At 41.7% G+C, this 122,016-nt stretch overlaps 7 protein-coding genes across 7 annotated transcripts; 2 read left to right on the top strand and 5 right to left on the bottom strand.

Moving 5' to 3' along the window:
- Nucleotides 1-9,445: 9,445 nt before the first annotated feature.
- kynu (kynureninase) lies at nucleotides 9,446-31,791 on the bottom strand. The gene is made up of 13 exons (XM_084487778.1): nucleotides 31,507-31,791; nucleotides 31,148-31,268; nucleotides 30,679-30,761; nucleotides 29,897-29,958; nucleotides 29,646-29,717; nucleotides 17,818-17,892; nucleotides 16,972-17,118; nucleotides 14,244-14,342; nucleotides 13,472-13,545; nucleotides 13,272-13,324; nucleotides 12,744-12,829; nucleotides 11,739-11,969; nucleotides 9,446-10,704 (listed from the first exon to the last, which is right to left on the bottom strand). The coding sequence occupies exons 1-13, from the start codon at nucleotides 31,658-31,660 to the stop codon at nucleotides 10,579-10,581; spliced, it is 1,383 nt and encodes a 460-aa protein (XP_084343904.1). The 5' UTR covers nucleotides 31,661-31,791; the 3' UTR covers nucleotides 9,446-10,578.
- Nucleotides 31,792-35,225: 3,434 nt separating this feature from the next.
- Nucleotides 35,226-37,316, bottom strand: LOC311369783 (tripartite motif-containing protein 16-like; the record flags this gene model as incomplete). Its single annotated transcript, XM_084487984.1, has 2 exons — nucleotides 35,226-35,788; nucleotides 36,248-37,316. 2 exons carry the CDS (start codon nucleotides 37,314-37,316, stop codon nucleotides 35,226-35,228), a joined length of 1,632 nt encoding a protein of 543 aa, XP_084344110.1.
- A 13,538-nt stretch (nucleotides 37,317-50,854) lies between these two features.
- Nucleotides 50,855-52,669, bottom strand: LOC311369874 (zinc finger protein RFP-like; the record flags this gene model as incomplete). The annotated part of the gene is made up of 2 exons (XM_084488092.1): nucleotides 52,564-52,669; nucleotides 50,855-52,455 (listed from the first exon to the last, which is right to left on the bottom strand). The coding sequence occupies exon 2, from the start codon at nucleotides 52,451-52,453 to the stop codon at nucleotides 50,855-50,857; it is 1,599 nt and encodes a 532-aa protein (XP_084344218.1). The 5' UTR covers nucleotides 52,454-52,455; nucleotides 52,564-52,669.
- A 6,877-nt stretch (nucleotides 52,670-59,546) lies between these two features.
- On the bottom strand, nucleotides 59,547-61,809 carry LOC311369873 (zinc finger protein RFP-like). Its single transcript, XM_084488091.1, has 2 exons — nucleotides 61,706-61,809; nucleotides 59,547-61,608 (listed from the first exon to the last, which is right to left on the bottom strand). Exon 2 carries the CDS (start codon nucleotides 61,605-61,607, stop codon nucleotides 59,988-59,990), a length of 1,620 nt encoding a protein of 539 aa, XP_084344217.1. The 5' UTR covers nucleotide 61,608; nucleotides 61,706-61,809; the 3' UTR covers nucleotides 59,547-59,987.
- A 7,776-nt stretch (nucleotides 61,810-69,585) lies between these two features.
- Nucleotides 69,586-71,407, bottom strand: LOC311369872 (E3 ubiquitin-protein ligase TRIM39-like; the record flags this gene model as incomplete). The annotated part of the gene is made up of 2 exons (XM_084488090.1): nucleotides 71,328-71,407; nucleotides 69,586-71,216 (listed from the first exon to the last, which is right to left on the bottom strand). The coding sequence occupies exon 2, from the start codon at nucleotides 71,212-71,214 to the stop codon at nucleotides 69,586-69,588; it is 1,629 nt and encodes a 542-aa protein (XP_084344216.1). The 5' UTR covers nucleotides 71,215-71,216; nucleotides 71,328-71,407.
- Nucleotides 71,408-90,487: 19,080 nt separating this feature from the next.
- On the top strand, nucleotides 90,488-101,091 carry LOC311369653 (myosin heavy chain, fast skeletal muscle-like). The gene is made up of 41 exons (XM_084487871.1): nucleotides 90,488-90,522; nucleotides 91,012-91,046; nucleotides 91,164-91,378; nucleotides 91,480-91,623; nucleotides 91,714-91,870; nucleotides 91,957-91,984; nucleotides 92,085-92,199; nucleotides 92,326-92,418; nucleotides 92,505-92,568; nucleotides 92,650-92,748; nucleotides 93,071-93,174; nucleotides 93,268-93,406; nucleotides 93,531-93,649; nucleotides 93,759-93,908; nucleotides 94,026-94,196; nucleotides 94,290-94,590; nucleotides 94,735-94,805; nucleotides 94,938-95,025; nucleotides 95,150-95,267; nucleotides 95,358-95,481; nucleotides 95,561-95,697; nucleotides 95,787-96,042; nucleotides 96,129-96,371; nucleotides 96,490-96,666; nucleotides 96,767-96,912; nucleotides 97,005-97,095; nucleotides 97,186-97,575; nucleotides 97,673-97,799; nucleotides 97,936-98,054; nucleotides 98,140-98,336; nucleotides 98,426-98,609; nucleotides 98,710-98,875; nucleotides 98,958-99,082; nucleotides 99,175-99,483; nucleotides 99,590-99,793; nucleotides 99,875-100,000; nucleotides 100,080-100,250; nucleotides 100,339-100,443; nucleotides 100,547-100,642; nucleotides 100,725-100,856; nucleotides 100,984-101,091. The coding sequence occupies exons 3-41, from the start codon at nucleotides 91,172-91,174 to the stop codon at nucleotides 101,002-101,004; spliced, it is 5,814 nt and encodes a 1,937-aa protein (XP_084343997.1). The 5' UTR covers nucleotides 90,488-90,522; nucleotides 91,012-91,046; nucleotides 91,164-91,171; the 3' UTR covers nucleotides 101,005-101,091.
- Nucleotides 101,092-106,589: 5,498 nt separating this feature from the next.
- On the top strand, nucleotides 106,590-117,155 carry LOC311369582 (myosin heavy chain, fast skeletal muscle-like). Its single transcript, XM_084487789.1, has 41 exons — nucleotides 106,590-106,620; nucleotides 107,072-107,106; nucleotides 107,222-107,436; nucleotides 107,538-107,681; nucleotides 107,772-107,928; nucleotides 108,018-108,045; nucleotides 108,146-108,260; nucleotides 108,387-108,479; nucleotides 108,566-108,629; nucleotides 108,711-108,809; nucleotides 109,125-109,228; nucleotides 109,322-109,460; nucleotides 109,585-109,703; nucleotides 109,813-109,962; nucleotides 110,080-110,250; nucleotides 110,344-110,644; nucleotides 110,788-110,858; nucleotides 110,990-111,077; nucleotides 111,202-111,319; nucleotides 111,410-111,533; nucleotides 111,613-111,749; nucleotides 111,839-112,094; nucleotides 112,183-112,425; nucleotides 112,544-112,720; nucleotides 112,821-112,966; nucleotides 113,069-113,159; nucleotides 113,250-113,639; nucleotides 113,737-113,863; nucleotides 114,000-114,118; nucleotides 114,204-114,400; nucleotides 114,490-114,673; nucleotides 114,774-114,939; nucleotides 115,022-115,146; nucleotides 115,239-115,547; nucleotides 115,654-115,857; nucleotides 115,939-116,064; nucleotides 116,144-116,314; nucleotides 116,403-116,507; nucleotides 116,611-116,706; nucleotides 116,789-116,920; nucleotides 117,048-117,155. The coding sequence occupies exons 3-41, from the start codon at nucleotides 107,230-107,232 to the stop codon at nucleotides 117,066-117,068; spliced, it is 5,814 nt and encodes a 1,937-aa protein (XP_084343915.1). The 5' UTR covers nucleotides 106,590-106,620; nucleotides 107,072-107,106; nucleotides 107,222-107,229; the 3' UTR covers nucleotides 117,069-117,155.
- Nucleotides 117,156-122,016: the final 4,861 nt, after the last annotated feature.

Below are 122,016 nucleotides of genomic sequence, written 5' to 3'. Positions count from 1 at the left end.
TTTAAAAATATATATGTATTTTTTAAGGTTTCATCCCTTTTATTGTAGCGCAAGACAGGAAGGTATGAGGGAGAGAGAGGGGAAGACGGACTGGGCCCTCATGGTACGCGCTCTACCCGGTGAACCTCCGGAACGCCCCGGATACAAGCTGCTCTGACCCACGATCTCCAAGACCAAGATCAGACCGCTCATCACCTCCAAAGGGGGAATGAACAGCATAGAGAGAGAGAACCTCTGCTTGATGCTTGTTCCTTTCCTGATAAGGTGTTAATACTGTATATAAGACATTAGGCTTTTTATACATGCTGGGAAAGTATCAAGGGGGCGGCCGGTGGCTCAGGAGGTAGAGGGGATGGCTGGTAACTGGAAGGTTGCTGGTTCGATCCCTGGCTCCTACTAGCGAGTGTCGAGGTGTCCCTAAGCATGACACCTCTGACTGACTCTCGACGAGCTGGCTGTCGCCTTGCATGGTTGACACCGGTGTGTGAATGTGTGCATGAATGGGTGAATGTTAGGCAGTATTGTAAAGCGCTTTGAGTGGCCACTGGTTAGAAAAGCACTGTATAAATGCAGTCCATTTACCATTTATCTAAATGCTGTTGCTGGGGCTTCCATTCCCGTCAAAAATCGGAAAAACATTCCCACATGAGAAACAATGCATTGTCATTGGAAGTGTCTGTGTGTCTCTGCATGTGGAGGTGCACCTGTGTGTGTACGCCTGTCTTTCTGCACCTTTACATTTACATAACGCCCTAAATGTAAATGTAAAGGTGATAAGAAGGTTTCCTGCCGGGGGGGGGATCCCTTTGCGGGTCCTGGCTCCGGCGTGGGTCTTGTAGACCCCGTACTGCAACAGACTGTCTCCCTGCTGACCCTGGTCTCCCAGAGCACCGGCTGGTTCTCTGCTCCGGCTGGGGGAACAGGCCTTGTACCCCGGCCCCGCCCTCACCTACCATCAGGGGAGCGTGTTCTTTTTTTCCAAACACGTCCCCCTTCCCGAAGCTGGGTGGGTGGAGGCCGCACTGCCTCAGCGCCAACATTTATATTTACATTTAACTCGAGGGAGTTCAGCAGACGCTTTTATCCAACGCCACATACAATGAGTAGACTTGTCAGAAGAAGGTGAAACAATATATCGCTGTCGGTATGGTAAGGACGTTCATAGAAACAAGTGCCAAGCACTAACAATCACTAGGTCAACCCATTCCCCGTATACAACAAAGATAGCTAGGATAAGATGCTACACAACTAAGTACTATAACTGAGTACGACATACAGTAAAACAGGTGCGTACATTAAAGTGCCAGGACGACCAACATACAATAAGTAGGAGGGGTGGGAGGGGGTGGCTATGCTAGAGTCCAGGTGAACGAGTGAGCCTTGACTCTTTTGCGGAAGCTGATGAGCGACTCTGCGGTCCTGACGTCGGCAGGGAGCTCGTTCCACCGCTGTGGTGCGAACAGGCTGCTGCACCCGCTTGGCCCCTTTGAATGTTGCTCCTCCCCAGGCAGCTCACCTGCTGCTCCCACCGCTCTCAATACCTTCCAATAGACGTGCCAGAACCAAACAGGAAGAGCTTTCATGATGGCCATCACGGGGTCCATGACGCCCGGGCAAATACAACACAAACTGTCACGTCATTTTTGCGTAGTTATTTGTAAATTATTTTCAGTGTTTTTCGAGTTTAACTGTAAAAAAATATATATATATGAAAAAAGGGGAACCAATATCAGGCCAATCAGGCCATTCACAGACAGCCCAGATCCCTTACAGTAAAATAAAAGGTGAAATAAATGTAATTCACCCAAAAACAAAACCAGAAGCCCCCTCAGCACAAATGAATAGGACACAAGGGCAACACTTCAAATAAGTAATAATAACCAGATTAATTTCATATACAAGGAGATGAAAACAAACAAGCCCGCCTGCTGTGCAAGAAGGCAATAGCAAATTAAATATAAGCGGCCAATTTATCCAAACTCAGCTCCACCACTCTGTAAAGTGTAAACTGGTGCGAACAGCAAGTGAACGGGGAGAATGAGTGAACCCAGTTCAAATTAATAAAGTGATCACGCTAATCCTGAGGAAAAAGCTGTATGAAACAAACAGTTTGAAACAACCACCGCTTTGCTTACCTTAAAGTCACAAGCTACAGCTTAATAGCTTAGCACCAGGTGCAACAAATGAGGCTACCTGCTCATGGGCACAGATCTCATGGGCACAGGGGTGTCGATTAAATGTATAGATTATATATTTAAAATAAGTGACTCCCTGTTTGAAAATATTCCATGTTTGTGTGATCCTAAGTTATAATGAGATCCTCCATCCCTTATACCGGCTAAAAGAGGAGAAGAGGTTAACATACTTGGCAGTGTAACCCTCTGTGGTTTACATGCAAGTGAAAACCACCACATCGTCTCACAATCAAATTGCAAAAAAAAAGAATGGAAGCTAGAAAGGTAAAAACCAGGTGAAATCCTCAGGGACACAAGGCACCTGCAACCCGCTGATAGAGTGTTGATAGTGGGGTCCCGAACACACACATCTTACCTACGCCTAGAAGGCGTGGCGACCCAATTACATGGATGGCATCTCTCAGGTAAAGGCGTGAGTGAGGTCTCTCGCTCTCTCTTCGCCTCTCTCTCTCTCTCTTTTTGACTCACCTTTACTCTTTCTCCCTCTCTCGATCTTTGTCTCCCTTTCTTGATCTCTCTCTGTCTCTCAGCCTCTTTCTCTTTCCCCTCTCTCTCTCTCTCTCTCTCTCTCTCTCTCTCTCTCCTCTCTCTCTCTCTCTCTCTCTCTCTCTCTCTCTCTCTCTCTCTCTCTCTCTCTCTCTGCGTTACCACTGAACCTCCCCTCTCCTAAAAAAAACAACCCCTTTTTCAAGAAACTCAATTTGTGTAAAACTTCAGCCCACACGATCACATTGGTGACAAAACGACACGAGTGAACGGCTCTTCAGAGTTCATTCCTGTGGTCCAACGGCCCTGGCAGTGGTGAAACATCAACACACAGGTCAACGAGCATCCACTTCTGCCTAATTACCACGTGGCTGGAGGTGATCTCTGCCCCAAAGCCCAACCTACACCCCCCCCCCACACCCCCCCACCCCGACCCCCGACCCAACCAAGGGATGGGGAGGGAGGGAGGGGGAGGGGTCACCCGTGTCATGGATGTGTTCGCGGCGTGTGCTCGGGGGCCCGCCACAGTGTTGAGCGGTAATTAGCGGGGAAGCAACATATGAAACATTGAACAGTCGGCCGTGCTCGGCAATCACAACACTTCCTTTGTTGTCAATTATTCATGCCTTTGAAGGTTCTGAAGAGGTCGTTTGTATGGAAATACGGCCGGGGCCACGCTAACAAGGGTGTAGCAGGGTGGGGTTTGGGGGGAGTTAAGAGATGAAGGTTAGATGGGGGGGGGGGTCGGGTGAGGCTGCATTTCTCTTGCCGTCTTATCCCTTTTGACTCTGATGTTCCTCTCTCCCTTGTCTTCTTGTCTGGCCGTCCATCGAGACTTCTCTGATGGAGAAGCAGAAGCAAGAGACAATACTGATATCCAAATGAGACAAAAAGGGGGTAGACTTTGTTTCACAGGTCGGCAGATGTGAAGGGAAGGAGGTGACAATGAGCAAATATCGTTTTGAAATTTTATATATAATTTTATTATAATATTTATATTTGAAATGACCCCCAAATGACCCCAGCATTTATCGGATTATTACACCGACATTAGTTGATAATTATATTCTGCAATTTCCAAATTAGAAGACAATATATCGCTTGTTACTTCATTAATACCAAAATAATATGAATTTGCACTTCATTTCCAGGTCGGCAAGATATCGGCATGATAAGTAGGTAATAATTAGCAAGTAACCTTAGCCAAAAATGTTAGCCTGGAAATCCAGACATCTAGAAAGCTGTAGGGTCTGGCAACGAGTATTGAAAATGGCCCAACTCGAGGGGCGGCACCAAGCATGCATTTGAAAATATCACTGCACGCAATTGGATAACACTACGACCAATCAGAAGAATACAAGGAGTGACGTATCCAGACCAGCGGAGCTAACCAATAAATAAGACTTGCCTTATCTGATCGGTAAAAGAGCAACACTTTTGGCCCGCCTTTATCAGATACACAATGTGATTGGTTAATGTTCTGGGCCAGGGGAGTCGGGGAGTGAGTATATTGCTCGTTCCCAGAGTGACTCGCTGAGAAAATCTTAATTGTGCTCTCGCGAGAACTGGGTAAGTGTAAGTGTAAGTGTAAACGACACAACATTACAAACCCGACATGCTAGGTCCTAATACCATCATTTTCCTGCTGTCCGATTGAGCCCCAGTGTGAATAGATGGTCATTGTCCGTAGAACGGACGGGAACTAGATCCTGTTCTACATCCTCCAGTACAATAGGGGGCGGTAAAGCAACCCAGTCGCCAGAAGGAAACTAAGCTATTTCAACGTTTCTGCAAACCACAGATACGCTGAACCTCAATGTTTCTGAACCAAACATATGTTTGAAATCAATGTATATAGGTCTGTTGTGTATATCAACACATGGGTTTGAACTTCTCGTCGCACTTTTGATGCTCTTATGGTGTTTTGTGGGGGTGGGCTGTATTCTGTTTGAGAAAAAACCCAAATTATGTATTTTATTACACAACACATATTTTTTAAAGAGCTCTATTTTTGTTTCGAATCCCTCCGCCCCCAATTATCGTATATTTACATATGCGCTTGTTTACGACCTATGGCCATTATTTCATTTTCGGTAACATGCATGCATATATCCTGCATTTAATACATGTAAATGTTATATGAGCACAATATTCTGAACAACCCCCGAAATGATTGATTCCTGTTCCTGTGATAGGAGCGGGACGCTGTGATGAAGAACATTAATGTACACAATGTAAGCACAGTTGACATTTCTTACGAGTTTGAGTTCTATGTAAAGAGTCGTTAACACAAACCCAGATGCGGATTTAGTGCACTTCAGTCATTTACTAATTCAAAGATAAATTATTTAGCCGGCTTTTACTCCAAACCACAGCGCACACGTTGCCATAACGACATTACGTGTGGCAGCGGATCTGCCGTTAATTGCTTTTGTTTATGGCGTCAAGTAGGTTCCGCTGGCTAAGAAATAGATATTCTAAGGTGCGCCAGACAGAACAGAATTCCCCATGCTCGGTGTGTATTGACTATTTTTGTTGTCGAGTGCAATGATCATGGCAAGCTGCATATTTATACGAATAAGGTATAGAGAACCAGATGAATAGTTTGTTCATTTCTAAAGATAGAATGTGGAATATATAAATTATTTCAATTATTTACAACTTGTGTACAACACATTTCTTATTGTTCGGTCTGCATGCGCTTTGTTTTTACGCAGTGTACAATTTAGCTTTCCCCCCTCACTGTATCCAACATGATTACCGTTTTTAGTAGTCAAACAGGATTTTTTGTATCATTATAATTATCGGGTTTGTCGGGTCCATAAAATACTGCCTTGGATCTCTCTCCTCTCGAACTTGCAACAGGTCTGTAATATTTCGGCTTGTTTTCAGATCTGTAAAACTCATTTCCGGCTCCATTAGGGCTCAGGTCGGTCATACTGGACCCTTGAACACTTCTAGCCTAAACTGATTGCCCAAGCAGGTAAGGAAGACTTAAAGACAAAGGTGTATTATTCCTCTATATTTAGCATTTGAGTCTAATTGTACCTTTCAATTAACTTGGTAGAAATATATACAATTAATTACCAGCTAATTATCATCTGCATATTGGGAAATACAATATTATTATACAATTATATGTCTGTAATTTCCAATACATTTCCAAGTAACTTGCTAATTAGGGTTAGGTTAATCTATTTACCAGGAAACTGTGGACCTTTGAATAAGGCGTTATTCCAAGGTTTTTAAATAAAAACTATTTAAAAACTGCTTATTGTGAAATAGTCTAACATAATTCTTTAATGTTGGGGAAAATTCGGATACTTTTATGGGTCAATTTGGGGGTAATTTCAACTACATTTCAAATATTTTAATTGCTAATTATCACCTACTTACCATAAAACATGCAGACCTAAAATGAAGTGTTAGCAAAAAAGTGAGTCGCTAGTTAATTTCCACTCAATGCTAAACTTTCCCCCCAAAAGCTTAGCATGTGAAAATACAAAAGTGTGAAAAGTGTGAAAGTCTTCATAGTGCATCAGTTAATTTACTTTCTGCTGTTGTTATTTGATGGTATGAATCACAGTAGTAGTGGTCGTTCTCTACAGCAATCCAAGTCAAGCATTTAATGCATGCGGTCAGCTATGTCCTCCTGTTCTGCCGCTCAAATGTATTCACCGACTCTGTATCGGAGATTAATGCTGGATTGTAGCAGAATAATGCCAATTTCTCACCAGAGGGCTCTATAGGTTATTACCGCAAGTCAAACAATTACTTATTGAAGGATGGTTTAATAAAATCATTTTTTCCACCCAACACTTGACCTATGAACACTGGTTTCAGAAACAACCACTATTTATCAAGACCCCCTGGAAGGATTATGGAAAACCAGCTTGTGATGGAGCCGTTCCAGTGGGTTTCTGTGTTGCTTTGGTTCTGTTTTAGGTACTGTTTAGAGGAGTAGAAACTCTACCCACTTGAACTTCAGAAATGCATCGATGTCACAAAGTGATCCCATCACCTGTTAAAGAGAATCGTAATAGCATAGCCATGGCAAGGCCCGTACATTACACAGTATGGATTCACGTCTTCAAACACTGCAGCAAACAAAATCTCTTTTATCCACCCCTTTGCGGCCCCAGTACCATCTCCACAATCGAATACCCCTTCTCTCCAAATGAATTAACTGGATGAGGTCCAACAGAGATCCCGTGACTGCATTCATACCTTTTGCCACCTGCCAAATCGGAGAAGCCGGTTGTTCAGCGGAGGAGAGCAGCCCCAGGGTCCAGGGGCGGTTTAAGGGGATCTGAGGGGTACAGGCTCTCGTTGCCTGTTACTGGAACTGGCAATGCACAGGGCAACAGTTCCACCGCTGAGAGCGAATGACAGAGAGACAGATGGAGAGAGAGAGAGAGCTGACACACAGCAGTGTTATAATGGCAAATGCATGTCACTGGGAGGAGAGAGAGAGAGAACGAGAGAGAATGAGAGAGAGAAAGACAGAGACAGACAGACAGACAGGCAGACAGACAGACAGACAGAGAGAGAGAGAGAGCTAACACATTGCAGTGTTGCAATGGTAAACGCATGTCACGGGGAGGAGAGAGAGAGAGAGCGACGGAGAGAGAGGGAGAGAGGGAAAGGTAGAGAGAGAGATGGAGAGAGCGAGGGAGTGAAGTATAGCGCTAATAAGTGAAACACACCCTCAGTGCCTGTGCATGCGTGTGGTGTGTGGTGTGTGGGTTTGTGCGCTTGTGTGTGTGTTGCTGTGGGGAGGTGAAGGGGAACGGTTAGCCTTTAAATGTCAGAGATCCTGCGTTGGGTTTTAAAGATTGGGGCAGGTGGGAGGGAGGGGGGGGGGGGGGCGGGCAGCACCTCATGTAGTCATGACGGTGAATGTCAGAGGAGTTCATATGCGTGACAGGGTTAGGGTCGGATGTGTCACTCACATCAGAGCCTGTCGTACAGTATTACCATTCACAGCGATTTAGTCATTCAGCAGATGATACAGCAGGCCTTGATTTGAGGTGCACATCAGGCAGGCGTTTCAATGTACCACTGGCCTGTAAAAACACCTACAAGAAATCCTTTATCCCCTCTGCAATAGCCCTACGGAACAGCACAAAATGAACACCACAGTCAGCTGATACCTCAACACTCATGTCTTGTCTTGTCTCGTGATGTCTGTGTGAGTGTTTATTTGTGACTGGATGTCAAAGATTTTTTTCTGTAACCCTCGTGTAACAGACAATAAAGCATGATCTTATCGTATCTTATCCTTTGGGAGCTGAGGGGCGAGGCGGGGCGGGGTGTCTCGCTTAAGGACGTCTACATCCTAGCCACAGACAGGGAGATGAAGGCAGGCATGTGGCTCAGGAGGAAGAGCAGGTTGGCTGGTAACCGGAAGGTTGCTAGTTCAAACCCCGGCTCCTCCTAGAGTGTTCAGGTGTCCCTGAGCAAGACGTCTCAACATGACTCTTCCTGTGAGTGTGTGCATGAATGGGTAAATTTTAGGCAATATTGTAAAGTGCTTTGAGTGGCCACTGGTTAGAAAGGCGCTGTATAAATGCAGTTATTTTACCAGCCATCAAACCTAGGACCTTTGGGGCTCTTGAGTCTTTTTCTATTGCACTGGAAAGTGGGGTCCCTAAAATGTGCTCCTTCCAAGGGTACAAATAAAGTGCCGCAAATCCCTTTAGCAAGGGTTACCGTAGTAACCATACAACTGCATTTGACTGTAATTATTAAAGATCTTTCATGAAGGCATTACATGAACGTAGACTTACTGTAGGTCCAAAAAGACATACATTTTTGCAGATGTATGCTTTTTATTTAAATTCCTTTACGTTCAATAACAGTGAGTGAATAACAGTGAGTTTCAAGAGGCCGAAAAAGAAGAAATAATGATATGATGTGATGTGGAGATTGCATATTAGTTAGCTTGAATATGATTTAGTTAAGGAACAATCATTAGAATTTCATCCCTTTTATCTGTTTGATCAAAGGGTTCCAAACTATGACCAGAACAGATATGAATTTAATTAAATCATACATGTTTATGCATAGCATTTTATTAAAAAAAAAGGCATTACCAAATTGGAAACACAATTTTCAAACTAGACTAAAACCGCATGGTAGGCTGATTATTTTTACTGTACCCTCCCCCCCCTCCACCTTCTCATCATTAATGACATACATCTGCATATTCCTTATTTTACAGTCCGGCCATTTTGTGGCTACGTAGCCCAGGGAAAGACAATAGCCGCCCTCTCGTCAATTATTTAGTCTCTCATCAACCCAAAAGATGACAAATGCTAATTTCAGTCTGTTTCCCAGCTGTGTGCTCATTAGTTTCAAGGGGTTAATCCATTTAGGTTTTGCATATTGATACGCCAATTATGTCTAATCGCTGAATGGGCATATGTCAAGGTAATACTGCATAAACATCTAGGACCATTAAGGGGCAAGGGGCATGCATGCATAAATATATATATATATATATATATATATAGATATATTGATAGATAGATGGATGGATAGATAGATAGATAGATAGATATATATATATATATATATATATATATATAGATATATATATATATATATATAGATAGATATATTTACAGTACATATAATACATAGTGATTATGGGTTTTTTAATTCATTATTATATATGTATATTTATGACAAATTGTTATAATGTGACTACAACTGATTCCTGGTGGTTTGGGTTTTTATCTCCTCACACACAAAAGTGCTCTTTTGCCAAGAGGACATTCTGGTTGTCTGGCTGGGGAAACCTTCTAGAAACTTGGGGAAACCATGGCAACCCGAAGGAAAGGCATTCTTAAAGCTACCTGGGCAGGGAGATGCAATGCAGAGCTGATGATAATGCATCATGGTGTCATATGCGTGCAACTATTCAGGCTCACATTTGCCCTCATTGGCTAAAGTGCCCCCTACCTTTTTATATATATATATATGTATATAGTAATAGTAATAGTAATAGTAATAGTTGTATTGTTATTGTTGTTTGTACTACTGCATATGTAGTTGTTTACATTGATATAATTCTAATCGTTTGAGATCAAGTATTCTGCTTTTCATTATAACCGCATTATCGTTTTATTACATCTTTGGATAACAGCAAATTCTTGCTTGAATCACTGACTGCCACTCACATGGTCTGTGAAGGAAATGTTTCATCTAAACAGCGGAAAGAAGAGAAGGGAGTATAAGCGGGAGTGTCAGTATAAGTAAGTGTCAGTATAAATAAATCCCCCCGAAAAATGCTACTTCTACTTCTATCTACTATTTAACATAAAAGATAGCCAATAGCCCTCACCTAGGAAACCTGTTTAATCAGAACAAATTAATATGTTGAATCAGATAAATAGATAGCCTTGCTATTTAGTATTACTAAACTACCTGAAATACCAAATATAGCACCACAATATGTGAAATGTCTGTAACAAAGTCCATGCTACATGAAGCGCAGGGTGGTGATGTTGAAAGACGGTTTATTGAAAGGTTTGCAGACATTCAACGTTGTCATGCAGGAGATCTGCCTGAGTGTGTGTGTGTGTGGGGAATGGGGATGACCTGGTTTAACCTGTGCACACACTGATGACTCAATGCACGACAGGTGTGCAGCCTCACCCAGCCCCAGCGTCCAATCAGACTCCGCCAGGTGAGGCTGCTGAAACCCGCCGTCATCCACACACACTCCACAGTGGTAGTTTGTAAAAAAAACACGTGCAAACTAGCCCAAACTAGCCTTGTTCCACCGTCTCCTCTGTTGCGTGGGACGAGGCGGTCTGGGGCCCGTTTGAACGCTTTGAACGCACACATACACGAGGGGCCCTCGTGGACGGCGCTGCGGATCTCCAGGCTCCTACTTCTGCGGCCCGCTGGCGGCGAGAGAGGCCCCCAGGAGCTCCACGAAGCGATGGACGTCGGCGAAGGAGTTGTAGAGTGGAACGGGGGCCACGCGCAGCACGCTGGGCTCCCGCATGTCACACTGTAGGTACCCGCACACACACACACACACACACACACACACACACACATACAACATGACACATACAACACAACACATAAACATACACACAACACAAACACACACATGCATACAACAAACACAAATATACAACACACACAACACAACACACACAAATATACAACACACACAACACACACACATACAAAACAACACACTCATACAACACAACACAAACATACAACACAATCATACAACACAACACATACATACAAAACAACACAACATACTCATACAGCACAACACACACACATACAACACAACGTACACATTAAACACAACACGCACATACAAAACATCACATCACACACATAAAACACACATTTACCACACACACACACACACACACACACACACACACACACATACAACATACAATGAGCATCAAACGTAAACGCTAAACCTACCTAGCTTACGTCCAGTGCCTAGAAAACACGTAAAATATAAATGACGAATATACAAGACAAAGATACACAAAACTAAAACTTTCCCAAACTAACAAAAAAGTGTATTCAGTCACTGGGTGTGTGGTTGATGGCTGGCTGATGTAAATGGACTGCATTTATATAGCGCTTTTACCCAAAGCGTTTTACAATATCACCTAACATTCACCCACTCATGCACACATTCACACACCGATGGTGGAGTCAACAGCAGACAGGAGCGGTGTTCGAAATCGTTTCCTATCACGGATATAGCGCACTATATAGGGTGCTTGCCAATTTGTAATGGTGTTTGAATTCTCAGTGGTTAATTTCACTCACTAAATTGTGGACAATAAATGTGATGTTCCCTACATGTTACTCCCGTATACCACAATGCAATGCGGGCACATTCACTGACGCAAATGCCGTTCAGAAATGTTCAGCGTAGTGTCCGAAATTCTCGTTTGTTCGTTCCCTATATAGTTCACTATATCAAACACTATATATGGAATAGTAAGTGAGTGAATAGGGAACAATTTTGAACACAGCTAGGGCGTGGGGCTCGCTCACCGCCACTCCTCTCCTCTCCAGCTCGTGGAAGACTCGGCCGATGGGCACGGAGAAGGACAGTGACAGCTGGCAGCCCCTCTGCTGGGGGTCCCCGGGGGTGAGGATGGTGACGTGGGGCTGGTCGGGCCGGCGGGGGTCCCTTGTGTAGTAGTGCTGGATCAGGTACTCCAGGTAACCCGTCAGCAGCACAGACTTGCGGCGCAGTGCCTGCATGCTGGTCATGTGAAAGATCTGGAGGGGGAGGGGGAGGGGGGGGGGGGGGGGGTGAGTCGAGAGCCATGGCGATGTTGAGAGGTCAGAGTGTAGCACAGGGTCTCTCTCTCTCTCTCTCTCTCTCTCTCTCTCTCTCTCTCTCTCTCTCTCTCTCTCTCTCTCTCTCTCTCGTCTAATGTGCTTGTTTTGTGTTTGAATGTGTCAGGGTTAAATAGTAAATGTTTTTGGTGGAATAATTGAAATTCATTGAAGTCCAGAGGACTTCAATGTCTCTTTCCTCGTATAAGGGATGAATGCAGAAAGTAGGCCTATTTAACAAAAATATATGACTAACTTAACATTCTTGAGTCAGTGTGCTCCAACCAGCTCAAACCTCTTATATTTTGGCCAGATGTTAACCGTATGCAACTCATCGTTTGATCGAAAGAACTGCCTTGACATTTTTTCCTACAAAGTTTGCCTTTTAGCAGGGTTAGGGTTAATCTCCAAATTCCCATTGCTTTTTTATTAATTTGCAGGACAATTTGCGAGGGCATTACATGGCTGCCCCAAAACAGATAACACAAGTTATGTTATACATCTCATATCTCCTGACACAGGTCCAACCTATCTACCGATTGAGAACCAACCATCAATTGCAAGATGTGTCACAATTCCACAAGACTGATATGTTGATACTCCTCCTTTATAAACATTACGTAAAAACTAGGCGAGTTAGTCCTTTCATACGAATAGAGACCTCAAATAGAGCAGTTTTGTTCAGAGAGTGCAGGTGTGGCAGTGTTGCAGTACCTCCAGGCTGGCCTGCAGGGGGCAGACTAGGAGGATGGGTTGGTTGGACAATCTGTATCCATGCACGCCTGGCTGAAGCTCCATCACTTCAAGCAGAAGGAAATGTAGTCAGTAATAGAGCCTGTTCACAGAGGCATCGCCAAAGATCAGGACCGGTGTCACACTGGTGTCACCCATAACTAATATGAGTCTGCTCTTCTTACGAACCAGGGCAGGTTAGAAGACTAAACTGGTATAGTCTAGTGCTTGTGCCATGGTATGTACAACGAACAGACCCATTATTAGGATTATGAGACACAGGTGTTCAAAATAAGGGCATTTTTATAGTGGTTCCCATTTCTCAACCGAAAAGGCTAGAATGTCTAGTTAAATTATGATAAAATATATTTTTAGAACAATATGTATAATATTGGATGAGGGTATACAAATTGTAATAACTATTCAAACCACTAGGTGGCAGCATTTATCAGCTTATACAATACCTGAGCCCAAGGCTCAGGAATACAAAGGAAAGGTGTCTTGAATTACCGTTATTCATCTGGAAACGCGTTTTTCTGTCATGTCCCCACCACCCTAAGAGCCTAGAGGCAGGAATGACATGGAAGATATCCTTAGGAATATCAATGAATGTTTCTCTCGTCTAAACTCACCCAAGATGCTCGTTAACAACCGGTCAGGTGAGCGGCTTCCACCATCGGATGGGGGACAGCGATGGGGGCTTTACTCACGCCGGCGTGACGGTGTCGGCATGCTTCTCGTGGATAAACGCTCCCGCCAGTCCCCCGGCCCCAGAGTTCACATACTACAGGGGGGGGGGAGACAAACGCAACGCTCGGTCTAACAGCAACAAGGATGTCATGGAACGCAAAGCAGTTTGAAAGACAAGAGGAAAAAACACAAGGCTATAATACAAAGGTTTGCATTTGCACTGAGTCCGGTTCTGGAATAAGGTCGCTCGATTGGTTTAAAGTTTAAAGCGTTAGGGTTCAGTCAGGGTTGTACAGATGAGTGAGAGGAATCAGTTGTTAATTTAATGTGGAACATATCAGAAATGGAATATAATACTCCTGAGTATGTTTTGATTAGTGAATCCCCTGAGAATATGATTGTGTTTCCATAAGTCTTTTCAGAGCTTGTGATTTCATTACCTTAATATAAACACATTATATGGGTGCCATCGGGGCCGCCGTGCTGCACATGTTTCTACAGCGGCCCAGCGTTCAATGTAAAATGACCTTCAGTTGTCAGCTATGACCTATAGTTTTACATTGACAGACTCGATAACTGAACACAGTTCATACCATCTATCAAGGAACCTCGTCACTTGACACTCGTCTACTTGATGCCATAGACAAGTGTCAAGGAACCTCATCAGACTTTTACAAATAAAAGCCAGTGAGCAACAGACTTTTACAACAAGAAAATAAACAATAAAAACTGAGTTAATGCAAGATACAATAATTAACCCAGCTCTAATTACAATGTCTCATCACCACTCACCTTATAGGTGCACCAGCAGGCGAAGTCCACCCCCCAGTCGTGCAGCTTCAGCTCAGCGTTCCCTGCTGCATGGGCGCAGTCAAAGCCCACGTAGCAGCCCTGCAAGGTGCCCAGGTTAGGATGACTGTCTCTGTGTGTGTGCGTGTGTGTGTGTGTGTGTGTGTGTGTGCGTGCGCGTGCTTAAGTGTGTCGTGTGTTTGTGCGTGTGTCGGTGTGCTTGTGTGTTTGAGCGTGTGTCTGTGTGCGTGCGCGTGCTTAAGTGTGTCGTGTGTTTGTGCGTGTGTCTGTGTGCTTGTGTGTTTGTGCGTGTGTCTGTGTGCGTGCGCGTGCTTAAGTGTGTCGTGTGTTTGTGCGTGTGTCGGTGTGCTTGTGTGTTTGTGCGTGTGTCTGTGTGCGTGCGCGTGCTTAAGTGTGTCATGTGTTTGTGCGTGTGTCGGTGTGCTTCTGTGTTTGTGCGTGTGTCTGTGTGCGTGCGCGTGCTTAAGTGTGTCATGTGTTTGTGCGTGTGTCGGTGTGCTTCTGTGTTTGTGCGTGTGTCTGCGTGCTTGCGTGTGTCTGTGTGCTTGTGTGTGTGTCTGTGTGCTTGTGTGTTTGTGCGTGTGTCTGTGTGCTTGTGTGTGTGTCTGTGTGCTTGTGTGTTTGTGCGTGTGTCGGTGTGCTTGTGTGTTTGTGCGTTTGTGCGTGTGTCTGTGTGCTTGCGTGTGTCTGTGTGCTTGTATGTTTGTGCGTGTGTCGGTGTGCTTGTGCGTGTGTCTGTGTGCTTGTGTGTTTGTGCGTGTGTCTGTGTGCTTGTGTGTGTGTCTGTGTGCTTGTGTGTTTGTGCGTGTGTCGGTGTGCTTGTGTGTTTGCGTGTATGTCCTCCTGACCTGTGTACACATAGAGGGAGTTTACGAGACATCCCCGCCTGGTACGTTTCAGAGTTGTTCCACGCATACATGGTTTGCACAACGTCCGAGAAGTGGCGACAACGCACATCGCTTAATGTAAGCAATGCCGAGAATCACGTTCAAAAATAGTCGCCTGGGGTAGGAAACGTACGACACGGAAATGTTTAAAATGCATTTGCATGTAAAAAAAAAACCTCTCCCGATGCATTACATTGTTTGGTCAAACACCGGTGTCACCCATAACGCAATATGAGTCTGCTCTTCTTACGAACCAGGGCAGGTTACTAGAATAAACTGGTTATGATAAGTCTAGTGCCCGTGCCCTGGTTCGTACAATGAACAGACCCATTATTCGGATTATGTGACGGGTATTTTTTATAGTGGTTCTCATTTCTCAACAGAAAAGGCGAGAATGTCTAGTTACATTATGATAAAACATATTTTAAGAGCAATATGTATAATATTGGATGAGGGTATACAAATTGTAATAACTAATGGAACCACTAGGTGGCAGCATTTATCCGCTTAAACAATACCTGAGCACAAGGCTCAGAAATCATGTATAATAATAATCACCTGGGGTAGGAATTGTACACACGGCAATGTTTCAAATGCATTTCCTTGTAAATTGTTGTTTGACGAGCGCCAATGTATGAACTGAACAGACATACGTATATAGACATATGTATCCCATGTCAACAAATCTCCTGTCGGTCAACATTAGGTGGTTTGGACAAAGGTTGGCTACATCTCTCGAGCAACCATCCACGTCTCTTCAGACAGATAAATACCTATCTTTTTGCATTTACATCTCCCAATGAAAATGGTTTTCGAATGGTGGTTGGTGGAGAGATTCGATGTCAACAAGGCAACGGTCGCGGCGGAGAGCAATAGTTGTAATAGTAAAAATAGTATTTTTATACCACTGTGTTTATTATGCAAGATGTGATAGAAGATATCAATACGATTATTACATTGGAAGATTGGATCGACCTAAACTTAGTTATCAATCATGAAAAGATAATTTAAAAATACATTAACATACATAGAGATACAAGAATGCCTACTTCTAAGCATTGGTGGCCCTGGTTTAAATAAACCCCCTAATTCTGGCAGTGCCATGTGCCAAAGGTCATTTGTATTTTCTTTTTCTTTTTTATGCCTGTTTGAACAGAAGTGAAGAGTTACTTATGTTGAATAATTAGTTAGTATTCTTAAGATTGCTGCTATATATGTCCTTGATTGGCAACTGCCTAGAGATGAAGTCTTTGATCACTCTTTCCATGTGTCAGGTACTTTCAAGGATTATATTATACCACCATATTATACCACCAGGTGTGAGTGTGATTAGGTGTTACAAGCCGTTTTGAAAATCTGCATCTTCTGACATCACAAGTGGGTGTGTCCACCTAGATGTGTGCTGGATAGATTAGTGTAGCAGCCTACCCAGTGGACTGTAGCAAATGTTGCTCATCTAGCCGTCATACATCTAGGTGGACACGCCCACGCAGATTTTCCAAATGGCTTGTAACGACTAATCACACCACACCTGGTGGGATAATATGGGACATATTTCATTCTGGAGGAGGGCTGCCGGCTCCCCACCGAACGCCCCTTCAGTTCAGTTGAAACAGACGAACGGACAGGCGCGTTGCCTCAACGCTCAAATAGCAGGGAAGCAGTCGACCATATCAGCCAATCACACGGTCATGCATGCAAGAGCACGCGTTTGGCCTACAGATGGAGTCCTCTGCAACGCAAACCAATCTACAAGGGGTGGGTGTTCGTCTCTCCTTTTAAGGGCTATACGAATGTAATTCAGTTGAATTGACTGATCTAACCTTCTTATGGCCGGCCCTGGTGATGGCTTCCATGTCGAAGAGCTGCCCGGTGTAGTACTGCACGCCGCTGAACATCACCACGGCGATGGAGTCGCCCTGCTCCTCGATCACCTCCAAGATGTCTTCCGTCCTCAGTGTCTCCTCGCCCTGGAGACACAGACAACACGCTTGGTCAGTCGGTCCGTCTGTAACCGTTTCGATATTTGCGGGACGATGGCGTCGAGCATTTTGCGAACATCAAATGAAAAAGAGGCTCGATTGGATATCGATTTTTGCTTTGAAAGAGACAGTGAACCCACTGTTTCAGCTGTAATTTGAACACTATAGTGTGTACTAACTCTGTTGAAGATATGAAATGCGTCACACACTGTAGCTTTATACTATAGGTGTTCGGGAAGCCTAGCCTTCACTCAGAGGTGGACATTACACAAACCTCTGCTCAGACGGAGCTTCACCATCCACATACAGCGGGGAGTCATACTATAAGTGTCCGAAGAGCCAAAACTTTCTCTCGGACGCAGCAGTCAGAGCTCCACACGTCCTGACAAACCGCTGCCCGGACAGAGCTCCACACGTCCTCACAAACTTCTGCCCGGACAGAACATCAGATATTTGCTGTATCTAGCTTCAGAGTCATACATGTAACAAAATGAATAAATCAATATGTGGAAGTTTATCCTCAGTCATACTACTATAAAGCCCCATGTCCACGGGTGAAGGGGCCGCTACTCCAATTTTGATTGAAGTACCCCCATGACGGACCATAGAGTTGTGTGTTAGCGATGAATTCTAGGAACTTGAGTTCAATGACAGATCTGCCGGAGGAAGGTTGTGGCTCAGACGTACCGGCCTTGGTGACAGGCACAGCATGCTCTCCTTGGGGTCGTGACCTTTCAGGCGAATCTGAGACTCGACAGCGTACTGAGGAGAATAGATAGAAAGAAACACATCCATTTTCAGATCACATTAAAAGGACACAGGTCACCTTTAATACACTTTAGCCAGCATTCACTCAAAATGTATTTCTTCTCTTCTTCAACTATTATTAAAGTTATTTTAATTAAGTCATTTTCATAATTTCCTAATTCGTCATGTCATTATGTCATTCTATTCCACAATATAATACGGGCAAAACGTTTGCAAATCGATGAACGAAGAATCAATGAGTTCCCCGGGCTACTTGGTCTGAATACCTGGCTCTCCAAAATGAGAAGCCTCAGAGGAACTTCATCAGCTAGAAACTAGAGAATAACTAGATAATGATGAAATTAATAATAATGATAAAATGTGGCAAGTGCTGTAGTGTAAAGGGAGGTTGACAATAGGATGCAGGATTTAGGGAGAGATGAAACAAATAGCTTAACTAAAGAGGTACAGTTCGTAATGGTTGAATGAAGCCATTGTTATAGTCAAATAGGTGGAGAATAATAACAAGAAGAATAGTATTAATAGGTGTGTGTGTGTGTGTGTGTGTGTGTGTGTGTGTGTGTCACACAACATTGAATTATCATTAAGAAAAAAAGTAGGCTCCAAATGACACAGGGATCCTGGTATATCTGTTATATCTGAGATCAAACACGACTTGATAACACAGGATAAATCCATGCCTTGCTGTTGTAACTTGGCTAAGTTTAGTGTGCTATTGTCAATATTCTTTCACATCTAGTTTGTCGAGTTTGGGTCCCAGAATGATAAGGCTTATACCTTTGGACTCAGTGGACTCTCAGCTTTTGGGGCAAAAAATTGGGGCAGTTACCTCTGCTACCAGAGGCCCTACAGAAGGCCATGGGTCAATGTAATGGGACCCATTTTCAGCCCGAGAGTTTCAGGCCCATACCGGCCCACTTTTTTCAGTGATGGAAGAATTTGAATAAATGAACAGCAAACAACTCTCCCTATCTATCATAGTACATAGTATCCAACAAAAAAAAGTGCTATCCCTTTTTGTTGGATATTGGATCAATGTTTGCCAAATGAAAAATCCACCTCAAGGATCTGTTACTTTAACTATAACTAACTACTAACAATAACTAACTACTAACTATATATAAAACATACAATGTTAACCCATTACATATTTGGGATCATTTCAATGCATCATGTCAGTTCTATGTGTGGGTTATAATTTAAATATAATTTTTATAGTCCTCTCTGTCCCCTCAGTCCTGGGGCCTCATTTATCAACCGTACTTACGCACATATTTGTGCGTAAGTAGTGCATACAAACATTGCCACACAAAGTATGGAATTTACCAAGATGTAGTTATACTTAGGAATGTGTGTAAATCTAAGCACAGCTCTGACCATGCGTACGGATTGAATCTAGTGGTAGAATAGCAATATTACAAGCAAAAAGCAAAGCATTTAATGTCAACGTATGCATGAAGCAATCAACATCCACATATGTCCCGTGTTTCCTTTAATTAGAAAACATTAAATTACTCCTTTTGTCGAATTTTAAACAGACAAATTGGTGTCAAACCCTATAAAAGACAGCTATGAAAAAGGTTTTAAATGTAATAATGCTTATCTTGCATTATTAGAAGACTTGGCAAACTGCTCTCCACAGGGAGCGCGTTTTCAAAGATCGCACTGATCTGCTTGGCGAGTTGCAGACGTCTCACGTCTGTGGGCTGTGACTCCCGACCCAACTGAATTAACTGCATAAGTCACTTTTTCCGATGCAGCAAGCTTTCTTTTATTTGTAATGCCTCCTGCACTAAATTAGCCAAAAAGTAAATGAGCATTCGCTAATGAGCATTTCAGTGTTGGAGAAGTTTATTTTCTTCGCTCTCTTTGCCATTATAGCGGTGCGGAGAAAACACATTCACATGGTTGATAAAGGGATGCGTTGTGACCTCATCCTCATCATCAAACCGCTTATCCAATCGGATTGCGGGGGAAGCAGCTACAGCTGGGGGGCCCTTTCCTGAGAAGGTCACGGCTGCAACCTGCGGGAAGGCAAGGCTGGATGACCAGCCCCGCCTAGAAAGGTCCAGCCCCGCCCACAATACTATTTTAGCATACCTGTTCTGGTTGCGGTTGAGAAGAAGGAAGACTGAAAGTCCATCATGTCGGTGAGTGTCTATGGAGACTGGCATTATTTATCCATGTTCAGTTTTTAGTCTAATATTGAGGAACCGTTCATTGTTCCCATAAATGAATGTTCCGTTAAGTTGTTGTGTTTTGCATGGTGTTATATTATTATTATTCATAATGTTTAGGAACCGTTCAATGTTCCAAGTAGAGAATTAGCAACCGTTCAATGTTGCTTCTGCTGTCTTCAGAAGAAGCCTTCTGGTGATGTGTTCATTACATTTGTGGTGATCAAGGAAGCACAGCCTCGAGTCATATGCACACCTGCTCCACTGTTGCTTAAACCAATAATGGAAGCCAATTAATAGGCAATTGATTGTCTGTGCGGATGGAAAAGGTGCTATTCAAAATTAAACATGGAACAGCAAGCTGGTTCAAACGGTTCAAAATGTTGCCCACAAAGGTCACGTCACATCACAATCATGTGAGGTCTTTAATAGTGTATTTCAGCATGCTATCCTTTTGTCTTTAATAGCACCATTGCAACACAGAGAGTGCCAGGATCCTGGGCATTTGTTTCAAACAAGGTGATGGAAATGTTGGATTTTTGTATGCCTTGTGAAATATGCTATGCATTGAAGTAGTATCAAGAAATGTAATTGTATTAAATATATTTAAATTGTCAATAACTTCTGGATTTTTTTATCAGAATGTTCCAGAACAAGCAGGCAGCGTGGACTGTGGTGTGTTCATGCTAATGGTAAGTGATAAATAAGTGATGGGATTGTGCACCTCGGGTTGGTTTATATGTACAGTAACAACTCTGTATCAACTCTGTTCTATCATATGAAAAGAATGTAAACCGTTGTTTATATTTTCACTCATTCAGCATTTCTATTATTGCTGTTTGGCTTAATACTAACATGAGATGATGTCTTTCAATAGAATAATCTTATTTGTTTCAGTTGCCATCTTGCCTGTTGGAGAGCATATTTGCTGAGGTGGTCCTTCATGATGGAGATGGAGCTTTAATGACCCTGTCCCTGGTGTGTTCCTGCTTCAAAGCAGTGGTGGAAATGGAATATTTATGATTTTATTTGGTTGAAAATTTTCCAGGATGCTGTGAATGTTGGTCCAAATAGGAGCTACAGAAGGGCAACTCCAAAATATATATGAAAATGCTTTGTGTCCATGTTTATGCCACATTGGATTTGGCTACACAACTAATACTTGTTAGTAGGACCAATTATCTATTGGTTTTTGTCTTCTCATGGAATTTGTTGACAGAATATATCACTAGATTTATCCTTTCATGATTCCTTTCAATTGCAGATACTCCACAAACCTGGGATTGCATCCACATCATCTCCTGGGTGTTTAACCTGTTTGGGTTTTGTTCAATAAATGACTGTTCTTAAACCATTCATGGTGTGTCTCCCACATTTGTCATGGCTGAAGAGCAAGGTTATGATGGCAGCTGAAGACTTTTTTTAGTAGGTTAGGTTAGTAAAAATATATATAGGTTAGTAAAAATATATATATTGTAGTCCCTGTTGTACTACAATAAAATATATTTTAATGGATAAGATACATTTTAGTATCTTTAATCAACTAAACTACCTACTGAATAGGTATTCCTCATGGTTTGCCCTCTCAAAGGCTGAGTGGAAGTTCTCTCCCCAGGATGTCCACTTGAAGATGAAAAGGGGTCATTGTAGGAATAGTGATAGTATCCACATGAACACAGGGGAGACAGTGAGTGTTATAATTATTCATGTATCCTTCATTTCCACATTCCTCATATAGAATCATACAGATTGTGGTAACATATATTGCATATGTTAATATAGCCTACATTGGCTTTAGGTTATGAACATTTGTTAACTATATATTCACAGTATAAACCTCTTGATGGAGATTCACCTGAAATATATTATTTTGTTGAAGTGCACCATTGGGATATTTCTGAATAGCAAATCATATTATACATCAAATAGGCTACTGCTATAAAGTCCTATACTGCTATAAAGGCCTAGTGTTTATTGATTTGCCTTATTGACTACAATTGCCTAATACAATCAGATACTGTATTAAAATTATAGATAATGCAGTAGGCCTTTAAATGCTGTGGGAAATATGTTCCCAAAAGTTGCCAATTCATACCAAGAAGATGCCAAATGATCCAAGTAGAGGCAAATAATGATGTAGGCCTATGTATATTACAAAATATAAACAAATAAACAATTTTTTTTGGCTGATCTAATTATAGATTTTTCATTTAGTTTTATAGATGACAACATTTATGTATGTTAAAAAGAAACAGTTTGCAGGTCTCGTAAATGCAGCAAGTTTCGTCCTGAATGACGCACAATAAAGGTACTGGATGTGGGCGGGGCTGGACCTTCCAATCCGGATGTGGGTGGGGCTGGACCTCCAACTTCCTGCAGGCCGCAGCCCTGCACGCACACTTGTAACTCAGTTTAGTGTCTTTACTGAAACCATGCTCACGGCATAACAACCAAAGTATAGGCGGGACATTCCGGTGCAGAGCGAATGTCCGAATGTCCCAGAGCGGCACCCCGGAACGAGGGTTCCGGGGTGCCGGATATCAATGAGTGCAACTCTAATTCAGTCTATAACAGTTAGTACTTGCCTTTCCTTACCAAGGAAAGGGAAGTCTGTGACCATATATGGCTAATTGGAGGCGTTTCTGAATGCAAATGATCTGATCATGCACAAGCATGGTACTTAAGTACAGGTGGAATTTATCAAGATAGATTACTTACTGATGTGTGTACGATAGCCTTGCGCATGTTTGATAAATACAGATTTTCTTTTACTTAAGCACATCCTAAATTTCATTCGTAAGGGAGAATTTTGATCCTTTTCTACGCACGGTTGATAAATGAGGCCCCTGGCCTCTTCATGTCTATCGGGTTCACCAGCAGCATCAGCTGCTCTGAGGCTACAAAAAAATTTGTGACTATCTGTTCACAGATCTGTTCTGTCTTTTATATTTTAAATGAAATATGTTGTCCAGTCTTGCCTCTTCAGTAGCGGACTGGCTTATCTCTTCTGATGCTACATAAAAATAGAAGGGGTTACTTTATTGCTTGGCTAACTTACACAGATCATGCTGGAGTTTATGTTAATTTTCACAAATTATATTTGTGATTCGTAATATGGCTTAACAAAATAAACTGGACTAATGATGAATTGGTTTTAGCTTTTATGCTCAGGTTGGCATTGCAAACATAGCACAAATAGCTCAATGATTTATGTTGCAAATTAATCATTAGATCCATATCTCTCCTTACTGGCTGCTACTTGTGTCTGTCCTCTAAACAGGTTGTTTATTTTGGCACATTTGGCGGCATCTGCCTTCAGTGCCCTTCTTTTTTTAAATCAGGCTTTTCCTGCCCTCCACAATCGATGCCACTTGTCGCTTCTTCTTCTGTTACCGCTCAAGAAAAGACGCACCATGGACCAAACCAACTCAAATAATTGGGAGGGGAGAACTACCATACATTGTATAATCCATATTATATATACTGCGATGCTGGAGCTGAAATGTCAGAAGATGTCTAACATTATACAACAGTTAGTTCCGACCGGTCCCAACCGAGCAATTTGATTGGACAACGAGACATTCCATAGTGCTGATATACAGTATAACAGCACTGGGACTTTTCACAGACATAATCACTCCGCTGTACGGGCGTTCTAATAACCGTTATTAGCTAACGTTACATCAGCTGTTATCGAGCTGTTAACTCACCAGAAACACACATCATGCCACCAAAGCGTCTGTCAACAGACTCATATTTCAGTGGTTGCACAATAAATGGAAACATTCAGATAAATGTAAATGATACAAAGTAGCGGCGGACACAGAGCAGAGCCTATCGCTCTGACACAGAGTAGCGAGCTTGTGTCTAGGAATGTTTATGTACTGTATATGTGTTGCCTGGCAACAGCCTAGTCTCCCTTCAGTTGCGGAACTATTTTTGTTGGCGGAGCCGAATAAATGATTACTAAACAAACAAATCATAATCTCTTGTTTCTTATTACTGTTAACTAATAAAATGTGCTCGTAGCACTGTTGTATAAAAGCAATATCACACTCGAGGTCGTGCTGTTGTACTGTATATCAGCACGGTGTGATTATCTGCGGCACTCGGCCTGCGGCCTCGTGCCTACGACCGAATCACAGCCGTGCTGATATACAGTACAACAGCACTCCCTCTCGTGTGATATTGCTTAAATGTCTACTTTAGGAGAAGATAAAATAATGGTCAAAGTAATTTTTTTTTCAACCCAAACGGCCCAAAAGACATTTGAAAGTGGACCGGCCCAACGGGAAACCTCCCTAACCTCCCGATGGCCACCCCGGGCCTGCGTTGGTTGAGGATTAGCTGAGGCCTTTTTCCTGACCCCCTTGGGAAGGTTGAGGAGCAAGAACTCCAACTGAGAGGGTACAGGTACGTCCCCCCCCCCCCTTTTATGACATCCTGAGGAGCTCCATCAACATTGACTACAATCTGTTAAACCATACCATTGTTTTATTGGGGACTATTGACTTTACGCCTGCCACTGACATTTACGCCTGCCACTGACTAGGCTTAACATTTACGCCTGGTCTTAACGAGAGAACGGCTTAAGCCTAGATGATGCAACTGGCGTAACTATCAGATCGGACTGGCTCGTCTGCTTTTAGCAAGATGCAACCACACTTTTTAATCGATCGTCTAATGGTTAATTTTAACTTACCTGATCAGCTCTTAATGTTGCTCTTAAACTTTTTAACGGAGAGGAAACAGTGGGTTTTAGTTAATGGAGCTATGTCAAATGTCCTGGTTTCTAACACGGGCTCCCTCCAGGGGTGTGTTCTGTCACCACTCTTTTTCAACACTTTTTATTCTTTACACAGCTGCAAGTCTCATACAGAGGGTAGCTGCCTGGTCAAATTCTCAGATGATACAGCACTCTTGTCTCTCCTTCAGAGTTCAGAGTCAGACCACCGCAGCGCCCTCCCTACATTTGTTAACTGGTGTGATGAGAACTTCCTTGACCTCAACGTGTCAAAAACAAAGGAGCTCATCATTGATTTTAGGAAAAACAATAACATACCTAAGGCTAGTACTATTCATTGTGAGGAGGTCCAGATTGTTGACACCTACAAATATTTGGGAACTGTGTTTGACTCTTAGTTAAAGTTTGATGCAAACACAGATTCTACTGTTAAACGCGGTCAACAGAGGGTCCACTTACTGAGGAAGTTAAAATCCTTCAATGTTTGTGACAAAATTGTAATCATGTTTTATCGTTCATTTATTGAAAGTCTGTTAACCTTCTCATTTATTTGCTGGTTCAATGGTCTTTGTTTGAAGGACAGGAATAGCCTGAACAGTATTGTGAAGGTGTGCTCCAAAATAATCGGAGTTCGGCAGAGAGACTTATTTTCCATTTGGGAGAAGCGTGTGGTTGAATTGCCCTCCGGGATAAATAAAGTTGTTTGAATTTAATTGAATTGGACTTAGAATGTTGAGTTAAGACCGACATAGCTTACGACCAGGCGTAAGCCATGTTGGTGCAACCGGCCCCAGAGCTGGAGCGAACGCAGGGCGAACTCCCATCCGATGCCTCGGATTATTGTATGTTAGGCCTCGGATTATTGTATGTTTGTTAGATAGATAGATAGATACTTTTATTGATCCCCAAGGGGAAATTCAAGAAATTGTTTGCGTGTTTGCTGTATGTTTATTACTTAAATAAGCCTATGAGCCTAATTGTTATAAGCTTGGATCACCCTTTATTCTTAAACAGTTTACACAAACGATTGACGTGGTCCAAATTCCACCAAAATCAACCAACACTAGGAACTCCTTTAAGAGTTCAACCAATAGGTTCTTGTGTAATTAAAGGTCTGTAAATATCGGCCATGTATGTTTGTACAGCTTGCTTGTTGGACTCTTCCATCTGTCCTTCTGGCCTTGTTTAGTCAGGAGGATTCAAACACTGCAGGATTTCAGAGTTGCTGCAGGGGTGGACTCGGCTGAGGAGTGATGGTTGTTCCCTAATATAGGGGCTCGTATTGATGAGGCCAGGCCCGGAACGACCAAGAGGCTTTAGTCAGATGACCCGAGGGGTGTCGAGGTGCTCTGACAAATAAGCAGGTGCCAACCCATTCAAGGCTTTAACTGATTTAACTGAGGAATACTTCATGTGAGGGAAGTAAGACGCGTTTTGAGAGTCATGTCATGTCGTATTTTAGGACCTGCATTGAGGATTCCCACAGGGTATTACTTAAAGGAATACTTCACAGATACAGAACCGGCGTTCAATCATTAATAAAAATCGCTATGATAATATTTTAAAAAAAAGTTTGTTTCTTCCCTCAGTCTTCCCTAGGCCCAGCTGTCCTGATTACATTTCTACTGACCTGACGTCAAATTACGCGTTTGACATCATCTCAGTAGAACTTTGCTTGCCTGCTAGAAGGGCCGAGGACTACAAACCACTAGTTCTGCAAATTTGTAAGGAATGAGGGGGGCGGGAGCTCGCGTATGAGATGTAAACACAATGTCAGCCATGTTTCTTCACCGCTTAGCTAGAGAACTAGACTGACACAAAGCTCCGACCATGGCAGAAGTGAATTTGCAATGGGAAACAGTCAAAGTGGATTTTGAAATTGTTGGATTCAGACATTCAGGGCTATTTATACGAGCCAGAATACAGCCAGGAAGAATTGAGAAAAATGGAGGAGGAGGCTGCTGCCAAGCCCGCTGAGAGAAACGGACATCTGAGCATAGAATAAGTGTTGTTGTTTTTACTAACACATTGGCTACAATAGTTTTGAGTCCCGGGGAACGTGACAATGTAGTTATCCGAAAGTAGCCGATCTTAGTGGCAGAGCATAGGCTACGTTACGTGAGCTTGAAGTCTGTGTAATGCTGTATAGGCTATTCAAGGCATCATTTATCTTGCTTTGCTAATGTTGTTCTCTTTCTTTCTTAGACAGTATCGGCTTACAGCTTACCGGCATTTCCTGGAGTGGATACTGCAAGGCGAGAGACTTGGGAGAGGCAATCGCCTTGTTTTGCCAGCCTGTGTTGTCCAGGGCTGTTTCTCAATGTGAAGGCTGCAGCCTTGCTAGAACGCTTCCTTGCGAGTCGCGTCCTATGGAGATGAGGCTAGAGTGCTGGCTAGAGTGCTGCCTAACGATTGTAGCGTTCAGAGTTTGGAACGACTTGCTAGTGTGGAAGCGCTTCCACTTCCGCTTTTTAATACTGCTCCAGTGGTAATATTTTAATTGTTGAAATTGTTATTGGATACAGTAGTTTTTTTAAAGAACAGCTACGTTCATATTAAAACAAATCAATCCATGCAAAATACAGCCTCATTACGTTCAATCATTACGTTGCAAAAACGTTTGAAAGAAAATCACACAGGTCTTTAAGCTTAATTGTTTACATTTACATGATTAATCCATAAAAAGCAATACGTCACAAAATATTTCTGAAAACATTCAAATAACTTCACTTGTGTAAAGCAATGTTTTAAATACCCCGCGCGGCGTGTGAACGCAAAGGATTGTGGGGGTTTTGGCTCGTTGAGGATCCATCGATGCATCCTTTAAAAATCTCGGAATTCTCAAAAACAAAAGCGGTGAAAAGGGCGTGAATTTCCGAGTGTTCTCAACATTGGAACAGTGCTTGTCGGCGTTCCATGACATGGCGTCCTTAAAAGGGGGGCCGTTGAGCATGCTTCCTTCACATTGGGAAACAGCCCCGAGCCAAAGATGGGCAGTACCGTGGCTACCAGGAGACAGTAGATGCTCAAGATGAGCTGTGACTATTTTGACTTTAGCAAACGTACCCTACACGTTTTATTTTTGTAAATATTTCATATTTTTTCATGTATAAAACTTCTAATTTATGTTGGTTTTTGTGATTTGTTTACTAGCCCAAGTGCTGTTATACTAAAGTAGGCCTACTGTATAAGATAAACACTTATTTCAACTGGGGAGAAAATGTTGAGTACAAATACTCACGCCAGAAAATAAAGTGGTGATTGTAAAGCAGCAGTGTTGCGCTCTTCCTTTGTATTGCTCATAATTTGAAACCTTGAAAAGCTGCACCTGCAAAAAAATCTTCCAAGGTGTGCAGGCCCTCTCTAAACTCTGTGGAATGAGTACAAATACTTGACATGCTGAGCTACTGTAATTAGCAAATGTTTTTATGCTGTATAGTAATATACAAATGATACCTAAAGTTGATATTGTTATCTATTCTTGCTACATTCATACATGATGGCTGTATGCTGAACCTACTTTGCATCTTTGTGATTTATACCACATAAATTGTAGTTTTAAAAAAACATGGAAAAAAGGTAATCTGACAAATAAATAAATAATTATTGCAGTGAAGTGTCCCACCCACAAGTTTGTTATGGTGAACATGGGTTTATACAAGAGTCCAAGGTAAGGTGGTAAAAACAATATAAGTTTTTATTCACAAAGGAAAATGATCCAATATATCAACATTACAAAGATAAGATTAAAAACAAATGCTTTAATATAAAAGATAAGTTAAAAAAATAAATAAAATATGCACAATGTATCTATCCTATTGCTATCACAGCCTAAAAACAGCAACGCCACCTTCAACAGACCCAGGCTCCGTACATGCAAGCTCCAGGTAGTGACAATGCCCATACTACCCATCCCCATGGAACATGGGTACTTGAGCAGTGCAATGTGAAAGACCTCCAGCTGCCCTGTATGCAATAAAATAAAGGGAAAAGAATATGAAAATGAAAACATGATCATTAGGGAGTGATTTTGTAAAGTATTCAAGCTATTATTGTGTACTTTGTAAACAGAAATATAGTAGAATATTATGACTTATTATGTCTTACCTGTAAGCGAGTGCGTTTTGCTGCGGGAGGTGCATTAGAAGCGCTGGCCTGTTTGTCATCTGGGAACGGGCCCACAGCGAAGACGGACGGAACAGCAGTTTGTTTTAGAGCGTGCCTCATCATGCCGAAAAGATTTCTATCATAATCCTCTAGTTTGAAATGGAGACTGCATATCGTTTTCATTTCAATACCGGCGTCTTCTCCAATTGTGGGGTTGTTTATCGCCCGCAGCCATCGTTTGCAATGCTCACTGTCTCTCACTGGCAAAACGTGAAAACTTACTTTCTGTCCCTTCCTAGACTTTTCGGTGCAACCGGGTACCAAACAACTATTGGGCATTTTTACGAGAGCAGAAGTCTAAACTAGTCAATGTATCATGGGGATATGTTTGCGCAAGTATAATAGGTCCTTTCCCCTCCAAACGGAAACAGGCAGGCGGGGCAGCGAGTGCAATGCACTGTGGTAGTTGGAGGATTTCTTACTTTTGAGCCAGAGAGATCATAGAAACACTCTTTCTGCCTTTTCTCAGGCTGAGATGAACCGATTTCAATTTTCTTTGCACATTTATAATACCCCCCCCCCCCGGTTATAATGCAAGCATTATAAGATTCTCACCGGCCAAAAACCCTGCAGGGGGGCACCACACATTGCTACCTGGTCTGTGGGAAACACTGTACTTCATATAACCTTCTCTTTAACTCTATTTGTTGGTTACTCACATGGTCCGATGGAAACGCCTTGTCCTCCATGAGGATTTTGTGACGTGTTGCTGACGGTTGGTAAAAGGAAAGCTGCAGGAATGAATAAAAGGACCAATTTATGAATAACAGAAAGGAACACGACCATTTTCAGCCTTCTTCACATAATAGATAGAAGCGTAGATTAGGCCACAATAACAGAATGCTTTTGATTGTTTTTATGTTGTTTTTTTTTAAACATGAGCTGGATGATTTTCAGGACGCGGTCTTACTAGGAGTAGGTGTAAATTAACGGTCAACCCGTTCATCAAGGCTACTTCTTCTGGTTTGGCACCTGTGGCACAGACAGACAGACAGAAGCAGACAGACAGGCACAGACAGACAGAGAGACAGACAAAAGAAAAAGAAAAATAATAGTATCATGATTTTCAATCCTGTGTTGTTCTATTAGTAGTCTCCGAGATCAGCCTTTAGATTAACATCTAATGGCTGATGGCAGAGGACCTCAAATCTGGGTGAACAGGCCTTTACACTTTTGCTTCATATTTGTTTGGTCCAATCATGCTGCTGCAGGCCGGGTATTGCAAGCTGTACTTTGTGTACATAATCTCAGCCAGCGTCACTTCATTCATTTAAATGGTGTCCTGTGTCATCATCCGAATGTCAACAAACAAGGTTCCCACCATCTCGAAAGAAAACCCTCTGCCTCGACAGTTGTTGATACGGTTTGATTGAACGAGACACAAATAAATATGGTCCTTCAATTGGTTCACCAATTGGGTCACCAATACCAGCAGAGAACTGATACTGGGTGATATTTTAATGATTAGTCCATATATTTTTTATCAACTGTTCAATCGATTATAAAGGGCTGCTTGTGATCACAGTCAGTCATTTCTGTTTCATTCATGTTAATATAAATTAATAATTGTTGAGGGTCGGGATATGTATTAAATGTATACATCTGGACGTAAAAACAATGATGAATGGCCTCCCTGCGTATAGCGACAGGGTGTCTTTGAGCGTGATTATCTCCGATTATCTCCGTCCTTACCAACAACGTTCCCCATGAGCTGCTCGACGGTCTCCTCTGCCCACGCCCAGGGTCTGCTGCCCTCAGTGTGTCCGTGTATCGCCCTGCACAACGCCGCAGAGGCAGAGTCAACGTGCATGGAGAGGAGAAGACCGCGTTCTCAAGGCAAGGCAACTTTGTTTCAAAGTTTCTCAAAGTGCTTCAGGTAATAACATCGTCATACAATAAAAATGAAATAATAAAATAAAATAGATAAGTAAAGTAGTAAAAGAAAACAAAGGCAAAGTTATTTTTTTTTATTTTTAAATAATAAGCTCAAGGTCTAGAGGTTGAGTCAAGTCAATGTTATCGTCTCTGTTTTTTTTTTGTTGTTTATGTGTGAGCAGAATATCTATATATATATATATATATTCCCCATATATATATTCCCCATATATATATATAATATATATTATACATAGAAGATACAAGAAATGAACTGCTCACGTACGCCTTGGCCCATTTCTCCAGCTCCTCTTCGAGATATTTCTTGGTGCTTTTGGGTTGAAGCCCCAGTGAGTTCCCCACAAAGTAAATGCATTCCTGGCTCCCGTCAACCAGCGAAAGATCCGCTAGATAGACAAAAAACAAAAGCCAAACGGGATTAATTAAATAACGATTATTTCTGCACTATGAAAGACACGCACGCACACACACACACACACACACACACACACACACACACACCCCCCCCACACACACACACACACACACACACACACACGCACTCGTGCAAAGCAGGTTACGTCTACAGTTACCGCTCTAGCCTACTGAGCTACTGCCTCCTCGTCTCGTCTCACGCGCACTCACACGGCGGCAGGTCCGCTACTTTCGGCAGGAGGAACTGCTGTCTTAGGTGGCCCAGCTCGTCCCGCCGATCCAGCTCTGCAGCCAGCTCCCTGGAGACCGGGCTGCAGCCCAGCTCTGCCGACAGGCGCTCCAGCACCGCGACGCACGTCTCCATGATAATCGACTTGGAGGTTTTAATGCGAGGAGAAAATTGGTAGAGTAGTGTGCTTTCGCTTTGCTTCAATGAGTTGAAGTGGTGATCGCACTACTTCTGCTTTAAGTTGCAACGGGCCGGCCAAGCCAGACGCGTCGTCAGCGCCCGGGGCAGATACGCGTGATAGGAGGGCCCGGCCGGAGGCAACGCCTCCCATTGACCTCGGAATGCATCGGAATGGTCGTTGGCATGCAGAGGCGAAAAAAAATAATAATAATAAGCTTGACCACCATCACTATTGGCCCATATATCTAGAAACATTAAAAGATTAGGCATCTGATAGGGTAGATGTGTGGGCCATGTCATGAGGGCAGGTTCATAAAGTACATTTTTTGTCAAATAACACGTCACGGCTACTAGACAGCATGGCGGTACCATTTCTGGAAAAAAATGTGATAGCGGAGCGAAAAAGCCAAAGTTTTTTGTATGGCTTTGTTTTATTCAAACATTGTACAGTGGTTCCATTTGTGTCTCTAGGATGTTATGATTTTGCATCAGTAAAACAGGGTGTTGTTTACTGCTGCTGATGTTGCAGGCAGGCATACCTCTTGGGTGAGAAAGCTAAACACTGTTACCAGCTTGTATTGCAGATGCACTGTGAATGCCTGTTTAGCTCGGTCGGTCGGTCGGTCCACAGGAATACGTGGTCGCGGCAGCTATTGCGAATTTCGCACTTGTTTCTGTTGTAGTGCTGTTTTAGTAAAGGCTGTGTCAATACTTTTATACATGGCACTAAATATTATTTTTCTGGGTGATCAGTAAGGGGGCCTTGCACAAATAGTAGCTTAGGGGCCAACGGCCACCTTAGTCCGCCACTGGGCGTGGGGCAAGGGATTGTATGAAGGCTCGGGTGCAGGCTGGGGATTGCGTTGTGTTGAAGGGGCGGGACAAAAGGGGAATTTCAGTTCACTTTATGCAAATTGCGTAGTGCGTAGTGCAGCGTGCGTTCGGTAGCAAGGACATGAAATAAAAGACTAACTCATATATTTCCAATTCGTATATATATTTCCAATTTGTGTATATATATATATGTGTGTGTGTGTGTGTGTGTGTGTGTGTGTGTGTGTGTGTGTGTGTGTGAACATCATGCGCAATGTTGACATAGAAAGTAAAGACGTGAGTAAATAGCCATCATGGTCTGTTTACTGTGAAACGGAATGAGATTATCCACGTTTCAATAACATCGCAGCCTCCCCCTCCGGAGAGACGAGGAGATCTTTGCCCTCAACGAGTGATAGTACACCTTTAATGTATTTCTAACCTGTCCCCCAATGAACTCTGGAATTGTTTATGCTGTGGACCTACTTCTGGTGGATGGTTTGTTGAGGGCTGCACTTTGAACCCGCATCGCCGTTTGAGCTAATCATTTGTAAGAAATCTGTAAACGGTGACTAGGTTATAGCCTACTGTTCACCTGACCTAATTGAATAATCACCTGAATAATTATTAAACAAGACAAGAAACAAGACAATTCAATTGGGATTGTCTCGTTAGTTGATCCCATATATATTTTTGGAAGTGATGGTCTTTTTGTTTTTTGACTGAACAGATATACTTTAGTATACCTTGATATTATTTAAGTTTTTAACTTACCTCGTTTAACAAATTTTAACGACGATTTATGAAGTGCGTGTGTGGGGTTATTCTGCCCCACACACGTTTCTGTTCCACTCTCAAAGCGCCTATATGTGGCAGCAGAGTGTTAAAGCTATTATGTTGCACCATATCATTTAGTTTTTTACTTTGTTTTTTTTATTTATTAATTTAAACATTCATGTGACTGAAATTGAAAATTACATTAATATAATTACAATTTATTTGACTGTATAATACACAATAGAACCATAGAATGAGGGTTAGTTACAAACATGTTATGCAAATAATATAACAATAAAAAGAGAGGGGTTTACATGAATGCATTTTGACTAGAGAGTGTCACTATATTTCCCCATTTCCTTCATAAAGACTATGGGTTTTTCGTGTGGGTTTCAATTTATTAATGTGAACTATTTTCCATAAACAAAATTAAATCTATCAGAAAAAGATATTCATAATTTCCAGAATTGGAATCATAGTACCCCAGAATAAACATTTTACAGGAAAGGGTAAAATAAGGGAATATAATGTTGGCAATAAAGTGTACACGATTCCACAATACTGCAGGAGAAAATCGTCAGCTGGGCCAGATGTCGTTAGATCTTCAACTCACACTCTTTGGAAAAGTTACTTCGCTAACAAGTAACTTTTATTATCCAAAGAGTGTGAGTTGAAGATCTAACAACATCTGGCCCATCTGACGATTTTCTCAGACTTTTTGAATTTAACTACTCAAATAAAAACGTACAAGAACAGGTTCAATAATCCTAGGTTAACTCAAATCGGAGGGATTACATTAAACCAAGCTGGGCCATGCAGCAACGGCAGCAGAATAAGATGGCACAATTGGAATTGCAATTGCAAATGGTATCATCTTGTGACAAGACAAACTAAATGATATGAATATGTGACCCGATCAGGTTTCTTTGTAAATATTAAATCTAATAATGTTTGACCACTTGAATTTGTGAATGCAAGAACAAACGGCTCCATCTTTTGAAAACAAAAACAGATACCAGGGACCTTGAATATGAACATTTTTATGACAGAAAATATAAAACATATTGTTGTATGAAAATCATTGTGTTTACCCTCAATCAATATTTGATATGTGTACACCCTCTGGAAGAGTTCAAGTCTCTTGTTTCAAGTGAATGATTGTCAAACTCTTCTGAAGCCCACCAAAATGTAGCATTTTGAATATAGTGATATATATATGAATTTAAATCAACAAAAATACAAAAGTGTTGTATTTATACCCTCCAAAAGCATAAACAGCTGCTATTACAACAACACAATGCCATACATGTACTACCATGGGTACAGATGCATGTATTCCAAATACACATCCAGATAAAAAGTGGTCATCCCGACATCAAAGGTTTCATCAGGAATGTGAAAACACCCCCTGACTCAACCGGTGGGTCCCCTTTAATCTGACCGCGGCGGTGACCGGATTAAAGCAGCAATGTAATCAAGTGTGTAAGAGCATCATAAAATCAACATCAAAACAACCAACATGGTAAATACAAAGAAAATACATCTCTATACGGGTGCAGCCATTTTTGTTTGTCGAGGTGGACAGAATCCCGAGTGGGACCGACCAAAAGGGGGCGTGCCTCGGTGAAATGCCGCAAGAAAGCTTGGAGATTTCCCACTTTGCAACTCGTGCGGGTGGTGTACACGATGCATCTCGAACACACCATAAGTAACACAGCCCAGCTGGGGGAAGACAGAGAGGGCTTAGAGATGAACAACAAAGAGAGACTGATATTGCCGGCTGCACCATTAACTACATACAAAGGTGTGTGTGAGTGAGTGAGTGAGTGAGTGAGTGAGTGAGTGAGTGAGTGAGTGAGTGAGTGAGTGAGTGTGTGTGTGTGTGTGTGTGTGTGTGTGTGTGTGTGTGTGTGTGTGTGTGAGAGTGTACTTAAATGTGTGTGTGTTGACAAAGAGACACTGAGGAACCAGACCACTCAAACCTAAACCCAGGGAGGAGGTCCTCCTGAGTGAAGGTGGACTGGAAGGTGTGGATGTGTGTCAGTGTGTCTGAGGACCCTCCTACACCTCGGGACACTCTGTAGAAGGACAGAGTGCCAGCAGGCCGGTCCAGATACACTCCTACTCTGTTAGAACCAGAGGGGGGGAGACGCATGACTGTCTTACTACCATTGTACCGGGAATAGTAACCATCATCATCACAATAAAGACTCCAGGACTTGTTGTTCCCTCCAAGCATGCTGTCATTACCCCCTCCTCTCCTTGTGATTCCTCTGTAGGTCACTCCTATATCAACATCTTCTTTTCTCTCTACCTCCCAGTAACAGCGGCCAGTCAGACCCTCTCTACACAACACCTGGTAATGGGAGTCAAATCTCTGTGGCTGATCAGGATACGACTGATACTTTTCAACCAGCGTCACCTTTCTGTTGTCCTCAGACAGGGAGAGATAACTGTGGGCTGTGTTTGGGTCCAGTGTGAGTTCACAGGAATCTGAGAGGAGAACAAGACATGTTAAGGCTGCTTATTTGTTTTTATTGTTGTTGTTGTGGTTGTTATTAATAATAGTAATAAACACCCCTTACAGTAATAATAGTGTTCTACTTTAAAAATGTAATATGAAATACGTGTATCATTTTTTAAAATTTCTAGTAATAATTAAAATGATGATGATAATAATAATATTATTACTTGATTACTCATAATTACTTTTATTATTAATAATAAAAGCATGATTACTATATGATTTGGTCTATTAATAATCAATACTAATATGTATCATAATTAAAACATTTATCTCAGTGTGATTTATTGTGTCATCATTAACAATATTGATATACATGATGTCAAACACCGTCTTCATTCCAAGTAGGTCGTCTTTTACTGCTGTGTGGGTGGACATTCTAAATAGTAAGTTTGGGTTGTGATGAATCAAATTAAACAGAAACTCACATTTCTTTAGAGCTGATTTCAGGTCAGGCACCTTCTTCATCTCCATGTTCAGTGTCTCCTTCAGCTGATCCAGGGATCTCCTCAAGGTCCCTACATATGACGGGGGCCAGACCTCCACCATTGTCCAGTCCCTGGTGGGTGGAGGATCCTTTGGGATTCTTGAGTTCTGTAGGAAGTGGATGTGGTCTTCACTGTGTGAGAGCTGTTTCACCTCTGAGATTCTATTGGTCAGAACTTCGATTTCCTGCTCTAGCTCTTTGATGAGGCCTTCAGCTTGTTTCTCTGTGGATTTCAGTTTCTCTTTAACCATTTGGTTGAGATCATCACGGCATTTTTCAATGCAGCGCATCAGAGCAGTGAGGGCCTGCAAACCAACGGCAATCTCTCTGTCTGCATCTGCTCTGCTGAGTTTTACTGTGTCTTTGATCTCCTGAATCTTTCGTTGTCTCTCCTGGATCATCTGCAGAACTTCAGACTCTATCTTCCCCAGCTGGGCCATCTTCACTTCATATTCCTCCTTTAGAGGTACAACAGAATGGAACTTGTGGTCTGTCTCTGTGCAGAACTGACACACACACACCTGTTCAGTCCTGCAGAAGAGCTCCAGAAGTCTGTCATGTTTCTTACACATCCTTTCTTCCAGACGGTCCATAGGCTGGACCAGCCGATGTTTCTTCAGGCCTGCATATCTCTGATGTGGCTCCAGGTGGGTGTGGCAGTAAGAGAGAAGACACACTAGGCATGACTTCACGGCCTTCAGCTGGGTCCCAGTACAGATGTCACAGGGAACTTCTCCTGGTTCAACACAAGGCTGCTCTTTTACTTGTACGGACGTTCTAAACTGATCAACCATCTCTGATAAGAGAGTATTGACCCGTAAATCAGGTCTTGTGTGGAAAAGCTCGTTGCAAACAGGACATTTGTACTGGACTCGGCCATCCCAGAATGTTGTAATACAGATTCTGCAGAAGTTGTGTCCACATGGTGTAGAAACTGGGCGGTTGAACACATCCAGACAGATGGAACATGAAAAGTTCTCTTCAGACCAGGAAGTGTTAGCTGATGCCATTCCTAGAAGAAATGTGTTTAGTAAAAACGATTTTAACTCGTTACACTGTATGTAAGATTATATATTGCATAAATATTCATCCAACAGGCTGTTACAACTTGAAAGCCCAGTTAGGGGACCTTTGAAGGGGATTATGGGCCAATATGTTGAAGACACCATAATGTTTTCGGGCTCCCAGACCATTTAGTGTTAAAAGTGTTGTTATTTTTCTCCAGAAAGAGAAAACTGCCTCCAAGTCATTTTAGTACATTTCTGTCAATTATGGGTTAAAACATGGGAAATATCTGTCATAAAACAGTGTTAGCATAGGTTGAGCAGCCCCTGTCTACATGCCCAAGCTAAAACAGATGGGTGTCCCAACGCTACACTTTGAGGCACAAGACAGGAGTCAACAGGAAGCAACTTTTCTGTTGTCACTGTAAACTATCTAGAGCGTTGAATACAACGTTATCCAGATGACACATTTGGCCACACTTAAATAATTATGACAGGGTGAATCGTTCCTTCAATCATAATAATAAAAACATAGTAGTCAAGTAATACAAATTAGTTTCCTACCTTTAAAGCACCCAAATACATTTTACGAATTAGGACAAATCCTAAATGATTGAGGATAAAACCTGAATTAGAAGAATGTAAAACTCTGATTTTAATGTAAACAGGGTGACCAGCTGAACGATTCTGGGTTTGATCCCCAATTTCCTCAGCCTATCCTCTGGCCATCTTAGCACAGGATAATATATATATAATTATAATATAATTTAATTCACTGTCACAATGAAGCATTTTCTAAATTATTCATTAGTAAAATTGTATATTCACTTCATATAACAGTGAGAGATTCAAGTTGGCTAAAGTTTAAACATTTACCTTGAGTCATTTACATAACTTATTATATATACTCTACAAAAATAGCAATCAACCTTTTGATACAATCAATAACAAATTATAAAAAATGATAATACTAATAATACATATTAATGATACAGCACGGATCAGTATTGACTACTGTACCTTCGTCTTCTTCCTGCTGTGATAAAGTGAGCCACACCAAACCATCCGACTCAGTAACAAGGAAATCATGATGTTGTGAACCAACCAGTTGGTCCAGTTCCCCTCCCAGTTTATATTCCTCTCAGACTAACCTCTGATATGCAGCTGTTCCCTGACCTCACTCAGTGATGAAGAATAATCACTTTGTTAACTATGGACAGAGCTCTGAGGTCTAGATGCTTAGAGAAAAACAAAGATAATTGATAGTTCAAAAAATAAACTAACCAAATTTGTCGGGGATCAGTAAAAGAAGGAAGGCAAGGCAACTTTATTTATATGGCACATTACATACACGAGGCAGATTCAAAGTGCTTCACATAAAAACATTTTCATACAATCAAATAAAGTAATAAAATAAAATAGATAAGTAAAAGAAAACAAAGGCAAAGTAAAAAAAAAAAAAGTATTATAGAAAGTGCAATGTATTTAAGATTTAGCAGAAAGCTAAAGCAAACATAAAAGTCTTCAGTTTTGTTTTAGTGGAGGAAGATCAAATCTTCACCATACTATTTCTTCCTCATACCGAACATGTTGCTGCCACACCTCCCTGTACAATCCTCGACTAGTAGTCTGAGCTGTCTGCTCACGCACTACTGAACAACTCCACGTAGAATCCGCCTCCATCATTTTAAGAATTTAGCATCATGTTGATATGAACCCTTTATATCCGTCAATATGAACGTATGAATTTATTTATTTATTGCAGAGTTGGTAGAATTCTAAAAGTCAGAGTCGATGTTCAGTACTGGCATGTCAGAGCTCTCTTGAGTGTGTGTGGTGATGACTGGTTTTACCTGTTGGCATCGTTTTGGGCAATGAACCACAAGCGTGCAGCCTCATCCAGCCCTAGAGTCTATTTAGTCTGACTCGGCCCAAGTGAGGCTGTTTAAAACCAGCCATCAACAACACACACTCCACAGGAACCTTCAACTGTTCTGCTTGTAATACTTGCAATATGTCTGTCCATGTTGGCCATTGCACTCCTTACATCCCTAGAAGGTAGGATCCCTCAGTCTGCGTTCCTTCCCAAGGTTTCTCCCTTGATGACAAAGGGAGTTCTTCCTTGCACTTTGGGGGGCTAGGGTTAGGGGGTGTGTGATGTGGCCTGCGAAGCCCTTTGGGTGATTAAAAGAACATGACTTGAATGTTGCCCATGGTGCTCAACAATAAAGCCCCCGGTTGGGTTTGAGTACCATGTATTCCTTCCTTCAGGTATAAATCATTAGAATCACTCAGTACACCATTTGATTTCTCTGCACAGAAGAGAGATTGTGAGTGCTGGCACAATTGACAAAGTGTCTCTGGAATCAAATGTCCACTTGAATCAGAGCGGACTGTAAACAAAACTGTTTTTCATTTGGATAAAGAACGAGCAGTGCAAGTAGACATGAATGCTGAGATAAAAATACAAAGATTGTAGTTCCGTTTTTACTGCTTTGTTGAATTTTGTGTCGATTTTCTTTTTTTCACAAAATGTATGTTATTGCTTGTTTCTCAGTGTTTTACTATAAATCTGATATCAATATTGACCCTTTATTGATTGGTCATCATTTCATATCCCACTCCTTGACTCCTATTTATTTAGCATTTAGTCTTCATCTGGGACACACACACACACACACACACACACACATGTCACAATCCTACTGTTGGGTAATGTTAAGCTGGTGGGTAACTGGTTGTCATGGTAACTGTGGGAGTGGCTCCCTTGATTGGCCTTGATACGGGTCACCTGGGGAATCCAAGATGGCTGATGGTGGCAAGATGGCTGAACAGACAGCATGGTGCCCACACTTGTTTTTTCCCTAAACACCCTCTGAAAGAGGAGAAGGTTTTTCCCCTTCTACAAGGACGGTACCAGGACTAGGTTCCTAAAGGGGAGACGTGACCACCCCTTTGTCGTGTATGTTTGTCTAGTGTTTGTCTATGTTATATGTCAAACTATAAACCAACCGGGACAGGCTACAGTTTGCTCCAACGCTTGGGCTATCCCTCAACACGTCAAAGAAGGACCAGAGCTCGCCAGGAACCAGGTGAGTCACTGCCCACGTGGCCGGAAGCGAGTTGCCTGCCAGCTGTGGGTTTTACCACTTATGTGTCTCGACTCCTGCCTAGACAGAGAGCCGGTTCGAAACTAACAGTGGGGTCGTGACACACACACACACACACACACACACACACACACACACACACACACACACACACACACACACACACACACACACACACACACACATAGACCTGGAAGTCTATGTCAATACTTGTGTACAAACATGATTCTATCCATGATCCAGAAGCATACATAAAAAAAGATGGTATGGATTATTATGTTTCACGTTTCATGTTTGTCTATCGATGCTTTATGTCTCACATGTATGTCTACATGTTTGTCTAATGATGCTATATGTCTTATATGTATGCATGTCTTCTTTTCCTTAAATGAGCTGCCCAGGGATGCAAAAATAAAAAACTTCCTCTTGCTCCACCCTTTACAGGCAGGTATTCAGAGGTGTGGGTGTATGGCCTTGCCTTGGCACCTGGCCTGCACACACACACACACCCACACACAAACTCCTTGTCTGTGGTCGTATCTCGTAAAGATGAACCACTTGTCTACAGAACAGATTGTGTGTTTGACTCAACATGGCCACTCTGATGCCCGTATCAGAAAGACCATAGCGACTGAAGTGCCCGCCCACCCCCTATCCACATACCGATCCACAGGGTGTACTGGTCCTTGAATTACTCTTTTACTGTACCAAATATTATGGCAGAATATCTGTACTTTACTTACTTACTTACCTACTTTATTTACTTACTTATATATACTTGTTTGCTTTCCCCTGCTCCTCTACATGTGTATTACAGTGATGGATTCCTAGTGACGACCCCTGCCTACTTTGGCGGTAGGGATGAATGAAAAAACTAAATAACAATCAGGGGGACCTCCATGAGAGGTCGGGGTGGATATTGTTCCCTCGTCGGGTGGATGTACTCCAGGGAGAAACCGAAAGACACCACCGCTACCGATCTGCCAACAGACAATGGCTTTTGAATGTTTTCTAGTGTTTAATGCTGCTGTACATATTGTATTATGGACCCAGTTGTCATGGTAATCAAGCTTATCTCAAGGGGGGTGGGCGCGGGGGGGGGGGGGGGGGGGGTTGTTATGTGTGTGTGTCTGTGTTTCGGGAGTGGGGGGGTAGGTGGGGGGTAGCGGTCCATTGTTTTCAAGCATAAAGACGATTCAAACCATAAACATCCTTCAACCACGGTATACCTCAGTTCAAACGGACACATTCAAGGAAAAGGAAACGACAAACGCTCTCCGTGGCAACCAGTATTAAACTGATCGGCAGGGCTCAAAGGTACGAAGGCTTTATCTGTTCCTTTTATTTGATTCAGTGTAAACCAAATACAACACCAGCTGAATTGTCAAAAAATAATTGCCTTTCTCTCGTGGAACGGAGACGCCCGCTGGTTGAAGGTCAAAGTCTGCGTTGTATTTCGGGAAAGCTTGCGTGTTCCGTTGCCTGACAACGGCAATGCGGAACCCGGTACCGCCCCCTCGCCGTTTCTGGTTTGTCATTGGTCAATCTTATGGGTAAGCCACGTAATTTTTACGGTATAATCTTAGTTTTAGAAGTGAAGGTCAAACAGGAGTAGCCTATATTTTTAATGAGTTTGCCTGAATGCTAATCGTGTAGCCTACACTGTTAAATGTTGGGTGATTTGTATAACTAGCACTTTTTTTTTATCATTTATAAAACAAAAAATGGATGGAGATGTAAATGAGGATATGTGAATAACAGCAGTGCGGTGAGGTTCGTGGCTGGTGAGGCACTGACATCAGATTCACAAATATATAAACCCAATAGAGTAGCTTAAATCATCAAATCTATTCTTGAGGTTCTATTTGGCTTTGAACGTGAGTAGTCGATCGAGTCCTATGTCCCGACACTGGCCGCTTTAAACACAGGCGCGCATAGCCCAATCATATAGCCAACTGAAATGAATTCAAAGGCCCACACAAAAGGCCCAAGCTAACAGGCCCTTGACTACTAAGTAGAAATACTTCCAAAGTAGACGTCCCTTCGTTTTCCGTGGTTAATAAACTCCTGATGACACCTACGTCTCCCATCATCTGCGCTGCGCACATAGGCTAATTTATGCACGATTTACGTTGTCATACATAAACAAATTTCATCACACACTCACGTCCTATTTAAAACAAAAACAAACTTTTATATCAAGTGAAACGACCGACCTGAGCAGTTTTTAAATTTTAAATCTTCAATGCCAAAAAATACCAACATTGTTGTGTGGCAATTAAAGTTTCTATTCTATTCTATTTATCGCGCTGATGTGACAGAGCTCTGGTCGGGTTTCCATGCTCTAGACGGGAAGGGCCTTGAAAGTCCAAGGGCTTGGCCCTATACCACCCTTAGCTCTGCCTCCTCTGCCACCCCTGACCGCACGTCTGTGAGTAATAGTAATATAATCAGCACTAGCATTGAAATGTACTGTATAAAGAATGAATGAATAAATGTTCGCAATCAATCTTATAGATGCTGTCCAAGAGAGGTTTACATCATCATGCTCCATCAGTGGTGTGGTTTATAGTGGTTTATACTGATAAAACAATCATGCCAAAAATAGCTGAAAACACACACAAAAAATAACAATAATAATGTCCATGATGAAATTCTATCTTTTCTGAGTTGAAAGTCCACCAAATGGCTTCTTTTTAAATTTTTATTCTGAAAATTGTGATGTGTGATGTGAAAACGTGATGCACGTGCCTACGGCACACATTGATTTGCTTGGTCTAGTAACTTTACACCTGTGGTCTAGCGCCTATTTTGGCCGAATTTCAGACACAGGGTTTAACCAACGTTTTGCTGGACTTTACTTTTTCTTTACTGTTTGTTCCAGGGAAAAAAAAAAAAAAAAACTTTCTCCACTCTTTCCAGATTTCAAGGATTATGCATTGACTTGTTTTTTCCTTTGGATGCTGTTGAATCGAGAACAAAGGACAACTCGACAGACTTTGCTCATGGGTTTGTGTCATCCTGCCGTCCCCCCCAACCCCCCTTGACAGGTATTATTCGACAAATCAACTAACAAGTTGTGAGATAGTGATGTTTGTGTAAACATATCTTTCCAAAGTAGCCTACCACTTAAGCAGTGACACGCAGCTGTGTGTTTTTAAGATGGTTATTAATATATCATGTGTTCTGATTTGAGGCTGTAAAGAGGCCCTAATTTGCCAATGTAACAAAAAATATTAATAAATGCACGACATTAATTTACGCTGGGGTTCTGAGTTTTCTTTCAGTGCCATTGTAAGGACATATTCAGTGTTGTGTTCAGTGTTGTGTTGTCCTTTATTCGACTCAACATGTCAACACTCTTTGCCTTTTGACAAGCAGGGAGAATCTACCAACCCCCTCTCCACCCTGATCTCTGAGACTCAGTAGCCACGTTTACATGGACACTTCTGATCTGATTAGATTTCTAATCGGAATAGATCCCCGACTTGAAGCGGAGGTGTCTTGCTTCTCCCTTATTTTAGATAATAACTGGCGACGTTCTATAGGCTACATTATTACACAGCTACTTGCCGAAACGAAAAAATAACTTCACACGGTGTGTCTTTTGACAATTTATTTGTTACCATTCGTAGTGTTGATCAGCAGATCAGTGAGAAATAGTCCGCCAAAGACGTTGACGTCGCTAAGCAACCGAATCCGCTGGGTTTGATAAGTTACCGGACTACTTGCAGAGTGATACACAGACGTGAATCAGTCAAAAAAGCCACTTTCCTTGACAGTGGTCAAGTTCGGGTTGCATAAAAGTACAGACAGACCAATTGCGAACTACTGCAGCTGCTGATGCCATCTCTCTAAGTTACCCGCACCCACCCCAAACCAATCGGAATAAGTGTATACATGTCGATTATAGTGGACTACACCACCTCTTCTATTCCGCATAGAATTATATTCCGATCAGATAATTGTATTCCGATTGAGGCGTATATATGATCATTTTTTATTCCGATTGAGCTGTTCTTCCACTTCTATTCGGAACAGAAGTGTCCATGTAAACGCGGCTACAGTTCAGTTCACACAGTTGTACGGTCAACAACTGAACAACTTTTAGTAGGTGGAATTGAGATGCTCTTTGTAATGGTTCTTTACAGAGCTGCTCATTTGAGGATTGACACGGTCCATTACACTTGTAATGAGGAATCCCTGCTTTTATTGAACTTAATCAGTCGCCCATCAGAGACAAATTAAACCATGCTAATAAATATGAAAGGCCAGTTCTTAGGATGTGTTCCACTCAAAGTAACATGAGAATTCAATTGCGATAACAAAAGAAAAAAACGTGCATATGTTGCAGTTATTATCATATTATCGTTTGTTCTTATTGAACGACGTGAGTCCTATTTAGCTTTGCGGTTTGACTGTGGTTGTGAATCTGATTGTGTGTGGTGGAAGGTAGGATTGTATTATTTGTTATTATTTGTCCTTCACTGCCGTCACCGCTGTGACCCCCTATTCCTGCAGATCCATGCAGCACCACATCAGGAGGATACGGCCGTTCCTCACACACAAGGCCAGGTCCAGGCTCTTATCATCTCCACTACTGTGTCTCCCTTCTGGTTCATTCCCTGCTGTTCGTCCTCTGCAGCTCATACAGAATGCTGCAGTCCGGCTGGTCTTCACCCTACCCAGGTTCTCCCACATACACCACGCCTCCGCACCCTGCACTGGGTACCGGTGGCTGCTTGGATCAGGGTCAAGTCAATGGTAAGCCTACTCGCCTATCGTGCTGCGGAAGGCTCCGGACAATCCTACATCCAGGACACGGTCAAACCATACACTGCAGCCCCCTCCACTATGCCGAACAAAACCTTGAGGGTTTGCTGTCCTGGCTCCATAATATATATCCCTATTACTTGTCTTAATATCTATGGTCCCAACATTGACGACCCTGATTTTTTTCGGAAGGTTTTCAACTTATTACCAGATCTCAACTCTACTAATTTGATTTGTGGGGGGGACTATAACTGTTATCTCGATCCCTATCTTGACCGCATGTCGTCACGCCCTCCTCCTTGTATTAATTCAGTAGGTACCCTGAATAATTTGATCAAAACTTATAATCTGATAGATATATGGAGAATTCAGCACCCAGCAGACAAAGAGTACTCTTTTTTTTTCACATGTACACAAAACATATACTCGTATTGATTATTTCATTATTGATTCAAAGCTATTATCAAATGTGGTGCAAACAAAATATCAGGGTATATTAATTTCTCATCATAGTCCTCTCACTATGGCTCTGAGGTGGTCCCTGCCCAAAACTTCTTTTTCATGGCGCTTTAATCCATTATTATTGCAAGACACCAAATTTCATGATTATATAAAAGCTGCCATGGATGAATTTTTGTTGATTAATGACAACGGCTCTGTTAATGATTCCATTTTGTGGGAATCCTGTAAGGCCGTGCTGAGAGGCAAGATAATTTCGTATGAAGCGTCTAAGAAGAAGGAGAGACGTAAACGTTTAGAGGAAATAGAGGTACTACTATCCGAAGCAGAGAAGGCTTACACTTCCTCTTTTTCCACTGATGATTTATACAGCATTATGAAACTTAAGTATGAATATAATGATATTTTAAGTGATCAGGTAAATAAGCAAATACTTAAGCTTAAACAGAAGCAATTTGAGTTGAATGACAAGCCAGGAAAGTTGCTGGCAAGACAGCTTCGTGGTGTTCAGGCAAATAGATCTATTCTTAAAATCAAGTCTTCTACCGGGGAAACTCTTACCCACCCTCAAGATATAAATGATTACTTTAGGGATTTATACTCGAAGTTATATGAGTCTAAATTTAAGGTATCTGATGAAGAGATGGGGGAATTTCTCAACTCTGTAGACCTACCTAAATTGAGTGAACACGCTAAGAATGAGTTGGACTCTAATTTTACAGTAAATGAAATCTGTGAGGCAATAAAATCATTTCCTAATGGTAAGGCGGCAGGCCCAGATGGGTTTAGTGCAGAGTTTTTCAAGTCCTTCACTGATTTCATTTCTCCACTGTTGTATAGAATGATTCAACATTCTATTGTTAATAATTCATTCCCGCCAACGTTTTATGAGGCCAATGTTTGTCTTTTACTTAAGAAAGGGAGAGAGGACTCGGACCCATTGTCCTACAGACCTCTCAGTTTGTTAAATTCTGATCAGAAAGTGGTTGCTAAGATGTTGGCATCTAGGTTAAGTAAGCATATTTCATCTATAGTCCACCCTGATCAAAATGGTTTTGTGTGTGGAAGATATTCTTTTTTTTAACACACTCAGATTATTTAACATTATGTATACTAAACATGAGGTAAATCTCAAACCAGTGATTATTTCCCTTGACGCAGAACGCGCTTTTGATCAGATTGAGTGGAGGTATATGCATGCCACTTTGAGACGGTACGGATTTGGCGAATTTTTCCTATCTCTCATCAATATCCTTTATGCTAGTCCTACCTCTGCTATTCTCACTAATGGCAATAGGTCATCATCTTTCAAACTTGGACGTGGGACTAGACAGGGTTGTTGTGTCAGTCCGCTACTGTTTAACCTTGCACTTGAACCCCTGGCTATTAGTATAAGACAGCTTAACACCATTAAAAGCATCACAATTGGTAACACTGAATGTAAAATATCTTTGTACGCGGATGATTGCTTGATTTTTTTGTCCGACCCCTGTTCATCCATTCCTCCACTTCTCTCATTAATTAATTATTTTGGCAGTATGTCCGGATACTCCATCAATTGGAGGAAAAGTTCACTTACGCCTCTCACTTCCAATTTAGATCCTCTTTTTCTTAAATCCCTTCCTTTTGAAATTGCCAAAGACCAATTCTCTTACCTGGGCCTGTCTATTCCTGTAAACTCTAAACATTTGATCAAAAATAATTTTGACGTCCAGGTTGAGAAGCTTAAGAGAAATATTGATTATTGGAGGTCTTTGCCACTTTCTCTCATAGGGCGGGTTAACGCTATTAAAATGGTGACGCTCCCTAGGTTTATGTACTTGTTTCAAAATATTCCCATTTTTCTTTCATCGTCATTCTTTAAAAAAATTGATTCTATAATTTTGCCTTTTATATGGGGATATAAAACTCATCGTATTTCCAAGGCTCATTTACAAAAGCCTAAGAAACAGGGTGGTTTTGCCCTTCCTAATTTTCAACATTATTATTGGGCAACCAACGCCAGAGCTTTAATTTTCTGGCAGGATCAGCTCCCTCAACATAGAGAGCACTGCGATACACCTAAGTGGTTACAGCTTGAATCACATGCTGCAAGAAATAGCTCCCTTTCAGCTCTTTTGTTTTGCACGAAAGATTACCCTTTGTCTTCGGTTGAGGATAGTTTTGTGCTGTATAATTCAATTAAAATTTTAAAACAAATTAGGAAGGTACTCAAACTACCTGATTTTTCTAAATATTCTCCTATTTGTTTTAACCATAGTTTTGTTCCAGCTAAGGCCAAGTCCACACGTACCAAAACGATCTTTTTTTTCTCCGTTTTCCCTGGCATCGTTTCAAGAACATTTGCGTCCACACGGATCCATCTCAATACGACTCAACACGCTACTTCATGTTCCAGGCGTATAGGTGGCGCTGTTTTAACCCTTTTGATCGTCTCAATTAGCGCACGCATGGCTGTTGTTTGTTTGTAAAATGTGGCTTATGTGGTTGTCCATCAGTCTTTTTTTCTCAGCGTGGTGGCACAGGAGCATAATATTTTGCGTAGTGGTGGGCCGTTATCGGCGTTAACGTGCTGCGTTAACGCGAGACTCTTATCGGGCGATAAAAAAAATATCGCCGTTAATCTATTCTCAAAGTTGAACTAACCAGAAGCTGAGTGTTGAATAAAATATACTGTCCATAATTGCGCCATATGCTGGAGACAATGTAGCAATGATAATATAAACAACTTGGGTGAGCGATGACACGTTTTGGGTTGATCGTGACATCAGAGCGTCGAAATAGTTGGTGTTGTTGTAATAATCCAAATCTTCCTCCGAGCTACCCGCCTTGGTACGGCGGTAGGCGGACGCGTACCAGCCGTCTGCCGTCAACGCCGCCGCCCCGGCTGCCGCGACGCGCACCGGAGACGAGCGTGCCGTGGACCTGTAGCGAGAGCACGTCCCGGCGCCGTTATATTTTCCCGCGTTTGAGTTTGTGATAGTAAGCGTGTAGTAAATTATACTAGAGTTTGTGATGCATTTTGGAAACAGGAGATGAGCCCCTGGTCTAATGCGCCACCTGGCTTGAGAAACCCGTTCTCAAAGACTTACTTTTAGTCATTATTTAGGTAGCACACACATATTATGAATGCCTTCGGCAGAATTCAAATGAGCCATTTTAATATAGATTAATCTAGATTCATTCCAAGATTAATCAGGTTACAAGAGGTTACGCTCGAGGGGTGTGGCGATGACATCATCGAAACGCAAGTATGCGTTTTGGCCGTCCAGACGAACACTCAAGGGGTGCGTTTCTGAATTGATTCACCCTGGGACCTGGTTTCAGAAAACTCCGTTTTCATGCGATGCGTTTACAGGATTCGTGTGGACGATCGGCCAAAACGATGCAAAACATCTGCGTTTTAACCAAAAAACGGCTCCGTGTGGACGGGCCCTAAGTCTGATCAAGCCTTTGTATTCTGGAGACAAAGGGGTCTGGTTACCTTCTCAGATTTGTATATGCATAATCATTTAGCTTCATTCAATGAGTTGAAGGAAAGCTTTTCCCTTCCTCAATCCCACTTTTTTCGCTATCTACAAGTAAGGCATTTTGTTAAAGAAAATGTAAACAACTACATAAATCCTATGGAGCACCCATTTTTTGCTATAATGAAACAAAAGCCAGGATCTAAACACCTTGTTTCAAAATTTGTTTCATTGTTTTCCAAAGTTTCAGTTCTGTCAACAAACCATATCAAGTCTGCATGGGAGGCAGATCTTGGTACGGAGCTGTCCGATGAGGTGTGGAGGGAAGGGTTGGAAAAGATTCATTTAGGTTCAACCAATGCTAGGTTGCAGCTGATCCAATATAAAATCATGCACAGATTACACTATTCCAAGGTAAAACTCAGTAAAATGTATCCTGATGTTTCCAATATTTGTGACAGATGCAACCAAGGTCTAGGGACCCTGGGGCACATGTTTTGGCTCTGTCCAAAGATTGTTTCTTTTTGGCAACAGATCTTCTCATGGTATAGTAATGTTTATGATGTGCAGCTGGATCCAGATGTAGTTTTTATATTGTTTGGTTGCTCCGAAGCTTTCTACTCACTCCCTCGCCCTATGCAGGTGACTATCAGATTTGGCACTTTGGTGGCAAAAAGGTTGATACTTAACGACTGGAAGGCCACCGACCCTCCTAGCTTTTCCAGGTGGCTGAGGGAAATGGTCTCAGGGATACACCTAGAAATGTTTCGCCGCAATCCGGGTACTGTTACACCACCCGTGGAGACTGACTGTGTCTGGGGCCCCATTGCGAAACATATTAACACAGTTCTGTAAATGTCTGGGTAGCGTTTGTCGTTGTTGTTTTGTTTTGTTTTTGTTCTTCTTGTGTTTGTTTGTTTGTTTGTTTGTTTCCTGTTTTGGCTGTGTGTTTTTGTTGCTGTTTTTGTTTGTTTTGATGTTGCTGTTTGTATTGTTTAGCTTGTGTACTTGTTTGTTGTGGGGAGTTTGGAGTGATTTCTGAAAATAATAAAAATATATAATATAAAAAAAAAAAAAAAAGTTTAACAAGTATAAAATATCGGGATCTCACACTGGGTGTGTGTGTGTGTGTGTGTGTGTGTGTGTGTGTGTGTGTGTGTGTGTGTGTGTGTGTGTGTGTGTGTGTGTGTGTGTGTGTGTGTGTGTGTGTGTGTGTGTGTGTGTGTGTGTGTGTGTGTGTGTGTGTGTACACAATCTGGGCTACCTAAGTTAGTTATTCAAATATCCATTTTGTTTGACTAAACAAATCAAAATAGGACCTATGTAATGTGAAAAAATATAATGTACCTTTTCCCCTGAAAAGATCTATTACACTGAAACTATAAACATTCAATTGCTCGCCATTTTTATGGAAATCAAAACAGTGAACAAATATTGAATTGGGTATTTATTCATGATTCCAAACTATATAAAAACGGTATCCTCCAAAGTTCTACATAACTGAAACCATTTCCAATATTATAGTAGAAAAAGAAAAGGGAGAAAACACACATTGATGAATATAGTGGAATATAATAATTTACAATGGGCTATATTTATAATAGTCAGGGTTATTTTCATCCTTGTGAACTGACAACAGTACAACATTAATGCAGTTCTCTCAGATCTAATAGATTATTCAGGAAATATCATTAGTTGTAGTGGTTGTTTGTTTATTTTAATATCAAACAGTGTCTTAGTCTGTTTGATTGACGGGTGAGATGATCAGGGGGGCAGAGGCTGTACCATCACTTGACCATGGGTTGAGGAATGGATAGAGAGGCTCTCTAAAGGTGCAGCCAGTAGCAGAGTAGATATGAACCCTGGTTTCCACATCATAGAAGGAGACCAGATCCTCATCATAATCAACAAACACCCCCACCTTCTGGAGCTCAGCTCTCAGAGGGAGACAGACATCAGGTTTATCATTAAATACTAACTTATCCTTGTTGAATGATATAATCCAGCAGCCACTCAATGAGATGTTTTCTTTTCTGTTAATGGACTCTCTGACCACTCCTAAACGCCATCCAGTCTTGTCTTTAACCTGGACCTCAAAGTAAAATCTCCCTGAGGAGAAGCTCTGCACCGAGAGAACAATACCATAACGTGTAAATCTCTTTGGGTTGTCTTGGAGTTTCTTCATCACACCTCCCTCATGTACTTGTTTCCCATCCGCAGACAGGATGAGCCAGGGAGCAGCTGTATCAGGATCCAGAGTCACATCTACTTCATACTGCTGGACCATCTTCAGTTCAGCATCATCACGCAGCTTCTTCATCTCCATGTTCAGTGTCTCCTCCAGCCGATCCAGGGATCTCCTCAAGGTCCCTACGTATGACGGAGGACGGACCTCCACCGTCGTCCAGTCCCTGGTGGGTGGAGGATCCTTCAGGGATCTGAAGGCCTGGAGGAAGTGGAGGTGGTCTTTAGTGTGTGAGAGCTGCTTCACCTCTGAGCTTCTATTGGTCAGATCTTCTATTTCCTGCTCCAGCTCTTTGATGAGGTCTTCAGCTTGTCTCTCTATGGATTTCAGTTTCTCTTTAACTGTTTGGTTGAAATCCTCCTGCCACTTTTCAATGCAGCGCATCAGAGCGGTGAGGGCCTGCAAACCACCGGCTAGCTCTCTGTCTGCATCTTTCTTGCTCAATTCTACTGTGTCTTTGATCTCCTTCATCTTTAGTTTTCTCTCCTGGATCATCTCCTCTATCTTCCCCAGCTGGGCCGTCTTCACTTCATATTCCTCCTTTAGAGGTACAACAGGATGGGATTTGTGGTCACCCTCTGTGCAGAACTGACACACACACACCTGTTCAGTCCTGCAGAAGAGCTCCAGAAGTCGTTCATGTTTCTTACACATCCTTTCTTCCAGACGGTCCATAGGCTCGACCAGCTGATGTTTCTTCAGGCCTCTGACTCTCTGATGTGGCTCCAGGTGGGTTTGGCAGTAAGAGGTAAAACACTCTAGGCAGGACTTCACAGCCTTCAGCTGGGTCCCAGTACAGACGTCACAGGGAACTTCTCCTGGTTCAACACAAGGCTGCTCTTTTACTCGTACGGACGTTCTATACTGATCAGTCATCTCTGATACGAAGGTATTGACCCGTACATCAGGTCTACTGTGGAAGAGCTCGTTGCAAACAGGACATTTGTACCGGACTTGTTCATCCCAATACTTTGTAATACAGGTTCTGCAGAAGTTGTGTCCACATGGTGTGGAAACTGGGCTGCTGAACACATCCAGACAGATGGGACATGAAAAGTTCTCTTCAGACCAGGAGGTAGCAGAGGCCATTCCTAGACACAGACAACAAGGTTTATGTTTTGAGCAATTCCATTTTTTGTCTTATTACATAACGGGAAGAGAGGTTTTAACTTCTATCAAAGTTGTGCTGTATTGCTCACCTTGTTGTTGTTTCTGTCTGTCAGACTATTTGTTCCAAAATGCGTTTTATTTTCCTCCTGAAAGAGGGAACCGTTTTCCGTCGAGTGACTTTGGTTTCTATAAACCATAGGTTTCGTTTCCTCAACATGACGTCCTCTCCTCTCCTCCGCCATCACTTGGCTCCTCCCCTAACCCCTGGCCCCGCCCCCACGGACACGCAGTCCCTTGACGTCTCAACTTTCACACTGACTTTGGGCACATTCATGCACTGTGTAGGCTACTTCAAATGCCTTGATGTGTGTTCTCCTCTTCTTTGTGGAATTAAATGAGAATCAGAAAAACGAGAGACATTGTGGTGATTTAGTGTTGGTTTGCGACTGTACCTGGGATTAACCTGCTGTCATGGACTCGGGCTTCCGGAACTTCCCGAATACCTTTAATCCAGCACCGATCCGATATTCAAAACATAGTATAGAGATAAAAGCTCTATTTTTAGAGTGATCCTGCGCGCGCGCGCGCGCGCGCGTGTGTGTGTGTGTGTGTGTGTGTGTGTGTGTGTGTGTGTGTGTGTGTGTGTGTGTGTGTGTGTGTGTGTGTGTGTGTGTGTGTGTGTGTGTGTGTGTGTGTGTGTGTGTGTGTGTGTGTGTGTGTGTGTCGTGTGGAAATAAGAGCTGGATACACCGCATATAAACCATATCAGCCATAAAGTTTGCAAGTTGTTCCAAAAGTTCACGTCGACTTCCAAGATCCAGTGTCAATGACAATGAAGAACGTTTTAGCACACGGACATTAAACATTGAAATGTGTAATAAACCAGTCAGGGAATTAAATGGGATACATACACTTCTGGCTTTGTGGGATCATATTAAAGTTTGCGACGTTTCCAGCTCTAGTGCCCCCCCTGGTGGGGAGAGTTGGTCGTATACACATACGCACAAGCTCGGAGAAATAAAGCCTTCCGTTATATGACTGAACCCACGTCAATCCTGCAACTAAAAACACAAGCAGCACTAGAATGAGCTTTAGTTAAATACGAGAGGCCATTCTTTGGGACACATATTCAATATCCCTTTTTTTTTGACAGGTTTTGGTCTTTATTCAACTTAATTAAACACACTGAGTATCCAAAGTTCACAATTGAGTCTGCTTTGCTGCCTTTGAGCAAGTCTTGGTTAAAATGCATTGATCCTATTCTCCCCCCTAGAGCACTTTCTCTCTCTGACACACATTTAAATTCTTTATTTGAATCCAGCAATCACATTACAACAGAGGGCTTTGTTCAAGGGTACAAAAAACATCTCCTGTGCCACACTGATAGGCTGCCTATCACTGCTGATATGGAGCACAACTTTGCTAGACACACACACACACACACACACACACACACACACACACACACACATTCCCCTATTCCCTGTTGTATATTCCTCTAGTTAGTGATATTTCAATCTCATACTAAAACAGTTTTACCTGTTTAAATTAAAACTTAAAAGTCACGGTTATCAGTGTACTTTTCTTTCTCAAAGTCACCTTTATCAAAAAAGGTACAGTTTTCAGTACATAAATATACATCAAAGTCCTCATGTAGAGTGTGTGGTTTTCTCTACGGGCAGAAGATTCAAAATTCCTGCTAAGAACTTGAAAGAAGATCTCCCAAATAAGGACTTAAGGAAATTATGAAAAACATCCAAGGTCATTTTGTGTGGAGATGGTGGAGCGGGTGGAGGACAGGTGAGGGTGAGGGTGAGGGTGGAGTGGACCCCGGCCCAGCACGCCTGGTTGGGCTTCTTGGAGACCACCATGGGGACCGGAGGAGAGAGGAGGAGGAGGAGGGAGGGAGTAGGAGGAGGGGGAGGGAGGAGGAGGAGGAGGAGAGAGGAGGTGGAGGAGGAGGGAGGGAGGAAGGAGAGGGGAGGTGGAGGAGTAGGTAAGAGGTGGAGAGAGGAAGAGGAGGAGGAGGGGGAGGGAGGGAGGAGAGAGGAGGGAAAAGGTGCAGAGAGGAAGAGGAGGAGAGAGGGGAGGATTAGGAGGAGAGAGGAGGGAGGAGGAGGATGAGGTGGAGAGAGGATAGAAGAGGGAGGTGGAGGGAGGAGAGATGAGGGGGGAGGAGGAGGAGGTAAATAGTTAGAAAGCCATTTATCTTTATTTGATTGTATCTGAATTCACTGTAGGTCACTTTTTTTATACAAGCTTCAATAACTAAATGAGTCCATAGTAAACCTTTATGGTGACGGATGATGGAAGTCTTTGTTGTCGGTGTCAGCGAGTAGATCGCAAGGAAAAGAGCAGATAGGTTTACGTTGCTACGGTTTATTTGTGCAGCACAGGAACAAAAGGGAAAATATAATATAACTCAGGTTCTTCCCCTACGGGGTATAAGGGTGAGGCTCGTCGTCGGGGTCGGCGGGGGTACACCTCCCGTCGCCTCAGCTCCGGCTCACTGGTGATAGAGGAAAGAGTTTGTTGGTTAGTGTAACGTGCGGCGTTCGTCCGCCGCCTTGACTCTCCGCTACTAGTCCACTTCTCCTTCTGCCTCGTCTCCAGCCCTTCAGTCTCTTCACCCGCCCCCCTCCCGCAGGTGCCCCCAATCCCCGTGATTGCCTGTGCACGCTTGACGGGCAATCTAACGCAGCTGTGTGGAGGGGTATATACCTCCCGTCTACCACCTGTCCGCGGCGCTGTCCATGGTGGTGAAGGGGCTTGCCCCTGGCTGACGGCGTGGGATTGAAACAGTTGTCATGGTGATCACCGTGTTGACAGCCTGCCCAAACAAACAAACAAACAAACAAACAAATGATAAAAAACAACACAGAATAAAATAGGGTTTAGAGTTTGTCTCTTTCGGTCCACTTACCTCAGTGTGGGGCCCCGTCTAAAGCTAGGGCCCTACACTACACAATGCTTTCAATCTGTTCAACAATGATGAAACGATAGAGCAGTGCACATTTAACCCCTGACGTGCTCCGCTGTTCCAGTCTGTGGACTCACATCACAACTGTAGTCTTTGGGAAACACAAATCTAAAGGCGGAGGACAGACGGACGCAGTGTGCTGCTCGCCTTGCACTAGAGAGAGAGTATTCTCCCACCATGTCTCCACACCATCACAATTAAACAAACAAACGTGGATGGCGTTCAGGGCCCCATTTCCCGATAACGATGGATCCACGCTCGTACAATCTTTTCAAGCTTTTTCCGAAACTCCTCTTAACATGAACGCGCATGCACTGCTCTTACGACGTTCGTAGGCTTGTAGCTGTCCACTGACACGGTGCTGAAATGGGCTCTGTAGGAGGGGGAGACGCAGGAATGTTGTTGGATTAAACTATATTTTGTGGCAGCAAAAATATCTCCCCATCAAGGCCAACAGCAGAGTAGCCTACGAAATGAATAGACTAATATGAATGCTACAAATATTAAAACACAATTGATTAGTTCTAGGCCAACATATGCTATATCAGTCCTAATCCTGAACGCATCGTGCGTACATTTTTTCACGGCATTTTCCCCCCTGAAATAATTCCATATTACAAAAATAAAAAATAGCATGTGTCTTTGTGACAACTATAGCATTTATCTAAATGTGCTGATTTCTGAAACATGCTTTGCGCCGCAAAGAGGGCAGACTTTCTCTGATTCCACATAAGGTTTCATTGATTGGCGCTCAATCTCTAGTCTAGAATCTTTGGTGTAAACATAAAAAATGCAACGTTCCATTAATTCATTATCAGTCAAACGCAGAGGCATTGACACGGCTATTGCTGTTGCTGGTTGCTGTCGCAACAAAACACGCCTGCAGAAATTCTCTGACACCCGCTGGTCTCAGCATGATTCATGTACAGTATGTCTTCTGTCATTGATCAATATGAGGACATTTTAACCACGATGGTTGAATTAAAATCAGAGGGAGACAGCAAGTGCAGCTCGCAAGCGACCTCCAACACGAGCAATGGAATCATATGATTTTATTATATGCCTTGTGATAGGGTTGCCTTGTGACGTGGCGTTTGATCGGTACATTCCGGCTGCGCATGTATTTTTGGAATTTAAAATTGCTGCAATAAATTATATTTTTGTTGACTTCTAACATGTCTCTGTCTTTGCTGTTTAAATCTAGCAGTAGTCTACGAGTAATATATCGGCGGTAACCACTGTTTTTGAGGTATTGCGAAATTGCGCTAGCTGGACATTCAGTGATATTGTGTTTTAATAAAACACATCCAATACTATGGAATGTCCAGCTGGTGACTCCACTGAGGCTATAGTAACGATGCTCTTAGCACTCTACGAGTGCCCCTGGAACCCTCGTTAGCTACGAGGGTTTTCACGACGTTCGGTACACAACGATGCTTTCGGGAAACGGGTGTGAAAACTGTACGATGCTCGTACGATGAACTTAACAAACCACTTAGGCTAACGATGCTTTGGGGAAACGGGGCCCAGTTTGATCCAGTAGAAAACAAAGGTGTTTCCGTCACGAAAACACCCATCCGTGATATGAAGGCCTCCCATAACGCGGTCCTCAAGTCGGACTAGTAGGTTTATATATTAATTCATATTCATATGAATGAATGACTTTATTCACCTAATTAACTATTAATTAATTCTATTAAATATTTATATTAACTTAATTATATTAACTATATTGACTATTATATTAGTGATACGTGAGGTAGGCCCATGTGGATTCAACTCTAGTGATCAATCCACCTCCTCAAGTGTTTTCCTCCATGGCGCCGGTGAGAGACAGCAGAGCCTCCACCTGCAGCCTCCCCGTCAGAGACAGCAGAGCCTCCACCTGCAGCCTCCCCGTCAGAGACAGCAGAGCCTCCACCTGCAGCCTCCCCGTCAGAGACAGCAGAGCCTCCACCTGCAGCCTCCCCGCCCCGTGCCTGGTGCAGCCGCGGCGGAAGCCTGCGAGGAGCGACGCACAGCAAGGCCCTGCGGAAAGTAGACGACATCATGACGGTACTTCCCTGTTGGGTGTCATTATTTTCCCGCCATGCATCTCCTCCATCCTCATTAATTATTCCCTGATCAAATTTAAAATAACGTATTGATTGCTACCTTGAATACCTTTCATGTAAAACGATTGGAGAAATGTGCACAGAATTGAGGCTGAAATCCATACATTGAGATGGCAGAGATGATCCACAGCATTAGCTACAGGTAATTGTAGAACTGGTATACTACTACCAGCACCTGCATATGTTAACCTTGCTTTTCAAATGACTGTGTGTGTGTGTGTGTGTGTGTGTGTGTGTGTGTGTGTGTGTGTGTGTGTGTGTGTGTGTGTGTGTGTGTGTGTGTGTGTGTGTGTGTGTGTGTGTGTGTGTGTGTGTGTGTGTGTGTGTGTGCTATACAATATAGGTTACCTAGATTAAAGTTCTTCAAATATCCATTTTGTTTGACTAAACAAATCTAAATAGGATCTAAGTAATGTGAACAAACATAATGTACCTTTTTCTCCTGAAAAGATCTATTCCACTGAGAATGTAACGATTCCATTTCTCGCCATTTTTATTGAAATCAGAAAAGTGAACAAAGATTGAATTGGGTATTTATTCATGATTCAGAAATATCTAAACTATAAATATATATATATATATATATACAACTTATAGTAATGTAAAGATTATTATGTTAAAAACAGTATCCTCCAAAGTTGTTCTGCATAACTGAACGTTCTTTTTCAAAATTGCCATGGTTCAAGATACTGAGATCCATGATGGGCCAAAACAGACTGAATCCCCTTTCTCTGATCTGTCCATTGAAAGCAATATTCTGCGCAAATTGGATTTTATCAGCCACATTAAGGAGTTCTCTGTCAGAAAAATATCTAAAGAGTTAGTTATTACTATCCTGCTGTGGCATTATTGCTGTTTGTATTTGTATGGCTTTGTTTTATTTGAGTATTGCACAGCGGTTTGATTTGTGTCTCTGTAAGGATGTTGTGATTTTGCCTCAGTAAAACAGGGTGTTGTGTACTGCTGCTGATTTTATAGGCTTGGGTTAGAAAGCTAAAAGCTGTTACCAGCTTGCAGATGCACTGTCACGGCAACTATAGTGAATTCACTCGTTTCTGTATCAGTAGAGGCTGTCTCAATGGGTGTATGCCAGTGCGCCCGAAGTAGGCTATGTGCCATGTTATATTAATACAACGCTTTGACACATGGCACTAAATTACGCATTTTTTGTTTAAGTCAGTAAGAGGGCCTCACACAAATAGTAGCCTAGGGGCCAAAGCCGTTGATCTCAACCTCATTGATCTCTTCCTCCTCCTGGGACGGTTTCCACAATAAGTCCAGCGGGCCGCTCGTCTCTTCTGACGACTATCACACTGGTAGGTCTGGCTGCTCTCTGCAGAACCTCTAGTCCGCTGAGATGGCTGCTCCATGGCCCGAAGACATCAGGGTGGGTGAGAGGAGAGCCCAAGGTACGCTAGTCTTGTTGGCGGTGGAATCTTTTAGTATATACCTTTAAAATAAAGTTCATAAGTAAAAGATATGGGAAAATAGTTCAATGTGTACACAAAATGTACACATTCTACTGAAAACATTGTACTGGGAATGTACTGATTCTACTGAATACATATTGTACTGAAAATGTACCTATTCTTATGAATACATACTGAGAATGTAGATATTCCAAAGAAAATGTCCCCCTTCTACTTTTTGTACATTTTTATTCAAATCTTAAGTGTTCAAACATTTGATTGTGTTGTCATACATGATTTGGAAGAACAAACTTATATAATTGTTTTGATCAAAAAATAATAAATCTCATGTTTTCAACATTTTATTTGACTGCAACCTTCCACCATTTTACATCATTAAACACAAATCAAAACCATCCAGGAGACGACAGACATTGAACAACTTAGTGTATTTTAATCATTTATAATGGGTTACATTTCATGTTTGTTTGGGTTGCTTAAGGAAATTGTCCTTGTAAACTGACAATGAATAGTATGATATAAATACAGTTCTCTGAGATCTCATAATAATAATATGATTTTCTCCACTCAAAATAAATGAACCTGGATCTACTAGATGGGCACGAGCCCAGGGGCCCCTGAGCGCAGAATGGCCCTCCGAGCTGGGAGAAGATAAGCGCTAAACATTGCTCCACAGAAATATGGCACGAAGATTGACCCTTTGTCGGGATCTTGAAAATGATCGGATCAGTTGTATAATTAGATATTTTTAAATCTGTATTTCATGGGTATCCTGTATTTCACGGTATCCTCCAATGTTGTTCTACATAACTGAAACCATTTGCAATACTATAGAAACAAAAAAAAGGGAGAAAACACATAGAAGAATATAGTGGAATATAATCATTTACAATGGGCTATATTTATAATAAACAGGGTTATTTTGGTAAATAACAGCACAACATTAATGCAACATTATATGGTTGTTTGTTTTAATATCAATCAGTGTCTTAGTCTGTTTGATTGACAGCTGAGATGATCAGGGGGGCAGAGCTTCTACCAAAAGATACATTTAAATTGAAACCGAGGAGTGGATAGAGAGGCGAACGAAAGGTGCAGCCAGTAGCAGAGTAAATATGAACCTTGGCTTCCACATCATGGAAGGAGACCAGACCCTCATTATAATCAACAAACACCCCCACCTTCTGGAGCTTAGCTCTCTGAGGGAGACGGACAGCAGTTTCAGCATTAAATACAAATGTAAACATGTCTAATGTTATCACCCAGAATCCATTCTTAGGGGTCAATGTGGTGTTTGTTTTACTGTCCCCTCCTAAAGACCAAAAGGTTTTTTTTTGGGCCACTCCTAAACACCAGCCATTCTTGTTTTTAACCTGGACCTCAAAGTAAAATCTCCTTGAGGAGAAGCTCTGCCTCGTGAGAACAAGTGGATGATATTTAAATCTCATAAAGTTGTCTGGGAGTTTCTTCACTACACCTCCATCATGTACTTGTTTCCCATCCTCAGACAGGATGAGACTGGGATAAGCTGTATCAGGATCCAGAGTCACATCTACTTCATACTGCTGGACCCTCTTCAGTTCAGCAGGACCACGCAGCTTCTTCAGTGTCTCCTCCAGCTGATCCAGGGATCTCCTCAATGTATCTACGTATGACTGAGGACGGACCTCCACCCTCGTCCAGTCCCTGGTGGGTGTAGGATCCTTCAGGGATCTGAAGGCCTGGAGGAAGTGGAGGTGGTCTTTAGTGTGTGAGAGCTGCGTCATCTCTGAGCTTCTATTGGTCAGATCTTCTATTTCCTGCTCCAGCTCTTTGATTAGGTCTTCAGCTTGTTTCTCTGTGGATTTCAGTTTCTCTTCAACCGTTTGGTTGAAATCATCCCGGCACTTCTCAACACAGCGTATCATGGCAGTGAGGACTTGCAAACCACCGGCTAGCTCTCTGTCTGCGTCTTTCTTGCTCAATTCTACTGTGTCTTTGATCTCCTTAATCTTTAGTTTTCTCTCCTGGATCATCTCCTCTATCTTCCCCAGCTGGGCCGTCTTCACTTCATATTCCTCCTTTAGAGGTACAACAGGATGGGACCTGTGGTCACCCTCTGTGCAGAACTGACACACACACACCTGTTCAGTCCTGCAGAAGAGCTCCAGAAGTCGTTCATGTTTCTTACACATCCTGTCTTCCAGACGGTCCATAGGCTCGACCAGCTGATGTTTCTTCAGGCCTCTGACTCTCTGATGTGGCTCCAGGTGGGTGTGGCAGTAAGAGATAAGACACACTAGGCAGGACTTCACAGCCTTCAGCTGGGTCCCAGTACAGACGTCACAGTGAACTTCTGCTGATTCAACAAAAGGCTGCTCTTTTACTCGTACAGACGTTTTAAACTGAGCGGCCAGCTCTGATAAGAGGGTATTGACCCTCCAATCAGGTCTAGTGTTGAAAAGCTCGTTGCAAACAGGACATTTGTACTGGACCTGTTCATCCCAGAACTTTGTAATACATGTTCTGCAGAAGTTGTGTCCACATGGTGTAGAAACTGGGCTGCTGAACACATCCAGACAGATGGAACATGAAAAGTTCTCTTCGGACCAGGAAGTTGCAGAGGCCATCCTAGACACAGATTACAAGGTTTATGTATTCCATTATTTTTCTTATTACGTAACAGGAAGAGAGGTTTTAACTTATCTCAAAGGTTTGCTGTACTCACCTTGTTGTTGTTTCTGTGTCAGACTATTTGTTCCAAAATGTGTTTTATGTTCCTCCTGAAAGAGAGAACTGCTTTCCCGTCGAGTGGTTTCTATGAACCTTAGGTTTCGTTTCCTCAACATGACGTCCTCTCCTCTCCTCCCCTAACACCTGGCTCCTCCCCTAACTCCGCCCTAACGGACATGCAGTTCCCTGACGTCTCAGCTTTCACACTCTGACTTTAACCCTTAATCACCACAATGTGTGTCGTTTTGCTCAGGCTCTCTTTTAAATCACAGTTAAAAAAAAAAAAAAGTGTGAAAGCTCTGAAAGGTCAGGGAACTGCTTGTCTGTGGGGGCGGGGCCAGTGGTTAGGGGAGGACAGAGGGGGAGAGGGATGGAGGGGGAAAGGGACGGAGGGGGAGAGGGACGGAGGGACAGAGAGGGAGAGGGACAGAGGGGGAGGGGGGCGGAGAGGGAGAGGGACGGAGGGGGAGAGGGGCGGAGAGGGAGTGGGACGGAGGGGGAGAGGAACGGAGGGGGAGAGGGACGGAGCACTCCAAGAGACACACGCGCTTGTTGCTGTCAGCCTGTGTTTCACTCAGGGGAAAAATGTCAAAAAGACAATGAAGTTTGCTTAACTTTTTCAAATACGCTGGCCAGTCAGATCCCAAACAAGCAAAAATTGCTTCCGCCGATGAAGAATGTGGAGACCAGGGTGGACAGGATGAGGCCCCTTGGTTCTATGAGCCAAAGGTTGAGCCTGACTTCCCTTCTCTGAGGAGGGGAGGTCTGAGGTCTGCAGTCTGACCCTTTTGGCTGTGTTGATAGAATCGTTAAATGTGTCTTCATCCATCATCAAGTGTTTTTCTCGATGATATAAAAATAAAATGCTAATAAAATACAAATAGGAATACTCTTAACTGGGAGGGGCTCAATGTGACGCAATGCCATTTGAAATGTCCACGATTTGGTGCACGATTATAACAAACATAATTGCGATTTTATTTTGAAATCAACAGATTTTCGATTTGAATAATACTCATACAAAGTCAGATTTATTCTTATAATTGTTAATTGTTTTTTTTTTAATACATTTATTATTATTACTGACATTTTCTCAATAAGTTAATTTAAGATTTTAATTAATATGTGCTTAATAGCGCAGCCCTTAATTAAAATGTGGCCCATTGTTGGTTACAAGCTCTTCTGGAAGCCCAAAACCACTCACACACACAGACAAACACGCGGCCAAGGCTGAGAAGTCATCTCTCTTACGACGTCACAATGAGCTGCAGAAAGTTATTTTTTCTAAGAATCTTTAATGTTTGCATGACAACTGTTGCACTCATATCAAAGCTGCTTCTGATCAAGAGACATCGCTCAATGATTCCCCTTTGATTAATAATAAGCTTCTTCAGTCTTTGTGTTGTTTCTGCAAGGAAAGAACAGTTCAGTTTGATCCAGTAGGAAACAAAGGTACTTGCGCAATCCCTCACAAACTGGGTTGAGTGCAATATTTGTCCAATGTAATGACACTTTTATTATGTCCTCACTTTCAATAAAATAGTAAATGTATTTTGTGTATGTTAATAAAATATTTAGGCTGGGTTGCACCAACGTGGTTTAACTTAATCCTAGTTACACGTCTCAATTTTTGAGGTTTATACCAGTAAGAACTAGCTAGCACCTAACAACCAACTAGCAAACTGATTTAAGTAGCAGCTAGAACCTAACCATGAATTCAACTTCCAGACAGAGGGGGTCTATCCAGTGAATACATCCAGCCATGTTGTCAGTAACACTACAATACTCTGATTTAAACCTCCTCCGGGGGTGGTTTAAATAAAACTGCTAATCCAAGTTTATCCTGGGTTTAAAATTACTGGTGCAACAGACTTGCATTTAATCTAGGTTTAAGTGGGAAATTAAACTGGGATTACCTGGGGTTTAAATTTAACCTGAGTTTCATTTAAACAGAATTTAAACCATGTTTAAAGTTTGGTGCAACACGGTTAACAGTTAAACCTTGATTTAATCCAGTTTAAGAGTTAATCCATGTTGGTGCAACCCAGCCTTAGTCTTGCTTATCTGACATAAAACCGCACTGTAAAAGCATGAAGTGAGGCAGCAGTACCTCTGCCGCACTCAAGGGGCGTATGACTTCACAAGTATGCTTTGCTCCACTGTTGCTCCTCTTGGCAATAATCTCCATTGAGTCGGGGAGACTTGTAAAACAAGTAAGATTTTCATTTAAAAAAAAAACTTTCATAACAGAGATTTTTGTCCAGAAGGATTGGAGGAGAATGGACTTAATTTACAAGTAAAGGTGTATACACTTATGCATACACTGCAGTATCCTTCTATTTGTATTGAAGGAGTGTGTACTATGTAATAAACCTGGAATGTGAGGTCAGATTGTTGTGGCTAGAGGGGCATGATCTACAACCCAAGCAGCACAACAAAGGTAGAAACAATCTTTACTAAATATAATTAATGCAGCTACCACACATGTCAGACTGGGTCAGGTTCATGAAGTCCTCAAACCCAAATATTGTCCGCTTAAGTGAATAACCCACCACAGCAAAGTATATGTCCTAACACGGCACACAGGGAACCCCACAAGAATCAGGCAATGCAACAGCTATCGCACCCACACCATAATACGTCAAAGCTATACACACCACCCCCATAGGGCACTGCACATGTTCACAATGCAATAACAAGCCACACCAAAGACGCAATCAGACTAGACTACATCAGGGTTCGGTGCATCATTAACCCTCCCAACTCAATCATGAAGTGGTTAGACTGTGAGGTTAAAAACAGGTTACACACACACACACACACACACACAATAGACTCTAGAGGTTTAAAACTTAACTCTCCCGGGATACGAGACCCTCCCCCGGGGTCGAGGCTTTGGTGCTGGTAGGCAAACGGGAGAAGGGAGACGCCAGTCCAGCACTCGTGAGGCCTCCGATCAGTAGCGGAACCGGAGAACCTCTAGCTGGGAAGCCGCACCGCCTACGCACTCCTATTCCCCGGCCCTATCTATAGTTAGCCCCCTGAGCTGTCTTCACCGCCGGCAGCCTTAATAGCATGCGAACGGCACCGACCCCAAACCTTGAGTGCAGCTCGGCGTTAGCGACAACACGTCACTTCCCAGATTCACTCACCTGTCGCTGTGCTCTTCCTTTAAAACGCATCAATAATCACCCTCACCTGCTCACCTGCTCAACCAATAGTAATTGTGGAATTGCGATGGCAAATTAAGAACAATTGTACAGTGAGGACATGAATCAAATCAATCTTAAATTGACAAAGAAAATAAACAATATGGGGCTAGACTGCACTAATAGGGAGGTTAGTGTAGTTATGCATTAAACAAGTGAAGAGTCACAACATATGTTGACAAATTAAAACCATTACACAGGAACCAATTCGAAACAACTCAACTCAATGTTCTTCAGTACTGAAATGTACCTACTCACAGCAAGCTAAGGTGACACACAAAAAATCACACAAGCAGTATGGATATTTTGCCCCTCTGTCTCCCCTTTAACACAGCTGACAGACCCACAAGAAAGATAATTGAAAATGGCTCATTCTAGTGATTAGTTAAAGCAGCGGTTCCCAAACTTTTTTTCCTGCGCACCCCCTTCTACGTCCCAACAGGGTTGGCGCACCCCCAATCCCCACTTCAAATAGAAGGAAAAAAAAACGCAACAAAGCTTGGTTTTATCGCCATATAAAGACTCATGTTTAATCATGCGCAAATAACCAGAACATGCATGACAATAACAACATCAACAAATATCCAACAAATAGGACAGCCAAGGGACATGACTGACGTTGTGTGCAAGATCTGCTCATGTGTGATCCGCGCAATAGATGGGCAGACGACCGATCTACATGACCACTTTATGCGCCTCGCAGAAGTTAATAGAAATGATGACAAACAAAATATCACAGAGCATAGAACAGGATTGTGAACGTTTACAATGTCTCATGACAATTTACATTCTGGTGCTCATGTGTGATCCGCGCAAAAGACGGGTCGATGACCCGACAACTGTTGCGTGTGCGCCACACATGAGTTAATAGAAATGATGATAAACAAAATGTCACAGAGCATAGAGCAGGATTGTGAACGTTTACAATGTCTCATGTCAATTTACAATCTGCAAAATGTGTCTGTCTTGGCCGACTTACTTTTTTTAGTTACGATATTGATGCTGCGTGCCTCCTGTTTGCAACAGAATTTGTTTAAGATATAAAACCATTTAATTTAACACACATGCACTAAAACAGATATTTTAGTTTTTTTTTATATATTTGGAAACGAAAATTGAAAAGTGAGGCGCCGGGGGGGACGCCTCATCACGATGGTGGCTCTCCATCGTGATGTCGGTCAGCCATCACGCATCGGCACAACCCTAATCATAACACAACGGTTAGAAAATAGGTTGGAAATTAGAACGACATTACATTAAATTAAATTGCAATGAAGTTACAAACAATCCACAACAGAGAATAGGCTCCGAAACAGATAAAATAAATAAAAACGAGGTAATATTACACCAGACCGCCATTACATTTTTCATCTCGCGCACCCCCTGGTAGCAGCTCGCGTACCCCTGGGGGTGCGCGTACCACACTTTTGGAATCCCTGAGTTAAAGGCACACTAACATCTAATAAGACTGGGAAATACAGTGGATGGTCCTTCTAGTAGTGTCCTTGTTTAGGGCGTTCCAAGATTTAAGATCAGGGCGAAAATAAGTGTACTGAAAGGACCCGGATGGTGTACTCAAAGCGGTCAAACCGCGAAGTGTGGATCAATGCACTTTTCGTACTCAACCGCAGCTATCTTAGCTACGTAGCGAAAGAGGGCGGTGCCAGGCTGAGCCAACGTCGGCACATTTTCCACGTAGCCCATTAATGGTGTCATTTTGTCGTTTTTATATAGCTTTTTATAGCTACTATGCATTAAGAGTTGCCCGTTCAAAGTGGGATGTTTATTGCGGGGGAGAAGCCACAGTGGAAGTCAATCCTAATTTCCAGTTAGCACCATGGAGTATTCGATTTGGAACGACACTGACATCTGAAAATCTGTGCACTTAGTGGGTGCGCATAGTGTACTACGTTTAAGTGTACTCATGGAAGTATGGATATTGGAACACAGCATTGCTCTCCAGCCGATCGATAAGAAACCTGTAGGTTTTCTTTATCCCCTTTCCCCTCATGCTCCTTACACGCACACACCCACACTGGCTGTAGTTTATACCTTATCATGCGATAAAATGCGAAATGAGAATCATGTCTCACAATATTAAATAAATAGTCTAATTAGATGTAATACACAATGGGGCTTACGATATACTATGTAAATATGTTATAGGCTACAGTGTGTGTCAGGAACAGGGGCGCCTTAATAGCACTTGAGGCCCCTGGGCTATGGACATTTCAGGCCCCTTCCCCACCGCCAATCGCACAATCAATTTCTCAACAGATGCGGAAAAGTCACAGTCTTTATTTGGACAGTTTTTCGTTAATTTTGCCCAGTACGACTTCACCTGCTGATTGATGCAATCGCCCCAGACTCCAGGGTCGTTACTGTAGGGGTTTGATCCACCTGCCAGTGTATCAGGCTCTTGCTGCTTGTCTACGTCTCCCTCAGGAGCCTCTCCTTCTCTTAGCTCCGGATCTCCCGTCCCCACCTCAGCTGCATCCCTGTCCTCCACCTCTTCCTCAAAAGCATAGCTGTTTGTAACGACTGTTGCCTCACGATTGTCTCCTGCTGTCTTACTGGTCTCGTTCTCCTCCTTCCCAATAATAGTGAACAAACACAGATAGTCACCGTCAAGGGCGAGGCAATAATAGTTAGCTATGGCTACCACCTGTCACTATCAGCCCAGCTAGCTGCTAGCTGTATAGGCTCTGTCACAAGGAGTTCTTGCTGTGCAGCTAAAGGCACAATCGTAGTAGCTTTTCACATACTAGTGTAGAGATATCTGATTTTCGACTGGACGGGGCAATATTTACATGAAAATATAATGAATGAATGACGATGTAGCTACTACATTATGAACAGAATCTTGATCCTAAAGCCTTAGCCTACCTTGTCCTCAAGACTATCCTCATTAGTGCTGGTAGTGGCACTGTTAATGTCCTCTGATAGTTAGCAGAAAAAATCTTTAACTTTTGGTTAACTTTCGTAAAATAATTTAGCCTGTATATTTTTCTTTCTTTTCTTAGCTCCTCTCCGATGTGACTCTTGTCTTTCTCGCCGTAGCTAGAATTACGTCCTCCGACCGGCTCAACCGTTTCGTTTGTTCTCCTACTCGACTTCTAGAACGTTGGGATTCAAATTTATTTTTGTTACATTTTGTTTAGATAAGGCTTTGTTTAGATAAGGGGGGGGGCTACCTCCACCTCCTCCAGCAGATGGCACTGTAAAGTAATGACCCCGTGAATACGGACGTTTATCATCATTATTTTTTTTTTCATTTTTAAATAAAAAATTGTATTCAAAAATAATATATCATTAAGAGGCCCCTGATTGGCCGAGGCCCGGTAAGCACGTGCATTAAGGCAAGGAACCAGTCGACGGAGCGAATGTCCACCGTTTGAAGGAGTAGTGCTTCCCCTGACGGTAGAAGTAGGCATTACACATCAGCCCAGCGATAACACTATCCAATATCGCCGACCTAAAATATGATAAGATAGAAACAGCTCAAGTAATACATTAAAGAACTTTTTTAAATATATTTATTAAATTATGATGGGGACTAAATCCGCCATTTCAAAAAGTCGTGGGTTCATGTCCCCAGCGTTTGAATGAAGTTACGTTTTGTTAAGTGCAGGACCTTAAAGAAAACCGTTTTTGGCGTAGTAGGCCTAGTCTATATTGGCTGGACTTTTAAGTGGCTACTTCTATATATGTTACGTATGGTTTGTGTGGCATAATGTGTGATAAAAACAGCTTATTTGTTAAACTATTTTATATTTATTAGGGGACACAAAGAACGTCCCGCCCCTCTGTCGTGACACCCGCTCCCGCCACTGGGTGTCGCTCATAACACTGATTATGGGACTGCTGCTGGTATGTGACAGGGCACAGGTAGTATAAAGTCAGATAATAATAAGATGAGAGGATGGAGAGGAGAGGGAAGTCAGGGTACTCACACACCTGGGGAGAATCTTTGAGAGCTTTGTGTAAGGTGGAACACATGTTGGGTTGTTGTATGGTGGAGATTAAAAGTTATTGACTGGCTCACCATGCTACAAACATGTGCAATTATTCTGTGCTTTGAATCGTTCCTTGAATCCCATCATCAATCCCTAGGGTTTTTAGGCCACACAGTTCTTTTTGTTTTACCCCACTGATAATATACCTAATCTACTAAATACACATTGTACTGAGATTGTACCAATTCCACAGAAAATTAACCTTTTCCACTGAATACATATTGCACTGAGAATGTACATGCTAACCCCATTTACTTTTTATTAAAATCAGAAAAGTGTACAGGCAATGTATTGTGTTGTCAAACATGATTCAAAATAATGAACAAATATAAGTATTCGGTTAAAAAACGATCGATAATGTTAGCAAAATTGATAATTCCCATTATCCCAATTATCCCAAACAAGACATTGAACATTATAGTATAGTTTTACCATAATTCCATAATGGGTTATATTATTTATAGTACAAAGTATTAATGGCTTATTTTATTTATCCTTTAAAATTAAATGACAGTGAATAGTCCCTCACCAAACATATGAATGTTGATGCGATATGAATGCAGTTCTCTCAGATCTCACATGGTATTCTTAATCAGGAAACAACATTCGTTGTTTGGGTTGTTTGGTTATTTTAGCATCAAACAAAAGTCCTAGTCTGTTTGATTGACAGGTGAGATGATCAATGGGGCAGAGTTTTTAAATTCATAATCATAGAAACCTGGGTAGAGAAATGGATAAAATGGATAGAGAGGCTCTCTAAAGGTGCAGCCAGTAGCAGAGTAGATATGAACCCTGGCTTCTACCTCATAGAAGGAGACCAGACCCTCATCATAATCAACAAACACCCCCACCTTCTGGAGCTCAGCTCTCAGAGGGAGACGGACAGCAGGGATATCAGTAAATACCAACCCATCCTTGTTGAAGTAAAGAGTCCAGTAACCCTTCTCAGGGGTCAATATGATCGCACCTATCCTGTCGATGGACTCTCTGGCCACTCCTAAACACCATGCAGTCTTGTCTTTAACCTGGACCTCAAAGTAAAATCTCCTTGAGGAGAAGATTTTCCTCGAGAGAACACAAGGATAATGTGTAAATCTCTTACGGTTTTCTGGGAGTTTCTGCCTTACACCTCCATCATGTACTTGTTTCCCATCCTCAGATAGGATGAGCCAGGGACTAGCTGTATCAGGATCCAGAGTCACATCTACTTCATACTGCTGGACCCTCTTCAGTTCAGCATCACGCAGCTTCTTCATCTCCATGTTCAGTGTCTCCTCCAGCTGATCCAGGGATCTCCTCAAGGTCCCTGCGTATGACGGAGGACGGACCTCCACCGTCGTCCAGTCCCTGGTGTGTGGAAGATCCTTCAGGGATCTGAAGGCCTGGAGGAAGTGGAGGTGGTCTTTAGTGTCTGAGAGTGGCTTCACTTCTAAGCTTTTATTGGTCAGATCTTCTATTTCCTGCTCCAGCTCTTTGATGAGGCCTTCAGCTTGTTTCTCTATGGATTCCAGTTTCTCTTTAACCGTTTGGTTGAAGTCATCTCGGCACTTTTCAACACGGCGTATCAGAGCGCTGAGGACCTGCCCACCATCGGCTATTTCTCTGTCTGCGTCTTTCTTGCACAATTCTACTGTGCCTTTGATCTCCTTAATCTTTTGTTTTCTCTCCTGGATCATCTGCGGAACATCAGCCTCTATCTTCCCCAGCTGGGCCGTCTTCACTTCATATTCCTCCTTTAGAGGTACAACAGGATGGGACCTGTGGTCTGTCTCTGTGCAGGACTGACACACACACACCTGTTCAGTCCTGCAGAAGAGCTCCAGTAGTTGATTGTGTTTCTTACACACCCTGTCTTCCAGACGGTCCATAGGCTCGACCAGCTGATGTTTCTTCAGGCCTGCGACTCTCTGATGTGGCTCCAGGTGGGTTTGGCAGTAAGAGATCAGACACACTAGGCAGGACTTCACAGCCTTCAGCTGGGTCCCAGTACAGACGTCACAGGGAACTTCTGCTGATTCAACAAAAGACTCTTTTGCTCGTACAGACGTCTTAAACTGAGCAGTCATCTCTGATATGAAGGTATTGACCCGTAAATCAGGTCTAGTGCTGAAGAGCTCGTTGCAAAAAGGACATTTGTACTGGACTTTTTTATCCCAGAACTTTGTAATACAGGTTCTGCAGAAGTTGTGTCCACATGGTGTGGTAACTGGACTGCTGAACACATCCAGACAGATGGGACATGAAAAGTTCTCTTCAGACCAGGAAATAGCAGAGGCCATTCCTAGACACAGACGGCAAGGTTTATGGATTGAGCAATTCCATTATTTGTCTTATTAAGTAACAACGGGCAGAGAGGTTTTAACTTCTTTCAAAGTTGTGCTGTATAACTCACCTTATTCTCATTTCGGTCTGTCAGACTATTTGTTCCCAAATGCGTTTTGATTTCCTCCTGAAATAGAGAACTGCTTTCCCGTCAAGTGACTTTGGTTTCTCTGAACCCTCCTCCCCTAACACCTGACTCCGCCTGACAGACACACAGTTCCCTGACGTTTCAACTTTCACACACTTTGGGCACATTCATGCACTGCTACAAAAGACAAAACACAGAGAGCTGGTGCCAAATGAGAGATATTGTGGTGATTTAAAGTTGATTTGCCACTTTAACTGTGATTAAGAGCAATACAAAAACAATTGACATGACTTTGTCTGGGACTGGTATTTTCTCTAAAGCCTCTGCCTGTGTGCCCAGGTTATATGTGCTATTATGGTTGTTACTTAATATTGAGTTGACACTAGTAGTTAATCTCCCAGACTCTAACCACACTACCACACTACCACACTTGCAGACAAACCAGATCAACAAGTTCACTCTCCAGAGACAACACACAGATCACCAACGCAGAGAAAACATGGATGGATATCAGCACAGCTGTCCACAAAGGCAACTGCACCAAAGAGGTTCCCAGTACTAAACACTGCTGTGTATTGTCGCAGAATAATGCAAGACCAACAAAAGTTAGACTTGAAACGTCAACTACTTAGCATTGTATGTCCAAAACCTGTTAAGTCTGTAGAGGCAGACCCAAACGCAGACAGCGACAATGGAATTTAAGTGAATGAAAAGGGGTTTATTGTAGGGGTAAGGGGGGGATGAGAATGGAAAGGCGATGGCGGAGGACAGAGTTGAGCTGAGCAGGACAGTGGACGAGGGAGATGAGCAGGCAGGTGAACAGGCAGGTAGAAAAAGGTCACAGGAGAAACCAACCTTAGTGACCAAGTCAAGGAGCCGGTGCTATGGATCTAACCGCGGTGGTTGAAACAACGATCTGGGGATGAGTGAGTGAAGAACCAGGGGGGATATACTGCAGAGATGATGAGATTGAGGTGGATAGCAGGTGTGTGGCTTGGAGCAGGTGAATGGGAGTGATGGCATTCAGGGAGTGGGGGTTATCCAAGGGAGAGGGAAAGCATGAGGAACATAAGGACCAGAGGCACGGCCGTAGCCTTGACACATGGAGACTTATGGTCATCACACACTTTGTTGTTGTCTTGGTCTCATGCACGCTGACAGTGTTTTAAACACGTCTGATGACTGGTGATGTTTTCTCTATGTCTCTATGTCTGACCCACGATGTCCTGCTTCCAAACAGAGCGAGAGACATAAAGATGGGGAGAGAGAGAGAGAGAGAGAGAGAGAGAGAGAGAGAGAGAGAGAGAGAGAGAATATCTACCAGGACAGCCTGGCCATAGAGCAAGGCCATCACAGGCAGACCTGGCTACCCAGAGAAGCCAGGCTGGGTCCATTCTGTCCCCAGGAGAGGGAGACAGAAGCCCACTTCCTACTGCAACGTATGAGACACAAGGAACTAAGAGGTCAATACTTTAAATAAATCATATGCATCATCAACCTCCCTGCTGTCAGAAAGTGCCGTGTGGCGTGAAGGACAGAAGCGTAGCACTGCCTGCTAGATCCATGAGATTCAGCTGGACTGCCAACTCATTTGGTATTCAGAATGTACTCATTGTCAATGGTGTTCATTTTATTTAATAATTAATGTATTTGTAACCATGTGTTGTGGTTTTGTTATCTTTGTAAAATGCATTAGTGTTTCATTATTCATGCCATTAAATCTAAAATAAATAAACTTAATTTATTTGAGAAAGAGAGAGATGAAGATAAAGAAAGGAGGGAAAGAGATGCAGGGAAAGAGATGAAGAAAGAAACACCCCCACCTTCTGGAGCTCAGCTCTCAGAGGGAGACGGACAGCACGGTTATCATGAAATACAAACTCATCCTTGTTGAATGTTACCACCCAGTAGCCACTCTCAGGGGTCAATGGGATGAGAGCTTTTCTGCTGATGGACTCTCTGGCCACTCCTAAATACCATACAGCCTTATCTTTAACCTGGACCTCAAAGTAAAATCTCCCTGAGGAGAAGCTCTGTTCCGAGAGAACAAATTGAAACAATGTAAATCTCTTAGGGTTGTCTGGGAGTGTCTTCATTACACCTCCAAATGCGTTTTTATTTCCTCCTGAAAGAGAGAACTGCTTTACCGTCAAGTGACTGTGGTTTTTCTCTGAGCCTTAGGTTTCGTTTCCTCAACATGACGACATTCTCTCCTATCCTCCTCCTCTAACCCCCTGCTCCTTCCCCTACCCCCTGGTCCCGCCCCCACGGACACTCAGTTCCCCTGACGTCTCAACTTTCGCACATGACTGTGGGCACATTCATGCACTGTGCAGGCTACTTCAAATGCATTGATATTGTTGTGTCCACTACCTGATTACACCACTAGGTGCACTCTACTGTTATGTAGTGTGTTGTAGTACTAGAGAGGAGGTAGAAGACACGTGAGAGAGATAGTCTAGGAAGCTAGACCTACAGTACTGTGCTACGTGCTTACCTTCAATATACTTACACTTGAACGTATGTCGGTCTCCTGTGCTTATTATACTACTTGCAACATAACAGATATGTGTTCTCCTCTTTGTGGAGTTATAAGAGAGCCTGTGGAAAACGAGAGACATTGTGGTGATTCAGTGTTGATTTGCGACTGTAACTGGGATTAACCTGCTGTGATGGACCCGGGCTTCCGGGAGTTCCTGAAAACCTTAAATCCAGAAGCGATACGATATTCAAAAACATAGTAAAGAGATAAAAGCGCTATTTATAGGCGTGTGTGTGTGTGTGTGTGTGTGTGTGTGTGTGTGTGTGTGTGTGTGTGTGTGTGTGCGTGTGTGGAAATGAGAGCTGGATACACCGCATATAAACAACCATAATCAGCCATATAGTTTTCAAGTTCCAAAAGTGCACGCTGACCTCAGATTCAGTGACAACGACAATGAAGAATGTTTTGGCACATAGAAATTAAACATTGAAATGTGTAATAAACCAGTCAGGCAGAGTATTGAATGGGAAATATATACTTCTGGCTTTGTGGGATCATATTAAAGTTTGGTTTTGGTCTTTATTCAACTTAATAAAACACTTAATGTCCAGAAATGTCTAGGATTAGATTAGCCAATATAGAATGGTGTCACTGTATGAGGAAAGAGTGTCCGAAGTTCACAATCGAGTCTGCTTCGCTGCCCATGAGCAAGTCTTGGTTAAAATGCATTGATCCTATTCTCCCCCAGAGTGCTCGCACGCACGCATGCACGCACACACACACACACACACACACACACACACACATTCCCCTATTCCCTGTTGTATATTCTTCTAGTTAGGAATAATTTAATCTCATACTAAAACTGTTTTAACTGTTTAAATTAAACTTTAAGAGTCAGGGTTATTAGTGTAGAGGAGGAGGAGGAGGAGGGAAGAGGCGGAGAGAGGAAGTGGAGGAGGGAGGGAGGAGAGAGGGGGGATGGGGTGGAGGGAGGTGGAGGAGGGAAGGAGGGAGGAGAAGGAGGAGGGGGGGAGAGAGGAGTAGTAGGAGGAGGGGTGAGGAGGGAGGAGGTGGAGGAGGAGAGAGGAGGAGGGATGAGGTGAAAGGAGGAGGAGGAGAGAAAAGGAGGGAGGAGGTGGGGGGAGGAGGAGGAGGGAGAGAAGGAGGGAGGAGGAGGGATGGGGTGGTGTGGAGAGAGGAGGAGGAGGAGGACGAAGAAGAAGAGGAGGGGGGAGGAGGAGGAGGAGGTAAATAGTTAGAAAGCCATTCATCTTTATTCGATTGTACCTGAATTCACTGTAAGTCACTTTTTTTATAAAAGCTTCAATAACTAAATGAGTCCATAGTAAACCTTTATGGTGACAGATGATGGAAGTCTTTGCAACTTTGGGTGCTGGGCTTCCGGTGCTTTCCAGCCGTCCCAGGCCCAGCCCCGCCTAAAGGTGGGGCCTCACTACACGATGCTTTCATTCTGAAACAATGATGAAACGATAGATCAGTGCACATTTAACCCCTGACGTGCTCCGCTGTTCCAGTCTGTGGACCTAAATCACAACTGTAGGCTTTGGGAAACACAAATCTAAAGGCGGAGGACAGACGGATGGGCTGCTCGCCCTGCACTAGAGAGAGAGTATTCTCCCACCATGTCTCCACACCATCAGAGTAAACAAACAAACGTGGACGGCGTTCAGCTCGACCTCAGGTTATTTGTCCAGAGATCTGCATGGAACGAAAGCATAAGAGACGGAAAGAAGAAATATGGTGTCCACCTCCGTCTGTGAAGTCCACACTCACTCCACTGTCTTTGATGTTGACTCACTGGCATCATGCACCTTGCTGTTGTTTTGGTGTCATGCACCTTGCTGTTGTTTTGGTGTCACACATCTCAAGTGGGACTCTGAATGTTTTCCGTATATCTCTCAATTTCTGTGTGACCAAAGATATCCTGCCTCCAAAGAGAGAGAGAGAGAGAGGTTGCCACGTCCTACTGTGGCAACCCAGGTCTGGCCCAGCAGCTCAGGGGGGAGGTGGTGGACGGGGTGTACAGTAGCGCCCGGGGGAGAGGTGGTGGACGGGGTGTAGCGCCCAGGGGAGAGGTGGTGGACGGGGTGTAGCCTGTGAGTGCATTTGCGCTGACCCACTCAGGAGCAATGCGAAACACCTGGGGAGGAGAAGGAGGGATGAGGCCAGACACGGGACTCGGAGAAGGAAGGCTTACAATGGCTGGATTTAAGTCTCTATCGGGGTGAGTGAGTGAGCGACCGAGGAACACCCGCGGGACGAGTTTCAGCCAGAAGGACACTTTCCCCGGGTGATCACCGGGAGCGAAGGAACGAGCGCTCTTTTCCCTGATCTGAACGAGCGCTCTTTTCCCTGATCTGAACGAGCGCTCTTTTCCCTGATTTGCTCCTCGAAGAGGGGAACGAGACGGCGGAACGCCGGAGACCTCCGGACTCTTCTCTCTCGGAGGGGACCGGCGGTGTAAACGCGCCTTCAAGGCGTAAACGGACGCAAACGTGTGGTGATAGGGGAGGAGGGACACTCATGGAGCCGGGTTACCACAATACCAAGACCTCGACCTCGGAGAGTTAATGTTTTGATTCCTAATGTTTCAGTGAACTCTTTTTGCAAAGACTGTTTTTACATCATCAGTTGTCACAAAGGATGTGATAACACATCTCTCTCTTTGTGTGTGTGTGTGTGTGTGTCTCTCTCTCTTTGTGTGTGTGTGTGTGTGTGTGTGTGTGTGTGTGTGTGTGTGTGTGTGTGTGTGTGTGTGTGTGTGTGGAATGGTGTGTGAAGAAATGGAGAAAACACATATTGAAGAATAACAATTATTCGCCGAAGGCGAAGTGAATAGTGAGCTATTACTATTGATATTATTATAGGCCTATATCACTATTCACGGAGCCAGTGGCGTACTTAGCCCTTTTTTTTTTTTTTTTATAAAAAACAATAGATATAATAGATGACAATATATAGATATGGGGAAGAAAAATAAAGACGGTATTTTGGGGGCCCCAAAAGGCCTCTATGGGGCCTGGGGCTCCAGGCAAGTGCCTGGTTTGCCTAACAGTACGGTCCACCCCTGCACGGAGCCTGAGGTGAATAATTGCTTTACTACACGTGAACAAACGCAAATAAACAAGATAACACTTTTTCGCGCTAATACAATATCCCGAGTTTGAGATCTCAAGGATACCTATTGCCCAATATCCCGAGATAGCGAACCAATCAAATTGCACCATTTTAGGAGGTTCACGTGTAGCATATACTAAAATGGAATATAATTATTTACAATGGGTTATATTTATAATCGTCATGGTTATTTTCATCCTTGGTAAATGACAACTGTACAACATTAATGCCATTCTCTCAGATCAAACATAGCAGATTATTCAGGAAATATCATTAGTAGTTGTGGTTGTTTGTTTATTTTAATATAAAAATGTGTCTGTCTGTTTGATTGACAGGTGAGAGGATCAGGGGGACAATGTTTCTTTCACCAAAGAAACCTGAACATGTACTGAGGAGTGTATAGAGAGGCTCACTAAAGGTGTAGCCAGTAGCAGAGTAGATATGAACCCTGGCTTCCACATCATATAAGGAGAGCAGACCCTCATCATAATCAACAAACACCCCCACCTTCTGGAGCTCAGCTCTCAGAGGGAGACGGACATCAGGGTCATCATTAAATATAAACCCATCCTTGTTGAATGATATCATCCAGCAGCCATTCTTAGGGGTGAATGGGATGTTTCATTTTCTGCTGATGGACTCTCTGACCACTCCTAAACGCCATGTAGTCTTATCTTTAACCTGGACCTTAAAGTAAAATCTCCCTGAGGAGAAGCGCTGCTTGTTTCCCATCCTCAGACAGGATGAGCAGGGGATGAGCTGTATCAGAATCCAGAGTCACATTTACTTCATACTGCTGGACCTTCTTCAGTTCAGCATCATCACACACCTTCTTCATCTCCATGTTCAGTGTCTCCTCCAGCTGATCCAGGGATCTCCTCAAGGTCCCTACGTATGACGGAGGACGGACCTCCACCGTCGTCCAGTCCCTGGTGGGTGGAGGATTCTTCAGGGATCTGAAGGCCTGGAGGAAGTGGAGGTGGTCTTTAGTGTGTGAGAGCTACTTCATCTCTGAGCTTCTATTGGTCAGATCTTCTATTTCCTGCTCCAGCTCTTTGATGAGGTCTTCAGCTTGTTTCTCTGTGGATTTCAGTCTCTCTTTAACCGTTTGGTTGAAATCATCCTGCCACTTTTCAACGTGCAGGCAGTGTTGCCAGATTGGGCCGCTCAATTTGACTACTTTTTACGACGGTCAGGCAGTGTTGCCAGATTGGGTTATTTTCCCGCACAATTTGAATACTTTTAATCACGTTTGTACAGCTAGTACCACTATTACTTCAGCTGCTACTAGGCTACTACTACTAAGCCTACTACTACTTCAGCGACTACTACTACTACGCCTACTACTACTACCATTACTAATACTACTACTACAGCTAGTACCACTACTACTTCTATCTTCCAGCTTTGACAGTATTTCAGTTTAGCTTCCAGCTGTTGTAACAACGTATTTCAGCACTTTGCTTCTTCAGGTAATGCTATTCAGCCATTCAGTCAGTTTTCGATTTCAGATTCCAGGTTTTTCAGCAGTGCACTGCAATACATTTTACCTTTCAGATTCTTCAGTTCAATTCATTTTACATTTCTGCATTTTTAGCAATGCTTTGTGCTTTTCATTCAGCTGTCACTTTATGTTTCCAACCATTAAATTTTTTTTAAATGGTGTGCATGTTTACATTGTTTACTCCATAAACAAACATAAACATAAGCATAAACATTAATACATCTTGGCCTCTGGCCAATTGGCAACCCACTGCTGCCAACGGGACAGCAGTGAAGAGACTGCAAAACTATAACAATACCCAATAAATATACATCTCTATTAAAGCAGCTAAACATTATTCTCTTTGCTATAAAGCTTCTCACTCTTCAAAGTCATGAATCAGACCAGATGTATTTATAACTGGTATTTAGCAGGGCGAGTACCTGGCTGCATTGGCTGCTCACCATGGATTCTGATTCCTGATTTAGTGGTCATGGGCACTTACACATGGGCCCAGCTGGCCCATGTTCAGGCATGAGAGGGCTGCGTTCTGGAGACTAAATGGGACATAATAATTATACTTAACTTGCTACACATGATGGTGATGGTGATGAAGCCACTTCAATCTTTATCTGTGTTCTGAGTTCTGACATAATATTAAGTCTAATACAATTTAGTAAGGTGTCTTTCTATTATAAATAACAAAATATAACTACATCTATCTTTATCTATAAAGATATAGATAAAGATATATGTAGTTATCCTCATCCTCCTCTATATGTATATATATATATATATATATATATACACAACCATACACAAACAAAAATGTTTTTAATATGAAGCAATATGCCTTGTAATTATCACAAGTAAACATGAAGTTGTCCTAGATTTTTTAGACTTTTAAAAAGCCTAAAAATAGGCTTTTCATATGAAATTAGGTTATTACTTACCTAATGGACTGGAACATACTTACTAATCAGAATACTGATTTCTTAAGTTGAATTTAATACCTTTTAATACATTTTTTAAGTGATTTTAAAAATTGTCCAACACAGAGTGAGAGAGAGACAGACTGAGAGAGAAAGGCTCTGTACAGTAAGGTGTGAGTGCGTGTGTGCATGTTTAAACGAGCGTGTCAGCAATGTATGAATCAGATAGGCGTTCACCGTCACAATGCTTCATGGGGAACACCTGCTGCGTAGAACGAACCAAGATTGGGAGAACACAACCAAGAACACAGATTGGGAATCCGAGGGAACGGTTTACAACTCTGTTCGCTTTTTTTCTTTTTCAACGATATGACCCCAGAGGAGCTCAGTAACTTTTCCCACAACTTTGGAGAGGCACACGAAGAAAAAGAGCCACTCCTATATTAGAAATACCTGAGTTCAACCACTGATCAGTAATATCTACAGCTGCATTAGTTTTAGTGTAGTGGATGTCACAATGGGCCTTGGTCCATAGTTTTTAATCAATATAAAAGTAAAACGATTAGAAGACATAGGCTGGACATATGAATGAAGAGCTGCGCATCAAAGTTTTAACCAAATGGATCAATTAGTTGATTGACGACGGTTTCAGCGCACGCAAACGAACACCACGTCACATCGTTGATACCGCTCAGGTCCTACTCTAATTTAACAAATTTTAGGAGATAGGCCTGCACTCAACACAAATTGAAAAACTCAGAGGCCTACTTGGAGGGGGGTTCGAAAATGTAATTATCAGACCTTGATACCTTGTCAGATGACGTTTATTACTGTTTAATAATTTTTAATGGCCTTCTTTTTTGCTAATTTAATTTACTACCATTTACTACCTTTTACAACCCTGCAGACACCCTGACATATGGAAATGCAATCTTAAAAATATCTATGTAAGCATATGCAACACTATTCCTTGGCATGTTATTCCAGTTAGTATAGTCTTATGCCAAGAAACCAGTCCAAAAAGGTATCTATGGTGTCAGCTGCAATGTGAACCAGAATTATTTATAGATAGATGACCAAGTTTAAAAACAGATATGAATATGATATATAGCTATTAAAATTGAAAATTAAGAATGGTAAACAGTCAGGAACAATGAGCTTTTGTATCTGTGTATGTGGGTGATGACTGCAGTAAAGATGATAAGAAAGAGGCGTTGTGAAAGGAAATTCAACGAAGTGAAGTACAGCTTTGGAATTTGCTTGACTTTTTAAATTGGAACATTGGATACTTATACAGTAATACAATGTAATACAATGCAAAAATTATAACTAATGCAAAAGTTTGAGTTGGGTTTGAATACTAAAAGGCTAGAGTTCACACTACACAATTGGAGTTGGAGGCATATGGCATCACTTGAGGGATGTTCGTGTAGTGTGAACTGCAAAGATGCGATCTGAGAGGCTCAATGATGCGTTGCAAAGCACTGAGAGATATCTAGCAGGTTTAATATCTGGAGTCCAAATCCTGCAATGTGAAGCGACTGTCAATGACAGTAACAACCTTAATCCAACGAGAGAGAAAGACTTGGGCTAAAGGGAAACCTTGGGAGGCATCGTAACCAGGGCAGTTGCTAGGAATTCTGGGCCCCCTGAAAGAATATCGGTGTGGGCCCCTCTACCCCATTCATTGCCACCTTAAATGTTCTTGTTTTTCAGTGTTCTTGACGGTGCCTGGTGTAATACACCCAATTTGTTTCCTTTTTTACATTTAACAACTTAACAAGTCAGAGTGTTATTATGTAAATTATGTATTATTAATTGTCTTATTCTCATTTCCCTGATTTGCAACACGTTATTACACCTCTGATTGCAAATACATTTTCAATTAACCACTCAACAAATAGGTGTGGGTATTTTATTGTATTTAACAATCAAGCACTGATATGCAAAAAACAAAGTGTCCTGGCTCAAGATAGTCCACAGGTAAATATGTAGCATTTAACTTAAATGTGCAAGTGAAACAAAGAGCACATGGAATATGTTGAAAAAAAAATCTATTTTTGTTTGAAAAAAATAATAATTAAAAAAAGAAAAAGAGAATTCAACCTCCCCCCCCCCCCCCCCCCCCCCCCTCCTCGTCCCACCACTGCATGAAAAGCGGGATTTCCGTCAAAAAGCAGCACCGGAAATTGTCGCAGAAGTTCAGGTTTCGTCCCCCATGGCCCCCCTCCCCCTAATTGTAGGGGAAGCTTTAACATGTAAATGCAGATGTACTGTGAGCTATACACATGCAAATTAGCTATACAAAGGTATTAACTTCACTTTAAGTAAATCTCTGGTATAAATAGATTAGGCTCAGTATAGCCTAATTATACTCTTACATTTAAACTTGAATTGATTTATTTAATGAAAGTATGCTAGATTAATTACTGAATACACTACAGTTCATACGTTTAAGTCACCTGCTCATTTCAGCATTAAACTCCATTATAACCAGAATTACAATAATGCATCAACATTTTAAAGTTTTTTTTGTTGTTATATTTGCAACATGGGCTTACAAATTATAATTACATATATCCCATCTTAAAATACTGCTTTCAGAAACTCAAAAACAGATTTGCACTGTGAGAAATGTAAAATGTAAATTACATTATATGAGAATGATGGAAACATCCACATCAATATCTTTAAGACATGTACAGCTTTGCAAAAAAACATGTGAAGGCCATGTATACAGGCCACTTGCAACAATCTTTTAAATATTTTCTTCTCTATTACTCACAACATAGGTTTAAAAACGATTAATTGATCCCAATTCAGAACACTGCTTTCAGTAACTCATTTAAACATATTTGCACTGGGAGGAAATGCCCAAAACTGAATAAAGTGCAAAACAAATCTGTAGTAATGATTACGCTGCCGCATTGTAGCACATTGCAAGTGTGCCAATGATTATGCGTCCACGTGCCAGTGGTGGCACGCATGCCTAGGGTTGCCGACCCCTGATGAACATTATGAATGCACAGAAATTAGTCAAGATTTGCTCAACAACTATGGGAACATTTTAGTGTTCCATGCAAACCATTTCTAATGTCTAATTAAAAAGTGATTGAGAGAATCCCAAGTGTGCAAAATTCTGTGTGAACACAATAAAAGTTGGCAGTTTTAAAGAGCCTAAAATATAAACCACAATGCTTTGTTTACTCTTTCATGGTTTAGCACACAACTAAGTGTGATTATAAGCTTTGTTTGAGAAATGTTTACATTTTTAGACATTTTAAAGAATTCAACTTCTGTAATGACTGCATATTGCACACTTGGTATTCATTCTCTAAAATCACCTTGAATTAGACAATCAAAGCCAAACACTCTCGAATCCATCCCATATGTGTTCAGCACATCTTGACTTATATTTGTACAATAATAATGACCGTAGAGCATTCCAGTTGATTATTTCATGAAGCTGATATATAATGGAATTCAATGCAGAAATGAACCGGTGACCCCAAACTTTTGGACGGTAGTGTATGTCATCAGCAATGGCCAATGTTATGTTAAAAAGACACACAAAACAATTCATTTCAACAATTAGTTTTAATCAGGCTTTGCCACAAAGGTCCCTTTGTCCAATCACGTGCGAGGACATGGCCAAGAGTACTTTTAAAACGAGTTCTTGTACTCTCACGTTTCATGTGGTTTTGACTTTTGATCTCTAGCTGCTACTATGACTAGTCGCCGTCTTTTTTACGGATTATCTCCTGGAACTCCTCAGCATGCGAACCCTCGACGCAAACCTTAGTGCTACCGCCAGTCGGCAGAACACAGAGAAGCGGCTGTTGAACGCAATCTCGGGAGCTCAATGACGGCTTTCAACAGATGTCTGCTGAATTAAAAATAACGCAATCAAGGATGCAGTCCATGGAGGATCGGATGGCAGCATTTTGGAGAAAAGGGTCTGTACGGAAGACTCCAGCACTACCGCTAACCCTAAGAAGAGAAGGCGGGTACACCGTCCGAAGATCGCGGTAAGATTATGTTCAGTGATTGCTAGCTACCTAGCTAGCTCTGCTAAAAGTAGCCTTAAAGTAAAGCATTTTTTTAAGTAGCCTGCCTAGCCCAAACAGCTAAAAGTAGCCTTGTAAAATAACCCATGAGCAGAACCAGTGTAAGTTGCTTTATTAAATTGTTTGTTTTGGTCTTGTGATTTACAGGCAGCTGTGCGTCGACTTCATAACGCCGAGACAAATCATATGCCCTACGACCCAGAGCAAGGGTAAGATTTAAACAATAATGCTTTCATTCTGCTGTACTCTAGATACGTGAAAGGGGAATTCCGGTGGTAAATCGGATTTAGATATGTTAAAAATGACCATAGTCTACGGTAAAGTCGTGGCCTATCCTGACCGTAGCGTTCCGAGCTCAGCAGGAGGTCGCTTTAACATGGCGCCAGAATGTTTGGAATGTTTGTGGACGGAGGGAGGACAGTGCGCTTGTCCTACATGGGGAAAGATGATGGGAGTTTGCTAAAATGGTGGAGTATGCATCTGATCCTGACTACGTTGATTTTGAGATTCACTTTCATCGATAGACTTATCGGATGGGTCTTGAATTAAAAATTGCGGCGCCATTGTATGTTGCCATTTCCTCGTTTAAAATGTTAAGAACCTTATTACACCCTAGCCTTGTAGATGGGTTAAAATAAGCGATTTATGTGCCGTATGAGTGATTAGTCAGGGGTATTTTATTCAGATGCCGACCTTAACCGTTAATTTTGTTTTCGCAGACTGTCCTCTCCTCATAACGAGTCTGTGACTACACATTTGCTCAGAGCGTTGTCTGCATGTTCAGATTTACAACATGCTGATTCTGACGACATTGTGTAAGTAACTTACTGCAGAACTGTTTTCTCCTTCCTTGTTCAATTTTTACTGTGACTTAAGGTTTTTTTCTATTCATTCCACTCTCATTTAATTGTTTCCCAGCTGCCTGCAAGACATATTATGAGACGGTATGCAGGACTTGCAGATACAGGCAACCAGACATTGCAGTACATGCGGAAGCTGTAAAGAGTTCAGCTCGGAGTCGATCGAGAAGAAAGAGGGTAAGACTAGATAAGATCTGTTTTTGGTTAATGTGAGCAGGGTTTAAAATTAGCACCGGCCAAATGCCGGTAAAAATCTGAATTGGACAGTACAATAAATAAGCTACCAGCCAGTGGCTCACTGTTAACTTTCAACAGTTAGTGATGTGTCAATACCACATCACAATATAGACTAGAAGGTGTTGCTGTTGCTATAGCTATGAGTTAACCATTACATTGCACCATCATTGTTTTTTTCTACCCTGAATGAGTATTTCTCAGGTGCATTAATAGATGTGTTTTGTCCATACGCATTGCATCGTGCAGTACTGATTGTCTTTATTTTATTGTTTTACAGCTGCTGGAAGCAAGACGGAGTGTTTTAGCTGAGGATGAGAGAGACCTTTGGGAGAGCGCCACCATAGATATGATGTCGGAAGAGGAAGATGGCATCGTTGGCGGGGTGTCGGGATGGATAGTACGGACTCCGTCCTACCGCAGCAAGGAGCTCACCGAGCTCTGTGCAAAATTGCAGTTTTTTTTTACCTCACTAATTACAATGTCTACTGGCTATGTTAGCCCTCATGCAATGCCTCGCCCTCCCTCCAACAGCCTGGACTAAATTCACTTTAAACTCTAGTATTGCATGTTATTGACTTATTTTTTTCTTCCAATGTTTACATTGTACATTGTGCACTTTATTGGCCATATTTATTTATCTATTGTCGATATCTTCAATCCATCGCTACGTTGCCACAGGCCTCCCCTAATAGGTAAACATAACTACTCTAGTTAGCCCATATTTAATATCAAATGCTGGTCTCCTAACTCATACTTGCACTGTCTTGCCTTACCTTTTGCACCTTAACACACACTGGTTTACAATACATCTCTGTGCTGCTACCCATTTTTAGTTTTTAGTATTTAATGCTGGTCTACTGACTCCAAATTGCACTGTATTGCCTTACTTATTTGCACCTCAACAAATCATACCAGATCTCCTGTACCACAGGGTTAGTCCCTGCCCTGTCACCATTATCATACTGCCTCAGCACATTAATGTGGAACTTGTTTGTCTGTTGTCTGTTACTTAGTATATTTCTCTTAGTTTCTTAATCCTTATTGTCTAGTGTATAGTATCTTTATTCTTATTTGTTGATTGTATTCCAGAAATTTCCTTTCTGCAATCCTGCTTGTTGTATGTGTATGTTATGTATGATGTATCTGTCTCTAAGCTACTTGGACCCTGAATTTCCCCTAGGGATGAAGTTTATATCTTTCTATGAATAAACATGTTCCTGGCAAATTTTCCTTTCCTCGATGGTCATTATATACAACATAATTACAATTATAATTATTAATATTAAAATTAATATTATTGGATATAGGAGGAGCGGGGCTGGTTACATTTATGTGGGTTGGGGGTGTGGTTTAAATGTACAATGACCCAGGCTGACATGTCTGTCAACCAATCACGAATGAGTTTCCTGTTTAAAAACTAGGCTTTTCATCCAATGCTGGGGAAGAATTTTAGGCAGGGCAAAGAACGGCCCAGGGTGCCAGCCAATCAAATGATTTTCCGTTTTGTTTACATCCAATCCTGGGTGAGAATCCGTCTGGCTAGCGCGGTTTCGCTGCTATTCATATGCTAATCAGGGCCATTAACGCCTCCGCGAGGGAGTCCGTATACGACGATATGCGTCCGTCGGAAACGTGAAGTGACGCGACGTGGAAATTGTCGTTTACTGCCGAAAATTGGTCTGGTTTGCAGGAATTTCCGGGCGTGCAAGGGGACGGAAATCCCACTTTTCACCCAGTGTTAATAACGAAGGATCAGGTTGAGTGCAAAACAACATACTATATGATTTTTTATTATTCAACAGAAGCTTATTTGAAGAGAACCATATTTGAACCAGATTGAAGTATCAGAGCTGGAAGAGTATAATACAGTGTCATCTGCATATAAATGAATTTGGCAGTCAGAACAGATTTGAGGAAGATCATTAATAAAAATTGAGAACAAAAGAGGACCTAAGGATGAGCCTTGTGGAACACCTTTATCAATGATCTTGAATTCTGATTGACTTCCCTGAAAGGAGACACACTGACTTCTAAAATGAAGAAATTAGTTAAAAAATAAAAGAGGGTTAGTAGAAAGACCAATAGCATACAATTTATCTGAGAGAAGATAATGATCAACCATATCAAATGCTTTTGAAAGGTCAATAAATATAGCACCTGTAAGCATATTGCTGTCAGCTGCTGACAGTATATAATTTGTAAATTTTAGAAGAGCAGTGGTGGTTGAGTAATTAGGTCGAAAACCTGATTGGTGTGGAGATAATATGTTATATGCAAGGTATTTAGATAATTGATTAAATATTAGTTTTTCAAATATTTTTGCTATACTATTGATAATTGAGATTTGTCTATAATTATTGGTGTCTGAGGTGTCACCACCTTTATGAAGAGGGGTTACTCTAGCGCTTTTCCATGATGAGGGTGTTTCACAAGTTGCGAAAGATAAATTAAATAAGTCAGCCAAGACATCAAGCTAAACGATACAGTGTAACATTAGTTTCCATTAGTAAGACATCAAACATAAAAGCACAATTAAAAGTATTTCCATACAATTAAATAAGAAGGTGATTACATACTAGAATTAATTTGTATATAGGCCTATATACAAATTCATATAATAATTAAAACTGCGCTTCTTTAAAACTTGTCATTAACTTATTCGCGAACTTATGTAATTTTAACTTTTTGTGAAATTATGTAATCTGTAGTAGCAGATGAGATTAATTCCCTAGGAGGAGTTTGTTGAAATACAAGGCGAAAAAGTGAAAAAATTCCATTGAAAACGGCCAAATTTGACGGCACGCCATGGACATGCCCTTCAACGTACAGTCACAAATAACACAGCGTTGGTTCAGCTCCATTTTGTGACTGTACTGACCAATTGTGAAGCAGATCCGATAAATTCCCTAGGAGGAGTTCGTTCAAATACAAGGCGAAAAAGTGAAAATTGCAGCCGAAAGTGAAAATGAAAAAAGGAAAATATCCGACTTCCGGTGGGTTTTGGGGCATGGGTCCAAGAGGATTTTCTGTAGGTAATGTGATCTTATACGTGCCTACCGAGTTTCATACATATTGGTGAAACGTGGCGCAGGGGCTGCGCTAAAGTTCCTGTAGGGGGCGCTATAAACATGAGAACCACGATTTTTGGTATGTGAGCTACAGGCAGCAGTCTACACGTGTCCTGTGAATTTCATATTCATCACTATTACGGTCTCCACAGAGTGATTTACCCTCCTCTGGCGGCCATGTTGTTTTTCCAATCAACTTCATTTTACTTGAGCAGTTGGACCTTTGGTCCCCAATGGCCACTAAGTTGGTCCCGCTCAAATCAAACATAGTGTCTATGAACTGTGGCTATTTTAGTAACAGGCCACGCCCATTTCGAAGCCAGTTTATCTTGTTCAGAATTTGATTCTGAACAACTTTTGTGTCTGGGTCAACATCATACGAGTTCAACTTGATGTTGATATGAGCAATTAAAGATTTTAGCGTTTTGAACCACACCCCTTTTGGCTCATGGGTGCTTTAAATGTTATTGTACAGACTAATCCTTATGTCATATTGAAGATAATGGGCCATAGATGATATGTGCCAAAGGATTTTTGTGAAAGTCGAAAAACCTGGGATCCTTAGGCAATTTGCTGTTTTTAACATAATTCAAAATGGCGGAAAAACTGGCAACCCGGAAATTTTCAGTTAAAGAGACTTTTTTGTTCATCATGAGGATTTGCATGGGTGTGCAAAGTTTCATGAGTGTAGGTCAAACCAGTGACGCGTGCTGCTAGCACTTTTGAACAGTTGGCATAGCGCCACCTTGGGGCCAATGTGAATTTGACGGCTAGAATATCAAATTTTACAGCAGTCCCCACAAATGTGCCAAATAAAAATGAGTTTTCGCATATGTTCAGGGGGGGAAAAATGCAGTCGAAGACGGTTTAGAATAAGAATAATAATCGGACCAATAACAATAGGGACCTTGCAGGTTCTGCTCGGTCCCTAATAATTAATATATGTAAGCATATGCAACACTATTCCTTGGCATGTTATTCCAGTTAGTATAGTCTTATGCCAAGAAACAAGTCAAAAATGGTGTCCTATGGTGTCAGCTGCAATGTGAACCAGAATTATTTATAGATAGATGCCCAAGTTTAAAAACAGATATGAATATGATGTAGCTGAGATGTATGATGAGCTATTCAAATTGAAAATTAAGAATGGTAAACAGTCAGGAACAATGAGCTTTTGTATCTGTGTATGTGGGTGATGACTGCAGTAAAGATGATAAGAAAGAGGCGTTGTGAAAGGAAATTCAACGGAGTGAAGTAAAGCTTTGGAATTTGCTTGACTTTTTAAATTGGAACATTGGATACTTATACAGTAATACAATGTAATACAATGCAAAAATGACAACTAATGCAAAAGTTTGAGTTGGGTTTGAATACTAAAAGGCTAGAGTTCACACTACACAATTGGAGTTGGAGGCATATGGCATCACTTGAGGGATGTTCATGTAGTGTGAACTGCAAAGATGCACTCTGAGAGGCTCAATGATGTGTTGCAGAGCACTGAGATAAATCTAGCAGGTTTAATATCTGGAGTCCAAATCCTGCAATGTGAAGTGACTGTCAATGACAGTAACAACGTTAATCCAAAGAGAGAGAAAGACTTGGGCTAAAGGGAAACCTTGGGAGGAATCGTAACACCTACAAAAGATTATCAGAAAACATGGTTGCGAGAAAGAATCAGCAGTGTGTATATATATATATATATATATATATATATATATATATATATATATATATATATCAAAAGTTAACTTTTTTATTATAATTGTTTTGTTCCTTGTTTTTATCACTGCAAATCAGAGACAACTTGGATTGCATAATCCTTGTGGTCATCCATTTTTGGAAGCTTCCCATCTAGTGTGTCTTTTTTGTCTTTTTTTATTAAAAGTATTTCCATACAATTGAATAAGAAGGTGATTACATACTAGAATAATTTGTGCATATATATATATCTATATATATATCTATATATATAGATATATATATATGCCAAAAAAACAATTAAAGATCTTGTTCCCTTGGTGCTGCTTGTTCCTCCCAATTTTGCACATTAGATTTAATATGTGTTGTTTCATTGTAGAAAAAATAAATTATTTAAGCATTTAAGCTTTTAAGCTGAATGGAAACACAATCTGCAAATTTTTAAAAATACATTCATCGCTATTCCTTGGCGTCATGTCATTAAAGTTGATATACTCTACCATGCCAAAAGTGGATATCTTTTGACAGTTGCAATGTTGCAATATGGACAAGAATTAGGATATTTATAGACTCTCAAACTTCTTATTCATCTTTTATTCTTTAAAATAAAGTAAATGATACTGAAGATAGTTTTTGAACAGATATGCACGTGATATATCTATTCATTCAAGTGATAGGGATGATGAGAGTCTGTACACCTGTGGATACAAGTATTGAATCGTCTACCTTGGCATTATGTCATAAAAGTTTGAATACTCTGACCAAGGCAAAAATGGAATCCTTGCTTACAGTTGCAATGTGGTATGGATAGGTATTCAATGTTTATACGTGATATATTTATATAGATTGTGTGAAACTGATTGTTAAGTAAGTGATCACAATCTGCAAGGAAACAAAATATTATATATTATATATTAAGACATTAAATCATGTAAATACAAATATGAATAACAATGTATACTTTTAAAATATACAATCAACTAAAATTATATTGTATTCTATATATCTTCAAAGTAAATTATTAATTTGATTTCAGAATTGTAACTGCTGGAAATGTACGTGTCAATGAAAAAATCAAATGCAAAGCTAGACAAAACAAGAGGATCTGCCCTTATTTAGTTTCAGCCTGGACTGCAGAACCACCTCTATATAAGAGGCCACAAGATGAGATGGATGCACTGCAGGGGATTCAGGTTATTACAACTGGAGGTAAGTCAGACTGATGCTTCAGCTGCTGTTTGGAGAATCATACACGTTTTTTTTTATCGAGGTTCTTTTTGTTTATTGAAATTATTCCTATTTATATACCGCTTTAAAAAAAAATCACAAAGAATGTTTTCATTATACATTTATTTTAGATACCGTTTAGGATCTTTGTTCATATAAATTACTACCTACTATTGTTTACATTCGTAAAGCTTTTTCACTTTTTCACTCTTCTTGTTAATTATTCTTATTTTATTTTCTCATTAGAGTGGAAATTTGTATGTGTCTTTTATCTGCATCTTATGTGAATATTTATTTTTAATTGTTTGGTTTTTTAAACATAATGAAATGTTGATATAAGTATGTATGAATCTATGTTATAGTTAAATACACAGAGTCAGAGTCATCTTTTAATATGATTTAAGTCGGTCAAATTTGACTGTTACTTGTACACGTGACTTAATAATACCAATAATAACTTTTATTTCAAAGGAACAATTTATTCTGCGATTAGAGGGAAGAAAACGGTAAGAATAATTGAATATCTTGTCGACAAACACATCTCAAAACCTTGTTGAAGCCATACATATATATATATATATATATGTCAGTTAAAGTAAATTAATTTGTTTTCGTGAAATAAGCCTTCATCATGAGTACGGACGCAGAGATGGCCATTTATGGCGCGGCTGCCATTTACCTCCGGAAGCCAGAGAAGGAGAGGCTTGCGGCCCAGACCGCGCCATTCGATGCGAAGGCTGCTGGATATGTGACTGATGCTAAGGAACTGTACGTCAAGTGTACCATCACTAAGAGGGACGGTGGCAAAGTCACCGTCACAGTTTTGGCAACAAAGGAGGTAGGCAGAGGTTGATCATGGCATGGGCTAAGTTGGTATCAACAGTGCAAAAGTGAAAGTTGCATTGTTAAGAAAACAAAAAATGGGTATTCATATTTCAGGAGAGGACAGTCAATGAGGACGATGTCACACCCATGAACCCTCCCAAGTACGACAAAATTGAGGACATGGCCATGATGACCCATCTCAATGAAGCCTCTGTGTTGTATAACCTTGCAGAGCGTTATTCAGCATGGATGATCTACGTAAGATATTTAACATTCTAAATTAAAATACATAATATACATAATATAGTATATCAATTACTCTGAAACTCTCTCTGTGACCTCCTTCAGACCTACTCTGGGCTGTTCTGTGCCACTGTAAACCCCTACAAGTGGCTCCCAGTGTATGATCAGTCAGTTGTCAATGCCTACAGAGGCAAGAAGCGTATGGAGGCTCCACCCCACATCTTCTCTGTCTCTGACAATGCCTTCCAGAACATGCTCACTGGTTTGTAAATTCAAAGTTTGAAATCCCTAATATCTTGTTTTTACTAATGAATGGCATAATCATTCAAATGTGAATTTTTTTTACAGACAGAGAGAACCAGTCTGTCCTGATCACGTAAGTTTGATTCTATTAATATGATATAAATATAATGCAATGAATCTTACATTGTAAACATGTCAAAATGAATTTACTTTATTCGTCTTTTCATACCCAGTGGAGAATCCGGTGCTGGAAAGACTGTGAACACCAAGCGTGTCATCCAGTACTTTGCTACCATCTCAGTGGGTGGAGAGAAGAAGGAGGGCCCGGCAGGCGCTGGAAAGATAAAAGTATGTTAAAACAATAAAAATAAAACATTAAATCAATGAATCAATACATAAAGAAACCACCTAAGAACATGAAGAATATAAATATGATTCAATAAATAGGTATTAACATTTTATGCTTCATTATAGGGGTCACTGGAGGACCAGATTATTGCAGCCAATCCCCTGCTGGAGGCCTATGGTAATGCCAAGACTGTGAGAAATGACAACTCCTCCCGTTTTGTAAGTATGAAGTGAATTCCTTGAAGACGCTCCTTAGTTTTTGAGTCTTTTTTTGAGGATGCTAAAACAAATTATTTTGCAAACAGGGTAAATTCATCAGAATTCATTTCCACGCAAATGGTAAACTGTCCAGTGCTGACATTGAGACGTGTAAGTATCTAGTTCTACATGTGGATTAATTAACCAAGATTATTAGAGGAATAGGTTTTGATTAATGAATGGGCCTCATAGATCTGCTGGAGAAGTCAAGAGTGACATTCCAGCTTCCCGATGAGAGAGGCTATCACATCTTCTACCAGATGATGACCAACCACAAACCTGAGATCATTGGTGAGATTTTATTATAGTAAGAGTGTGAAGAATGTAATAAATATTAAGATGAAAAGTTTTCCAGAATTGCCTTCATCTGATCTAATATAACTATAAATATCTAAATATGCCTTCTGAAGTTCAACTACTTGAAGGGCTAGTTTTCTCTCTAGAATAAATCGTTTTTGGTAAATATTATATCTTCCTTCTTAAACAGTATGGAAATGCATTTGGATATTATTTTTTATTCAGAAGTTATCTGTTAGGTAGCAGCATATATTGTAGTTGAGAAATGATATTGACAAAAAACCAGCTGAAAAATGACATTTGTTTAATCCCTCAGAAATGACCCTCATCACCACCAACCCCTACGACTTCCCCATGTGCAGTCAGGGTCAGATCACTGTGGCCAGCATTGATGACAAAGTGGAGCTGGATGCTACTGATGTCAGTTATTGATTGGAAAAAAAATCATATATTTTCCACATAGGATATATCAGACAAAATGTTTTCTAAATGTTTTTTTTCTTTTCGACACAGGAAGCCATTGATATTTTGGGCTTCACTAATGAGGACAAGATGGGCATCTTTAAGTTTACTGGTGCTGTGCTTCACCACGGTAACATGAAGTTCAAGCAGAAGCAGCGTGAGGAGCAGGCTGAGCCAGATGGCAATGAAGGTAACTATTAATATGTATTCATCACTGCACTAGAAGGTATATTGGTGCATATTTGCTTGTATTTCATTTGGAGTCATTATCATACAGAATAATAACACATTCATTTTTCATGTTAACTTTGTAGAGGCCGACAAGATTTCCTATCTACTGGGTCTGAATTCTGCTGATATGCTCAAGGCTCTTTGCTACCCAAGAGTGAAGGTCGGAAATGAGTATGTCACCAAGGGACAGACTGTACCTCAGGTAATAAAAACACAATGTGTTCATGAAATATGGTACAATTTCTGTTAACATGGTTTGTCAATTATGAGATTATAGTTTGTGATGATTTTGTATGAAAAAATATTTTCAGGTCAACAACTCAGTGAGTGCCCTGGCCAAGTCTATCTATGAGAGGATGTTCTTGTGGATGGTCATCCGTATCAACAGTATGCTAGACACCAAGCAAGCAAGACAATTCTACATTGGTGTGCTGGACATCGCTGGTTTTGAGATTTTTGATGTAAGTTGTTAAATAAGTGGCAGCATTTCTGATAGCATTTCCTTCATTTGGATATAGTCATTACCAATCAATTGTTGAACACTTGTAATAGTCAGTTTATTGAATGTCCCCTACTAGTACAACAGCATGGAGCAGTTGTGCATCAACTTCACCAATGAGAAACTGCAACAGTTCTTCAACCACCACATGTTCGTCCTGGAGCAAGAGGAGTACAAGAAGGAGGGTATTATCTGGGAGTTCATTGACTTCGGCATGGACTTGGCTGCCTGCATTGAGCTTATTGAGAAGGTACACCTGAATATTATAACTACATATCATTATTCTTTGTGTGACTTATAAATTACTTTTAATAATGTTTCATCAATCCTTTATTCTCTTAAGCCAATGGGCATCTTCTCCATCCTTGAAGAGGAGTGCATGTTCCCCAAGGCTTCAGACACTACCTTCAAGAACAAGCTTTATGACCAGCATCTTGGCAAGAACAAAGCATTTGAGAAGCCCAAACCAGGAAAGGGAAAGGCTGAGGCCCACTTTTCCCTGGTGCATTATGCTGGTACTGTGGACTACAATGTCACTGGCTGGCTGGACAAGAACAAGGATCCCCTGAATGACTCTGTTATTCAGCTATACCAGAAGTCCTCAAACAAACTGCTGCCTGTCCTGTACCCACCTGTAGTTGAAGGTACATCTCAGAATTTTTACCAGTAATTTTTACATCAGTGATATTATAATAACCATTTATTTCCTGCCACTTAATGTGTTTCTTAAAAAAAAAAAAAAAGTTATGAAATTAACTAACTGACTTGTAACCGATAATTAAAAACAGAGACTGGCGGTGCAAAGAAAGGAGGCAAGAAGAAGGGTGGTTCCATGCAGACTGTGTCTTCACAGTTCAGGGTAAGGTTAAACAAGCAAAATGAATACGTGTAAAAACTTACTTAAACACTTACTACATATGTATATATAATTCTAATTTCATTCTTTCCGAAACAAGTTCTACAGAATTAATATTTTGTTTTATGTCTATAGGAGAACTTGGGCAAACTAATGACTAACTTGAGGAGCACCCATCCTCACTTTGTGCGTTGTCTGATTCCCAACGAGTCAAAGACTCCAGGTACAGTGACTACTAGTAAATGTTCATAGTGTCTGAGTCATGATAATACATTTTAGTGAGGGTTTATTGGCATTGCTATACCAAACTAATAATATTAATTACATGAATTTCACCAAAATAACAGGACTCATGGAGAACTTCCTGGTTATCCACCAGCTGAGGTGTAACGGTGTACTGGAGGGCATCAGAATCTGCAGAAAGGGCTTCCCCAGCAGAATCCTCTATGCTGACTTCAAGCAGAGGTATTAACTCAATGATTTTTCAAGGAAAACTTTACAAATGTCTTTGAATATTTGAGTTATTGTTAAAAACATTACAATGGTCTTCTTCAGGTACAAAGTACTGAATGCCAGTGTCATTCCTGACGGCCAGTTTATTGACAACAAGAAGGCTTCTGAGAAACTGCTTGGGTCCATTGATGTGCCTCACGATGAGTACAAATTTGGACACACCAAGGTCTGTTTATTGTTGTCAAAAACTAGGTTTATACTTGATTTAAAGTTACTCGCTGACATACGTCTCTTCTTACATTAAGGTGTTCTTTAAAGCTGGTCTTCTGGGTACTCTTGAGGAGATGCGAGATGAGAAGCTGGCTGCTCTGGTCGGAATGATTCAGGCACTCTGCAGAGGTTATGTCATGAGAAAGGAGTATGTGAAGATGACAGAGAGGAGGTATGTTTTAAAACATAGTGCTCAAAACTCAAACTGGTTTTTAGATACTGAGTGCAAAATATGACTATATGGTTCATTTTATTTGATAGGGAAGCCATCTACACTATTCAGTACAATGTTCGCTCATTCATGAATGTCAAACACTGGCCATGGATGAAGGTGTACTACAAGATCAAGCCTCTTCTGAAGAGTGCTGAAACTGAGAAGGAGCTCGCTGACATGAAAGATAACTATGAAAAGATGAAGACAGACCTGGCTGCCGCCCTGGCCAAGAAGAAGGAACTGGAGCAGAAGATGATTTCTATACTGCAGGAGAAGAATGATCTTGCATTGCAAGTGGCCTCTGTAAGTAAACATTACATTTTGTTTTTATGTGTGCAAACATTGGGATACATGTGATGTGACATGTTCTACCTATCTAAATCATACAGGAAGGAGAGAATCTGAATGATGCTGAAGAGAGGTGTGAAGGACTTATCAAAAGTAAGATCCAGCTGGAGGCCAAACTCAAGGAGACGACTGAAAGACTGGAGGATGAGGAGGAAATCAATGCTGAGCTGACTGCCAAGAAGAGGAAACTGGAAGATGAATGCTCTGAGCTCAAGAAGGACATTGATGACCTGGAACTTACCTTGGCCAAAGTGGAGAAGGAGAAACATGCCACTGAGAACAAGGTTTCTAAAGATGTTACCACAATAACAACATCATCAACATTGTCCAAACCGTTATCAATAGAGGGAAGGATACACTTTACTTATGAGAAAGTATGACACGTGATTTTGTTTTGTTCAGGTGAAGAACCTGACTGAGGAGATGGCCTCTCAGGATGAGAGCGTTGCTAAGCTGACAAAGGAGAAGAAAGCCCTCCAAGAGGCACACCAGCAGACTCTTGATGACCTGCAGGCAGAGGAAGACAAAGTCAACACTCTGACCAAGGCCAAGACCAAGCTTGAACAGCAAGTGGATGATGTGAGAAAAGCTTATTCAATGAATATCAGAAATGGAGTTGAGTGAACATTCAATATTACATTTGATTGTTCTGAATTATTTTTCAATTATTGATATCCAGCTTGAAGGTTCTCTGGAGCAAGAGAAGAAGCTCCGTATGGACCTTGAGCGATCCAAGAGAAAGCTTGAGGGTGATCTGAAACTGGCTCAGGAAACTGTCATGGATCTTGAGAATGACAAACAACAGTCTGACGAGAAAATCAAGAAGTAATACATTTGTATTTTAAGAATAACGATAGGGTTTAGTGCATATGACTGTTTTGAGATAGTTTAACATTTTTCGTGTTAATTATTCTCAGGAAGGACTTTGAGACCAGCCAGCTTCTGAGCAAAATTGAGGATGAGCAGTCACTGGGTGCTCAGCTTCAGAAAAAGATCAAGGAGCTTCAGGTGGGACAATTAATCAAGTTAATTGTTTTTATATAAAGGTTCTGAAATGATATGCTTGGATATTGAGCTCAATATTTGTCTATTATTTAGGCCCGTATTGAGGAGCTGGAGGAAGAGATTGAGGCTGAGCGTGCTGCTCGTGCCAAGGTTGAGAAGCAGAGAGCTGATCTCTCCAGGGAACTTGAAGAGATCAGTGAGAGGCTTGAGGAGGCTGGTGGAGCCACTTCTGCTCAGATTGAGATGAACAAGAAGCGTGAGGCTGAGTTCCAGAAGCTGCGTCGTGACCTTGAGGAGTCCACCCTGCAGCATGAAGCCACTGCTGCTGCTCTGCGTAAGAAGCAGGCTGACAGTGTAGCAGAGCTGGGAGAGCAGATCGACAACCTCCAGCGTGTCAAGCAGAAGCTTGAGAAGGAGAAGAGCGAGTTCAAGATGGAGATTGATGACCTCTCCAGCAACATGGAAGCTGTTTCTAAGGCCAAGGTAAGTTATTCTTCAATGCCTTCATTGTGTTAAGAAGTAATATAAATAAGTAGATAAATAATAACAAATTAACATTATTTGAAATTTATAAATTCAGGGAAATCTGGAGAAGATTTGCCGTACCCTTGAGGACCAACTCAGTGAAATCAAGGCTAAGAGTGACGAGAATGCTCGCCAGATCAATGACATCAGTGCCCAGAGAGCAAGACTGCTGACAGAAAACGGTTGATACTTCTTTCATTCAGCCATATTAATCATTTATTAGTCTGGGGGGACCATTTTGGGAACACAATTCAACATACATTTTTTGTCTCACAAATTCTTTATGTATTACTAATTTGATCTACCTCCTCCAACTAGGTGAGTTTGGTCGTCAGCTTGAGGAGAAGGAAGCTCTTGTCTCCCAGCTGACCAGAGGCAAGCAGGCTATTACTCAACAGATTGAGGAGCTGAAGAGGCTGAATGAGGAGGAAGTTAAGGTAATGTGGTATTATTCATACAAATTGCAGGGTAAAAATATAAAAACATATCTTGGATTGACATGCTCTGTTTCCCCTTTTGTAGGCCAAGAATGCTCTTGCTCATGGTGTGCAATCAGCCCGCCATGACTGTGACCTTTTGAGGGAGCAGTTTGAGGAGGAGCAGGAGGCCAAGGCTGAGCTGCAGCGTGGAATGTCCAAGGCCAACGGTGAGGTGGCTCAGTGGAGGACCAAGTATGAAACTGATGCTATCCAGCGCACTGAGGAGCTTGAGGAGTCCAAGTGAGTCAAATATTTAATACTTTTGCTAAAGTGCACTATTCTATTCTATTTGATGAATATACACAAATAAAGCCATGCTTTTCTTTAAGGAAAAAGCTTGCCCAGCGCCTTCAAGAGGCTGAGGAACAGATTGAGGCTGTGAACTCAAAGTGTGCCTCTCTGGAGAAGACCAAACAAAGACTCCAGGGTGAGGTGGAGGACCTCATGGTTGATGTGGAGAGGGCCAATGGACTGGCTGCCAACCTTGACAAGAAGCAGAGGAACTTTGACAAGGTTTATACTAATTCATTGAAATAATGGCTTAAAACATTATAATCCTATGATTCTTCTTCAATGGCTAAACATGTACCACTTAATTAACAATTTTGTACAGGTTTTGGCCGACTGGAAGCAGAAATATGAGGAGGGCCAGGCAGAGCTTGAAGGAACTCAGAAAGAGGCTCGTTCTCTAAGCACTGAGCTTTTCAAGATGAAGAACTCCTATGAAGAAACTTTGGATCAGCTGGAGACCATGAAGCGTGAAAACAAGAACCTCCAACGTGAGTTTACGCTCAGTGATATTTACAGCACCTGTGGATAAGAAATACAAACCATACTTAAACACATAAAATTGCTCTGCAGAGGAGATTTCCGACCTGACTGAACAAATTGGTGAGACCGGAAAGAGCATCCATGAGCTGGAGAAGTCCAAGAAGCAGGTGGAGACAGAGAAGTCTGAGATCCAGACAGCCCTTGAGGAAGCTGAGGTGAAGAGGAAATAAACTAAATAAGAGACTATAATTACAAAATATTGCATTGAGTTTCAATAATTGTGCCTAAAACATGTGTCATACATCAGGGAACTCTGGAGCACGAGGAATCCAAGATTCTGCGTGTCCAGCTGGAGCTCAACCAGATTAAGGGTGAGGTTGACAGGAAGCTGGCTGAGAAGGACGAGGAGATGGAGCAGATCAAGAGGAACAGCCTGAGGATCACTGACTCCATGCAGAGCACGCTGGACTCTGAGGTCAGGAGCAGGAATGATGCCCTGAGAATCAAGAAGAAGATGGAGGGAGACCTGAATGAGATGGAGATCCAGCTGAGTCATGCCAACCGCCAGGCTTCTGAGGCCCAGAAGCAGCTGAGGAATGTCCAGGGACAACTGAAGGTATGACACAAAACATAATTTGAGATCCCTGTATATTTACCACCATTTATAGTTGAAGTTTTTCACATTATTTCACGTATAAAAATAAATGTTCACCCTTCTTTAGGATGCCCAACTGCACCTTGATGATGCCACCAGAGCTGCTGAAGACCTGAAGGAGCAGGCTGCCATGGTGGACCGTAGGAACGGTCTCATGGTAGCTGAAATTGAGGAGCTGAGGGCAGCTCTGGAACAGACAGAGAGAGGTCGCAAAGTGGCTGAGCAAGAGCTGGTGGATGCCAGCGAGCGCGTTGGACTGCTGCACTCTCAGGTAAACAACATTCTAATTCTATCATTCAGGTACAAGAACACGTACATGTTTTGAAATAAATGTTATAATAATTTGTTTCAGAACACAAGCCTGTTGAACTCAAAGAAGAAGCTTGAGACTGACTTGGTCCAAGTCCAGGGTGAGGTGGACGACAGTGTCCAGGAAGCCAGGAATGCTGAAGAAAAGGCCAAGAGGGCAATCACTGATGTAGGTCTACACTCGTTTGTTAATTGATGTTATGACAACTTCATGGAACTCTTAATGAATATATTACTTGACCTTGTAGGCTGCCATGATGGCTGAGGAGCTAAAGAAAGAGCAGGATACTAGCTCTCACCTGGAGAGGATGAAGAAGAACCTGGAGGTCACAGTGAAAGACCTGCAGCACCGCCTGGATGAGGCTGAGAACCTGGCCATGAAGGGTGGCAAGAAGCAGCTGCAGAAACTGGAGTCCAGAGTAAGATGATAATTAGCCCACATTTATAATAGTATCCCAAAAAGGTCCAATAGAAGGACAAGATTTATTGAATCAATCTACTCTAAAGGTTCGTGATCTGGAGTCAGAGGTTGATAATGAACAGAGACGTGGAGCAGATGCTGTAAAAGGTGTTCGCAAATATGAGAGGAGAGTCAAGGAACTCACCTACCAGGTATGTCCAACTTACATCTCCAAATATGCTTCTACTGCATTAGCATTTTGATCATATCTAAAGACCACATGATGGGGATTTTTCACTTTCAAATGTGGATCAGACTGAGGAGGATAAGAAGAATGGTGCCAGACTCCAGGATCTTGTTGATAAGCTGCAACTGAAGGTGAAGGCTTACAAGAGGCAGTCTGAGGAAGCTGTAAGTAGAAATTACCTAACAAAATCTGGTTATTGCATCAATTTCAGTACTTATTAAAAACATAATATTAATGTTTCTACAGGAGGAGCAGGCCAACTCTTACCTGTCCAAGTGCAGGAAGGTTCAACATGAGCTGGAGGAGGCTGAGGAACGTGCTGACATCGCTGAGACTCAGGTCAACAAGCTGAGGTCTAAGAGCCGTGACTCTGGAAAGGTAATTGGACGGCAAAGTACAGTGTTGATTATTCCACAAATATGTGTCCTAATAATTTCCTTATATTATTTTATACAAATGCCTTTTAAACATCCAAATTCTACTTTTGTTTTGTATTTCTCTTTAGGCAAAGGACAGTGCTGAATAATTCCGTTCCATGTGAGACATTGCACATACACGTCATACAATATGACGCGATTAGGAATATAATTCAATAAACTATACATCAAATGTCCATCTTGTAATGTGTAGTTATTTGTTTGGCTTTACTTCCTTTGCTCAGTCCTGTAAACAGAGTATCTTTACTAGAGCTGGATCTCATAGGTCATTGGATATAGGCCAAAAGGTTCAACATAAAAATACTTTTAATCAAATAAGACATACTTTCAGGCATATGGATTTCAATGTAGTGACAGAACAAGCAAAAAGCAATGCTTTTGAATGTGCATGACATTTTAAAGTGTAAACATTGGACTACTTGAGAAACGCACAACTAATGCAAAAGTTCCCTGGTGTTAACCCATGTAGTCACTGTTTATGAAAGAAGGGCAAGAAAGACACAATTTTGAAATAACAGACAGAAAACTCAGCTTGGAGGAATATCTTAGCATGCTCCGCAACCGGCAGCAGTTGCGGAGCTCAAAGGATCTGCGATTTCCTTTAAGACAGCTATGAAGTTAATATAAATGATGATATACAAAATATCACAGAGCATAGAGCAGGATTGTGAACGTTTACAATGTCTCATGTCAATTTACAATAGGCAAAATGTGTTAATTAGGATATTAATGCTGCACGCCTCCTCTTTGCAACAGAATTTCTTTAAGACATGAAACAATTTAATTAGTTGGACGCGTTGTCATGCACGCAGGCTGCCACTCTGTCGGCTATGCCCCAATCTTCAACTGCGGCTTGCAGGACGTTAGCCATGTATTCCGCAGTGTGCCTCTCTGGCATTGAGCGGGTCTAAGGGATCGCACTCACAACCCAGTCAGTAAAAAAGTGAACGGCCACGGTCACGACTCCGTAGTCAACACTGTCCAAGCATCGGTGGTGATGGCAACTTTCTCCGCTAAGGATCTCATGAGGATCTCACAGAGCAAGCCTACTGCTTCGCTGTACATTTTCTCCAGCCGTGCAGTCATAGTTTGGCGACATGGCACGGTGTAATCTGGCTCGAGAAATGTACGGTGGCCGAGAAGGGTCACAACACATGCAAATGCCACAACACCTGCATATACAGAAAACACCAGCAAATTCAGAAAACACTTTCATCGATTACACAACACGTGCGCTGCAAATTCCAAAACACATGCATATTCAGAAACCACCTGCAAATTCAGAAAAACACCTGCAAACTCAGAAAGCACCTGCATTGATTTCACAACACATGCGTTGCAAATTTTCACAACACGAGCAAATAGGGAAACAAACTGCAAGTAATGACAATGGAAATGTTTCCGGGGGAACCATAATCAGTGACGGACCCATATCCGGTTGGCGGTTCTATTCAATTACGAACGTCTTCAGTCATTGGATTGCATAGATATATATACTGACTATATATCGCATTCAGCATCTAAGCATGCGTCAACAATGCCGCGGGGTAACCACCCACCTGAATGAATGAACGTAGATGGGGCAGAGGTCCTTTCCCAGTCTAAATCACTCTAAAACGCCTTATTTTAAGGCAATATTCAAGCGGGTTGGTTTCTGACATAGGTCAGACGTGTAATGAGTAGTAGTAAAAAAAAAAATATATATTTTAAATTTATTTTTACTAGCATTACCACAAACAGACGTTTGACCCGACCCGTGTTTTAGAGTGATCCCATGGCAAGTCTTGGTTAAAATGCTTTGATCCTATTCTGTCACAAAAAAACTTTTTTTTATGAAATAAGTTACAATCCACAATGTATTTCATGGACTGGTGTCAAAATAACCCCACAGAAGACCTACTCTAAAGTTGTACCATCCAACCACGTGGTTTTCCTTGGCAGAATCATTCTGCGTGCCGGTACAATTGTCTCAGCTGGCCCGGTGAAGCACCGTCACACAAAGAGCCAAACCATCTCCGGAAACAACTCGCCTAGGATGGCCTAGGATGGGCTAGGTGCAGTACTGCAGAGATGCAATCTGAGAGGCTCAACGATGCGTTGCAGAGCATTGAGATATATCTAGCAGGTTTAATATCTGGAGTCCAAATCCTGCAATGTGAAGCGACTGTCAATGACAGCAACAACCTTAATCCAACGAGAGAAAAACTTGGGCTAAAGGGAAACCTTGGGAGGAATCGTAATACCTACAAAAGATTATCAGAAAGCATGGCTGTGAGAAAGAATCAGCAGTGTGTGTGTATATATATATATATATATCAAAAGTCTACTTTTTTATTATAATTGTTTTTATCACTGCAAATCAGAGACAACTTTTATTGCATAATCCTTGTGGTCATCCATTTTTGGAAGCTTCCCATCTACTGTGTCTTTTTGTGGCTAAACATTGTTTGAAGACCAGACGGACCAGTCTGAGATTCCTCCTTCTAAAATATCTTGAAATATGACCCTCTGCAAAACTACAACAAATACCCACTTAAAATACATCTCTATTAAAGAGGCTAAACAGTATTCTCTTTCCCATAGCACTGCTCACTCTCCCCCTAATGTTCATTCATTAGACCACATGTATTTACAACTGGCACATGCAATGAAGTTTAATACCTAAGACAATTTTAGATATGATGTTGATATCCTGTATTTATATGGGTGCCAATATAAATATAGTTGCTTTTGACTGGTTACACATGCCAATAACGTCTCTTCAATCTTAATGTCCTTTCTGCCAGCCAAATAGGAAGCAATGTGCCACTGGTGTATTTATGTGAGGTCAAGCACACAGACATCAAGCTAAACGATACAGTGTAACATTAGTTTCCATTAGTAAGACATCAGACATAAAAGCACAATTAAAAGTATTTCCATAGAATTGAATAAGAAGGTGATTACATACTAGAATTAATTTGTATATAGGCCTATATATATATATATATATATATATATATATATATATATATATATATATTAGTGGTGGGCCGTTATCGGCGTTAACGTGCTGCGTTAACGCGAGACTCTTATCGGGCGATAAAAAAAATATCGCCGTTAATCTATTCTCAAAGTTTAACTAACCAGAAGCTGAGTGTTTAATAAAATATAGGCTACTGTCCATAATCGCGGCATATGCTGGAGACAATGTAGCAATGATAATAGAAACAACTTGGGTGAGCGATGACACGTTTTGGGTTGATCGTGACATCAGAGCGTCAAAATAATTGGTGTTGTTGTTGTAATAATCAAATCTTCCTCCGAGCTGCCCGCCTTGGTACGGCGGTAGGCGGACGCGGACCAGCCGTCTGCCGTCAACGCCGCCCCCACCGCCGCCCCGGCTGCCACTGCTGCCGCGGCGCGCACCGGAGACGAGCGTGCCGTGGACCTGTAGCGAGAGCCCGTCCCGGCGCCGTTATATTTTCCCGCGTTTGAGTTTGTGATAGTAAGCGTGTAGTAAGTTATACTAGAGTTTGTGATGCATTTTGGAAACAGGAGATGAGCCCCTGGTCTAATGCGCCACCTGGCTTGAGAAACCCGTTCTCAAAGACTTACTTTTAGTCATTATTTAGGTAGCACACACATATTATGAATGCCTTCGGCAGAATTCAAATGAGCCATTTTAATCTAGATTAAAAAAATTAATCTATGCCCACCACTAATATATATATATATATATGTATATATATATATATATATATATATATATATATATATATATAGGCCTATATACAAATTAATATAATAATTAATTAATATACGTAAGCATATGCAACACTATTCCTTGGCATGTTATTCCAGTTAGTATAGTCTTATGCCAAGAAACCAGTCCAAAAAGGTATCTATGGTGTCAGCTGCAATGTGAACCAGAATTATTTATAGATAGATGCCAAAGTTTAAAAACAGATATGAATATGATATAGAGCTATTAAAATTGAAAATTAAGAATGGTAAACAGTCATGAACAGTGAGCTTTTGTATCTGTGGGTGATAACTGCAGTAAAGATGATAAGAAAGAGGCGTTGTGAAAGGAAATTCAATGGAGTTAAGTAAAGCTTTGGAATTTGCTTGACTTTTTAAATTGGAACATTGGATACTTATACAGTAATACAATGTAATACAATGCAAAAATTACAACTAATGCAAAAGTTTGAGTTGGGTTTGAATACTAAAAGGCTAGAGTTCACACTACACAATTGGAGTTGGAGGCATATGGCATCACTTGAGGGATGTTCATGTAGTGTGAACTGCAAAGATGCACTCTGAGAGGCTCAATGATGTGTTGCAGAGCACTGAGATATATCTAGCAGGTTTAATATCTGGAGTCCAAATCCTGCAATGTGAAGTGACTGTCAATGACAGTAACAACGTTAATCCAACGAGAGAGAAAGACTTGGGCTAAAGGGAAACCTTGGGAGGAATCGTAACACCTACAAAAGATTATCAGAAAACATGGCTGCGAGAAAGAATCAGCAGTGTGTATATATATATATATATATATATCAAAAGTTAACTTTTTTATTATAATTGTTTTGTTCCTTGTTTTTATCACTGCAAATCAGAGACAACTTGGATTGCATAATCCTTGTGGTCATCCATTTTTGGAAGCTTCCCATCTAGTGTGTCTTTTTTGTCTTTTTTTATTAAAAGTATTTCCATACAATTGAATAAGAAGGTGATTACATACTAGAATTAATTTGTATATATATATATATCTATATCTATATATAGATATAGATATTCCAAAAAAACAATTAAAGATCTTGTTCCCTTGGTGCTGCTTGTTCCTCCCAATTTTGCACATTAGATTTAATATGTGTTGTTTCATTGTAGAAAAAATAAATAATTTATGCATTTAAGCTTTTAAGCTGAATGGAAACACAATCTGCAAATTTTTAAAAATACATTCATCGCTATTCCTTGGCATCATGTCATTAAAGTTGATATACTCTACCATGCCAAAAGTGGATATCTTTTGACAGTTGCAATGTTGCAATATGGACAAGAATTAGGATATTTATAGACTCTCAAACTTCTTATTCATCTTTTATTCTTTAAAATAAAGTAAATGATACTGAAGATAGTTTTTGAACAGATATGCACGTGATATATCTATTCATTCAAGTGATAGGGATGATGAGAGTCTGTACACCTGTGGATACAAGTATTGAATCGTCTACCTTGGCATTATGTCATAAAAGTTTGAATACTCTGACCAAGGCAAAAATTGAATCCTTGCTTACAGTTGCAATGTGGCATGGATAGGTATTCAACGTTTATACATGATATATTTATATAGATTTTGTGAAACTGATTGTTAAGTAAGTGATCACAATCTGCAAGGAAACAAAATATTATGTATTATATATTAAGACATTAAATCATGTAAATACAAATATGAATAACAATGTATACTTTTAAAATATACAATCAACTAAAATTATATTGTATTCTATATATCTTCAAAGTAAATTATTAATTTGATTTCAGAATTGTAACTGCTGGAAATGTACGTGTCAATGAAAAAATCTAATGCAAAGCTAGACAAAACAAGAGGATCTGCCCTTATTTAGTTTCAGCCTGGACTGCAGAACCACCTCTATATAAGAGGCCACAAGATGAGATGGATGCACTGCAGGGGATTCAGGTTATTACAACTGGAGGTAAGTCAGACTGATGCTTCAGCTGCTGTTCTTTTTGTTTATTGAAATGATTCCTATTTATATACCGCTTTAAAAAAAAATCACAAAGAATGTTTTCATTATACATTTATTTTAGATACCGTTTAGGATCTTTGTTCATATAAATTACTACCTACTGTTGTTTACATTCGTAAAGCTTTTTCACTTTTTCACTCTTCTTGTTAATTATTCATCTTTTAGAACTCATTAGAGTGGAAATTTGTATGTGTCTTTTATCTGCATCTTATGTGAATATTTATTTTTAATTTTGTTTTTTAAACATAATGAAATGTTGATATAAGTATGTATGAATCTATGTTATAGTTAAATACACAGAGTCAGAGTCATCTTTTAATATGATTTAAGTCGGTCAAATTTGACTGTTACTTGTACACGTGACTTAATAATACCAATAATAACTTTTATTTCAAAGGAACAATTTCTTCTGCGATTAGAGGGAAGAAAACGGTAAGAATAATTGAATATCTTGTCGACAAACACATCTCAAAACCTTGTTGAAGCCATACATATATATATATATATATGTCAGTTAAAGTAAATTAATTTGTTTTCGTGAAATAAGCCTTCATCATGAGTACGGACGCAGAGATGGCCATTTATGGCGCGGCTGCCATTTACCTCCGGAAGCCAGAGAAGGAGAGGCTTGCGGCCCAGACCGCGCCATTCGATGCGAAGGCTGCTGGATATGTGACTGATGCTAAGGAACTGTACGTCAAGTGTACCATCACTAAGAGGGACGGTGGCAAAGTCACCGTCACAGTTTTGGCAACAAAGGAGGTAGGCAGAGGTTGATCATGGCATGGGCTAAGTTGGTATCAACAGTGCAAAAGTGAAAGTTGCATTGTTAAGAAAACAAAAAATGGGTATTCATATTTCAGGAGAGGACAGTCAATGAGGACGATGTCACACCCATGAACCCTCCCAAGTACGACAAAATTGAGGACATGGCCATGATGACCCATCTCAATGAAGCCTCTGTGTTGTATAACCTTGCAGAGCGTTATTCAGCATGGATGATCTACGTAAGATATTTAACATTCTAAATTAAAATACAAAATATACATAATATAGTATATCAATTACTCTGAAACTCTCTCTGTGACCTCCTTCAGACCTACTCTGGGCTGTTCTGTGCCACTGTAAACCCCTACAAGTGGCTCCCAGTGTATGATCAGTCAGTTGTCAATGCCTACAGAGGCAAGAAGCGTATGGAGGCTCCACCCCACATCTTCTCTGTCTCTGACAATGCCTTCCAGAACATGCTCACTGGTTTGTAAATTCAAAGTTTGAAATCCCTAATATCTTGTTTTTACTAATGAATGGCATAATCATTCAAATGTGAATTTTTTTTTTTACAGACAGAGAGAACCAGTCTGTCCTGATCACGTAAGTTTGATTCTATTAATATGATATAAATATAATGCAATGAATCTTACATTGTAAACATGTCAAAATGAATTTACTTTATTCGTCTTTTCATACCCAGTGGAGAATCCGGTGCTGGAAAGACTGTGAACACCAAGCGTGTCATCCAGTACTTTGCTACCATCTCAGTGGGTGGAGATAAGAAGGAGGGCCCTGCAGGCGCTGGAAAGATAAAAGTATGTTAAAACAATAAAAATAAAACATTAAATCAATGAATCAATACATAAAGAAACCACCTAAGAACATGAAGAATATAAATATGATTCAATAAATAGGTATTAACATTTTATGCTTCATTATAGGGGTCACTGGAGGACCAGATTATTGCAGCCAATCCCCTGCTGGAGGCCTATGGTAATGCCAAGACTGTGAGAAATGACAACTCCTCCCGTTTTGTAAGTATGAAGTGAATTCCTTGAAGACGCTCCTTAGTTTTTGAGTCTTTTTTTGAGGATGCTAAAACAAATTATTTTGCAAACAGGGTAAATTCATCAGAATTCATTTCCACGCAAATGGTAAACTGTCCAGTGCTGACATTGAGACGTGTAAGTATCTAGTTCTACATGTGGATTAATTAACCAAGATTATTAGAGGAATAGGTTTTGATTAATGAATGGGCCTCATAGATCTGCTGGAGAAGTCAAGAGTGACATTCCAGCTTCCCGATGAGAGAGGCTATCACATCTTCTACCAGATGATGACCAACCACAAACCTGAGATCATTGGTGAGATTTTATTATAGTAAGAGTGTGAAGAATGTAATAAATATTAAGATGAAAAGTTTTCCAGAATTGCCTTCATCTGATCTAATATAACTATAAATATCTAAATATGCCTTCTGAAGTTCAACTACTTGAAGGGCTAGTTTTCTCTCTAGAATAAATCGTTTTTGGTAAATATTATATCTTCCATTAAACAGTATGGAAATGCATTTGGATATTATTTTTTATTCAGAAGTTATCTGTTAGGTAGCAGCATATAGTTGAGAAATGATATTGACAAAAAACAAGCTGAAAAATGACATTTGTTTAATCCCTCAGAAATGACCCTCATCACCACCAACCCCTACGACTTCCCCATGTGCAGTCAGGGTCAGATCACTGTGGCCAGCATTGATGACAAAGTGGAGCTGGATGCTACTGATGTCAGTTATTGATTGGAAAAAAAATCATATATTTTCCACATAGGATATATCAGACAAAATGTTTTCTAAATGTTTTTTTTCTTTTCGACACAGGAAGCCATTGATATTTTGGGCTTCACTAATGAGGACAAGATGGGCATCTTTAAGTTTACTGGTGCTGTGCTTCACCACGGTAACATGAAGTTCAAGCAGAAGCAGCGTGAGGAGCAGGCTGAGCCAGATGGCAATGAAGGTAACTATTAATATGTATTCATCACTGCACTAGAAGGTATATTGGTGCATATTTGCTTGTATTTCATTTGGAGTCATTATCATACAGAATAATAACACATTCATTTTTCATGTTAACTTTGTAGAGGCCGACAAGATTTCCTATCTACTGGGTCTGAATTCTGCTGATATGCTCAAGGCTCTTTGCTACCCAAGAGTGAAGGTCGGAAATGAGTATGTCACCAAGGGACAGACTGTACCTCAGGTAATAAAAACACAATGTGTTCATGAAATATGGTACAATTTCTGTTAACATGGTTTGTCAATTATGAGATTATAGTTTGTGATGATTTTGTATGAAAAAATATTTTCAGGTCAACAACTCAGTGAGTGCCCTGGCCAAGTCTATCTATGAGAGGATGTTCTTGTGGATGGTCATCCGTATCAACAGTATGCTAGACACCAAGCAAGCAAGACAATTCTACATTGGTGTGCTGGACATCGCTGGTTTTGAGATTTTTGATGTAAGTTGTTAAATAAGTGGCAGCATTTCTGATAGCATTTCCTTCATTTGGATATAGTCATTACCAATCAATTGTTGAACACTTGTAATAGTCAGTTTATTGAATGTCCCCTACTAGTACAACAGCATGGAGCAGTTGTGCATCAACTTCACCAATGAGAAACTGCAACAGTTCTTCAACCACCACATGTTCGTCCTGGAGCAAGAGGAGTACAAGAAGGAGGGTATTATCTGGGAGTTCATTGACTTCGGCATGGACTTGGCTGCCTGCATTGAGCTTATTGAGAAGGTACACCTGAATATTATAACTACATATCATTATTCTTTGTGTGACTTACAAATTACTTTTAATAATGTTTCATCAATCCTTTATTCTCTTAAGCCAATGGGCATCTTCTCCGTCCTTGAAGAGGAGTGCATGTTCCCCAAGGCTTCAGACACTACCTTCAAGAACAAGCTGTATGACCAGCATCTTGGCAAGAACAAAGCATTTGAGAAGCCCAAGCCAGGAAAGGGAAAGGCTGAGGCCCACTTCTCCCTGGTGCATTATGCTGGTACTGTGGACTACAATGTCACTGGCTGGCTGGACAAGAACAAGGATCCCCTGAATGACTCTGTTATTGGGCTGTACCAGAAGTCCTCAAACAAACTGCTGCCTGTCCTGTACCCACCTGTAGTTGAAGGTACATCTCAGAATTTTTACCAGTAATTTTTACATCAGTGATATTATAATAACCATTTATTTCCTGCCACTTAATGTGTTTCTTAAAAAAAAAAAAATGTTATGAATTTAACTAACTGACTTGTAACCGATAATTAAAAACAGAGACTGGCGGTGCAAAGAAAGGAGGCAAGAAGAAGGGTGGTTCCATGCAGACTGTGTCTTCACAGTTCAGGGTAAGGTTAAACAAGCAAAATGAATACATGTAAAAACGTACTTAAACACTTACTACATATGTATGTATAATTCTAAATCATTCTTTCCGAAACAAGTTCTACGGAATTAATATTTTGTTTCATGTCTATAGGAGAACTTGGGCAAACTAATGACTAACTTGAGGAGCACCCATCCTCACTTTGTGCGTTGTCTGATTCCCAACGAGTCAAAGACTCCAGGTACAGTGACTACTAGTAAATGTTCATAGTGTCTGAGTCATAATAATACATTTTAGTGAGGGTTTATGGGCATTGCTATACCAAACTAATAATATTAATTACATGAATTTCACCAAAATAACAGGACTCATGGAGAACTTCCTGGTTATCCACCAGCTGAGGTGTAACGGTGTACTGGAGGGCATTAGAATCTGCAGAAAGGGCTTCCCCAGCAGAATCCTCTATGCTGACTTCAAGCAGAGGTATTAACTCAATGATTTTTCAAGGAAAACTTTACAAATGTCTTTGAATATTTGTGTTATTGTTAAAAACATTACAATGGTCTTCTTCAGGTACAAAGTACTGAATGCCAGTGTCATTCCTGAGGGCCAGTTTATTGACAACAAGAAGGCTTCTGAGAAACTGCTTGGGTCCATTGATGTGCCTCACGATGAGTACAAATTTGGACACACCAAGGTTTGTTTATTGTTGTCAAAATCTAGGTTTATACTTGATTTAAAGTTACTCGCTGACATACGTCTCTTCTTACATTAAGGTGTTCTTTAAAGCTGGTCTTCTGGGTACTCTTGAGGAGATGCGAGATGAGAAGCTGGCTGCTCTGGTCGGAATGATTCAGGCACTCTGCAGAGGTTATGTCATGAGAAAGGAGTATGTGAAGATGACAGAGAGGAGGTATGTTTTAAAACATAGTGCTCAATACTCAAACTGGTTTTTAGATACTGAGTGTGAAATATGACTATATGGTTTATTTTATTTGATAGGGAAGCCATCTACACTATTCAGTACAATGTTCGCTCATTCATGAATGTCAAACACTGGCCATGGATGAAGGTGTACTACAAGATCAAGCCTCTTCTGAAGAGTGCTGAAACTGAGAAGGAGCTTGCTGACATGAAGGAAAACTATGAAAAGATGAAGACAGACCTGGCTGCCGCCCTGGCCAAGAAGAAGGAACTGGAGCAGAAGATGATTTCTCTACTGCAGGAGAAGAATGATCTTGCATTGCAAGTGGCCTCTGTAAGTAAACATTACATTTTGTTTTTATGTGTGCAAACATTGGGATACATGTGATGTGACATGTTCTACCTATCTAAATATCATACAGGAAGGAGAGAATCTGAATGATGCTGAAGAGAGGTGTGAAGGACTTATCAAAAGTAAGATCCAGCTGGAGGCCAAACTCAAGGAGACGACTGAAAGACTGGAGGATGAGGAGGAAATCAATGCTGAGCTGACTGCCAAGAAGAGGAAACTGGAAGATGAATGCTCTGAGCTCAAGAAGGACATTGATGACCTGGAACTTACCTTGGCCAAAGTGGAGAAGGAGAAACATGCCACTGAGAACAAGGTTTCTAAAGATGTTACCACAATAACAATATCATCAACATTGTCCAAACCGTTATCAATAGAGGGAAGGATACACTTTACTTATGAGAAAGTATGACACGTGATTTTGTTTTGTTCAGGTGAAGAACCTGACTGAGGAGATGGCCTCTCAGGATGAGAGCGTTGCTAAGCTGACAAAGGAGAAGAAAGCCCTCCAAGAGGCACACCAGCAGACTCTTGATGACCTGCAGGCAGAGGAAGACAAAGTCAACACTCTGACCAAGGCCAAGACCAAGCTTGAACAGCAAGTGGATGATGTGAGAAAAGCTTATTCAATGAATATCAGAAATGGAGTTGAGTGAATATTCAACATTACATTTGATTGTTCTGAATAATTTTTCAATTATTGATATCCAGCTTGAAGGTTCTCTGGAGCAAGAGAAGAAGCTCCGTATGGACCTTGAGCGATCCAAGAGAAAGCTTGAGGGTGATCTGAAACTGGCTCAGGAAACTGTCATGGATCTTGAGAATGACAAACAACAGTCTGACGAGAAAATCAAGAAGTAATACATTTGTATTTTATTTTCATTTGTATTTTAAGATAGGGTTTAGTGCATATGACTGTTTTGAGATAGTTTAACATTTTTCGTGTTAATTATTCTCAGGAAGGACTTTGAGACCAGCCAGCTCCTAAGCAAAATTGAGGATGAGCAGTCACTGGGTGCTCAGCTTCAGAAAAAGATCAAGGAGCTTCAGGTGGGACAATTAATCAAGTTAATTGTTTTTATATAAAGGTTCTGAAATGATATGCTTGGATATTGAGCTCAATATTTGTCTATTATTTAGGCCCGTATTGAGGAGCTGGAGGAAGAGATTGAGGCTGAGCGTGCTGCTCGTGCCAAGGTTGAGAAGCAGAGAGCTGATCTCTCCAGGGAACTTGAAGAGATCAGTGAGAGGCTTGAGGAGGCTGGTGGAGCCACTTCTGCTCAGATTGAGATGAACAAGAAGCGTGAGGCTGAGTTCCAGAAGCTGCGTCGTGACCTTGAGGAGTCCACCCTGCAGCATGAAGCCACTGCTGCTGCTCTGCGTAAGAAGCAGGCTGACAGTGTAGCAGAGCTGGGAGAGCAGATCGACAACCTCCAGCGTGTCAAGCAGAAGCTTGAGAAGGAGAAGAGCGAGTTCAAGATGGAGATTGATGACCTCTCCAGCAACATGGAAGCTGTTTCTAAGGCCAAGGTAAGTTATTCTTCAATGCCTTCATTGTGTTAAGAAGTAATATAAATAAGTAGATAAATAATAACAAATTAACATTATTTGAAATTGATAAATTCAGGGAAATCTGGAGAAGATTTGCCGTACCCTTGAGGACCAACTCAGTGAAATCAAGGCTAAGAGTGACGAGAATGCTCGCCAGATCAATGACATCAGTGCCCAGAGAGCAAGACTGCTGACAGAAAACGGTTGATACTTCTTTCATTCAGCCATATTAATCATTTATTAGTCTGGGGGGACCATTTTGGGAACACAATTCAACATACATTTTTTGTCTCACAAATTCTTTATGTATTACTAATTTGATATACCTCCTCCAACTAGGTGAGTTTGGTCGTCAGCTTGAGGAGAAGGAAGCTCTTGTCTCCCAGCTGACCAGAGGCAAGCAGGCTTATACTCAACAGATTGAGGAGCTGAAGAGGCTAAATGAGGAGGAAGTTAAGGTAAGGTAGTATTATTCATACAAATTGCAGGGTAAAAATATAAAAACATATCTTGGATTGACATGCTCTGTTTCCCCTTTTGTAGGCCAAGAATGCTCTTGCTCATGGTGTGCAATCAGCCCGCCATGACTGTGACCTTCTGAGGGAGCAGTTTGAGGAGGAGCAGGAGGCCAAGGCTGAGCTGCAGCGTGGAATGTCCAAGGCCAACGGTGAGGTGGCTCAGTGGAGGACCAAGTATGAAACTGATGCTATCCAGCGCACTGAGGAGCTTGAGGAGTCCAAGTGAGTCAAATATTTAATACTTTTGCTAAAGTGCACTATTCTATTCTATTTGATGAATATACACAAATAAAGCCATGCTTTTCTTTAAGGAAAAAGCTTGCCCAGCGCCTTCAAGAGGCTGAGGAACAGATTGAGGCTGTGAACTCAAAGTGTGCCTCTCTGGAGAAGACCAAACAAAGACTCCAGGGTGAGGTGGAGGACCTCATGGTTGATGTGGAGAGGGCCAATGGACTGGCTGCCAACCTTGACAAGAAGCAGAGGAACTTTGACAAGGTTTATACTAATTCATTGAAATAATGGCTTAAAACATTATAATCCTATGATTCTTCTTCAATGGCTAAACATGTACCACTTAATTAACAATTTTGTACAGGTTTTGGCCGACTGGAAGCAGAAATATGAGGAGGGCCAGGCAGAGCTTGAAGGAACTCAGAAAGAGGCTCGTTCTCTAAGCACTGAGCTTTTCAAGATGAAGAACTCCTATGAAGAAACTTTGGATCAGCTGGAGACCATGAAGCGTGAAAACAAGAACCTCCAACGTGAGTTTACGCTCAGTGATATTTACAGCACCTGTGGATAAGAAATACAAACCATACTTAAACACATAAAATTGCTCTGCAGAGGAGATTTCCGACCTGACTGAACAAATTGGTGAGACCGGAAAGAGCATCCATGAGCTGGAGAAGTCCAAGAAGCAGGTGGAGACAGAGAAGTCTGAGATCCAGACAGCCCTTGAGGAAGCTGAGGTGAAGAGGAAATAAACTAAATAAGAGACTATAATTACAAAATATTGCATTGAGTTTCAATAATTGTGCCTAAAACATGTGTCATACATCAGGGAACTCTGGAGCACGAGGAATCCAAGATTCTGCGTGTCCAGCTGGAGCTCAACCAGATTAAGGGTGAGGTTGACAGGAAGCTGGCTGAGAAGGACGAGGAGATGGAGCAGATCAAGAGGAACAGCCTGAGGATCACTGACTCCATGCAGAGCACGCTGGACTCTGAGGTCAGGAGCAGGAATGATGCCCTGAGAATCAAGAAGAAGATGGAGGGAGACCTGAATGAGATGGAGATCCAGCTGAGTCATGCCAACCGCCAGGCTTCTGAGGCCCAGAAGCAGCTGAGGAATGTCCAGGGACAACTGAAGGTATGACACAAAACATAATTTGAGATCCCTGTATATTTACCACCATTTATAGTTGAAGTTTTTCACATTATTTCACGTATAAAAATAAATGTTCACCCTTCTTAAGGATGCCCAACTGCACCTTGATGATGCCACCAGAGCTGCAGAAGACCTGAAGGAGCAGGCTGCCATGGTGGACCGTAGGAACGGTCTCATGGTAGCTGAAATTGAGGAGCTGAGGGCAGCTCTGGAACAGACAGAGAGAGGTCGCAAAGTGGCTGAGCAAGAGCTGGTGGATGCCAGCGAGCGCGTTGGACTGCTGCACTCTCAGGTAAACAACATTCTAATTCTATCATTCAGGTACAAGAACACGTACATGTTTTGAAATAAATGTTATAATAATTTGTTTCAGAACACAAGCCTGTTGAACTCAAAGAAGAAGCTTGAGACTGACTTGGTCCAAGTCCAGGGTGAGGTGGACGACAGTGTCCAGGAAGCCAGGAATGCTGAAGAAAAGGCCAAGAGGGCAATCACTGATGTAGGTCTACACTCGTTTGTTAATTGATGTTATGACAACTTCATGGAACTCTTAATGAATATATTACTTGACCTTGTAGGCTGCCATGATGGCTGAGGAGCTAAAGAAAGAGCAGGATACTAGCTCTCACCTGGAGAGGATGAAGAAGAACCTGGAGGTCACAGTGAAAGACCTGCAGCACCGCCTGGATGAGGCTGAGAACCTGGCCATGAAGGGTGGCAAGAAGCAGCTGCAGAAACTGGAGTCCAGAGTAAGATGATAATTAGCCCACATTTATAATAGTATCCCAAAAAGGTCCAATAGAAGGACAAGATTTATTGAATCAATCTACTCTAAAGGTTCGTGATCTGGAGTCAGAGGTTGATAATGAACAGAGACGTGGAGCAGATGCTGTAAAAGGTGTTCGCAAATATGAGAGGAGAGTCAAGGAACTCACCTACCAGGTATGTCCAACTTACATCTCCAAATATGCTTCTACTGCATTAGCATTTTGATCATATCTAAAGACCACATGATGGGGATTTTTCACTTTCAAATGTGGATCAGACTGAGGAGGATAAGAAGAATGGTGCCAGACTCCAGGATCTTGTTGATAAGCTGCAACTGAAGGTGAAGGCTTACAAGAGGCAGTCTGAGGAAGCTGTAAGTAGAAATTACCTAACAAAATCTGGTTATTGCATCAATTTCAGTACTTATTAAAAACATAATATTAATGTTTCTACAGGAGGAGCAGGCCAACTCTTACCTGTCCAAGTGCAGGAAGGTTCAACATGAGCTGGAGGAGGCTGAGGAACGTGCTGACATTGCTGAGACTCAGGTCAACAAGCTGAGGTCTAAGAGCCGCGACTCTGGAAAGGTAATTGGACGGCAAAGTACAGTGTTGATTATTCCACAAATATGTGTCCTAATAATTTCCTTATATTATTTTATACAAATGCCTTTTAAACATCCAAATTCTACTTTTGTTTTGTATTTCTCTTTAGGCAAAGGACAGCGCTGAATAATTCCGTTCCATGTGAGACATTGCACATACACGTCATACAATATGACGCGATTGGGAATATAATTCAATAAACTATACATCAAATGTCCATCTTGTAATGTGTAGTTATTTGTTTGGCTTTACTTCCTTTGCTCAGTCCTGTAAACAGAGTTTATCTTTACTAGAGCTGGATCTCATAGGTCATTGGATATAGGCCGAAAGGTTCAACATAAAAATACTTTTAATCAAATAAGACATACTTTCAGGCATATGGATTTCAATGTAGTGGCAGAACAAGCAAAAAGCAATGCTTCTGAATGTGCATGACATTTTAAAGTGTAAACATTGGACTAGAGAAACACAACTAATGCAAAAGTTTCCTGGTGTTAACCCATGTATTCACTGTTTATGAAAGAAGGGCAAGAAAGACAAGATTTTGAAATAACAGACAAAAAACCCAGCTTGGAGGAATATCTTAGCATGCGCCCAAGAGTGATGATTGTGTAGTGTGAACTCCAAAGACGCAATCCGATAGGCTAAGTGATACATTGAAGAGCCCTGACAGATAACGCACAGCTTTAATATCTGGACCTGTCTAGGCGTCCAAATCCTGCGGATTGAAAGGTGTTGCAACCTGCAATGACAGGAGCGAAGACCTTCAGCCAATGAGAGTGCAAGACATTGGCGCTATATATGAATATATATATTATATGTTTTTCCTCCTTGTTGTTCATTACCAACAACCTGGATCACTAACAGTTGCAGACATCCAATTATTGAAGCAACCCATCTACATTTGCATTTACATTTAGGGCATTTAGCAGACACTTTTTTCTAGGGATGTTAACGACGTCCCGCGGCAGCAGTTGCGGAGCTCAAAGGATCTGCGATTTCCTTTAAGACAGCTATGAAGTTAATATAAATGATGATATACAAAATATCACAGCATAGAGCAGGATTGTGCACATTTACAATATCTCATGTCAATTTACAACAGGCAAAATGTGTTAATTAGGATATTGATGCTACACGCCTCCTCTTTGCAACAGAATTTGTTTAAGACATGAAACGATTTAATTTGTTGGACGCGTTGTCATGCACGCGGGCTGCCACTCTGTCGTCTATGCCCCAATCTTCAACCGCGGCTTGCAGGACGTTAGCCATGTATTCCGCAGTGTGCCTCTCTGGCATTGAGCGGGTCTACAGGATCACACTCACAACCCAGTCAGTAAAAAAGTGAACGGCCACGGTCACGACTCCGTACGACTCTGTAGTCAACACTGTCCAAGCATCGGTGGTGATGGCAACTTTCTCCGCTAAGGACAGGATCTCACGGAGCGAGCCAACTGCTTTGCTGTACATTTTCTCCAGCTGCGCAGTCATAGTTTAGCGACATGGCATGGTGTAATCTGGCTTGAGAAATGCAATCAGATCGTGGAACCCCTTCGCCTCGACTACACGTCTGGGCAGCATATCAGTCTCCATGATGATGATTTGCAGCGAAGCAGCAACCTAGTGTGGTGAGCAACCAAACCCCAGCAGCTAAAAGCTAGCAGCCCACCAGGCTAAGATGACAGAATTAGGGAAATATGAACCAACTGATTAAACAAAAGGCAAAGTATTTCTAGGAGACAAAAACAGCAGCCCTTTGGGATGGTGGACAGTCGCCTGGTGGCCAATCTCCTCTTACATGGTGAAACAGGCAGTCTCAGCTCCCGGAGTGCAGCTATCCTAGCAGTAGAGCAATCACAGGATGGACCGGAGGTCATACACGCCACCTGAATACAGGCCGCTGACAACCAGGCAGATCAATAAATAAAAAAACTAGCAACAGCGCTACATCGCACAATAGGCGAGCTTCAGCGAGAATGAGCTTACCTTCGACCCGCACCGGACCCACGCTCGCCCCGCAGGAGTATAACCCGAGACAGGGGAAGAGTAACCAAATCCACTTTGCTGGAGTAGAGCCTCTTTACGTTAGCTCAGCAACAAGCTACTCAGCACTGAACAGTGATGAGCCATGCCACTGTAAGGCAAGGCATACACTAAGACAACACCAACAGCCTAAATTCAATGAGATCAAGCGAAAGGTCAGATCCCCTACCTTGCTTTGAGTATGTTCACCGGACAAGAGGAGCTAGCACCACCAGCCTGTGCACCGCACCGAGAACAGAGATCAAGTCCTTGGAAGAAGAAAAGTAGAGGCGTAACCCCAGGAGACTGCTGTCAGTCAATATACACCTGGTACAGATCCGCCTATTCATTACAGCTGCGTCCCTCAGAGCTTGTGACGCCCTGAGAACAGCGAGAGCCAACCTGTGGCATCAGGAAAGCAAAACAGGACTATACAAAAAAGTAGGGATGTACCGAAATGAAAATTCTTGGCCGAAACCGAAAACCGAAAATGAGGAAACCAAGGCCGAAAACCGAAAACCGAAACACCGAAATAAATTATTATGCCAATTATTAGTAGGCCTACCATTGCATTTATAGCTATGACTGTGTACTAACCTCACTAAAATCAAGGCATTGCAATTCAAAGAATAAATCAATTACAATTATTAAAAGTATAAAAATATTTATTTAGCACTGAAAAAACAACAACACCGTTTTCCGTTTTGCACTTTGCGGACGGTCCCTAAACTCGCGGCTGATAGCCGACAGCTCATAGAAGCTGTCTCATAGCGAGCCGTAGCTAAAGACGGCTCGTTTGGATGAAAACAAGGTTGTAGCTGGTTCTCTAGATTACTACATTTAGTCTTTTTCAGATATATGGAAATATGCCCACACCGCAGACATGTTGGCGCAGAGGCGCTTATCCAGACAAGCGTGTGCTGGCCGCGGTTTTTGTTTGCGTCATCACAATTTCCTGTTTTGGCCGTGTTGTTTCGGTGATAAAAGTGTTTCGGCCAAAGTGCGCTTTTGGGCCATTTTCGGCCGAAAAATTTCGGTGGCCGAAATTTCGGTGCATCCCTACAAAAAAGATAATCTGCCATTTCAAAGACAGCAGATACCCGTGGAGCCAGTGGCAGGGCATTCAGACCATCACGGACTACAAGCCTGTGCCACAGATCTGCGACGACAACATCTCTCTGCTCAACAACCTCAACAGCTTCTTTGCACGGTTTGAAGCAGCAACAAACAACACAAGCCCAGAAGACTCCCCCCCCCCCCCAACGATCAGGCTCTGTGCCTATCTGCTGCCTGCTGAAAGCAACAGGCCCAGACAACATTCCAGGCCATGTGTTGAAGGACTGTGCAGACGAGCTTAAGGATGTCTTCACGGATGTCTTTAACACTTCTCTGAGACAAGCTTCTGTTCCATCACATTTCAAGGCATCATCATCATCATACATACCTGTGCCAAAGAAACCTGCACCATCCTGCTTCAATGACTATTGCCCTGTGGCACTGACCCCCATCATCATGAAGTGTTTTGAACGGCATCAAGTCCATCCTCCCCTCTACCCTGGACCCCTTTCAGTTTGCATACTGAGCCAAACGGTCCACAGAGGATGCAATCTGCTCTGCTATCCACCAGCCCTCACCCACCTGGACTCAACAGACTCATATGTGAGAATGCTGTTCATAGACTTCAGTTTAGCATTGAACACCATAATCCAACACAACAACAACTCATCTGTAAACTGGACCAGCTGGGACTCAACACCTCCCTTTGAAACTGGCTGATGGACTTCCTTAGTGAGAGGCCACAAGCAGTACGAGTCGGCAACAACACCTCGAGCAGCATCACACTCAGCACAGGGGCCCCCCAAGGCTGTGTGCTCAGTCCCCTGCTCTTCACCCTGCTGACTCACGACTGCACACCAACCTACAGCACCAATCACATGGTGAAGTTTGCGATACAACTCTGTTGGGTCTCATCACCAAGAACGATGACACCCTCTACAGGAAGGAACCAACACTGCATCACTGGTGAAGAAAGCCCAGCGGCGCCTCTACTTCCTCCGCAAACTGAAGCAAGCGAACCATCGTGTGCACATTCTACCGGGGCACCATTGAAAGCATCCTGTCCAGCTGCATCACTGTGTGGGGCGGAAGCTGCACTGAATACAGCAGGAGAGCACTGCAACGCATAGTGAACACAGCTGGAAGGATCATTGGTAGGCCTACCCCACTCCCTTCCTTGCAAGTCACATACATCGCCCACCTCACCCGAATTGTGAGCGACGCCAGCCACCCCGCACACAGTCTGTTCAGCCTCCTGAACCTCCTGAAGTATCGGAGCCTCCGTACCCACTCAACTTCGTAACTAAACAAATCAAAACAAGTGGGTCCACTTGTATTTTCAATAATTTGAAAACAGAATTTCGATTACCTTTATATTTTTTTCATAGGCCTAATTAGTTCCATCTCTGCCTCGTTTTCAGTTGGTCTCATTAATTTACGCTGAGGGTGGAGCGCGAGGACGTGCAGGCAGTGTTGCCAGATTGGGCAGCTTTTACTTGATTTAATCCATTAAACGTTTCTTTACGTCTTAATCTATGTGGCTTTATTAAAACATATTTTCAACCTCACTTTGTACTACAGCATTCCCCGCGTTTTCTACAGGAAATGCATTTTCTAGTAGGCCTATTGACTGATTTACATGAAGCATATCTAACTACCTCCCTCATCTTACCCACAGAAAATAGATAATTGTTCAAAGGTTGCGCAATTAAGAGAAGACAAGAGACTGAAGTTGATGGTTTCTATGTTCAGTGTCTGATTTCTGTCCAACCATAACTCAACTCATCCATACTCAACTATCAGTCTTTGCATTGGCTATACAACCCTCAGCTGAATTTAACTGAAATATGATTATGGTTCTTAGCAGATGCCTTCATCCAAAGCAACATGCAAAAAGATCATAAAGATCACAGCCATTTCTATGCACAGTAATCCCTTATGCGTGGGATTACATTTTCTAGTTTGTGTTATTACAAAACATGCAGAGAGGTTTTAACTTC

Source organism: Micromesistius poutassou, assembly GCF_964030765.1.
Source record: "Micromesistius poutassou genome assembly, chromosome: 24".
Lineage (NCBI taxonomy): Eukaryota > Metazoa > Chordata > Actinopteri > Gadiformes > Gadidae > Micromesistius > Micromesistius poutassou.
Note: the sequence above shows the minus strand (reverse complement) of the source record. Positions and strands in the feature narration are given on the sequence as shown.

Bases quoted from the DNA above. Each gene is read 5' to 3' on its own strand.
- kynu (XM_084487778.1), bottom strand. From the start codon at position 31,660: ATGGAGACGTGCGTCGCGGTGCTGGAGCGCCTGTCGGCAGAGCTGGGC. The intron at 30,762-31,147 runs GTACGTGAGCAG...GGCGTTGTGCAG, and splicing joins CTGGAGAAATGGGCCAAGGC to GGCGATACACGGACACACTG. The intron at 13,546-14,243 runs GTGAGTGGTGAT...CCCCCCCTGTAG, and splicing joins CCTGCTGGTGCACCTATAAG to TATGTGAACTCTGGGGCCGG.
- LOC311369873 (XM_084488091.1), bottom strand. From the start codon at position 61,607: ATGGCCTCTGCAACTTCCTGGTCCGAAGAGAACTTTTCATGTTCCATC.
- LOC311369653 (XM_084487871.1), top strand. From the start codon at position 91,172: ATGAGTACGGACGCAGAGATGGCCATTTATGGCGCGGCTGCCATTTAC. The intron at 91,379-91,479 runs GTAGGCAGAGGT...TTCATATTTCAG, and splicing joins CAGTTTTGGCAACAAAGGAG to GAGAGGACAGTCAATGAGGA. The intron at 99,083-99,174 runs GTGAAGAGGAAA...GTCATACATCAG, and splicing joins CAGCCCTTGAGGAAGCTGAG to GGAACTCTGGAGCACGAGGA.
- LOC311369582 (XM_084487789.1), top strand. From the start codon at position 107,230: ATGAGTACGGACGCAGAGATGGCCATTTATGGCGCGGCTGCCATTTAC. The intron at 108,810-109,124 runs GTGAGATTTTAT...TTAATCCCTCAG, and splicing joins CCACAAACCTGAGATCATTG to AAATGACCCTCATCACCACC. The intron at 109,461-109,584 runs GTAACTATTAAT...TTAACTTTGTAG, and splicing joins TGAGCCAGATGGCAATGAAG to AGGCCGACAAGATTTCCTAT.